General features: G+C 41.0%; 2 protein-coding genes across 3 annotated transcripts; one reads left to right on the top strand and one right to left on the bottom strand.

The window, feature by feature from the left end:
• Window positions 1–3,892: 3,892 nt before the first annotated feature.
• On the top strand, window positions 3,893–36,801 carry chmp2ba (charged multivesicular body protein 2Ba). Of its 2 annotated transcripts, XM_034187247.1 has the most exons (7): window positions 3,893–4,055; window positions 8,717–8,808; window positions 16,719–16,913; window positions 17,833–17,935; window positions 22,011–22,117; window positions 23,161–23,312; window positions 36,761–36,801. In XM_034187247.1, the coding sequence occupies exons 1-6, from the start codon at window positions 4,022–4,024 to the stop codon at window positions 23,275–23,277; spliced, it is 648 nt and encodes a 215-aa protein (XP_034043138.1). In that variant the 5' UTR covers window positions 3,893–4,021; the 3' UTR covers window positions 23,278–23,312; window positions 36,761–36,801. The 2 variants fall into 2 exon arrangements, with proteins under 2 accessions (XP_034043138.1, XP_034043137.1); XM_034187246.1 differs by lacking the exon at window positions 36,761–36,801 and having other exon boundaries at window positions 23,161–25,088.
• Window positions 36,802–45,234: 8,433 nt separating this feature from the next.
• pou1f1 (POU class 1 homeobox 1) lies at window positions 45,235–82,191 on the bottom strand. Its single transcript, XM_034187244.1, has 7 exons — window positions 82,056–82,191; window positions 79,734–79,895; window positions 62,017–62,115; window positions 49,819–50,073; window positions 46,807–46,971; window positions 45,575–45,635; window positions 45,235–45,484 (listed from the first exon to the last, which is right to left on the bottom strand). Exons 1-7 carry the CDS (start codon window positions 82,189–82,191, stop codon window positions 45,277–45,279), a joined length of 1,086 nt encoding a protein of 361 aa, XP_034043135.1. The 3' UTR covers window positions 45,235–45,276.
• Window positions 82,192–144,179: the final 61,988 nt, after the last annotated feature.

Here is a 144,179-nt window from a genome sequence, read left to right on the forward strand (position 1 = left end):
CTTAGAGATAAAGGAAAAGTGCTGAGGGCTACTCATCCTGATCTACTTCTCCTTCTCCTCAAAGTCACCCTGCTCTTCTCTCCTCTGGCCATAACTTGGAATTACTGGGATTGTGGGCTGATAACCTCCCTCCTCCCCAAACACACACACACACACACCCCTTACATCTTCCCCATGGCCCACCATCAACACAGCCAGACACAAATTGTCTTGGTTATGGTTCAGGAGATCCACCACCCCATAAAAAGTTGCTGTTAACATCAGTAGAAAATAACATAAATATGAATACATACTGGAAATTATGGAAATCCACACCTCCTGGGATAAAAAGACGAGGGAGGAAATTGAGGAAAACTGAATTTATGATGCTGTAGATGATTTCATGGAGAGCTTCTGCCATTGTGTATTGCATCACAACAATATTTTACAGTGTGTGTATGCGTGTGTGTGCGCGCACTATGTTCAATATTTATGCTGATTACATGCACAGATACATAAACTACTGGCACAGTCCTGCAGTTGAGATAGATTGAGAGGAAGGGAGAGCAATTAAAACATCAGTTGGATTAATTATCCTGCAAAGTTTGAGTGTAAAAAAACGTGCAAACTACAAATGATATGTGACCATCATGTCAGCACAATTTCATATGCTGGTTGTGTTTTATCATTGGACAAAAAAGAAAAAAAAAACACAAAACCCCCCACAAAAAACCCTTTTGTTACCCATTTTCATTGTATGACGTGTGCTGCATTCAGGTGCTGTTAGAAATGCTCTGTACTGATAATATAGAGTCTTAAATTCTCAGATTCAGATGTAACTTTGTATTATCAGAAAATTAATTTAATTTAATTAATTAAAGGTGAAAGGAAAATTTGCAACAACTCTGATTTTGAGATGTGATACTGCATTCCGTTACAGAAGTGATAAAATGCAAATGGATATGATGTCACTCCCGATGTAAATACATTCTAGTTTTCTCCATCACCACAGGTCAGAAAATAGGCTTGACGCTTCCAAGATTTTGAATTATAGAGTGCTACAAAAATATTTGATCCACCAAAGAGACCTCATGGAAGACGACAAATTGCACAGAAGTTAAACAAGTGTTTTAATTTATTGCTCATTCTGTAGCACTCTAGGTGTAGCCAGTTGTTGTTGTTTGCAATAACTACTGGGTTAGCTAATATTAACAGCAGCCGTTGATAAACAACACATAACATGGTATTTTGTGCACAGAAATACCACACCAATATGTCCACAGACAGCAACAGGATAGAAATAGGATAGGATAGAAAACAGCTTGGGACTCCGGCGAGGGCAGACCCATCTCCTCCTCTCTCCCTTATCTCTGCTCCAACTTTCAAAGTCCCTACTTCACCAGACTGTGAATTCTTCAAACTATATTGGATTAACCAGGAATTGGAATTGATCAGCTGGTCTCTGAATGCTATTGACACCATTTTTTCTACAAGAAGATCAGGGCCGGGGGACCCTGCGTGCCCAGATGGAACCTACACTGCGGGCTATGTTCTCGACGCCTGGGAGACGTGGCGAGTTGCATGCTTTACACCATTCTTTGTGGAGGGCGTAGAGGATTTATTTATATTTGGTTTCATGGTAGGAGGGCTGGTACTTTTTGGCTTATGTGCTGCCCTTACCTACCGGAAAATTGGCAAGACGGCTGCCACCAGAACCACGACCCCTCACCTGTCCATCATGATTAATGAGTTGGGCAAGGTGATGCATTCACAGACTGCGCTAACCCTTGAACTTAGACGCAAGTTGGATGACATCTCGGAGCAGATGCGCACCTTGCAGAAGAAGATTTCAGAGACCGGGGAATATTCTTAATTTGGGATCTGGTTTGTTCATGTGAAACTGTAAAAGTGTTTTTCACTGCTCAACTACAAACACAGCAGGCCTATCAGCCTCTGAAGGACAAAATGCCTGATGCTTTCCTCCAGAATAATGTCTATGGCCTTGGTGAACATTCGGCTGTCCTTATCTTATCTTAACTCTCACACGGACTGGCTCACACATGGACACCCCCTCCCTCCTGCTCCTTACCACACACCCCATCCCGGCCCCCGTTCACGCCACTCCCCCCAAGTTGATGGTGGCGCAACTCACGTTTGCCTTCACCCACTTTGCCTCAATTCAGATGATGGACTGCTTCAAGTTTAGAGCACATAAACAATGTCAAATGTATATGTGTTGTCTTTAATTTTGATGTGTGGCATTATTACGGTAAACAAGTAATAATTGTGGATTAATTGCTGTATTCTGAGGTAATTGAGTGTAAACATGATTTCATTGTGCATTTGTAATGACAATGACAATAAATCTCTCATTCATTCATTCATTCATTCAGTATACTATGTGTACAACTGATTATACTGAACAGCCCCCCCCCCCCCCCCCCCCGATATATTAAATAACAGTTAAAAATACTGCTTGCAGTACTGTTGAAGCTGGAAGCAGCCGTCTTGGATTGTGAACTTATGCTATGTTCAATTACATGTTAAAGTTGTTAATTCCAAGTATTTCTGATGTCCAGTCAAATACATTCCAGTGCATCTGCTCAGGAAAAGGACATCGAGCTTCTGTCCTTATTTCTGTTCTCCGTGGGATGGGGAATGTCATGAGTTTACAACCCACTGCTATACTGACAGCAACATCAAGATGCACAACTGAAGCCAGGACCCATTAGATATGTTTATTGAGTAAACCTGCCATCAAAAATGACATACAAGCAAAAAGTAATGAAAAGACTATTCTGTCTACCGCTCACTCTGTGCGCCTCCACAATGCTGCAACGTCGGACCGAGGAACTCACGGGTCCTGCCCAACTTTCCAACTTGGAGTTCCGACTCGGACTCTCGTTCATGCACTTTAGTTCTGCTCGATCTATCAGACACATTGCAAGTTAATATTCAGGTTATATTCATTCATGATCCGAACACTGCTTCGTGAGTTGGAAGACAAACTGATACGATACGATATACTTTATTATCCTAAAAAGGGAAATTCATCTTGGACTCATATACTGCACAAAATGCACGATAAAAACATTTAAGAAAAACACAACAAAAACAATAAAATCCAAGAAACAATAAAACCCCATCCAATATAAACACCCAATTTAACTGAACAAACTCACCAATTTAAAAACAATAATTAATTAATTTCTTTATTTTTGACAAATTTTGCAACCACAGACTGCTAAATAAATTTCATTTGAATAAATTTGATAATAAATTAGAATAATAAGCCAAGATTGATGAACAACGTGTTGTGTCAATTCCAAATCTACTAATTTCTGCTTTTTTATTGAGTGTTTCATGTTCAAGTACATTGCATCTTACAATTCCAACACTGAAATGTTCTTTTAAATAGAATAAGGTAGGCACAGCGTATAACAGAGGTGGGAGTAAGTTACCATCAAGTGACTCTCAAGTCATGAATCAGCAAGTCCCAAGTCAAGTCTCAAGTCATAATAACCACAACGTGTTTGACAGCAGCTAATGAAATAAATTATGGCATTATAGTAAAACTAGGAGGGAGTCAGAGAGTGCATACCTTCACCCGTGGAGTAATAATGGGCAATCCCATTATTCAGTTAAATAATGCTCTCTCACACACACACACACACACACACACACACACACACACACACACACACACACACACACACACACACACACACACACACACACACACACACACACACACACACACACACACACACACACACACACACACACACAGTATTGTGTTCTGAAGGTTATCGAATTGTGTTGTTTTCCGAGTGAGTCATGAAGGCAGCATGAGACTCACGCCGTGACGTCGACTGGAGCTTTGAAGGAGGCGGAGCTTCAACAGACACTGAACCAGGAAACCGGAGCTGCTAAACTGAGCCGCTGCCTCGGTTTGACGCCTAAACGGGGGACTTATTATTTGGAGTTTAACGTTATAGTGTAGGATTTCTGTTTGGTCTGTGAACTGTTATAACACAGCAAAATGGCCTTATTCAAGAAGAAGCAGACTGTCGAAGGTGAGTTTGGACTGTACTAGCTAAGTAGTGTTAGTCGGTTGTGTTGACTGGCGTTGTGTTTTAACTTGTCTGACCAGTTCTGAGTTTGACTCATCAGTCACACAGCTGATTATAAATCTAAAAACAGCTGTACAAGGCGCCGTCGCACTCACTGTAGCATGTAGTACTTTTCTTTTAGTTATGATATATATATATATATGTGTGTGTGTGTGTTAAACATTGTTCATTTTGATGAGACTGAACAGAACGTAGTCACAAGCAGAAATGTCATGTGACTTTCAAGCAGGCTCTATACGCTGTTTCCCCCCAACAATATTGAAATATTGATACCAATCTGTTTAGTTTTGTCCTGTATAAAGTAAAATAAAATAAATTAAAATACATGTGAATAGTATTGTCAAAGAAAACTATGTATAAAATTTGTCAATTTCTAAAATAGTTTATTTTAACTTTATTTATTATTATATATGTTTTATTTTAAGTTGTGTATTTTCTTGTTTCAGTTACTAGTTTTCATGTTACTGATTGGTGCTGCATGCAACAATCATTAATTGGCTAATAAGTTAACAACTATTTTGATTATTGGTTAATCATTTGGAGTAATTAAAAACATGTTCTTTTATTTCAAGATGAACTTTTCCTGGTTTTATTTTACAAGCTGCTTCACTCCTGTCTGGCAGTAAATTGAATGTCTTCTTGGTGTGGACTAAAGACATTTGGGCTCTGGATAACAATGGATGACAGTCAGTCGTTTATGGAATTAATAGTTTATTACAGCCTTATTGATTTTTGCCATGTTTTTTAGTCTTTGATTTGTTGATGTAAATTTGGTGGCCTGAATAACTTTGAGAAGTGCTTATCCTGAAATTTCTATGCAGTTATTATTGTGGTCCACATCAGTATATCAGTATATCATGCCAGTTTATTAATATTTATATATGTACTTAAGTAAAATGTTACCATTGTTCTCATTGTTATGTGACTAAAAATACTGAAATTTTGAAGTTCTGCAAGTTGTAAAATAATCTTGTCCTTTTGTTTTATATGGAAATTAAATTTTTAGGTTGTTAGACTGAAATATGCTATTTTTTTTATGTGTGTGCATTAAGAAATGTTTGGACATTTGAGATGAGTTCCCCCGCCCCTGTTGTCCTGCTGATGAAGAAAGCTTATACATACATTATCCCAAACCTAAAACTAGGCTTAATTCCTTTTTGTTCTGTCTAATCATTGATGTAAAACTGAGGCAAGTAGAAGCGTTCCAATTGTAGAACCTAAAATTAATGTTTATCAGACTAGTTGATAGTTTTCTGTGAACTGGCTAATAATGAATATGCAGGTCTTCCTTGGCTCGTGTTCTCACTTTTTGTTGGCTCTTACTTCTGTTATTGTAAATGTGCTTCCCTGCCCTCAGAATTCACCAGAGTCTGATGCCAAATGTTATTACCGTTCATATGAGATATAGGCAATTTAAAAATAACGCATGACCAACAGCTGTGCTTTGTCAAATCTGGTTGTTAATTTTAGTGATTAATGTACAATGATGCCAACAGTCTAAAAAGATTTTCAGTGTAAAGACTCCAGGCTAAATATTCAACCTTACAAGGTCAAATTGGAAAATTAGTCACTCTGTCAAGTTAATTACAAATCAATGATTTCTTTTCACTTGCTGATTATACTGAGTCAGAGGGCTGGATTTTAAGACTGAGGGCAAATTAAACTTCACTTCTCTTTAATTCAAATACAGTGAAAGTTTCATAAAATGTGAAATCTGCACATTTTGTGGGTTTAAAATCTGATTGGATGGTTCAGCCAATTTTTAAAATATAAATGTCACCACCTCCTTCCTCCTCCCAGCGCTGTCAGTTCAGCTTCACCCATACTGTACTTACTGTGCCGCATTGCCTCCACTCCAAAGAAAATCCATTGTCAGGTCTCAGCTGTGACATTGAACTGCCACCGTTGTGTCTGGCTTCTTAATTTTCCACGTCTTTCACTCTTTGTACAGTGTGTCCAGTGTTGCCCAGGGTTTGGTTGGTTGGCGTGGTCTCTGGGTATTTGGTGAATGGAGGGACATCGTGCACATTTGTAGCACGTTATCCCTCCCACTTTAAGACGTTGTTGGTGCGTCATATTATACGTATACGTACATCGGTCTTACAAGTGGCCCAACGCTCCGACATGTTCATGAGTGTTGAACTTTAGAGAAAGGGGGTGTGTTTTTAACTGTTACATTTTTTCCCCCTCAGAAGTGATCTTTGCTTTTTTTAACTGATTTTACTGTGAATCATAACTTCCACATAAGATTATTTGCCTCAGAACTTGGTATCAGTTTATAATTTAATATGTTTTACAAATTTTTACCTACATGTCAAAATTTTCTTAACGGTACATGATACATCACAATGAAAATGTTTTAGGCACATTTAATGTGCTTAGGACTTTTAATATTAAAAAGGAACTAAAGATAAAATATTTATGAATAAAGGTGAATGTGTGAGCACTTTTAACCTTTAAAATTGTACCATACATTTTCATTGATAAAATATTTCTTTTAAGATTAATTTAAAAAGTTGGATCTGATTTAAATCATTTTTACACTCATTTTATTGCATTGCAATCGGCAGCTGTCTGTGTTGTGATAATGTGCAGTATGTCTACAAATAAATCGAGTTTATGCATTTTTAATTTTAAAGATGGCATTTGTGTCTTTAAAAATGAAATAATTTTTATATTTAAAAACTTGATTTTTGATGGAATAGAAATCTTTGGACATCAATTTTGTATTTTGTTCACCCATAGTAAGTCATTATAGGCCGTGAAGCAAATCAGACCAGTGCTTATCTTCGGTTTCCATGACGTGAAACAGATGAGCATGCTTGAGTCACCCCCCCCCCCCCATATTAATTGTATAGTCTCATTTAGAAGTGTGAATTAAATAAAAATGAAAAAAGTTGATTTAAATCAAGAGAAGTCTATTTAAATCGGGGAAAAAAACATGACTTTTTAGAAAAAGTCGATTTTTTTTTTTTTTATATCAGCCCTGAGTATGGTGGAGTGTAATAAGGATGTAATAACAAAATAGCAATTTGTTTTTCAAAAAAATACAACAATTTTCTGAGGTATAAAACAAAACATCCCAAGTCTGAGGACCACCTTCACCTCTGACTCAGGTGATCCTTCCACCATCCCCAACTCACTGGATCCACTCACATTGCTCCCCAGACTTGGGATGTTTTGTTACCCTAGAAAATTATTGTATTTTTTTTTTTTATGCACCGACAGGAAATGACCTGTGACACCGTCACTTGACCCGAAAAGGCATACGGCCAACAAAGATGGCCGAAGGAAAATAGTTCCACAGAACATGGATCTTCTACAACAGAAACAGGGGTACTGGATCCATTAGAAATCTAGTCGATCCACACAACACTGAGGTATAAATGTCTGCCAGCATTTGAGTATAAAAATGCAAAGTGTCTAGGTCTATATTATCACTTCATTTTTAATCAGATGCTTTGTAGCCTTCATAGTGCACATGGACCATGACCCACAACATACTGCAGAAACACCACAAGACCTTTTGTGGAATGTTGTGCAACAGCCAAGTCAGTTACCTGATCTGAATTCAAATTAGCAGCATTTCACTTGCTGAATCCAAAATACCACAGGAACAATTCAGTTGCATTGAAACTGAAGTCAGAACATCATGGGTGGGTGGGTGGGGTTTGAATCTGTGACATCAGTCAGTGGCTTCATGAATTCATGCAACAAAAAAATTTGGGACCAAAAATTTCAAGTAACTGTAATAAATGATTTTTCATTCATTCATTGTTTAAAGGTCACAGTGTGGAGCCTATCCCAGCAGCCATTGGGTGAGAGGTGGGGTAGACCTTTGACAAGCCACCAGTTTTTCATAGAGCCACATGTAGATTGACAAACACATTCACACTCACTCGCGGTCAACTTAAAGTTCCCCGTTCACCTAAACTGCATGTCTTTGGAAGTGGAAGGAAGCAGGAGCACCCGGATGGAACAGACGCAAACACTGGCAGAACATGCAAACTCATCACAGAAAGGACCAGGTGGGAAGCGATCCCTGGACCTTGTTGCTGTGAGGTAACAGTGAAGTAGTGCCACCCCAATTTATGATTCTGTGTGTGATAATTAATTGTGGTCTCTTAAAAGTTAAGTGCTGCATTCTACATCGCTCGACTGATTTGAGGGTAAATGCTTTGAGCTTCAGCTCTAACATACTGTATTAAACCGTTAAACTAACACCGACATACACACTCTGTCATCACTGTCCAATGATGTATAGCCTGATTGTCCAGAGCAAAGCAACCTTTAACAGTGCATTAAAGAATGTCTTAAAATATGGACCATCACTGGTGTGTGTGTATGTGCACACACATGTAAGCAAAACATTCAGCATCTAAATAGATTGAGTAATCAAAAGAAAAAGTAATCTTGAGAGCTGTATTTATGCTGGGATCATGAGAAATGAGGAGACGAAGCCAACATTCTTTAGCTTAGATCTTCTTATTAGGCAATTTTGATGAATTATACAATTAACACTTAGCTTTGCAGTGTGTTGCCTGCTCTGAATGTCTCATATTGTAACTTGTTGGAAGTATGACACACTCTCTGTCTCTCCAAAGATGCAATGAGAACACAGTCGAGGGAGTTGCGTGTCACTCAGAGAGGCATCGCCAGGAACAGATCAGAGCTGGAGAAGCAAGAGAAACAATTGGTAAGACACAGACACAGACTTTGGGCTCCACAATATTCCAGTGTAAGGACATTTCTGTAGCTTTCTCCATATTGCATCAGTGCATTTTAACCCCCAACCAAAATATGCACACATGCATCTGGAACAGAACCTTTGTGATTGCTTCAGGCCAGAGAAGCCACATGTTCACTCAGACATGTATCTGCACCATAAGACTGCATACACACAAGTACACGTCGTCTCTCGCTGAAAGATGAAAGACATTTTCTCCTTTTTATGTCCTCTTCTAAATTTTGTATTAAGTCACTGTAATACTTGCCATAATTGCTTCCCAGGAGATCTTCAAAAAAGAAAAAAAAAATCTACATGCTTTCCACTAATTACTTCTAACACTTTCTTGCATGTGAAAAAGACTACTTCATTTATGAAATTGAAGTATGCTACATTTGGGGAGGTGATGGTCTAGTGGTTAAGGTGTTGGGCTTGAGACCAGAAGATCCTGGGTTCAAATCCCCGCTTGACTGGAAAATCACTAAGGGCCCTTGGGCAAGGTCTTTAATCCCCTATTGCTCACGGTTTGTAGTGAGTGCCTTGTTGGGGGGGTGAATGTGCATAATTGTAAAGCGCTTTGAGCATCTGATGCAGATGGAAAAGCGCTATATAAATGCAGTCCATTTACCATTTGCATTTGATGCCCCCCTGTGTATGCTGATTTTGTGTGTGTGTATAATATATATATATATATATATATATATATATATATATATATATATATAAATTCGTTCATTAAACAGTTCATCCCGCACTTCCCTTTCCTCAGTCAAGTCCTCCAACTCCTCCTTGGATACTCGTCGTGTTCCTAAATCAGCTGGGAGTTTCAGGTTTGAGAAAGTTTAAAAATGAATGAAAACCTACTCTTCAAGCCTTCAATATTTAGACACAGTAATTACTGCCTGCTATTATAATTAAACACAAGGGGTTAAAAATATATAATCCTTTCTCTGTATTTGTCATGAATTCTTGTGCCGAATCCTAGATGAGCTCAATGCATCTTAACGCGTAAGCACACTCTGACAGAAACATTTTTTTCTCTCTCTTTTTTTTTTAATGCATTTCAGACCACACCAAAACATAAATTTAAACCTATAAATATAGATTTTCATAATCTAAATATTATTTTACTAATTTGTTATTTAACTATTTGGGGAGAAAATATTTTGTTAACATAAGTTAATTGTTATCACCATTACGGCAAAAATAAGCATTAAATTGCACTTAAAATATTGACGACTAACACTCTGAACAACTGCTTTGCACACATGCTTTGAACTCTGGTCACAGTAAAATGGTTACTCTAAAATGTCAAGTTGAACTTGATTTTGTAATTATGATATGTACATCCCATTTTCAGCACATCAGAGTCTTAATCCTGTTACGTGAATCATAAAAAAAAATAACAGTGAAACAAACTGAGACAACAATACAAACTTTGGATTTAGGCTCCCTTAAGTCTAATTTCTGTAAAGTTCATGTGATATTTGAATGGAAACCTCTATCGATGTCAAGTTGTAACTATTTTACCTGTTCACCTGCGTGTACAAAGACGGACGGCGTTTATCTGGAAAATCCTCTGCTGTCCTGTTGTGTCCTTATTTATCAGCCTTCTCTTCTCCTTTCTTGACAGGGCAGTAAACACTGTAATAACACATCAGTGGCAGTCCCACCACTCTCATCTGTTCCTTTTCCCAGTTGATGCAGTCATAGATTTTCATGTGCCAAGGAATTTCTCATTATTATCACTGTTTTTTCCCTTCCAAAGCTCCACTTTCTCTCTCTCTCTCTCTCTCAAGCATTAATAATAGAGTATTTCCTGAAGATGATGCTTTTAGCACTCACTAAGGAAATAAACAAGAAAAGCTCAGGCTGTTGTAGCATAGCCATTCTGAGGCCTGCCTTGCTGGATGCTAGCGCGCCATTCAAGTCTCTAGAGGATTTCTCATACACCTGTGCCCACACACTGGTTCCCTGTGGGCAGTAGTGTAGGTTCTGTTTGCCAAAGCTAAAAGCACTGCCTTTACTGTTTGTATTTGTCAACACTTTGGTCTCTTGGGAGCTTGATGAATAATCAATACGTTGTGTGCATGCATTTTTCTTTATTTACCTGTCCAGTGAAAACCTTAACTCATTCCCTTTTTCAGTCCTTCATATTGAGTGGGAAGAGAACTGCCATGATGGAAAAGGTTAGGAAGAGTTATTGATGTGGGATTTTGGACTGTAGACATAAAGGCTGTGCAGCACAATCAGTAATACATAACATGAAAGAAAAAAAAAAATCTCCAGAAAGTTCAAATGCCATTAACTAAAATTTGCACTCAGTCAAGTCTGAGATCATGGACTGGCACTGTGTGTCACTGCATTCACAACATCACTGAAGTGCCCGGGTTCCTGGATGACAACCACGTAGGCAGACAACCAGTGAATCATCACTTCTCAAAAGTAACATCCATCTGCTGCAGCCCTGTGAAAAGTGGGCCTTGCCTCGGGCCTTCTCCAGCCACTGAGGTCTTCACCGCATACACGCAGCATTATACACACAGAAACAAAACATGCCAGCTGATGTACCCTCAAAATGCAAGTAATACTCCTCATCTTTCCTTAAATAACTGCCCATTTGATACATTCATTCTAGTGCTACCCAAGGATCTTTTGAAGATACCTGGTCTCAAATGCATCCAGTCTGCACCATCAAAGCTTTTGACCAATTTGTTCCAAGAACGTATGGAGACAGTGACCCTTTAATATTCTCATGAAGTTTGGTGAAAATCTGTCCAGCTTTTATTTTACACACACTCACAGGAGCGATTACATTACACTGCTCATGTAGTGGTAACAGTGTAACAAATAAAACATCATATGAAAAAAGGGTAAAAACAACACAGAACTAAGTTGATCCTCAAATAGTACATTGTTTTAGAAAGCATACAGAATAGTCACAAAAGAGAAAAGTCAATTTCAGATTTGTGTAAGAAAAACTGTATGAATCAGAGAAGTCACCAAGTAATTGGACATCATGTTTTCGCATGTGTACTATATGTGCCAACAGCCATGTGGAAAGAAGAGGAACTTCTTTTGACATGGTTGTGTGAGTCAGACCTTTTCTAAACAGATACAGATACTTTACATTTGGGTATGTGCAGAACGGCATTCCGTACTGATCCGATACCAATGGGTTTTGCCTGATTTGAGTAAAATTTTGTATCTTTCACCATGCAAAGCCAACAGGGCTGATGATTCCAAAATCTTCATGAGGCCTTTGCTTCACAATCTGAGCAGCTGAATTTTTTTTAACTTACTGTATCCTTTGTTCCAGCTGCAGGACAGCGATTGGTAAAACTGTCTTCACAAATGCCACCATTGGTGTACATACTACAGTGTGTGTGTGTGTGTGTGTGTGTGTGTGTGTGTGTGTGTGTGTGTGTGTGTGTGTGTGTGTGTGTGTGTGTGTGTGTGTGTGTGTGTGTGTGTGTGTGTGTGTGTGTGTGTGTGTGTGTGTGTCATGCTGAAGACCCAGCCATGACCCATCTTAAATGCTCTTACTGAGGGGAAAGGAGGAGGTTTGTCAAAATCTAGCGATACATGACCCCATCCACCCTCCCTTCAATACTGTGCAGTCATGCTGTCTCCTTTGCAGTGGTGGGCATATAGCAGATAATTATTGAAGCTAATGTTTTTGCTGTCGTATTAGCTTTTCAGATAAGTTTTAAAACCTTTTTAAGTCAGGTGACTGTCACAGTCTCACCAACTATAGGCCTATATCTTTGCTTTCACAGTTTTCCAAAGTTCTGGAAAAAATATTTGTAGATAAATTTGATTATTTTATTGAAAAACATGGCCTGTTACATGACAGTCAGTTTAGAAGTAATCGATCAACAGCATTAGCACTAATGAAAATAACAGAGGACCTTGCTACAGAATTGAATAACAAAAAAACATACAATTGGAGTTTTTATCGATTTAAAAAAGGCTTTTGATACTCTTGATCATCAAATTTTATTAGCCAAGTTACAGGCGTATGGAATTAGAGGGGTCGTGTTAAAATGGATGACAAGTTATTTAGAAAACCGACAGCAGTATGTTGAATATGCAGGACAGGTATCAAACTGTAGGAAGATTCAGTGTGGAATTCCGCAAGGTTCTGTCTTGGGACCAAAATGTTTTATTTTGTATATAAATGATTTATGTGATGTGTCAAAAATATTAAGGTTTGTACTTTTTGCAGATGATACAAATTTTTTTTGTTCTGGAAAGAATTTAGATGAATTATTTAATATAGTTGAGCAAGAAATGGCCCTACTTGGTTTAATGTGAATAAACTTTCATTGAATTTAAGTAAAACTAAGTATATGTTATTTACGAATCAAAGACAAAGAGATACTGTTGAATTTATTTTTCATGGGATTAAAATTGAAACAGTGTCAGAATTTAGATTTTTGGGGGTTATTATAGATGAGAAGCTAAAAAGGAAGCAACACATTGCCTATATAAAAAAGAAAGTCAGTAAAAATTTTGCTATTTTGAGTAAAGTAAAATTTTAATGCAATGAGAATTTTGTATTGCTCCTTAATTCTCCCATATTTTATGTATTGCTTGGAAGTCTGGGGTAATTCCTATAATTCTAATTTAATGCCTTTATTTATTTTACAAAAAAAGGTGATACGAGTTCTGCATAGAGCTCCTCCAAAAGCGCACACTTCTGGACTTTTTTTGAAGTCAGGGCTGTTAAAACTTCAAGACCTTATTTCTTTACAGACATTGATAATCGTGTTTAAAGCTTGACATAATTTGTTACCACAAATTTTTAAAAATATTTTTATTATGAATGATGAAAATAGTAGACGAAATCTTGATTTTAAATTACCCTTTTCGAGAACAACACTTAAACAAATGAGTGTCTCATATGCTGGAGTTAAGTTATGGAACTCTTTGGGAAATGAATTAAAATTATGTTCAAATATTATTCAATTTAAATATAAATTTAAAAAAGAAATGTTGAAGTCTTATTTGTAAAAACAATGTAAAAAAAAAAATCATACTGTATGTGGCCATCTATGTTAATTGTTTATTGTATTTTTTTGTGTGAGAATAGGGTAGGGACTAAATAAGACTTAGTCTTCATCCTACTCCTGTTCTTACTGTGAATGTATTGTGTTTGTACTGTACATTCTCATGTAAAAGAACAAATAAATTGAAAACCATCATCGGACCAATTATCTTCCGATAAATGTAGTTCCAATAACTTTCAGTCCGATAACACTTTTTTTTTTTTTTTTTTTTTTTTGCTGGTAAAGTGAGCAAAGCTTAACGGTCAAAAATGTTTGTAAACCCCAAAATCAAACATTTTAGTCTGTCTGTTGTGTGTTTGTAGCAGGCTGTCTGCCTGCCGCTTGCTGATGATGTCATCATTAAGCTCAAAACGTGATTGGCCGGTCGGCGCAGGGAGCATCGTGGGTAGTGGCGTTCAGGTTCACTTTGGACATTACAGTGAGTCGTCCACTCGATGCAAAGACAAACACAGTCTAATTTTAACCTTATTTTATTTCTTTGTGGCTGTAATTTAATCGCCACGACTCAGTGGGGGAGAGGAGCTCTCATGACGCAGCTGTGTGTACAGAGGGAGGGACATTTCTTCACGTTTAGACATTGTTTTGGATTTTAAAAAAAGAACACTATGTGGATTATGTATTCAGATGAATCCCACTGAAACTAACAGGTAAGAATTTATATTTACTACGTGTATTTTACTCTGCCAATCAGTGCATTAATGGATGTATTTCGGTTGTTTTTGGGTTCAAAGCATGCGAAAAAAGTGGCAGCCTTTAGCTTGTAAATGATGGTGTACCTAATACCGAGATAAACTGTGACTTCTAATACTGTGTTTTACTGCTTTTGAAAGATTACAGTGTTGGGGCTATATTTTTTTGTTTGTTAATTTTTCTTTGCGTTTGTGTTCCTTGAATTTACCCAGCAGTGCCTGTGGCGCTTAAAGTGAAACTGGTTTATCAGAAGCCAACAATGATCTGATGTGGTCACCTCCAAATCAATACTATCGGTTACTAATACTGCTAATACTAATTATCGGTTATCTGTAATAAAGCAGTTTATTGGTTTATCGCCATAAAAGGTAACTTTTCCGTTATGTGATTAGTGGTTATCAAAGCTAACTTTTTGGTTAGCTGTGCCCACCACTGCTCCTTTGTGGAAAAGCACCCCAAAAATGATGTTTCCACCCCCATACTTCATGGTTGGACGGTGTCCTTGGGGTTGTTCTCATCCTTCAAACCCGTTGAGTGGAGTTGATACCAAAAAGCTCTATTTTGGTAGCGTGTTACTAATGTAATCTTTGTGACTGTGGTCCCAGCTGTCTTCAGGTCATTGATCAGGTCCTCTCATGTAGTTCTTGGCTTTCTCAGAATCATCCTCCACGAAGCAAGATCTTGCATGGAGCCCCAGACCAAGGAAGATTGACAGTCATCTTGTGTTTCTTCCATTTTCTAATAATTGCACCAACGGTTGATCAAATATTTATTTCATGCAATAAAATGCAAGTTAATTATTTAAAAATTATACAATGTGATTTTCTGAATTTTGGATTTTGTCCGTTTCATACATATAGTGGATTCCGATTATAACGGGTAAAATTTGCTGGTCCACCTGAATCCATTATATATAAGTTTTACTGTATGTATGGGTGATTCTTAGACTACGGGCACTTATGTCCTTTGATCATATTGTATGAAAAACAGAAAAAAGGGGAAATTTCACACTTTTATAGTTATCTTTACAATGAAAGTGTGTTAAGAAATTTGTTCTAGTAGTCTGTGATGACTTTTTCACCTTTTTTCAGCATCATTATATGCAAATATTGCCGTTTTGTGCTTGTTCCACACCCAGACTTTTGATCTTCAATGATAAAAATGAATGGTAAAGAAACGTTTTTTCTAATGTTTTAAAATATCTCTGAATAAAATATCAGTAAAATAATCAAAACATAATTGGGGTATTCAATGTCATACAACTGTTGTGATTTTTTTTTTTAAACAAAATGTAGTTGTCCCACACTATTGCTGTAATTTCCACCACAACACTGTAATGTCCCTAAACAGTTTGTATGAAAGACTGTTTGGGTAGTTTCTATGGAGATAAATAGTGACATCAGAGCACATGTATATAGCGCCAAATCACAACAAACAGTTGCCCCAAGGCGCTTTATATTGTAAGGCAATGGTGTGGTGGAAATTACATTTACAAGGCCAATAGTGCCCGTAGTTAAAGAATCACTCGTATGTATAAAACTGTTCTTGTGATTAATGTATTTTATGTCACACATTTAAGTCCAGTGTTTTGCTCTGGGCTTTCTGCTCACTTAGCGACACAGTGAAGTTGCAGCTGTAGCTTATAACATGCAGACAGATGATGTGTGAAGGCATAAGATAAATGCCTGCCAGGTAATGGTTGGGGAGAAGACGAGAAGCATCCCTCTGAGATGGAATGACATTCTTCTAAACTGCTTCAGACGTGTATCACAAAATGATGTCTGCATGTGATTGCTCGATAAGTTTACAACTCACAAGGCTCCTGTATTCCTCTCTGACTCTCTCGTCAGTCTTGATGGGCTGTTTTACACAAAGTTGCCATCTTAGGAAAATGTGGAAAATTGCCAGAGCTCACTCACACTCAGGTTCTCAAAACATTACTTTGAATGGTAATTAGTCAAGATGTTCTACTGCAGCTAGTCTGCAATGTCATGTTTTTGTTATGTCAGCCCTGAACTATGTTAGTCTTTTTTTTTTTTTTTTGTCTGCTAATTCTTATAATTTTTGAGGAAGGGTCCCTATTTCTTTGATCTGGATTTGCGGTGTTCTGTTTCCCAGGAATTAGAGATCAAGAAAATGGCAAAGAGCGGTAACAGAGAAGCATGCAAGATGCTCGCAAAGCAGCTCGTCCAATTAAGGAAGCAGAAGAATCATACGTATGCCGTCAGCTCCAAGGTCACGTCCATGTCTTCACAGACGAAGCTTATGAACTCACAGATGAAGATGGCTGGTGCCATGTCCACGACAGCCAAGGTGAAGTCTTGGACCCTGTCCTTCAGCTCATGTGCTCTGTCATGGTTTTCTTTCTATTTTTGAAGTGCATTAAATTTACACTGTATAATGGCAAACATGATGTCAAGAAAGCATGTATAAATAACTGACAAATTGTAGGGATTTACTTTTTGGGAAAGGTACTAATCCACTTGTGCCACCATAGTGCCCAGTAAGAAAAACTCAGCATCTAATGCAGTTTAGTAGAACATTATGGATGAATTCATGATGCCTGTATCCAGTGTTGAAAACATTCTGTTCATGCATTTGTCTAAAGTACCAAATAACATTTACACACATGCTAAAGGTGTTTTAAGTACTCGTATATTGTACAAAAGGTATTTCTGCTGTAGAACAGATTCACCTCATTTATTGATCAGCTATTGCTTTTAGGATCACTGTCTCTACAAAGCAATCTATTTCTAAATCGTTTTGTTTTTACAGCAGATGCTTTAGACATGGATACAGTTTATTCATTTTTTTGGTTTATTCATACAGTTAATTAATTAATTTTCAAAGCAAGTTATTAAAACCAAAAGCTAAAATTCTTTGGCTTCATAGGTGTGCACACTGATGTCATGTCCACAACAGCCAAGGTGAAGTCCTTCAGCTCCCAATTTAGTTTTTTTTTTAATGCTTTTATTTGTATTAAGTGGTTTAACTGTTTCTTTATAGTTCTGTGCAGCTCTCATTCCTTCCGTAGTTTTGTGCTTTGAAAAGTTGTCGTCTTGCACATGATTCACAAGCACTGAACATCCTTTTTGTTTTGATAGGACTATTATAAATCTCTTTGCTCTTGCATCAGTGTTAAAACACTTTTTCAGTTTACAGTTTGTTGTGTAAGAGTTTTCAGAAAAACAAAAACAGGAATTCTACAATGTTCTTTGAAAAATGTTTCCAGACAATGCAAAAGGTGAACCAAAAAATGGACCCAGAGAAGGTGATGAAGACCATGAAGGAGTTTCAGAAGGAGAACATGAAGATGGGCATGACTGAAGACATGAGTAAGAGCATTTAGTGCACTTATTTAGTGTTGCTTGCCTCACAAGTCATACACGCTTTGTGACTGTTGTCTCCAATATTTTATGCATACTTGTGCACTTTGCACTGCCTGAGTGTTAGACGACAGGATTGCTATAAACGAATGTTCCCGAAGCTCACGGATTCAACATTGGGTTTGGTTTTTGTCGACTTTGTATGTTGGTATAGTAGTCGTACCTGTGCTGGGTTCCTCTGAACCCTCAGGTTCTTCACATAGATTAAAGATTTATGGTTTGCGGCAGTTGGTTCTTTATCTTGAGTGGGGGTCAAAAGTGTAGCAAAGTTTGAGTTAATGTGATTTACAGTTGAACAGTTAACGTGACTGGACAGATGCAGGGCTGCAAAACCTCCATTTGCGGACGGATTTCTGCCAAAATACATTTCCATGTTGAGTTTATTTCATCATATAAAACCGCTTGGTTCTCCTAAGACAATGGAATAATGGCACTGCACTGCTGAGCAGCGTTATCTCATGATATTTTAGCATGAGACTTTGTGGGAATCTGACTGCGTGCAAACCCATTTTTTGCAGTGAAATATCACATAAACAACTTCAGCTCTGTATTTTATCCTGTATACATCGAGACGACACAAACTGCAAGCGTTACACGAAGCCCGGTGATCAGAGGACGATCTCTGCATTTTTTTTATTTATTTTTTTCGTCTTGGCGGTGACTACAGCATGCAGGGTGCTGTGATCACGGCCCGTCCAAGGAGGAGGCACGGCAGTACAGAGCTGCCCACGGAGGCTGAGACCAGTGCACAGCCGACTCGATTGACGTTGTCTGCCGCAGGGTTGACCAGATCGGAGGGTAATAACAATGCTGCAGACCTTGTGACAGGGAACAGGGAAGCTTTTAAATTTGTGAGGTGCCGAGACACACTTTCATTCTTTGAGATTTTGGTGCTGGATCGCAGCGTGCATTATTTCCATTCTTCTATGTTTTAAAGGTCATGTCGCACCAAAATCATAACATTTCCGAGTGTTTCCACAGAGTTTACGTAACTTTGAGGAAAACATCCCAGCTCGCTCTTGAATGTAGCTGCTAACATTAAGAACGAAGTCACAGATTAATTGCAAAGTTCGCATAAGTATGTCTTGTTATGATGACTCCTTTTTAAGTGATAACTATTCATTTTGATGCAGTCATGGTAAAAGCAGCAGCTGCTTTCCACTGTGAGAAAACCTATTCCGCATGCACGTCCATCATGAACGCAGCCTATTAAAAACAGTCTGCTAGACGTTCATCTTTGGGCACGCTTATAAGTGTTGTAATCAATATAACTGTGAAAAATCTAAGACATCTATGTGATCAGACAGCCTAAAAAACAGTGAAGAAGTACACTGTGATAACAGCAGTGTCAACACACGTTAGGATCCAAAATCAGACACTGAAAAAATTAAGAGTTTGGAGGTGAAGTGGTGTTACCTCCACAGCACATCACAGAGACTCGATTCGCCTGTTTCATGCTTTGCTGTGAATAAAAATTTACTTTGCATGGTGAAAAAAAACATGGACTTGATTAACGTTAAAATTATTATTTTGTCATCATTATTATTTTGAAGTTACATTATTGTTTTTGTTTTTTGCAAGTTACACTTAGGAAAATAAGTATTTGAACACCCTGTGGTTTTGCAGGTTCTCCCACTTAGAAATCATGGAGGGGTCTAAAATTTTCATCTTAGGTGCATGTCCACTGTGAGAGACATAATCTAAAAAAAATCCGGAAATCATAATGTATGGTTTTGTTTTTTTTTATATATATAATTGTATGTTACTGCTGTAAATAAGTATTTGATCCCCTACCAACCAGCAAGAATTCTGGCTCACACAGACCTGTTAATTTTTCTTTAAGAAGCCCTCTTATTATGCACTCTTTACCTGTATTAATTGCACCTGTTTGAACTTGTTACCTGTATAAAAGACACCTGTTCACACACTCAATCACTCCAACCTATCCACCATAGCCAAGACCAAAGAGCTGTCTAAGGACACCATGGACAAAACTGTAGACCTGCACAAGGCTGGGATGGACTACAGGACAACAGGCAAGCAGCTTGGTAGAAGACAACAACTGAGATGATTATTTATTAGAAAATGGAAGAAACACAAGATAACTGTCAATCTCCCTCGGTCTGGGATTCCATGCAAGATCTCCCTTTGTGGGGTAAGGATGATTCTGAGAAAGCTCAGAACTACACAGGAGGACCTGGTCAATGATCTGAAGAGAGCTGGGACGACAGTCACAAAGATTACATTAGTAACACATGATGCTGTCATGGTTTAAAATCCTGCAGGACAGCAAAGTACCCCTGCTCAAGCCAGCACATGTCCAGGCCTGTTTGAAGTTCACCAGTGACCATCTGGATGATCCAGAGGAGGCATAGGAGAAGGTCATGTGGTCAGATGAGACCAGAATAGAGCTTTTTGGAATCAACTCCAAACCATCCCAACCGTGAAGCATGGGGGTGGAAACATCATACTCTGGGGGTGCTCTTCTGCAAAGGGGACAAGACGACTGCACCGTATTGAAGGGAGGATGGATGGGGTCATGTATTGTGAGATTTTGGCAAACAACCTCCTTTCCTCAGTAAGAGCGTTGAAGATGGGCCATGGCTGGGTTTCCAGCATGAAAATGACCCCAAACACACAGCCAGGGCAACTAAGGAGGGGCTCTGCAAGAAGCATTTCAAGGTCCTGGAGTGGCCTGGCCAGTCTCCAGACCTGAACTCAAAAGAAAATCTTTGGAGGGAGCTGAAACTCCAAACCTGAAAGATTTGGAGAAGATCTGTATGGAGGAGTGGACCAAAATCCCTGCTGCAGTGTGTGAAAACCTGGTGAAAAACTACAGGATACGTTTGTCCTCTGTAATTGCAAACAAAGGCTACTGTACGAAATATTAACATTGATTTTCACAGGTGTTCAAATACTTATTTGCAGCAGTAACATACAAATAAATGATTAAAAAAATCGTACATTGTGATTTCCGGAATTTTTTTTAAGATTATGTCTCACAGTGGACATGCACCTAAGATGAAAATTTCAGACCCCTCATGATTTCTAAGTGGGCGAACTTGCAAAATCACAGGGTGTTCAAACACTTATTTTTCTCACTGTATATGATTTAACTATTGCATCAGCTTTAAATGACTTACAAGTGGCAAAAGACCTTTCATTGATAATAGTTATGTCTTTGTGTATTATTTACGAAAAGCAGAAAGGGTGCAATTATTGATTTGTTTTATAAGACAGACGTAGGATTTGATAAATGCAGAATTAAAGTCAGTTAATGCAGACGGTCAGTCTATTTGTGGAAACTTTTTACAGACATATTCAAGTAGTAAATAAATTGTAATGAAATTAAGACTTGAGCCCCACTGTGTTTTTAAACCAACCTCGTACCTTTAGCACAGGCCGTCCATTCACAGAAAATGTTGCTTGCAGCCATGTAGCTGTAGACTTCAAAAACAACCTCTTCAAATACTTACCACACCTTACTTTTCTGAAGTGAAGTTTTTTAATTTCAAAATTCTCTCGTCTCCACCTCTGTGTGCTCTCCAGTCTGTGGTCAGCAGGTGCCACATCTTTTCATGATTGGAGTTCAACTAGTGCAGTGATATTTAATTAATATGCTTAAAATTTATTTATGATCTGAATATCATTAAGAAAATATTTTTGTTATGCTTCCAACCGCCTGCCTAATTTTGGATCAGTGCTAAATGACCATCTAGATTCAGGTTAACAAACGTGATGCTTTTTCTAGCAGAAATTAAATAAGGCAAAACTCTTCTTACTTTTCTCAGTGTGACATCAGTAATCTTTAGCTTGGGCTCTATATTGTGTGTTTGTCTCAAAATTCAATCAAACAAATGGTGTGACTCATTTTTTTTGGTACAAACACAAACATGGGTATTTAAAATTCAGAAATCAGCCTTTTTAAATGATCAAATAATATCAGTAACCCTTGAGCTTTCAAATCAACCATATAAATCACTGTTTCTGAGCATGTCTGTCTCCTTCTTGTGCCTCTTCCTAGTCAGTGACACTTTAGATGAAATCTTTGAGGAGTCTGGGGATGAAGAAGAATCTCAGGACATTGTCAACCAGGTTCTGGACGAGATCGGCATTGAGATCTCAGGAAAGGTAAAACAAGCAGTGTGACCTCGCTTAGTTTTGGCAGTGAACTTAATTTTGTATTCTTACCAAACAGTTGATGCCCACAGGGACCAGTATTATTGGTATCCAGGAGAAATTAGGAATCTTCTGTTTAAAATCCTGTTATAAAATTTGAAACATTTTACACGTGCTTTGTCTTAAAAGAAAACAAAAAGCAGATAAAGGTTCACAGGCTTTTCCTTGGCTATTAAATGTGTTCCAGCTGCCACACGATGGGGCTCGCCCTCAGCTCCTACATTCATCTACTTTATGTTCAACAGCGAGGCTGCCCATCTGCTGTGAGTTTGGCTCCCCCTGTGGGGCTCTATGGGTTATTACCCCTCACTACTCAGTGCTCAAACTCACAAATTCTCTCATAAATAAGCACACAGCTGCAGTCAACAGACTGTTTGTTTCATAAAAAAAACATCCAGAGTTGGCTAATTTTTGTTCAGGTAGAGAGGAGTGTTGTACCACGTGCTCGCCTGGAAAGCAGAGTCATTACAGTGTGCTCCACCAGCCCTAAAGCCAAATGTAAATTACAACTCATAAACATTTGGGTACATCGGGAGGCAATGATATTAGGCAAATAAAGAGCCGTATTGTTTTATAGTCACCAGAATAATCCTGCCATTTCCAGTGTTTCTGCAGCTGGAAAATACTAGTAATGATTAGTAATCCCACTTTTAAGGGAGATAGTCATAATAATATTATGCCGTAAGGAACGGAGCACCAGACTGCCATAAAATCACAAAGCTGCCGCTGTACAAGTATTTAACTGCAAACTGGAGAACAATAGCAGCCTTTCTTTAAAATTGAATTTTTGTTGTTTTTTTGTTTTTTTATCCTGTGAAGGAAAATTATTGTAAAAAATGTTGTTTCCCATTACCTAACATTTGATGCCCACTGAGGCCAAGATTATGTTTGACATCAGCTGCACGAGTGCAGATCTTCAGATGACAAGCTTTGTTTTGTTTGACGTTAGAGTGCGTTTCATTAAGAGATTTTTTTTTTTATGTCTGTTGTGCCAGATGGCGAAAGCTCCTACTGCAGGAAAGCGTCTCCCCGGCGAGGCCTCTTCTTCCAAACAGGCCGGGCTCACTGATGAGGACATTGAGAGACAGCTCCGAGCACTGGGAGTGGACTAATTTGTAAAGCTACAGCTATGAGAGTGCACGTGTATACACACGTGCAGACATGTATATGAAGACGTGCTCACACACCCAGATCACAAGAACGTAACATCAGATGTATTTATGCAGAAAAACATGTTTTAAACTGACCTCAGCATGGCCCGAGTACGATGCTGCTCTGCCCACACCGGCCTTCACCACCTCTTTCTCTGTAAGGACGAACATTATATAGGTCAGCCTCATGGAGTTTTTTTTTTTCTTTTCTACTCCCAGCAGCACTCAAAACCAACCCACAAACAAAAAAGTAATAAGTAGTTAGTAGTAATGGTTAATGCGACTTCAGGCCAATGAATCAAAATCGGTTCCTGTGGTAATCTTAAATTTGAGTCAAATGATCCAATTTACTGCCATGTTCTTACCATTTTAATTGGCTCATGTTCCTGAACTGTTGCAATGTGATGCTCATGCTGGGCCGCTGACAATTGGCTGTTTAGAGCACATTGTTACTAGACATTTTTGCGCAACTGATCAACTAATTTGTTTTAACTACTCATGTATGTTACCATAGCAACTGGAGACGACATGAATTTGTTTGTGTATTATAAAGTGAAATGTAGGTGATTATGGACGCCTTCAGGCTTTGGTACGCTTTCCCGTAACATGAGAATGATGCATAGATGACAACTCAAGACGGATTGATCTGTTGGCCAAAATTATAGGATGTGTAATTAGTACAATTAGATCACTTCCATGGGCGAGGGGGGTGGGGATGGTGTTTGAATTTAAATTGGGACTAACAGGGTTTTGATGGTGTCATTCTACTCAGTAATGTTTGTTTCTTTGGTTGTGTATCTTCTATTTAATGTTGGGTTTTGCAGTGATTGTGGGATGACGCCGGTCCTACAGTCTCTCTGGTCTTTCAGCTGCTGTGCAGTTACTCATTTTCTTCAGCTGCCTTGCTCGTTCACTCGCACACACTACGGTAATGACCTAAAGGAAGTTTTTGCCAATGTGACATTGTGATCAGGTGATGCTGTCACAGATTCTTCTCTGCTCAGAGCCAGATCAGGCAGCTTTTAGGCTGCACAAGGATGACTGAGAAATCTGCTCATAGAATTTGATTTAATTGTATAGTCTCTGCATGATGACAGGAGCTTTTAGCCGCATTGTAGTTAGTCCTACCGAAGTTCTTTACAGTCTGTAATATTATATCTGTGGCTGAACAAGCAGCTATGATGTTATTATAGGACACCTGATAGCTACCAGTAAGTATGTTATAGTCTTTATCGTGGCCTCCCCAGGAAGCGTAAATCAATCAGTCAGTGAGTACATACCCAACAGCTGTCTTTTGTCTGGGGAAGGGAATCGAGCATCTCCCCAGCACTTTGATATGAATAACTACGACATGGGACATTGAGTTACTGCTGAAATGTTACCATTAATCACATGGTGGCCAATCGAGGCTGATCATGAGGGTTAATCGACTATAAGCATACTAACAACAACATGTCTAAACGCTGATTAATCTTTGTCTTGATTAAAATAAATTTTTCTCCTGAATCTCAACAGATTCATGTTCAGTCAAGCATGTAAAAACAGACTTTTCCTAAATCACCCTTTCATCTGGCTTTTAACAGTGTCCTGTGAGCAGAAATGTTTATGCAACTTGAAACACATTTTGATACTGGCTGAGTGCAGTTAAATTGCTGGGAAATTTCAATACTTTATGAAAGATTTGTGTACACTCCTGTACATTTTCAGTGTAAAGTGAATCTTTTAGGTTTGATGGCTTTTTATAAGGAATAAATTTTCTTCAGGTGCCACTGGGCCTGCCTGCATCATTTATTTTATTTTTTTCTTTAAGTACAAATGGACTCAGATTAGCATACTTAATATTTTATTAAAGCTTTTAAACAGACTGATTGTGTGCATTTTTGGACACCCTCAAATACATTAATCAGTTTTTGTTTGAGGAAATGAACAGCAAAAATGCTGGGAGTGCATCGTAGAGAATAATTAAATGTCATTCACCTTTTCAGTAAGCGAGCATGCAGCCACTTGTCATAAAAACAGGTATGATAGATTATACCCAAAAATACACAGTAACCCTCCTGAAAAAAGCATTGTATCCTCAGAAATGATGTATTTGTGAGGGCAGCCTTAGCATTTCTCCTCGATGGCAGCAAGTGAGGCACAATGACCTCAAAAGAAGCTGAATGTGAGGTGGCATGACATTTCTCCTCAGATCACCATGTGTGTGCATTTTTCAGACCAAGGATTACTTAACTAATAATAATAATAAATCTCTCATCCCACCTAACTCCCCAAATTTTCAAAAGCATCAGGTCTGCTTCCCACTCAAACAGTGTATTATAATAGTATATTACAATCTATTAGACTTTGGAGTCAAACAGTTTAAGAAACACATTTAAGTCACAGTGAGGAAAATAAGTATTTGAACACCCTGAGATTTTGCAAATTCTCCCACTTAGAAATCATGGAGGGGTCTGAAATTTTCATCTTAGATGCATGTCCACTGAGAGACATAATCTAAAAAAAAAACAAAAACCCAGAAATCACAAAGTATGATTTTTTTTATAATTTATTTGTATGTTACTGCTACAAATAAGTATTTCAACACCTGTGAAAATCAATGTTAATATTTGGCACAACATGGTAAGTGGAGTTGATTCCTAAAAGCTCTATTCTGGTCTCATCTGACCACATGACCTTCTCCCATGCCTCCTCTGAATCAACCAGATGGTCACTGGTGAACTTCAAATGGGCCTGGACATGTGCTGGCTTGAGCAGGGGGACCTTGCTGCCCTGCAGGATTTTGCACGACAGCATCATGTGTTACTAATGTAATCTTTGTGACTGTGGTCCCAGCTCTCTTCAGGTCATTGACCAGGTCCTCATCCTTACCCCACAAAGTGAGATCTTGCATGGAATCCCAGACTGAGGGAGACTGACAGTCGTCTTTCTTCCACTTTCTAATAAATAATCATAACAGTTGTCTTCTACCAAGCTGCTTGCCTGTTGTCCTGTAGTCCATCCCAGCCTTGTGCAGGTCTACAGTTTTGTCCCTGGTGTCCTTAGACAGCTCTTTGGTCTTGGCTGTGGTGGACAGGTTGGAGTGTGATTGAGTGTGTGAACAGGTGTCTTTTATACAGGTAACAAGTTCAAACAGGTGCAATTAATACAGGTAAAGAGTGCAGAATAAGAGGGCTTCTTAAAGAAAAATTAACAGGTCTGTGTGAGCCAGAATTCTTTCTGGTTGGTAGGTGTTCAAATACTTATTTGCAGCAGTAACATACAAATAAATTATTTAAAAAAATCATACATTGTGATTTCCGGATTTTTTTTAGATTATGTCTCTCACAGTGGACATGCACCTAAGATGAAAATTTCAGACCCTTCCATGATTTCTAAGTGGGAGAACTTGCAAAAGTTCCCCCCAACATCAGATTTTCAGTATGGTATATTTCTTAATTTCATTTTAAAATTCTGTTGAATGATTAATTGGCATAATTTGTGCCTAACTGGGAAGTCTTTCATTGTATTGATACGCTTAATTGAAGAACCAATGGTTTGTGTTCAACAGCACGAAATCCTAAAATTAGGGTTAAGCCATCTGGAGCAAAATTTTTTGGATAGACATAAGCTGGGTTCCTCTTTTGGTCTCATCTGGAAAAGAGTGATGGTTTTATGAGCAACTGTACTAATTATTATACAAAAATATAAAAGAATCATGGTACATACATACTTTACATCATTGAGGAAAGAGGCCCAAATGAGTGCACAGGAGTTAAACAGTTGTTCAAAATGTCCATCGGGATTTCAAGGTCCACCTGAGTGGACTGGAACAATACAGGTGAACTGTCTTGGTCAAAAACACGGACTGAGCGGTAAACTGAATCCAGGTCTACATGCTGGTAGCCCAAGTCCTTCCACTGAGGTACCTGCCCAGCAGGCTTGGGGAGTAACGGAATACATGTAATGGCGTTACGTAATTAGGATACACACTCAGAAAAATGCTCGCAAAATACGTGTCAATGCCATTGTGACCTGGATGTCGAGCCAGTAAAATTAAATGACAAATTATGTCAGGAAAGTATTAAACTTACTCTGACACACACACACATTCCCACATATTAGTGTTGAAGTTACACGCTGCTGAGCTGAGGCGTCCTGCTGCAGCTGCTGCGGCTCCTAAAACTATTACAATACATTTATATACATATTATATTTTTACACAATTATCCTTTATTGACTGAGTTTCATTCATGAAGTCAGTGGTGTGTGTACACATCTCTGTGTGTGGGTGTGACTGTGAGCGGCACAGCGCGGGTCATTATAATCTCATTATTTTAAGGTGCAAATTAAAAAAATAATCCCCAGTCTTGTCGAACAATTTTAATCACTAACGACAAGTATTTTAACTAGACGTTGGTCTAGCAGTGGAAAATATCAACTAGACATAAGTGAAGAGTTAATGGTCTGTGTCATCGGGTGACACGGCTGGAAACATACAGCTGTTTATCATCCAAATATCACGGACAAAGTGACAAGAAGAACCAAAACCACTTACTTATGGAAGGAAATATTGTCTCCCTTGTTCCTCCGTTTGTGGCTTTGCCAACATGTGCAGCTTTCCGACATATTCCACCTGTTTCTTGAACTTCTATGCACGCAAATCACTAACTTGCCCGGAATTAAAATGGCGATCACGCCTCCTTACTGACAGTATTTACTTAATGGTTTTCATTATGCTTTTGTTCTTATTTTGAAAGTTCAGTAAGTGGACTGATATGTTAAACATGGTGCGAATGCCATGTGAAAGACTAAGATAATTTTATGTTTACTGAACAAGTAGCAGAATTTTTTTGTTTGTTTTGTTACTGTTCTACAAGCCACTTTTAATTACAAATTCATCCGCACACCGCCTGAGTTTTCATTATCCTTCATTTGTTTGACATTTTTTGTTGAAAATTTAGCAAGTGAACACTGGGTGTGTTTAAAACAATATTGTGGCGCTCTTAATTCATAATGTGAAGTAAAACAGAGCATGCCATGTAAAAGAAACAGTTTTATTTTTGCTTAATAAACTGTACTATTTGGTCAAGACTATTTATATTTAGTTTCTTTTGTCTGTATTAGCATATTTGATATTGGAGTAATCCAGAAGTAATTGAAAGTAATCAAATTACATTACTTTAATATTATGATACTTGGATTATGTTACTGACTACATTTTTCAACAGGTAACTGTATCGGAATACATTTTTAAAGTTACCCTCCCAACCCTGCTGCCCAGTAATGGTTTAAACATGTGGCCTGAAACAAGCTCTGAATGTAGAAACTTAAAAGAATTATGGAACATTGAAGATGTTTAACATGACAGCTCAACTATATTTAACTGTGAAATGAAGGAAAAAACATTTGTGCACAGTGTGACCCCTTTATAGATTTGGGAGCAGCACAAAGACATTTCTTCAGTCCTCCGTGTTTATGATCTTCAGCATTCTAGGCTCATCGTTCTGATTTCAGCATGTAGCCTCAGCGATGTGCCTGTAATAGATGACCCGAGTGCATTCAATTCGCTTGACAGGTCTCCAGTTAGACGAGCAGACATGAATCATAGAGGGAACTGCTGGTCTCTGAATCAACACATCTTCTGTAGGTTTTATTTATGATTCCCTTGGAACATTCGTGACACAAAGTGAAAGTTCTAGCTGCACGCACAGTCGAACTCTCTTAATGTATTTGTGGAGTAACACAACAGTAAAAGAAGAACACAAACACTGTTTTGACAAATAGGAGTTGAAAAGACACATGGTTCTCCTGTACAGGAACAAACAGCAGCACAAGGGCATCCATTGTAAAACTTTTAGAACTGTACCTTTAGGCAAATGTTAGAAGGTAAGTAATGTCAGCTTTCATTTGGAAACACTTGACAATCCAATACAGAGCCTCAATAAACAAATTAAACAAGCCATATGTACATTAACCTGCTACAGTGTCCTTTGGCTTATGCCACACTCTGCAACTAGCTTAAATCACCCATTTATATATATATATATATATATATATATATATATATATATATATATATATATACACACACAAGGGCTGTCAATAAAGTATAGGTCCTTTTTATTTTTTTCAAAAACTATATGGATTTCATTCATATGTTTTTACGTCAGACATGCTTGAACCCTCGTGCGCATGCGTGAGTTTTTCCACGCCTGTTGGTGACATCATTCGCCTGTGAGCACTCCTTGTGGGAGGAGTCGTCCAGCCCCTCGTCGGAATTCCTTTGTCTGAGAAGTTGCTGAGAGACTGGCGCTTTGTTTGATCAAAATTTTTTCTAAACCTGTGAGACACATCGAAGTGGACACGGTTCGAAAAATTAAGCTGGTTTTGGTGAAAATTTTAACGGCTGATGAGAGATTTTGAGGTGATACTGTCGCTTTAAGGACTTCCCATGGTGCGAGACGTCGCGCAGCGCTCCGAGGCGCCATCGTCAGCCTGTTTCAAGCTGAAAACCTCCACATTTCAGGTTCTATTGACACAGGATGTCGTGAGAGAACAGAGAAGTTTCAGAAGAAGTCGGTTTCAGCATTTTATCCGGATATTCCACTGTTAAAGGAGATTTTTTTAATGAAAGACGTGCGGACGGGTCCGCGTGTCGGGACGGCACAGGAAAAACACCTCCGTGTTGATAACCATTTGTAAAATCCAGGCGGCTTTTGATGGCTTTCAGTGGAGTGAGTATATGAGAAATTGTTTAACAGCTGGACATGTTCCAACTTGTCCTTAAGGCTTCCAACAGAGGTGTTTGTCCTGTGGCGGAGCGTCGCAGCGGCTGCGAGCCGACGCTGCAATCCGCCCGCACGTCTTTCATTAAAAAAATCTCCTTTAACAGTGGAATATCCAGATAAAATGCTGAAACCGACTTCTTCTGAAACTTCTCTGTTCTCTCACGACGTCCTGGATCAATAGAGCCTGAAATGTGGAGGTTTTCAGCTTGAAACAGGCTGACGACGGCGCCTGGGAGCGCTGCACAACGTCTCACTCCGTGGGAAGTCCTTAAAGCGACAGTATCACCTCAAAATCTCTCATCAGCCGTTAAAATTTTCACCGAAAACCAGCTTAATTTTTCGAACCGTGTCCACTTCGATGTGTCTCACAGGTTTAGAAAACATTTTGATCAAACAAAGCGCCAGTCTCTCAGCAACTTCTCAGACAAAGGAATTCCGACGAGGGGCTGGACGACTCCTCCCACAAGGAGTGCTCACAGGCGAATGACGTCACCGACAGGCGTGGAAAAATGGAAAAACTCATGCATGCACACGAGGGTTCAAGCATGTCTGACGTAAAAACATATGAATGAAATCCATATAGTTTTTGAAAAAAATAAAAAGGACCTATACTTTATTGACAGACCTCGTATATATATATATATATATATATATATATATATATATATATATATATATATATATATATATATATATATATATATATATATATATATATATGTGTGTGTGAAAGTTTGGACATCCCTGATGATGTCCATGATTTTCCTTTATAAATCATTGGTTGTTTGGATCAGCAATTTCACTTAAATATATCATATAGCAGACAAACACACTGATATTTGAGAAGTGAAATGAAGTTTTTAGGATTTACAGAAAGTGTGCAATAATTCTTTAAACAAAATTAGGCAGGTGCATAAATTTGAGGACCCCAACAGAAAAAATACATCAATATTTGCATCAATATTCTCCTTTTGCAGAAATAACAGCCTCTAAATGCTTCCTATAGCTTCCAATGAGAGTCTGGATTCTGGTTGAAGGTATGTTGGACCATTTTTCTTTACAAAACATCTCAGGTTTGTTGGTTTCCTAGCATGGACAGCCCACTTAAAATCATGCCACAGATTTTCATTAATATTCAGGTCTGGGGACTAAGATGGCCCTTCCACAATGTTGTACTTGTTCCTCTGCATGAATGCCTTAGTAGATTTTGAGAGTGTTCAGGGCCATTATCTTGTTGAAAGATCCAGCCCTGGTGCAACTGATTCTTGAACATTGTTCTCAAGCATCTGCTGATATTGACTGGAATCTATGTGACCCTCAACTTTAACAAGATTCCCAGTACCTGCACTGGCCACACAGCATGATGGAACCACCTCCAAATTTTACTGTAGGTAGCAAGTGTTTTTCTTGGAATGCTGTGTTCTTTTTCTGCCATGCATACCACCCCTTGTTATGTCCATATAACTCAATTTTAGTTTCATCAGTCCACAGCACCTTATTCCATAAAGAAACTGGCTTGTCCAAATGTGCTTTAGCATACCTTGTACTGTTTGTGGCATGTACGCAGAAAAGGCTTCCTCTGCATTAGTCTCTCATACAGCATCTCTTTGTGCAAAGTGTGCTGTATAGTTGAATGATGTACAGAGACACTATCTGCAACAAGATCATGTTGTAGGTCTTTGGAGCAGGTCTGTGGGTTGACTATGACTGTTCTCTCCATCCTTCTCTTCAGCTTATCTGAGATTTTTCTTGGCCTGCCACTTTGGGCCATAACTAGTACTGTGCCTGAGGTCTTCCATTTCCTCACTATGTTCCTCACAGTGGAAAGTGACAACTGAAATCTCTGAGATAGCTTTTTGTATCCTTCCCCAAAACCATGATATTGAACAATCTTTGCTTTCAGGTCATTTGAGAGGTGTTTAGAGGGTCCCATGTTGCCACTCATTAGAAGAGATGCGAAGAGGAGAAACATTTGTAAATGGGCACCTTAAATACTATTTCTCATGATTGGATTCACCTGTGTAAGGAGGTCAAGGATCAATGAGCTTACAAAACCAATTTTGCGTTCTAATAATTAGTGCTAAATGTATTCAAATCAATAAAATGACAAGGGTGCCCAAATTTATGCACCTGCCTAATTTTGTTTCAATAATTATTGCACAATTTCTGTAAATACTAAAAACTTCATTTCACTGCTCAAATATCAGTGTGTTTGTCTGCTATATGATATATTTAATTGAAATTTCTGATCCGGACAACCAGTGATTTATAAAGAAAAGTCATGAAAAATATCAGGGGTGCCAATATATATATATATATATATATATATATATATATATATATATATATATATATATATATATATATATATATATATATATATATATGCGTGTGTGTGTGTGTGTATTCCACTTTAAGGATATCTTAAACTGGATAACAAGATTCTTTAAATATGGGGGGTGAGACCTAAGTCTTAATTAGGATCATCCCGTCTCTCCAATTTATTATTATTATAGATTATATATAGGGACTCGAAGTAGAATCACGGCTTCTTCCCATCAGAAGGAGCCAGCTGTGGTGGCTTGGGTACCTGGTGAAGATGCCCCTGGTCTTTTCCCGAGGGACGTCTTCCAGGCATGTCCAACTGAGAGGGGCCCCAGGGAAAACCCAGGACACGCTGCAGGGATTATATTTCCCAGATGGCTTGGGAAAGCCTCAGGATCCCCCATGAAAAGTTATAGGACTTGGCTGAGGATAAGGAAATATGGAGTGAGCTGCTAGGTCTGCTTCCACCATGATCCAAACCCGGAATTAATAAATGGTTATTTTAAATTCTCTAATTTCAGCATTTTAAATGTCCACATTTTCTAGTTTCTTTGGTAGTTCCTATACTTGTCTCTGATAACAAATACCGTGGACTTTGATTGCTTTTTTTTTTTTTTTTTGCTATTTTTCTGACATTTTACAGGCGAAACAACTCATTGAAAAAATAACTGACAGATGAATCGATAATGAAAATAATGTTTAGTTCCAGCGCAAAACCATATTTAATCCAGACACTTGGGCGATAGTGAGACTTTATGTAATACATATTCTAAGAATATGACGGGACAACCATCAGCTTTTTATCTCGGATGAAAATTGTGTTGTGACAGTATTTCTCATCAATCATCCAAACCAGGACATCGTCATGACTGGCTGACTGCCTGCTGTTCTACTTTGCATGACACTTTGTCAAGGAAGCAACAGCAAAACAAACACTAATCTATCTTATGTTAGAGAAACTATTCTCAGGATGCATTTGGTGCTGAAACTAACAAAAAAGGGTCATGTTTTACTGACTTATCAGTCATTGAGGTTGTGTCCTTGAAGTACATCAGCATAATATATTTGATCTAAAACAGATCGATATGTCACATTATGGTCGTTTTGGTGTGACATTTTTCAATTCAACACAAATTGGCACATAATTACAGACAACTCTGACCACACTGTGATAGAGTGGTGGTCTGTTCAGGGTGTACCCCGCCTCCTGCCCAATTACCACTGGGATAGGCTCCAGCCCCCTCATCACCTTTAACTAGACTAAGCAGGTTATGACTGAATGATCTCTAATCACAAATGCACAAACATTAAAAGTCTGCCAATTAGCAAATCATATGCTTTTAATGGAATTCTTTTAAAGGTTTCAGAACTGGGTGCTTGTCCATTTTATAGTTTGACACTCATGAATTTCTGTAGTTCATCATGATTTGAAACTGTTGTAAATACTGTAAAGAAAAGTGTTCGCTCCAGCTGTGAAGTAAACTACCAGCCATCTTGACATGACCCTTGTACCACTGGCATTGCTTTGGAATCAGTGTGACTAAGTGTTGACCAACAAACTCTTCCAAGATATTAGTCACATCTATTCTATGATCAAATTTTGTGGTATGCAACCAGGGTCACGAGAATAATAAAAATACAGATCAAAGTATTATGCTGATATTTACAGTGCATCTGGAAAGTATTAATAGCACTTCACTTTTTTCACATTTTGTTATGTTACAACCTTATTCCAAAATGGAGTAAATTATTTTTTTCCCTTAAAACCCTACTCACAACACCCCATAATGACAACATGAAAAAGTTTTTTTTTTTTTTAATTTTCGGAAATTTATTAAAAAGAAAATACTAAGAAATCACAAGTATTCACACCCTTTGATAAATACTTTGTTGATGGACCTTTAGCAGCAATTACAGCCTCAAGTCTTCTTGAATGTGATGCCACAAGCTTGGTGCACCTATCTTTGGACAGTTTTGCCCATTCCTTTTTGCAGCACCTCTCAAGCTCCATCAGGTTGGATAGTGAGTGTCGGTGCACAGCCATTTTCAGATCTCTCCAGAGATGTTCAGTCGGAATCAGTTGTCCTGAAGCCACTCCTTTGATGTCTTGGCTGTGTGCTTAGGGTCATTGTTCTGCTGAAAGATGAACCGTCGCCCCAGTCTGAGGTCAAGTGGGCATGTGCCCCAGTAATATCTCACATTCAAGTGTTAACAATGTAATTTATTTGGCTGTTCATAAATAATGGAAGTTTTTCCTCATCCAAAGTGTTAAAGCAACGTAATTTAATCCCAAATGTAAGATAAGCAGGCACATTGTGCATGCATCAGTGTGCATGTATACAGTGTTGCCGTGGTTTTCCCAAGAAATTGAGCTCCTCATGATGATGATTTGATGGAAGTACTTTTAAAATGTATTCACGGATTGAGCAGACTTATTTTGTGTGCAAATTACACTGCATTCACCTGCTGGCTGGATGTGGCAGATGGTAAAACTGATGTATTGTTTTCAAAGAGAAAGCAATGTGAAATTCTTCCACTCTTTTGTGAGCTCTTTAAAATTTTCACACATGATAACTACATGGACACATTTTAAAGATAAGCAAAGATGGCAGAAGATGAGCTAGTGCAGAGGCACACTGTTTTATATCAGAAAAATGTGAACAATTTGTAATATTACAGACAAAAATTAGGTTGTGACATTAGAACCAGAGTTTCCTGTTTAATATAATTTCAATTTATTTTCATTAATATAGCGCCAAATCACAACAGAGTTGCCTCAAGGCGCTTCACACAAGTAAGGTCTAACCTTACTAACCCCCAGAGCAGCAGGAGTAAGGAAAAACTCTCACTGAGGAAGAAACCTCAAGCAGACCAGACTCAAAGGGGTGACCCTCTGCTTGGGTCATGCTACAGACACAAATTACAGAACAATTCACAAAATGAATATACAAGAAATGCTGTTGGTGCACACGACAGGCGGGTTTTCAGCACAAATACCACACCCATCTCTGGATGGAGCTGCACCTTAAACAGAGAGAAAAAAACAGAATCAGGCATCAGAAAGACAAGAAAATACAGTATAATGTGCCAGCATTAAACAACAAAAAAACAGGATACTAGGGTGATCGCGGACCACTAGCCCTAAGCTTCACTAAAAGACCCAGAATTTAGGTAAAGTTGAGGTCACCGCACGCTCCGTTTCCTAATAAAATGAATTAAAAGAGTAAAAAGTGCAGAACTATACTATGCCAGTACGCTAGCCATACCAAAGAGAAAATAAGTGCGTCTTAAGTCTGGACTTGAAAGTCTCCACAGAATCTGATGCAGGGAGATCATTCCACAGAACAGGGGCACGATAAGAGAAAGCTCCATGACCTGTAGACTTCTGATTCACCCTAGGGACACAAAGTAGTCCTGCACCCTGAGAATGCAATGCCCAGGCCGGTACGTAAGGTTTAATTTGTAATATAATATGTAAATGCCAAAATTCTGTTGTATCTTTTAATTAATAAATTATCTAATGATTAAAACATGACTGGTGACCCCAAAGCAAAGAACACACAGGTAAAAAAGCAATCCTTTAATTAAAGCCCAGGGCAAGGTCAAACTTAAGAAATCAGTTATGATGCTACAGTATCCACAAGGGGTAAAACACAATCCAGCATGTGGAAAACAAGCACACAGTTTGAAAGACTATAAAGCAGAGGTGGGAGTAAGTCACTATCAAGTCACTCTCAAGTCATGAATCAGCAAGTCCCAAGTCAAGTCTCAAGTCATAATGACCACCAAGTGTTTGATAGCTGACTTGAGACTTAACACTTGACTTTGGACTTACAGATTGATGACTTGAGAATGACTTGATGGGGACTTACTCCCACCTCTGCTATGAAGCAGACAAATCCAAAGAGTGAGGCACAAACACAAGAGTAATTCAAAAAATGAACACATAATCAAAACCAGGGGGACGAGTAGATACGTGTAACACTGAGACTCAGCAAATGGCACAAGACGCTCTGGTAGAGGGTTCTGGGAAAGAGGTGAACATTCCCACAAGAAACACAGGTACACAGAGAATGAGGGAGGATGTATGGAGGACACAGCAGGACAAAAGAAAACAGGACAAAATCTAAGATGCACAGAATCATGACACTAACTGCCAGCCTTATACAGACAGAAAAATAAGTAATTTAATATGAATATAATAATATGAATTTAAAATGAACGTTCATGTTGTCCAGGCAGATAGGGAGAGAAGGTTAGGTATAGCACATAGCATATTTCATACACACACACACACACACACACACACACACACACACACACACACACACACACACACACACACACACACACACACACACACACACACACACACAAAGAAGTAATATGAGTAATGGGGGCCTGTGTACCACCCACCCAATAATTGGACTGGAAACCTTAAAATTTGCTGCTCTGTTTACAATTTTCATGGTCTTGAGTTTGACCATGTATGGTGCGCTTTACTTCATGATGCAATTTCTCATTAATGGGCTCACCAAACGGCATGAAATCGGATACATGGCCTCTGTTACACCCGCCGAGGATCAAACTCTGGTTATTGGCGACTCTGTTTTGAGAAATGTGAAGTTAGCAACACCAGCAACCATAGTCAATTGTCTTCCGGGGGCCAGAGCAGGCGACATTGAAGGAAATTTGAAACTGCTGGCTAAGGCTAAGCATAAATTTGGTAAGATTGTAATTCACGTCGGCAGTAATGACACCCGGTTACGCCAATCGGAGGTCACTAAAATTAACATTAAATCGGTGTGTAACTTTGCAAAAACAATGTCGGACTCTGTTGTTTTCTCTGGGCCCCTCCCCAATCAGACCGGGAGTGACATGTTTAGCCGCATGTTCTCCTTGAATTGCTGGCTGTCTGAGTGGTGTCCAAAAAATGAGGTGGGCTTCATAGATAATTGGCAAAGCTTCTGGGGAAAACCTGGTCTTGTTAGGAGAGACGGCATCCATCCCACTTTGGATGGAGCAGCTCTCATTTCTAGAAATCTGGCCAATTTTCTTAAATCCTCCAAACCGTGACTATCCAGGGTTGGGACCAGGAAGCAGAGTTGTAGTCTTACACACCTCTCTGCAGCTTCTCTCCCCCTGCCATCCCCTCATTACCCCATCCCCGTAGAGATGGTGCCTGCTCCCAGACCACCAATAACCAGCAAAAATCTATTTAAGCATAAAAACTCAAAAAGAAAAAATAATATAGCACCTTCAACTGCACCACAGACTAAAACAGTTAAATGTGGTCTATTAAACATTAGGTCTCTCTCTTCTAAGTCCCTGTTGGTAAATGATATAATAATTGATCAACATATTGATTTATTCTGCCTTACAGAAACCTGGTTACAGCAGGATGAATATGTTAGTTTAAATGAGTCAACACCCCCGAGTCACACTAACTGTCAGAATGCTCGTAGCACGGGCCGGGGCGGAGGATTAGCAGCAATCTTCCATCCCAGCTTATTAATTAATCAAAAACCCAGACAGAGCTTTAATTCATTTGAAAGCTTGACTCTTAGTCTTGTCCATCCAAATTGGAAGTCCCAAAAACCAGTTTTATTTGTTATTATCTATCGTCCACCTGGTCGTTACTGTGAGTTTCTCTGTGAATTTTCAGACCTTTTGTCTGACTTAGTGCTTAGCTCAGATAAGATAATTATAGTGGGCGATTTTAACATCCACACAGATGCTGAGAATGACAGCCTCAACACTGCATTTAATCTATTATTAGACTCTATTGGCTTTGCTCAAAAAGTAAATGAGTCCACCCACCACTTTAATCATATCTTAGATCTTGTTCTGACTTATGGTATGGAAATAGAAGACTTAACAGTATTCCCTGAAAACTCCCTTCTGTCTGATCATTTCTTAATAACATTTACATTTACTCTGATGGACTACCCAGCAGTGGGGAATAAGTTTCATTACACTAGAAGTCTTTCAGAAAGCGCTGTAACTAGGTTTAAGGATATGATTCCTTCTTTATGTTCTCTAATGCCATATACCAACACAGTGCAGAGTAGCTACCTAAACTCTGTAAGTGAGATAGAGTATCTCGTCAATAGTTTTACATCCTCTTTGAAGACAACTTTGGATGCTGTAGCTCCTCTGAAAAAGAGAGCTTTAAATCAGAAGTGCCTGACTCCTGTGGTATAACTCACAAACTCGTAGCTTAAAGCAGATAACCCGTAAGTTGGAGAGGAAATGGCGTCTCACTAATTTAGAAGATCTTCACTTAGCCTGGAAAAAGAGTCTGTTGCTCTATAAAAAAGCCCTCCGTAAAGCTAGGACATCTTTCTACTCATCACTAATTGAAGAAAATAAGAACAACCCCAGGTTTCTTTTCAGCACTGTAGCCAGGCTGACAAAGAGTCAGAGCTCTATTGAGCTGAGTATTCCATTAACTTTAACTAGTAATGACTTCATGACTTTCTTTGCTAACAAAATTTTAACTATTAGAGAAAAAATTACTCATAACCATCCCAAAGACGTATCGTTATCTTTGGCTGCTTTCAGTGATGCCGGTATTTGGGTAGACTCTTTCTCTCCGATTGTTCTGTCTGAGTTATTTTCATTAGTTACTTCATCCAAACCATCAACATGTTTATTAGACCCCATTCCTACCAGGCTGCTCAAGGAAGCCCTACCATTATTTAATGCTTCGATCTTAAATATGATCAATCTATCTTTGTTAGTTGGCTATGTACCACAGGCTTTTAAGGTGGCAGTAATTAAACCATTACTTAAAAAGCCATCACTTGACCCAGCTATCTTAGCTAATTATAGGCCAATCTCCAACCTTCCTTTTCTCTCAAAAATTCTTGAAAGGGTAGTTGTAAAACAGGTAACTGATCATCTGCAGAGGAATGGTCTATTTGAAGAGTTTCAGTCAGGTTTTAGAATTCATCATAGTACAGAAACAGCATTAGTGAAGGTTACAAATGATCTTCTTATGGCCTCGGACAGTGGACTCATCTCTGTGCTTGTTCTGTTAGACCTCAGTGCTGCTTTTGATACTGTTGACCATAAAATTTTATTACAGAAATTAGAGCATGCCATAGGTATTAAAGGCACTGCGCTGCGGTGGTTTGAATCATATTTGTCTAATAGATTACAATTTGTTCATGTAAATGGGGAATCTTCTTCACAGACTAAAGTTAATTATGGAGTTCCACAAGGTTCTGTGCTAGGACCAATTTTATTCACTTTATACATGCTTCCCTTAGGCAGTATTATTAGACGGTATTGCTTAAATTTTCATTGTTACGCAGATGATACCCAGCTTTATCTATAGGATTGTCTTACAGACATAAAGACATGGATGACCTCTAATTTCCTGCTTTTAAACTCAGATAAAACTGAAGTTATTGTACTTGGCCCCACAAATCTTAGAAACATGGTGTCTAACCAGATCCTTACTCTGGATGGCATTACCCTGAGCTCTAGTAATACTGTGAGAAATCTTGGAGTCATTTTTGATCAGGATATGTCATTCAAAGCGCATATTAAACAAATATGTAGGACTGCTTTTTTGCATTTACGCAATATCTCTAAAATCAGAAAGGTCTTGTCTCAGAGTGATGCTGAAAAACTAATTCATGCATTTATTTCCTCTAGGCTGGACTATTGTAATTCATTATTATCAGGTTGTCCTAAAAGTTCCCTAAAAAGCCTTCAGTTAATTCAAAATGCTGCAGCTAGAGTACTGACGGGGACTAGAAGGAGAGAGCATATCTCACCCATATTGGCCTCTCTTCATTGGCTTCCTGTTAATTCTAGAATAGAATTTAAAATTCTTCTTCTTACTTATAAGGTTTTGAATAATCAGGTCCCATCTTATCTTAGGGACCTCGTAGTACCATATCACCCCAACAGAGCGCTTCGCTCTCAGACTGCAGGCTTACTTGTAGTTCCTAGGGTTTGTAAGAGTAGAATGGGAGGCAGAGCCTTCAGCTTTCAGGCTCCTCTCCTGTGGAACCAGCTCCCAATTCAGATCAGGGAGACAGACACCCTCTCTACTTTTAAGATTAGGCTTAAAACTTTCCTTTTTGCTAAAGCTTATAGTTAGGGCTGGATCAGGTGACCCTGAACCATCCCTTAGTTATGCTGCTATAGATGTAGACTGCTGGGGGGTTCCCATGATGCATTGTTTCTTTCTCTTTTTGCTCTGTATGCACCACTCTGCATTTAATCATTAGTGATCGATCTCTGCTCCCCTCCACAGCATGTCTTTTTCCTGGTTCTCTCCCTCAGCCCCAACCAGTCCCAGCAGAAGACTGCCCCTCCCTGAGCCTGGTTCTGCTGGAGGTTTCTTCCTGTTAAAAGGGAGTTTTTCCTTCCCACTGTAGCCAAGTGCTTGCTCACAGGGGGTCGTTTTGACCATTGGGGTTTTACATAATTATTGTATGGCCTGCCTTACAATATAAAGCGCCTTGGGGCAACTGTTTGTTGTGATTTGGCGCTATATAAAAAAATTGATTGATTGATTGATTGATGGTAGAGCTGCAGTACCAAATTTGGTGGAACTGCGCCACTAGATGATGGCGTAAAGCACGTTTTCTTTGAATTTCAAAGGTACAGATTGCTCAGAATTTCATGTAGATGTCCTATAAGGTGCTGTTTTACTGTCCAACCAAAGATGATGATAAATCACTTCTTTAAAAAAATATTTCATATTTTTAAATTAATTTTAGAACAGCCAAAACAACTCAAAATATGTTTCCATTAATGGAAGGACCAAATGCTGCCAAATTTGCCAGCTTCAACCAGAATACTATTCATGGTGTATAGAACACAGTACAAAGTCTATATGTAAGCAGATGCTAATAAAAAATGCTAGGTGGCGCTATAAAAAATAAAACTGCTTTGAAAGAACAACTTATAATGAATTCTGATTAGTCAGGCGCACATCGCAAATCTTTATACTGTTATCGGTGGATGTGGCTTTTTCCAATGGTATATGTTGTGCCTCTGTACCAGGAAAGGTTTTTAGCAAATTCGTCTCTGGAGTTTTGACTCAGAAAGGTCAGATTGATGTCAAAATGTTCTCTGCTTCATGACTCTGAAAAACTAGACCAGAAACTTTCAAATATTTTGATCTTTTTTTTTTTAACGTTGAGTTGAACCTTGTGTACAGCCGTTTAATTTAATATTGGTGTTTCTCATTAACTGGCTAACTGAATGGCATGAAATTTGGCATATCTAGGGATGGCCTCTGTTAGATCCACAGTACTAAATTTGGTGGAACTGTGCCACTAGATGATGCTGCAACACATATATTTATGAATTTCAGAGCTCTAACATGCTCCAAAATTCATGTTGATCTTGCCTGAGAGTCTTACAAGGCTTCTCTGTGGTCCCTGCTTGGGGCAGGCCTGGATCTGTGGTTTCACTGGCGTGTTTGGAACCTTAATATTTGCCTGCAAATCTAGTTTTTGCTGAATTGTTAAAATCACACCTAAAAGTTCTAAGTGTCATAGCTCAGCACATTTTTTAATTCAGAATTTTTGACTGTGCTTGTTTGTTTTATTTTATTTTTGAGTGACATCCTAAAACATACTCGATATAATTTTTAGTCATGTAATAATAATAATAATAATAATAATAATAATAATAATAATTGCATTCATTGTTATTATTATTATTATTATTATTATTGTTGTTGTTGTTTTTAATAATAATAATAATAATATTCATAACAACAATAATAATAGTAATAATGTTGCTGATCATAATGATCAGAAGAACATTCATCACCTTAGTAAGTGCTGTCTCTGTGACATGATTACTTCTAAGCGCAGACTGCAGTCACTCATAAAGATCATTATCAGTGAGATAAAAGTAGTGAGATATCTTATCTCACTACTTTTTCAAGACTTTTTGAGACACAAGGTAAGTTTGATACTGGTTTCTTGCCAGAAATCCTGGATATAGGTTGGTTTTTTAAGAATAGGTTTAATTGCTGCAGATTTAAAGGGTGTAGGAACAGGTGTAGGAACCGCCTGTCAGTGACAGATAAATGATCTTGAGCACAGTGAAGACCACAGATTCAAAGAGACAAGAAATTATCATTATTTTTTTAATCATTTTTCTCTATTTGAAGCAGCATATCAAGTGAGACAGTGTCAAAATCAATACGACAGTTTGCTATCAGGGGTTAATGTCTACTTTAGTTACATGATCATGCAGCCTGACTGATGTTTGCTGATATATTTTTGCCATCATATCCTATATTTTTGGTAAAAGTAGTCTAGGAAATTTTGGGCCGGGAATGGCAACAAACAGCTGACCTTGAAAAAATATGGCCACAGTGTTCAACAAGAATTTTTGGACTACGATTGTTTTTGCTCATCCTGATCAATAAACTGTTGTCCCTCGGCCTCCCCCACCAACCAGCAGCTGGATCAAAGACTTTCTGACTAATTGTCCTCAGTCTGTCAGAATCAGCCCTCACCTATCCTCGACAATCACACTCAGCACCGGCTCACCACAGGGTTGTGTGCTGGGCCCCCTCCTCTACTCACTATACACTGCCAACTGTTCACCAACATTTCCATCTAATTCTATTATTAAGTTCGCAGTTGACATTACTGTGGGTGGGCTCATCACAAGGAATGATGAGTCTGCTTATAGGCAGCTAGTCCAGAACCTGTTCGTGTGGTGCTCCAACAACCTCATCCTCAACACTACAACAACAAAAGAACTCAATCAATTTCAGGAAACGCAGCACAAGCCTCCAGCCTCTCTTTATAAGTGATTAGTGTGTAGAGGGAGCGCATTCATTCAAACTCCTTGGCATCTACATCACAGACTGTCTGTCATGCTCATCTAACTCCTCAGCAACCGTTAAAAAGGCACAACAGCACCTCAACTTCCTGAGAATTCTCAGGAAAAACCATCTGAGCCAAATGTTGCCAGTGTTTTTTTTTTTTTACAAATCAACATTTGAGAACATCCCGTGTTATTGCATTACTGTGTGGTTTGCTGGATGTTCTGTTGCAGACAAGAAAGCTCTCCAGAGAATCATTAAGACAGCAGGAAAAAAGAACCAAAACATTGGTTGCCCCCTACTCTCTCTGTTTGATATTGCAAACAGCTGCATTCTCTCAAGAGCTAAAAACATCATTAAGGACACTACACACCCCGGTCATCAACTGTTTGAACTGTTACCCTCTGTGGCAGTCACTACAGGGCTATCAAATCCAGAACCTCCAGACTCACAAAAGCTTTTTCCCACATGCCATGTTGATTGCTGCTGCAATGCATTATGGGAGTTTGGGGTTTGGGTCTTTTTTGTAATTATTATTGTAGTACATTGGTTTAGCCGTATTGTTAGTGTTATAGATTTGTTGTGTTTTGACAGTTCAAGTATTGTAGTTAGTTTGGTGAAGAGTTATATTGTGACTTTGTTATTCATTTGAGCTCTTCTGCCGTCTGTTTTGTTGTGTGTGAAAAGTAAATAACACTTTTTTTTGTAGCAGCTGGCTGCAGGCCCCCTGTGCTGGGGGAGGGCTGAGCTCCTCACAGTTGCCTGACTGTTGCAAAACACACAACAGACAGGAACTAATATGTATGATTTTTGGGTTTACAAATGTTTCTGACCGTTAAGCTTTACTCACTGTGCCAGCAAGAAAAATGGTAGTGGACTGAAAGTTAGTGGAACCACATTTAGGGCCCCTTCACAGTAAGTCCCTTCGGCTGCTCCCTTGTTTGCACTCGGGGTCGCCGCAGCAAATCCAAGGTGGATCTGCATGTTGAACTGGCACAGATTTTACGCCGGATGTCCTTCCTGACGCAACTCCACATTACATGGAGAAATGTGGCAGGGGTGGGATTTGAACCCAGAGCCTTCTGAACTGAAACCAAGCGCATTAACCACTTGGCCACCATCCCTGCTGCAGTGATGTCTAGGGGCAATTCAAACTGTTTCGTGCTGTTTTGCCATAATTTGACCAAATTCGCACTATGTGTGAAGGGTCCCTTAACATAAGGTATTTGGTCCCATGATGGTTTTCAAAGTTAGCTGAAAAGCTAATCTGCTCACGAATAAGTTAGCGTCGGTAATTAGGGGTTAGCAGATCTGTGCCTACCACTGGCTATAACTGCATGAAACAATCATTGACAATAACCCCTCTTCCTACCATCTTCTTACATACGGTTACTTGCACATTTACTTGGTTTCACTGCACTTTATATGTATGTATTTTTAATTGTTGTAATGTGTATTTTATTATGTAACTTATTTATTTTACATGTACCTAGTGCATTTGCAATCTTAATTCTGTTGTTCTGCAACATTTTAATGACAAAGAAGTCAGTTAATGAAGTTAGACTGATACCATATTTTGGTCTCCACTTCACCATCATGTCAGGCAAGATGAAAAAATCTTTACTGCTGCACCGTTCACACTCCACAATCCTACATTTCGTGTTCAATAAATGAAGGCGTTTGCAACCTGGGTGGCAAGATTTTACAGTAAATCGAGCAATTGCATCCAATAAACTCATGAATTCTGTATTCAGGTTATTTATGAGATTGTTCACTGAGTGACCGTGTTTAGAAACAAAGTCCAAAATTTCAGCTAATGTGCCACAAAATTCCATTACAGTTGAGGAACAAATGTGATGTGTCAATATCCAGTCTCATCGGACAGGATACTGATGCTACAAACCTAATGAGGGAATGATCTGACACAACAGAGAGAGGCTACATGATAAAGATGATTGATGATGAGAAGATAATACTATAATAATAAATTATTAAATAAACTAAAACTCGTGTCAGTGATCAGTTTATTGATCTGTTTTCTGATCTGTGCTACCGGCAGTTAGGACTCATTTTGGTCAAATAGGAGGTAAGATGAAGGCTGGTTTTGACGCGTTTCTCCCGTTGACGTCTGTTGCAGAACCACACTCTCACCACCTCCTTCTCCAGATGGAGGCCTTTAGCCATCCGGGCTATTTCCTGTGAGGACGGCTTACTTTTATCCATGAAGCTTCGCTCTAAAGCCTCTTTAGCTCCCAGGCTGCAGTGAGAAACAAGAGCAAGAGGGCGGAAGGTGAAATATTTGGCACTAAAAGTGATTGTACGACGGTCATGTTACCTTATGATTTACCTGATGGTGGTTCTTCTTTTCCTCTTCCGCTCGTTTATCCCCATTTTCTCATTGTATAAAGCTGCAAGAAATGCAAAACACATTTTTACTGAGATGTTTTTTGGGGGTAAACAGCCAGTATCACCCTCAAAAACTAGAGGTGTGCGATACCAGGAATTTTGGTATTGATCCGATACCAAGTAAATACAGGCCCAGTATCACCGATATCGATACTGATACTTTTTTATATTTAAGCTTCATAGATCCAAAGGATCCAAAAGACCTAGGATAGAATTTCACCAAACAATGTACGTTGTTGGGAAGGTGTCGTGACACGGACCCACAACAGAGGGCGTTAATGAACGGACAATGGATAAGCCAAAAAGTAACAATTTAATGTTGTGAATCACACAACGAAAGATAGACAATGACAGAGAATGTGGATCGTCAATCATACACAAGGTGACGTGTGGGCAGGCTCGAAGATAGAAGACGTCCGGCCAGTGAAGAGCCGGATCCCACACAGCTTCCACCGCCAACGGATCTGAAGTACACCGGAGCCGCCAAGCCCTGCGCCCCAGGTGGCCACTGTCTTCAGCAGTCAGACCCGGTACTGCTGAATGGTAGCTGATTTCTCGGCGGGTAGGTGGGGTTGCAGTCCGGCTTTTATGGAGGATGTGGTTGATGAGTGACAGCTGGTGTTGATGATGTGTGACAGCTGTCACTCCCAGTAGGTCCGACGCCCTCTCGTGCTTGGAGCCCGCACTCCAAGCAGGGCGCCATCTGGTGGTGGTGGGCCAGCAGTACCTCCTCTTCAGCGGCCCACACAACATACGTGACAACAAAATACTTTATCATCACAATCAACATTTTTGTTTAAAAATATCACTCAGCACAACTTAAAACAAAATCTCCTGAGGTAGAGGGCTGACAAACCACAATACAAGGGTGCGCTGCTCCATGTTGTGTGACACAGCGCAGCGCTGCTCTTACAGACAGAGAGTAGACTGTGATGAATCTGCGTGCGCAGCAGTCAGTGTGTGCAGGAGAAAAAAAGCTTGAGTATCGATCTTTTTACACGAGGATCGTTCAATATCAATACCAGCATTGGTATCGATATTATTGATATTACGATCGATCCGCCCACCTCTATCAAAAACCATCATTCAAGTCAAACTGCACTCTTCATTCACATCAGATATCCAGATTATCTTTAGATTCCTGATCCAACTGTGTGTCTGATTGTGACTCACCGCCTGCCTGCTCAGCTTCTTCCAACCACTTAGCCAGAATGGCCTTGAGTTTGCAGGCATTTTTAAAACTCAGCTGCAGGTTTTCAAAACGGCAGATCGTCGTCTGACTGAACTCTGAGCCGTGCACTGCTGCTAGAGCCTCGCCTACGTTAGTCTGGGTGTAGCCTGCAGGAGAAAGGAGGCAGAAATAGAATAGTTTTCAAATAAACAGCATGCAGAAGTGCAAATACAAACACACGCTGTGGATGATACAGTATAGAACTGATGAAATGCAGCAAATATAATGTTTCTTCTTCATCTTGTTTTCAGCCCCGCCAATTTGTTAACATCATAACTCAAAAACAAATTCTTACATCTCGTATTTCTCCAAATTAAAAGCGCCAATGAGGATAAACATTCAAATTTGGTGAACTTTGGCACACCAGATGTAGCCAAAAAGCAATTTGATTTCTTATGTAAAATCACAGTTATTCTTAACACAGTTCACTTGCAGTTTCTTGCCACAGTGTGGACAGCTCAGCCTCACATTTTTTTTCGTGCCCCGCCACTAAAAGCACCCGATTTTCGTGACAGGGTTTTTTTTTATTTTTATTTTGGTATTTATAATCTTCTCCTTCTCCTAACTCTAATCATAACTATAGCCTAAGTGTCTACCCTCCCCTAACCCTAACCATAACACCCCCAGACTCAGTTCTTAAGTTTTTGTAAATTATGGATGTGTTGGAAGGTGTGGAAATGTAAGAAATTTTTACATGTGAGAAGTTTCTGTGTAGGCTCTCAGCTGTCCAGGTGGTTTCCATAGTAGAGAAGCTTGAATATTCGACTGGACTGGGTTGCTTGACGCGAGGACGTTTCGCTTCAAATCGCAGAAGCTTCCTCAGCTAAATTTCTTGCTCTGGAAGTCTGACTTCTGTCTGACTCTTGTAGAGAAGAATAAAACAGAAGCCAACAAAAGCTGGAGTTTTAAACCTAACCAGACCCCTCCTACTGAGAGGCAGACTGCTATAGGCTAGTGACTAAACAATAGCTCTAATTAGCAACTATTGTGCTCTAGTTAGCACACCTAATTACAGGACAGCTGTCCCTCTAATGATGGGATGGACGCCTTTCTGATGGCTCCCTTGATGATGTGAATGACTCATTACCATGAACAAAAGACTGAAACTGCTTTGACCTGAGTACCCCATTGTAAACAGGGGATAAAGTGTGTCTCCCCGGTTAAGGCTGGGTTTCAAACGTTTCACAAAGAATGCCTCCTTGACCCCTCTCTCAAACCATTTCTTCTCTCTGGCTAATATTTTAACTTCCTTGTCCTCAAACGTGTGGTTAGTGTCTTTAAGGTGGAGATGAACCGCAGACTGAGGTCCATCGGCGCCCTCTCTGCGGTGCTGGTATAGCCTTTTGTGTAAGGGTTGCTTCGTTTGACCTATGTAGTTAGTGTTTGTTACAGTTTTCCTGACATCTGATAGAATACACTACATTGCTCTGTTTGTAACTAGGGATCATGTCCTTAGGGTGAACTAATTTCTGTCTCAAGGTATTAACCGGTTTAAAGTAAACTGGGATTTTGTGCTCAGCACAAAATATTATTCAAGCTTCTCTACGATACTCTGACTGCAGCTCTTGAGAAGCTGAGTGACGAATCTGACTGGGTTTGTAATGGTCAAGACTAAGCTTTAGGCTTTCAGTGACTTCCTGGACTGAGCCATCAGAAATGTTTCTGTACGCAGTGAAGGACTCAAAGTTGTAGACATTTACTCACATTCGTTAAGCTTGGGAGTGGCATTCTTGTCTCTGGGTCCTTTGAGATTGAGGGACATTTGGGAATTAGTCGAGAGGGATGAAGTCCAGAGACTGACTTGGAGGGTTATGGTTAGATTTAGGGGAGGGGACAGACTTGAACTATGGTTATGGTTAGAGTTAAGAGAAAAGGGAGGAATGTAAATAGCAAAATGAAAAAAAAAAAATGTCATGAAAATGGGGCGCTTTTTTGTAACGGGGCACAAAACAAAAAACAAACATGATACTGGGCTGCAACACCATGACAATGAAAAAACTCATCCTGGACTCGGGGGGGAAAAGCAGCAGAGAACTAGCTCCACTGTTCATAAACGGGGACTGTGTGGAGAGGGTTCACACATTTAAGTTTCTAGGAACTATCATCTTGAATAATGGTTTTGAGCTACTTGGTCTACTGCCACGGTGACCCGACACGGACAAGCAGTGAACAATGAATGCATGAATGAATTTCTCTTTCTGATTATTGATTCTGAAGAGCTTATAAAGTCATAAGGTTGCTGGACAGATGTTTGGTGATGTTGGTATCACCGTGAATGATGGTCCAAGTGTTTGGATCCTGGTGCTTCCTGTTTCCCTGTATGGTTATGAGATGTGGGCTCACCAGTTATCTAATGTGATGACTCAATGTCTTTTGCACTCTGTCCACTGGAATGACTTAGTGTCAAACGTAGGGGCACTTAGAGAGGCTCAGATGGGAGTATCACTTGCATTGTGAGGGAATGCCATTAGTGTTGAGGACCCCATCAGCTAGAGAAGAGAAGACCAAGGGGACGTTTTCACCTGGCTGTGGTAGACAGATGATTACCTTCAAGAGATGGGGATGCACCAGATTTCCGCCTGAATTGTTGGCATCCAGGACTCAAGGTGGTTCCCTTACCTGACCTGAATACCTGTCTGCCACCTACTGGATGTGTCTGGGATTGTTGCAGGGAATAATTTTGTCATCAAATGCATGAAAGAAATTCAAAGCAGGTGTGGTTGAAGTTACATATAGTTTGAAATGAGCTGGTCACTTTCTTTCATTATCAAAGTCTAGGTCTGGTGGCCACCAAGACCAATGCTTATTACTTAAAAGAAATAATTATTTAGTTTTTACAAAACTTAGTGAAAAGATTGGAATTCAATTAGGTTAAAATGTACAATTTTTTTGCCTGCATTTTTAGAGGCAGAAGCATGTGTTCTTCCACTGTGGTTGGTATTAAAAATGCTCACCAAGTTTGATCCTACGTATTTTAAAGTCATTGGCAAAACGTTCGAGCTCTCGTATCTGTGGAGAGTCCATTGCGGGGATGTCCTCTGGGTCCCGCATGCTCTTTCTGTGCAGATCAGTTTTTATTTCTCCAACACCAGGGACCTCATCAGATGAGAGGATTGCCGGTGGCAGTGAGGAAAAGCCATGGCTTATTGCACAAGAGCTGGTACTAAGACCATGGTCTGGGAACTTGTACAGGCAAGGAGTAAGAGACCCTAGACAAAGAAAGAGAGAGAGAGAAAGGAGGATTAGCTGTATCAGGACACAAGGGAAACACTTAAGAATGGTGCTTCTGTGCACTTGGTATTCCCATCTATACATCCTGAAAGCTGTTATTTTGACAGTCAATGAAAGGTTGGTGTGCTCCAGTGAGAAACAGCAACTCAGATCTACTGAACAGAACAGAATAAAAGCTGCTGTACTCTGGAAATTAAGATGAGAAGAGACCAAATCCAAAGCTTTGACGCTACCTGATGCGGAAAAATGACTGGAGTTGATATCCCTTCTCCACAATTTTTGTTATTATCAGTGTTAAAATGTTTCTAGCGATAGTTTGCAGGATATACAACCCCTGGCAAAAATTATGGAATCACCGGCCTCGGAGGATGTTCATTCAGTTGTTTAATTTTGTAGAAAAAAAAGCAGATCACAGACATGACATAAAACTAAAGTCATTTCAAATGGCAACTTTCTGGCTTTAAGAAACACTATAAGAAATCAAGAAAAAAAATTGTGGCAGTCAGTAACGGTTACTTTTTTAGACCAAGCAGAGGGAAAAAAATATGGACTCACTCAATTCTGAGGAATAAATTATGGAATCACCCTGTAAATTTTCATCCCCAAAACTAACACCTGCATCAAATCAGATCTGCTCATTAGTCTGCATCTAAAAAGGAGTGATCACACCTTGGAGAGCTGTTGCACCAAGTGGACTGACATGAATCATGGCTCCAACACGAGAGATGTCAATTGAAACAAAGGAGAGGATTATCAAACTCTTAAAAGAGGGTAAATCATCACGCGATGTTGCAAAAGATGTTGGTGGTTCACAGTCAGCTGTGTCTAAACTCTGGACCAAATACAAACAACATGGGAAGGTTGTTAAAGGCAAACATACTGGTAGACCAAGGAAGACATCAAAGTGTCAAGACAGAAAACTTAAAGCAATATGTCTCAAAAATTGAAAATGCACAACAAAACAAATCAGGAACGAATGGGAGGAAACTGGAGTCAACGTCTGTGACCGAACTGTAAGAAACTGCCTAAAGGAAATGGGATTTACATACAGAAAAGCTAAATGAAAGCCATCATTAACACCTAAATAGAAAAAAACAAGGTTACAATGGGCTAAGGAAAAGCAATCGTGGACTGTGGATGACTGGATGAAAGTCATATTCAGTGATGAATCTTGAATCTGCATTGGGCAAGGTGATGATGCTGGAACTTTTGTTTGGTGCCGTTCCAATGAGATTTATAAAGATGACTGCCTGAAGACAACATGTAAATTTCCACAGTCATTGATGATATGGGGCTGCATGTCAGGTAAAGGCACTGGGGAGATGGCTGTCATTACATCATCAATAAATGCACAAGTTTACGTTGATAGTTTGGACACTTTTCTTATCCCATCAATTGAAAGGATGTTTGGGGATGATGAAATCATTTTTCAAGATGATAATGCACTTGCCATAGAGCAAAAACTGTGAAAACATTCCTTGCAAAAAGACACATAGGGTCAATGTCATGGCCTGCAAATAGTCCGGATCTTAATCCAATTGAAAATCTTTGGTGGAAGTTGAAGAAAATTGTCCATGACAAGGCTCCAACCTGCAAAGCTGATCTGGCAACAGCAATCAGAGAAAGTTGGAGCCAGATTGATGAAGAGTACTGTTTGTCGCTCATTAAGTCCATGCCTCAGAGACTGCAAGCTGTTATAAAAGCCAGAGGTGGTGCAACAAAATACTAGTGATGTGTTGGAGCGTTCTTTTGTTTTTCATGATTCCATAATTTTTTCCTCAGAATTGAGTGAGTCCATATTTTTTTCCCTCTGCTTGGTCTAAAAAAGTAACCGTTACTGACTGCCACAATTTTTTTTTCCTGATTTCTTATAGTGTTTCTTAAAGCCAGAAAGTTGCTATTTGAAATGACTTTAGTTTTGTGTCATGTCTGTGATCTGCTTTTTTCTACAAAATTAAACAACTGAATGAACATCCTCCGAGGCCGGTGATTCCATAATTTTTTGCCAGGGGTTGTAGAAGTGTTTATTAGCATAAATGGAATATAGCTATCATAACCATCTGTGCATTAGTCTGTGATACCAGAAATACCCGTTGGTTAGAATGCTTAATGCAAAAGACAATAAGAAAGCTGCAGTGACTGTAAAATATCAGAGAATGTTTTAAGAAGACTGTAACCATGGGTGCTGCCATTGTCTGGGAAAATAACAGGTAATGTTCTGGAACACAAATGATTATTTGACATAATTGTAAAAGGTTAATACAATTTTTTTTATTCTTTTTAGAAATATATATATATATATTTCTGATTGCCAAAACTTGTAAATATTGTGCTGTGCACATTATAAATGTTGGTTTAAGACATCATCTTAATCAGTGTTTGATGGACGGGCCAACATGAGAAGAGAAATAATGTTGGAAATAGTTAGCAAAGTTGTCATTGTTGCATCACAGCAAGAAGGTCTCAGGATGGCTTCCAAGCTGGTCCTTTATGTTCCAGCTGTGTTTGCGTGGGTTCCCTCCGGGTGCCTCCACTTCCTCCAACTTCCAAAGACATGCAAGTTAGATAAATTGGAGACTTTAAATTAACTGTTGGTGTGAGTGAGCATGTTCGTCTATATGTAACCCTGTGATGGACTGGCTGCCTGTCCAGTATGTACCCTGCCTCTGGGGTACTGCAAGACTGCTGCAATACACTCCATCTCCCCTTCAGAGTCAGATTCAGATTCAATTTATGATTATACCCTTGGGTAAATTTGGTTTACACTGAGTGAGTCATCTCATCTTTTAAACACACAGAGCAACACAGAACAAGACAAAATGACAACAGTGTTAAGGCTAAAAGAACAACAAGGATGGCGCCAAGATAAAATAAAAAGCAAGAAGAGTTTAAACATCAACAGGTAAAATGTCTAAAAACATGTCATAACAAGCCAAAGGATAATAAAAAAAGAAATCAGTATACATAAAGGGCTACATCTGTCTGTCTGTCTGTCTGTCCGGGATAAACTCACAAACTATAATATGTAGCCCTAAAAACTATATATATTCTGAATCCTCATGACATGGGAAACAAACTGGTACCATTTATTTAAAAGTTGAACTGAAAATTACCCCCAAAATAGCCGGCTGTGGGTATGAAAAGGCGAATTCAAATCTCCAGCCCTGTATATGTGTTGGCCATCTCTGTTTATTTAATCCCTTTCTATAGCACACTCAGCACAGCTCAGCCACAGCACACTCAGCAAAACAACACGCTTAGGCTGAGGCTGTGGGTATGACCAGGCAGATTCAAATTTCCAGCCCTGTATACGTGTTGGCCATCTCTGTTTATTTAATCCCTTTCTTCAGCTACTTTATGTTCTCAACTGTTAAGCACCTGACTGTCCTGTACAAACCAGTTTGCCTTCCTGTCTGAATAAATTCATTTTATGTTTGTAAAATTGCAATGTAAAAACAACACCACTACCTCAGTTTTGATTCACTGATATTTACATTTACTGTTATCTACCTTTTGTGTGTAATTTTGTTATAAATTTGATTGCAAAACAAAGTCTGCATGAAGGACTTCAAATGTGTTTGTCTTTTAACCAAGTATTTCCACTTAGTTAATGGGCTAAAGTTTGTCCAGCAGAACTTTAAGAGGTGGACTCCCCAAACTATTATATTTATAAGACATCAGCATTACAAAAACAAATGTTGGGCAATTGTTTTGATTAAAATGACTGCCATTTGGCATATGTCTAAAACAGGTTAACCCAGGCAGTGCCGGGTACCCCAGCTAGTAAATTAATTAATTAATTAATTAAATAAAAATGTGCTGTTCATAAAAAACAAGGTAAAAGAAACTATACTAAAATAAATACATCAATTATATTTAAGTTTCTGTTACTTGTTAACAGCACTGATGGCTGCTGGTACAAAGCTGTTTTTATAGTGTTTGGTTTTACAAGCTGGTACCCGAAACCTCCGACCTGAGGGGAGCAGCTGAAACTCACCATGAAGAGGGTGGGAGTCATCTCTCAGAATCGACAATTCACCATTAATTGGAATACGTTGACATAGAAAATGAATGAATGATTTTTTTTTTTTTTTTTTGGTGACCCCTTGTTGACTATTTGCAAGAAAACATCTGATGATCATACCTTAGTAGTTTAGCTACGTGAAGAGGGTCACATCCTTCTTTAAAGGCCTTTTATAGTTTTTGACTTTTCAATGTCTGTTAAATCCAACCCAGTCTCACGCCAGTTCATGAAAAAACAAAACAAAACAAAAAAACAAACAAAAAGCTGATTAAATCTCTTAATTTTTTTTTTTTTGGCCCATTTTGTGGGAGGCAAAGAAGCTGCCTAATAATTATGCACACCATGATGTTGTTGGTCTTTCAGATGGCCCTGCTTTGTTGAGGATTACCACAGAAGCGCCAGTGCAGATCCATATTGGGAATTGGCACAAGTTTTATGCCCTTTCCTGACACAACTCCAATTTTCTTTTCTTTTCATACTTAGCTTTTGAGATGTGACAGGATCAGGAGTACACCTCATTACACAAGTACATGTTACCTGAAAATGCTTAATTCCAATAAGCATTCAGGCTGATATAGTTTGGAGTTGGAAATATGTATAGAAATGATGATACGGTGAGAATACTCACTTGCCCTTAATAATTGAGCATGCAGCATATTCTTATGTCACATGTAGAACCTTACCAGCAAATATTTGATTTGGTTAGAATTGGTTAAGGAACAAATCAGTTTAAAGGTGGAATTAAAAATGGGAAACTTTAAAATGACAATTTTGCTCACGAATGAACCGACTGGAAAAGGTTTGGCACCTGGTTTTGGATTAATATGACAGAGGAGTGAGTGCCCCTCCAGTTTAACGCACCACATTAACACTTCCTGTCAAATCACTTGTTTTTGGCCTCTGAGTTGTTGCGCTCACTTGTGATTCTGAGTGCCCCGTTCACATTCATATATTAAGCTCATATGCATTATTTGTACAATGAACAACGCCAACAAGTGAACATTTGAACATTCAAAATGTGCCGCCCTTTTAACAGGTAAACTGTTGAAACAAATTGGACAGAGCATAACTGACCACTTATCCGTAGTGTTTATAGTATTACCTCAGATGGGTTAATGACTAAAATGACTGGAAAACTTCTTGCAATGCATAAAATAAACTTAAAAATTGAAAATTCATATCATGGTCATTGTAACTATGTTACATCTGATCATATGTAACAAATCTGGATCAAACAATGTTCAGTACCAGATATGCAAGAGCCAACAGAAGTTAAATACAGGTACAATACCTGAAATAACAGCAATATTTCATTTTAATTGCCAACAGTATGAAAATTGCTGCGTAATCAGCAATGCAACACTCCCCTCTTGTGTTGGCAGCATTGTAGTGCAGTGCTGTCTTTGATGCATTTTTAATTGTAAGACCCTTTGGCTGCTCCCTTGTTTTCACTTGGGTCGCCATAGCAGATCTGCATGTTGAATTGGCACAAGTTTTACGCCGATGCCCTTGCTGACACAACTCCACATTACATAGAGAAATGTAGCAGGGGTGGGGTTTGAACCGGGAACCCAAAACCAAACACACAAACCACTTGGCTTTACACCTCAGATGACAAATAAGACAATAAGCCCTAAATCTAAAATTAACATGGTGTTTTATCACATCATTGTCCAGTTTGTGTCACATTTCCAGCACTCAGTGTTGTGGTTTCTCTCACAGTAGATCAGCTCATGGTATTTCACATGAGCTCCATCAGGATTCTGTTGGGTTCTACAGGCTTGGCCTGGGTCACTGATGTTTATGCCTGTCTGCTCAGTTGAAACAGCCTGCCTTACCCTTTGGCCCGCTGTCTAATTTGCAGATTATTTTCTGCACAGCCTGGAAAACTTCACTAAAATAAGAAAAGCTTTGTCTGAAACACTGACTGAATGAACACTGACTAAATACTGCTGTGGAGCGTGTCTATAGAAGCATTAAAAATTGAGTGATAGATGTAGTCATAACAGCGCTCATATATCCTTTCTTCCTCAAACACATCATGACATTAAACAAAATACTTCTTTACCACTGATGGAATCAGTGATTTGTTTTTGGTCTGAGTGTGTGATTCAGATTTCTGTTCTTGTCTTCCTATGTTTGTCAATTAAAATCATTCATTCATTTATTTTCTATACCTGCTTATTCCAGTCAAGGGTCACGGGGGTGCTGGAGCCTATTCTGGCAGTCACGTGGGACAGAAGCCTTTGGGCCCTATCTTGAAGCGGTATAGCATAGTGCACATGCTTTTAGGGTGTGTCCAACTTTACATTGCTATTTGCTTGGTGCATTGCTGCTGTTATTATTATTACTTGTGCGGTGTCCGTAGGAAGTTTGTATTCCTATAGAAAATTGGGAGCTAAAAAATTAAATTAAGAAAAGACCATCAACAGATCAATACTGCATAATAAAGCCAAATACCACCACCAGACCAACTGAATTCTAAATAGTGTTGTGAAATGCCAGCACCAGAATGCAGCACTTTCAAATGCCACCAGTTGTAATATAAACAATAACCAGTGAATATACCTGTGCAGTATTCCCATTGTAGCCAAGTGCTTGCTCACAGGGGGTCGTTTTGACCGTTGGGGTTTTACATAATTATTGTATGGCCTTGCCTTGCAATGTGAAGCGCCTTGGGGCAACTGTTTGTTGTGATTTGGCACTATATAAAAAAATTGATTGATTGATTGAGTGAGTATTTAGCACAGTGCTTTAATTTTCACTCAAAATATTTTATTTTACAAACTATATCTCTTCATTTTCAAATGGTTTATCTATTGAAGAGTACAAATTGAAGGAAATCAATTGTAAGGCCTGAAATATGTTTCTGTTGGAAGTATTTTAGCCATAAGGTCGAGTGAAAAGACTTACTTGAAATACTTGAAAGACGCCTGATTTATCGGGAGGATTTGGTACTGCTATAACAGATTGATGCAGAAGGTGGCAGCAATGCAACAATAAGGATGTCAGCTGCCATTAAATGCCATAGAAGAAGAAAGAGTACATTTGAGTTGTACCACATGGTCACGTTCTGAGAGGAGCACGTTTAGTGTCAAAATAAAGCCATTTTATAAAATTATTTATTTATTTTAAGTTAGCGGTTTTATATGACGAAATAAATGTAACATGGAAATAAATTTTGACGGAAATCCATATACAAATGGAGGTTTTGCAGGACAAAGACACCACGGAAGGCCATCTTGGAAGTACTAATGTTACAATGTCAAAATAAAGGTTTTGGAAATTAATCCCCCAAATTTTCATCATAAAGGATGCACATCATCATGCCATGCGTAAGCCATATCCAAAAGCTGAGGTTGATCTGACAAACAGTCAGAGAGATATGCGAGCCACATACCCACACACAGGCATTTCTCGTAGATCTGTCGTACATAGATTATTATTATTATTAGCAGTAGCAGCATACGACTGATACTGTTTTCTAATTTGGAATATCAGCACTTTATGCAATATTTGAAATTACGTACATTTAAAAGATTTCATGCCAATGTGTGCAGAATAGTGTTTTCTAACAAATGTATCACATGTATAAATAAATTATATTGAATTGAAGTTAGCATGTGTGGCACAGTGGCATAGTGGTTAGCACTGTTGCCTCACAACAAAGATGTTCTTGGATCACTTCCCAGCTGGGCCTTTCTGTGTGGAGTTTGCCTGTCTTGTGGTTTCCGTCCAGGTGTGCTGGCTTCCTCCCACTTCCAAACATATGCTGGTTAGGTGAATTGGAATATTTAATAAAAAAAAAAAAATCACCATGTTTTTCTGTCGATATGTGGCCCTGTGATAGACTGGTGTCTTGTCCAGGGTGTATCTTGCTCCTCACCCTATGACTGCTGGGATACCCCCCCTACCCATGACTCTTAATTGGAGTAAGTGGTATAGAAAACAAATGAATGAACTTACCATAAAAATTTCATATAACATGAAATGAAGTGGCACATGTTTAAAAAAAAAAAAAACCCCGTGATTTAACTTTTAATGTATTTAGTGAATTGAGGTTTTTAATATCAATGCTACATAATTTTTGGAACCAAATGATATGGTGACCACAATCGTAGCAGGCACTCATGTGCACAGTGTGCTTATGATTTGTTCATTTTTACTGTATTTGAGCAGTCTATGAACTTTCTCTATTATTTTACTTACCTACTCATATTTTGGTCTCATTTGGATGAAAATACACTCTTCTGAAATATCACTGGTTAATGTGCAAATAACAAGATTGAACCTTGAAAATCACCAAGTTTAAAAATACTCTGAACTGAGATATACTGTAGGTGGCATAGTAGTAATAGTTGTAGTAGTGGTAGCGGTAATATTAGTAGTAATACTAGTAGTAATAGTCATCATAACTGTAATAGCCTTATTTGTTGTTTTCAATTCCAATTCCATTCTGTTTATATGAGCTGAGACCTGAGCAGAGTTTTGTTAATTTTTATTTGATTTACTGATATCCAGGTTGGGTCCCTTCGATTGTCTTGAGATTGTGTGTCAACGTCTCTCAGCCCATTAACACCAAAGTGGGCCCGGGTGGATTATATCAGGCTTGTTCTCCGCTCAGGACAGAATTATGGTGTCTGAGGTGAGGAGGAGATTATAAAAGGAGACTGTAAAGTACAAAGTGCCGGGGAAAGTAGAAGTTTAAAATGAGTTCTTCTTATCCTTCTGACACGTGCAGGGTTTTTTTTTCTTGTTATAAATGATTTGTGCACAATTCTCCTGTTCAGTGTGAATGTTCTGCTATTGCAATTTTGGGATGTCAAAGTCAGTAATATTTGCATCAGGTATAGTTATCCTCAGGTTCCTTTTGGGTTTGGTTCTGTCAGGATTGGGGTTTTGTTTTCTGTTTTTGGTTTGGTTTTGTTGAGTCTCTTGCTGGGGTTTTCCCTGTTGGGGTCTGTCTGTCCCTTTTCCTCTTGTCTTTCCCTGCTGCCTTTTGGTGGTGGGTGTTTCCCTCTCTCTCCGGTTACATCCTCTTTCTGGTTCGTTCCATGCACACCTGTTCCTTATCAGCACCTCATCACCTGGGTGTATTTAAGCTCCTCAGTTCTCCTTGTTCTTCGCCAGATTGATGTGCCCTGTGCCTTCTTTCCAGCTCTGTTTTTGTATTCTCGACCTGCTAGCCTCAAGTGTGTTACGACTACCTGCCTATATCCTCGACCACGCTTTCTGCTTGATGATTCTGTTTTTGTTACTCTTGTCGGACTGCTTCACTAGATCCAGTTTACTGTTTTAGTAAACTGCTTTTACCTACAAAGCCAGTTGTGAGAGTCCTGCAATTGCGTCCAGCCGAATCCGACTACTAGAACTGATAGGTTCCCCTCAAGTTGTTTCTTTTACAAGCATCAAATAAAATAAGTCAAAACTGTGAAATAAGTTTTAGTTATAAGCACCCATAAAGCGACTTTTGCTGTTCAAAGCAAGACCGCAATAAGCTGCAGTATCTCCTAAAATAGTTCAGTTTAACTAATACACATAACTAATAACAATAATAATAAATTAATAATACAATAATGCAGTCTTTCCAATAGTTAATACAATTCCAGCAATAACCACTTTATTTGTGCAACTTTGTGATGACAAAGATGGTTGACAGCTTGAAATTTTGGTCATTCTCCTCATGAAAAAAAAAAAAAAAAATCCCTACAAAAACAAACAAGTACTTTTCAGAAACAAGTAGTTAGTGTATCTGTGATTCTAATAATTCCAGATTAATCATTGAAATTGGACATTCCCCAGTTCTTCCTCCAAGCCTGATGAATCCTCCAACGCCTTCACAAGATGCCCCCATATGTTGCGTCCAACAATCTTCATATCTCTTTACTAAACATTAGTGGAGGTATCCGGCCTTGCCCATGCAAAGAAGAAATAAGCCAGTAATTAAAAAGTGGACGCTAATTATTTTACTGGCCAATTTTGCAGAAGTTCACCGAGAACCAATTTAGTTTACAAATTAACACAACCCAACTTTAATCACCATGTGCTTAGGTTTTTTTTCAGTGCCCTGTAGTTACTAAGTTTTTTCTTGGCAAAAGCAGGCACTATTTGAGTGCTATAGTTTTATTTATAGCCTAAAACCACCACGCTGATGCACTAGTAGAGGACCTAGCTGAGACGTGTGCGCACCTTTTAGGAGAGGATAACTCAACCATTCTAAACTAATATGACCCCAATGAACAACTTGGGATATGTGCCAAAATCTCTATCTGGGACAAACTGCCTGAAAATGACCACGCCCTTTTTCGTTCCCAGCATTACTTCAAATACAGCTGTATTTTCTAAACTGCAGAAGCTATAGATTTTCCAAGGCATTCAAAATGTTCAGCATGACCAATACCTATTTGGTATTGGTCATTTCTATTTTGATATTTTAAGAGAAAATAAAATTAATATTTACAACATTTTATTTTCAGTCATACTGTTATCAATGGAATATTGATTTGAAGTGAAAAATACAAAACAAAACTTGTTTCTTTAGCAGAGAGCAGTATCTAGAGATCTGTTTTAAAGATTATCAGGGAAATTTCTAAACATGTACATGTTGTATGTTGATGTACCATCCCTGGTTCTCAAGACCAGAAATCTAAGTGGATCTACTCTCCTCTTTTCTACTCTTCTATTTTACTCTTCCTTTTTAGATATTTATATATACACCTTAGTATACTAGCATAGTTCCACCTTAGAATTGGAATATAATATATAAGATATACCTACTGAATTTTCATGTACATTTGGAATACCTTGGAAAATCTATAGCTGTGGTAGTTTAGAAAATACAGCTGGATTTGAAGTAACTCTCTAGACAAAAAAGGGCATGGTCATTTCCAGGCTGTTCCAGGCTGAAATTTTGGCAAATATCCCAAGTTGTTCATTTGGGTCATATTAGTCTAGAACAGTTGAGTTATCTTGTACTAAATGACATGTATACATGTCTAAGTTAGGTGATTCCAATGGTGTGCTTAAATTTTATTTCTGCATCCTGTAGTTCCAAACTTATTCTCTTTCCAAGCAACTGACCAATACCTACCTTTTATATAGAGAGATTTATTTTTGCACATTGCACTTGGGCTGATTCTGCTTAGGGCATTAGTGTCTGCAGCAATGATTAGATTATGATCTTTTGGCCATTTCAAGATGGCCGCTGACCTGCCAGTGGTGCCATAAAATGTTAACTTCTCATACAGGATTTGACACATTTCCCACACTACGCCCATTTATATTACACTTCTCCTGTAGTAAGACTTGGTGCACACAAGGGGGATTATCAATAACCAAGCCCATAAAGTGCATGTCCAAACAACCACTAAAATGTAGTTGGTGTACAAACCCACACTTCCCGAATATGTGTGCTGCATGGACACCTACTGCAGCCTGCTGTAATAAGGCATGATTCACCAGATGATTCACTGCTCCGTTGTGGAGAAAATAAATTAATTCTCACACACTGTTCTGCTGAGCCACGATAAGGTGTGCTTGAAATATTTTCTGACAAGCAAACTTGCAAATTTAGCAAAATTGGAGTGTGTGAGGTAGAAAAGCGCCTTTAAAGTATGAATTTAAAAATTTCGTGTCGAAAATCTGCCTTTGACTAATTTAACATGCCAAGAAACTTCCTCAACACTGAGCATAATCAAGTCTGAAATTGATTTGAGCTGGTAGGAGACATAATTTTAAATGTTCAACAGGTGGCCAGCAGATAAATGGATTATCATTATGTGTGTGTGTGTGTGTGTGTGTGTGTGTGTGTGTGTGTGTGTGTGTGTGTGTGTGTGTGTGTGTGTGTGTGTGTGTGTGTGTGTGTGTGTGAGTGAGTGCGAGCGTGTCTGATCATTACCTTGTAGTGGGTTTGCACCACTCACCATGTTTGGGTGAGGGACACTGCATGTCTGCAGGATGCGAGTCTGAGAAATACTTGCAGAAAGCATCTCCTGAGCTACAGAGACAAGAGTGAGACAGACAGAGAGAACATTCAGAATATCTATTAGGTGCCCTCTGTACAGTTTCTTCAATCACGGCCACAAAGGAACGTCCTCATCCAGACATATTTTTTGAAGTACTCCCTGCTTGTATCTAAAATAAAGGACTGAGTACCCTCCACCCCCACAGTCTGCAGGCATCCAAACCTCACCAAAAAATGTATAATTTCATAATATTATTGATAATAACTTATTATAATTCATTACCCAATTCCCCATGGTTCATTCAAAGGGGAATTTTTTTTATGTCTTTTTTAATAAGATTTTGTTCTCCTGTAATTGTGTTATTAGGTTGTTATTCATGGCCCCTTCATATATAGTGCGAAGTTTTGTCGACGTCTGGTCGATTACAGCAAAACAGTTCGAAATTAGCGCACCACAAAACATTGCGTCGACAGGCAGGTGTGCACAAACTCTAGCACCGGACACCGCGCCGGTGTCCATTGAGCAGGAACAGTGCCAGGCCCAGCACATGGCGTCGCTTATATGGTGTAAATAAAAAATATAAACCAGCTGGTACCTGTTGAACCACATTGCGCTGCTTATGTGGTATAAAAAAAAAAAACAGCTGGTACCTGTTGAACCATATTGTGCCTCTTATGTGGCATAAATAAAAAGTATAGAAACCAGCCGGTACATGTGGAACCACATTGCACCACTTATGTCATATAAATAAAAAAAATAAAAACCAGCCGGTACCTGTGGAATCATATCACGCTGCTTATGTGGTATAAATAAAAAAAAAAATAGAACAACACACCACCCACTGGACACGAACCTGCACCTTTCAAAAGCTCTGATTGCCAGTCAGCGACTTTAGCACTAAGCTACGGAGCTGTACTTTGAAAGCTGTGGGAATCTGCCTCATATCAGGAAGGACATGGAAATATTACAAAATAAATAAATAAATAAATAAAATCACACACCATATAAAAACAACGCATTTATCAAGCGAGCATTACAAGCATGATCCGTTCAGTTCCTCTGTAAACGAGCCATGGTCACAGACATACAGTTATGAAATGACATGAATGAGAAGCAGTTCACTCGTCTCATTCAGTCCACATCTGCTGGCACATCTCCAACTGGCCGTGCGTGCGTCTTGTGGATGGCATGCCACAGGACACCGCATCATGTGGAACAGAGCTCACGTGGGTGACGTGACAGTGAGATCACCTGCTGCGTCTTCTGATCTGACGTTCCGTTTCAACCTGGGAGCAGCCTGCACATATGCACACCGTGCGCGCGCTCGCTCACTGCAGCACGTAACCACAGTGATATATGTTTTTATTTATGTCTACTTGATAACAGCAAACAGACACACTGGCATCACAGTGGGCAGTTGTTTGTCCATGTCTGTCCAAACACAGTACGTGGTGTCCAGATCCACAGATTTCCACAGCTGCTTCAGTGGAAGGACACACCTCCTGTCATCTCAGCGCGCACACCAAAGCCAAACTCGTGTGGGACTTAGAAAATGTGTGGCCAGTCGCACTCTTGGCACGACAAGACTGCAGACGATCACTTTCGTACTCGCAGAGAAATTTGTCTAAGTGCCACGCAAGCGTTGTTAGATGTTCGTGAGTGTCACCTGGAATTTGTCCGGCACCTGCCACGAGAGGGTGCAATGGGTTCGCACAGCGCACACTTTGTCTTTCAGACGCTTGTGTGTGCAAATAGTTACTGTATAGCAACAGGTGTACGAGGTGTTGGAGACAGGGACGACATTACACGGTTTGCACATGATTCCTTTGTCATGCGCACTAAGTGTGCACCTCGTACTCTGTGTGAAGGGGCCTGAATAGCAGCTGTTATTCTGCTGTGCTGTTTTCTAAAACCAGACTGATATGGAGATAAAATACTATTTCTATCTAAAAATTCTTTAAGTTGTTTGCTAAAAATACATAGTAATTTAGATATTGGCCTGTAGTTGTTGCGACCTGATGGGTCTGAGGGTTAAGAACTGAACATACCCATATAGTACCATACTGCTTCTATTCCTTAATGGTTGCTGTAAAAGACACCCTCACTGACATGGAAGTGTTCATGTATCCATCCTTGAAAGAAGATGAACTGTCCAATTACTTATGGTGTCTGAACATTCAGAGGCTGTATAGCTGTAATTATTAAAAGGTTTATCTGACATTTTTGTTCAACACCTTGAATTAAAGCTGAATGTACACTGGAAGCACAACTATGTTGATTGTTTCATTTCACCTCCATTGTATTACTGTACAGAGGCAAAAACAGAGGGAAAAAAAGCCTGCCCAAATACTCACGGACCTGCCTGCCATAACACCATGCATCATATGTTCCCCGTCATGCCGGGCAGAGGTAGACGAGGCTGCTTTCTCTGTGCATTGATGAGGTCTATGAAATGAGAAGCTGCATATAGCGTCTGTTTGTGCACTATGGACACATAGTGGGTAGCCGGTTCCTTTCAAAACTCCTGAGTGGCGTCTCTTTGTGAAAGCGTTCCAAGTGCTCTCCTCCATACCAGTGCAGTCTACAGCAACAGCTGCATAAATTCTCTCAAATGAATTCATTAATTACATAGATTAAAATGAAGGTATTAAGCAGCTGAACTGTTCCAGCTGCTTCCTTGACATTGTCACTCAAACTATTTAAATAATACGACACCGCCCTGCTTACTGTTATTCCACCTTCACTGTAGAATTTAGCAGATTCCCTTACAGTTAGTAATTATCAACAGGCTTCAAACCTCTAATTCCTGAGTAAAATGCTGGAAAATCTGCATACAGATGATTGAACAATATGTTTCCCTCCTGTGCATCCAGGAGATGTATAAATCCACTTCCAGGATAGATTATAGCATGAAAAAAGCTTTAAATAGAGTAATCCATGACCTTATGAGTGAGGAAAATTAAAAAAGAATGACTATTTTTTAGTATTTTTAGTCGTTGCTGAATTTGACCCAACTGATTGTCATTTTCCACAACATGATCCCGTATAAGCAGTTGAAGATGAGTGAGTGAGTGAGTGAGTGAGTGAGTGAGTGAGTCATTTTCACTGAGAAACACTAAAAATGATGAAACTGATCAGGAATGTAAAGAAACACAGTTTAGAACAGAGCCAGAGTGATTGGCATCTCTTAATTTGAACTACATTCAGAAATAAATGCTAATGAACCAGTTTTGTGAACTCCTCCTTGGGATGGCAGTGCCAACTGATACCAGTCTGTTTCTCTGACTCGCTGTCTGTCTCCCTGTCGCACACTCTCTCATGCACAAACAAATCTACTGTCTTTGGTAAAATCAATATTTTAATCCAATTACATTTGTTCCGCAAATCTGATTGGTTAATCATGTGAGATTCCCAGCCATAAAATATTGCGTTGACGGTGGCAAAATATTAGACCATTTCCCATTTGATGTATTACTCCCCGCTCTAACAACGTTGCTACGCAGATGTCAGTAATGTCGCTATCAGCTTAAAGTGAGAGAAACTAGTGCAGTGATGACGATACCGGTAAGCTTCATCGACTGAATAACTTACAGAAAAATAAACCGTGCAAACGATGGAATTGGATTAGAACGGGAATAACCCCCTTGTGTCTGATGATTTACGGACGTTAATGCTGGATGGCACTGTCAGCTAAGAGCGAGAGAAACTGGTGGAGTGACGACGATGCCGGTAAGCTTCGCCGACCAAATTACTAAAGGTGCGTTTACACATAGGCAAGACGAGTTACGAATGTCATATTTGCGTCATTCTTGGCACATTCCTGACATTCTTAACATGACTTAATGCATCTGAATAGGTTTCTTAATAGCAAGTGTTGGTGCGTGACATTCGTGATTTTCATGGAGCATGTTTTTGGCTGTCAAAAAATCTTCTACGAATGTCATGCACCACCGTCATTTTACCTCATGTCGTGGAGGTCACAACTGAGTGTGTTGATCTGTCTTGATCCTTAATAGAGCGTGACAGTGTTCTTCTCTGACATGCGCACAATTAAACCCTGCTGCACCACATTCCGTTTCACTGCTGCAGGATGCTGAAGGAGGACAGTGATGCCAAGTCAACTAAAAGTCTCATTCCAATGCTCCTCAGCGCACTCCTGTAGATGTTCCACCTGCTGCATGTGCCTGATGTTTGGGAAAACAAGCAAGACGAGAGCCGCGTGAAGCCACACATCTGGCTCTCTCCATCTCCTCCTCCGTTCTGTGCTACTCTGTGGAGCAGAGCCCAACAAAGCATGCAATCACAAAGTTCTTCTGCTGTGGCTGTTGAGGAATGGTTCCTGATAATTCTCCAGCAACATGTGCCATTAATTGTAATGCGTGGTAACAGGTTGCAGCAGTTCCTGAGGACACCTGACACCTATGCCCCAAATCACCACATTTGTGATCAGCAGCCAAGAATGTATACTTCGTGGCATTCGTGACTTGTCATTATGTGTAAACGCAGCATTACAGAAAAATAAACCATGCAAATGACGGAACTGGATTAGAATGAAAATAATGCCCTTGTGTCTGTTGATTTGCGGACATTAATGCTGGATCATGGTCCCAAATATCTGTTTTATCTCATGTTGCAATAAGACAATTTTCACAGACAGCTCAAATGTGGTCATCTGCACTCTACTCTTGTGCTGGGAGTGCGAATAGCCATGCCTTTTTGAAGTGCCCAGTGAGCGGTGTTGGATGTTTGTGTGTGGCACCTGGAATTTGGCTAACACCTGCCGAGAGGGGGATTGAATGGGCACTCCCAGGGCACTTGCTGTCTTAAGGCCGCTGGTGTGTGCGAAAGGTTGTGGCAACAGCTGTACGAGGCATTTGAGGTAGCTCAGATTTTTCAAGAGTGGCATACAATTCCTCCTTCGTGTGCCAGTCAGCTTCAATCATGTTATGTGTGAAGGGCCTTTAACAAAGCACATCAAGAACTGTGAATGACTCTGAACATTCATAAACTACAGTATAAGCACTGGATAATGTCTTATCATTGACAATTAGATTAGGTAATTTTAAAAAGATGTAATTTGCCCTAAAGTGTTCATTGTGTGTTCGCTGCTTCACAGGAATGTGCAGTAGGAAGAACTCAGGAAAAAAAAACAAAAAAAAAAACAAGACAAAATTAAGAACACAGATTTTCACACAGATATTTAATTCCATCTTGTGTTTGGAAACACACTAATGAAAATTAGATTACAGATTTTGTTAAAGTTGTTTTTTTGGTTTACCATTTTCTATTTTCAAGACAAAAATTGGAAAATGAACCATTTCCCATTTTTTGTTTACCTACATGAAAAAGATCTGAAATGGGCTCATTTTCTGTTTTTGGTTTTCTCGTTTCAACACAAAAATTTTTTGGATGCATGATATAAGAACTAACCTCACCTTGCTTCTTGATTGTTTCACCTCAGGGAGCTTTGACAGCCAGTGTCAGGTTAGCACTAATCTATTAAGTCACCAGGAGTTTTTTCTCCTGCAACCGCTTTCCTGATACCACAATGCAGTGTGCCTGGCACGGCCTGGTTTAAGCTGGTGCCATTCTGATTGGTTCTTATGTTTGGAGTACAACAAGCCCATGCCTAAGAAACATGGTAAATCCAACCCCTTTGCTTCAAGTGCCTGGCTTGCTTTGGCATTTCCTGCTGCTAAAATACAAATATGTGCTTGGATATGCCACACAATAGATTTTTTTTTTTGCATCTGCTGTCAAGATAGGACCAGAGTGTAATATTTACAGATGTGTTTGTTTATGTGTTTGTATGTGCACGCGTGTGACTGGATATGTCATATTTTTGTCTATCACACTTGCTTGTTTATACATTGGATGTTGCTCAGGGTTCTGCGTTTGCATCTCTTTGGGGTGTATGAGTGGGTGGATTGTTTTTGCATTTTATAATGTTCTTGCAGTTTGTGCTGTTTGCCTGTGGTTTTCTGTGTGTGTTTAATGTAAATCACATTACATTTACTGAGCCACAAAATGTGGTGTACAAATTAATCTATGTTGGTTTCTATGCAGTTTTTGGCATTTCATAATTACACAGTATACAACCACATGTCAGAAAAAGCTGAGACAATACTGAAAATGCAAATACAAAACCCTACAGTGATTCTTTAATTTAATTTGACTTACATTTCATTGCAGACAGCCAAGATATTTCAGGTTTCGTGTGGTCAGTTTTATTTCGTTTGTTAATATACATCCATTCCTGCATTTCAGGCCTACATTCGCATTCCTAAATAAAGTAAATAAAGTCATGGGGCAATTTAGGGCTAGTAATGAGGTTAAAATTTTTTAATAATTATGCGATTTCAAGCAGTTGATGATGATTTAAATCAGGATTTGATACAAAAGCAGTTTTCACAAAAAGGCTGAGTCTTTAATTAGCAAAGATGGGCAGAGAAATTCTGTCACAGGGCCACATATAGACAAACACATTCACACCTGCATGCACATTTACAGTTCACGTAACCTGCATGTCTTTGGATGTGGGAGGAAGCTGTAGCACCGAGAGAGAACACACACATACATGGAGAGAACATGCAAACTCCGCATAGAAAGGCCCCAAGTGGGAATCGAACCCATGACCTTCTTGCTGTGAGGCAACAGTGCTAACCACTAATCCACCATGCTGCCCCAGTTTATTGTTTTTATACATTATAATATTTCTGTAATTGTTTTTGAGTTTTTTTTTCTTCATTGTTTTGTTGTTTGAGAGCCTCTGTACATGTTTTATGATGAGATGTAATATTTTCAGAAAACTCATACATCCGATTAAATGTAATTAATTTCACTAATCATATACTTTGTAATTAATTAATTACATTCCTAGTTACCCAGCTTCCAGTCTGGGGTATTTCCACAGCTTTCTTTCACATAATAACAGCATATCGCAGAATAACAGCAACACACAGCCACTCTGGAACACTTTGTTTGGAAATGTATTATTCCCATGACATACCAGCTGTGAATTTATCCCTAATTTCCATGTTTGGTTGCAGTTTTTTTGCCTCCCACCACACTCCACACATTGCAAGTCAGCGAGATAGTACCCTAAGTTAGCAGCACCACAATTGTCTGGAGATTTCATCATAGCTCGACTGATTAATGTGAATAATTAATAAGTGGTTTAATTTATTGTGGGGTCACATTATTTTGATTATGACAGACATCTACACCAGTCGGTGCCTCAGCAGAGCTCAGAATATCAGCTGTTTGTCCTGTTGCCCCTGGCAGGCACTAAAAGTGTATCAAAACCAGAACAAACAGACTAAAAAACAACTTCTTTCCAAGAGCCATCACCACCCTGAACTGTCACATGCAATGACCCCAGCCATCAATATACAACCCCAATTCCAGTGAAGTTGGGATGTTGTGTGAAATGTAAATAAAAACAGAATACAATGATTTGCAAATCCTCTTCAACCTATATTAAATTGAATACACCATAAAGACAACACTTGTTTGGAACATTCCACAGGTGAACAGGTTAATTGGAAACAGGTGTGTGTCATGATTGGGTATAAAAGGAGCATCCCCAAAAGGCTCAGCCATTCACTGTCAGGTTCTTGGTTTTATGGGTTGTTGTTGTGCTCCATCTGTCTCTTGTTCTGTCTCTGCTCTATCTTTCTGCTTGGGTTTTCTCTGTCCTGTTGTTTCTTGCCTTTCTCTCCTGGTTCTTTGGTGGGTGTCTCCCTCTGTCTGGCCACACCCCGGTTCTGGGAGTTTCTCCACACACCTGTTCTGAGTTTGCTGTTAATCACCTGGGTGCTTTATAAGCCTCACAGTTTATCTCTGTCCTTCGCCAGATCGATGCACCTTGTGCCTTTGCTTCCAGCCCTGTTCTTGTTCTCTTGCCTTGTTTTGTTGCCTCATCGGTTTTTTTGACTTCCTGCCTGTGTACTCTGACCATGCTTTTTCACTTGATATTTTTGATCCTGTTGCTCTGTTTGGATTGCCTTTCTGTGTACCGCCTTCTCTCGGCCCGAGCTCATTTGAAATGGACAGTCGCAAAGTGGAAAAGTGTGCTGTGTGCTGTGGTCTGATGAGTCCACATTTCAGATTGTTTTTGGAAATCATGGACATCATGTCCTCCGGACAAAAGAGGAAAAAGACCATCCAGATTGTTACCAGTGCCAAGTTCAAAAGCCAGCTTCTGTGATGGTATGGGGTGTGTTAGTGCCCATGGCATGGGCAACTTACACATCTGTGATGGCACCATCAATGCTGAAAGGTACATACAGGTTTTGGAGCAACACATGCTGCCATCCAAGCAACGTCTTTTTCAGGGACATCCCTGCTTATTTCAGCAAGACAATGCCAAGCCACATTCTGCACGTGTTACAACAGCGTGGCTTCATAGTAAAAGAGTACGGGTACTAGACTGGCCTGCCTGCAGTTCAGACCTGTCCCCCATTGAAAATGTGTGGCGCATTATGAAGCACAAAATACAACAACGGAGACCTCAGACTGTTGAAGTGAAGTTGTACATCAAGCAATAATGGGAAAGAATTCCACCTACAAAGCTTCAACAATTAGTGTCCTCAGTTCCCAAAACCTTATTGAGTGTTGTTAGAAGGAAAGGTGATGTAACACAGTGATAAACATACCACTGTCCCAGCTTTTTTCAAATGTGTTACAGGCATCCATTTCAAAATGAGCAAATATTTGCACAAAAACAAAGTTTATCAGTTTGAACATTAACATTATCTTGTTTTGTGGTGTATTCAATTGAATATCAGTTGAAGAGGATTTGCAAATCAATGTATTCTGTTTTTATTTACATTTTACACAACGTCCCAACTTCATTGGAATTGGGGTTGTAAGGTATAATGTCCAATATACGAGGTGTATTAGGTAAGAAACCGACACTTTTTTTTTTTAACTATATGGATTTGAATGACGTGCGATTACACCAATCATGCTTGAACCCTCGTGCGCATGCGTGAGTTTTTTCACACATGTCGGTGACGTCATTTCCCTGTGGGCAGGCCTTGAGTGAGATGTGGTTCAGCCCTCTCGGCTGAATTCCTTTGTTTCACACGCTGCTCGAGACGGCGCGCGTTGCTTTATCAAAATTTTTTCTGGACCTGTGAGGACTATCCGAGTGGACACTATTCGAGAAATTTAGCTGGTTTTCGGTGAAAAGTTTAACGGCTGATGAGAGATTATGGGGTGTTTCTGTCGCTGTAAGGACTTCCCATGGAGCGGGACGTCACGCAGCGCTTCTAGGCGCCGTCGTCGGCCTGTTTCGACCTGAAAACATCCTAATTTAAGGCTTAATTCACCCAGGACGTCGTGAGAGAACCGAGAAGATTCAGAAGAGGCCGGCATGAGGACTTTATGCGGACATTCCACTGTTTAAGGACATTTTGTAATGAAAGACGTGCGCGCAAATTCGCCGAGTCGTTTCCGTGACGACTCGGCGAATCTGTGTGCGCCGCAACAGGAAAAACACCTCCGTGTTGAAAACCATTTGTAAAATTCAGGCGGCTTTTGATGGCTTTCAACAAGTGAGTAACTGAGAAATTGTTTAACAGCTTGGGCATGTTCCAACTTGCCCGTTAAGTTTTCCAACGGAGGTGTTTTTCCTGTCCGGTCGGGTCCGGCCCGCCATGTGACTCTGCCCGCACATTCTTTCATTACAAAATGTCCGTTAACAATGGAATGTCTGAATAAACTCCTCATGCTGACGACTTCTGAAAATTCTCTGTTCTCTGACGACTTCCTGGGTCAACAGAGCCTGAAATGTGGAAGTTTTCAACTTGAAACGGCGAGACGCTGCTGCCTCGAAGCGCAGATCACCGTCACGCGCCGTGGGCCGTCCTTAAAGCGACACTACCAGACCAAAATCTCTCATCAGCCGTTAAAATTTTTACCGAAAACCAGCTGAATTTATTATTTATGAAAAAATCGACGAGAGGGTGGGCCACTCCTCACTCAAAGACTGCCCACAGGCGAATGACGTAACCAACAGGCGTGAAAAATCTCTCGCATGCCCACGAGGGTTCAAGCATGTCTGATGTAATCCAACGTGATTCAAATCCATATGGTTTTTGAAAAAAATAATAAGGTCAGATACTTTTCTAACAGACCTCGTATGTATCACTGTCACTACTCATGCCACTCTTCTTTGAACACAGCCTCAATATTTGTTCATCCTGTGCAATTTTCATTGCACTGTCCTGCAGGGCTTTATGCTCATAACTATTTATTTCACCTTATCTGTTTCAACTGAAAGAAGAGACGCGCTCTCCAATCTCATTGTACCTTTTGTATAATAAGGGCATTCTATTCTATTTTGATTAACATTTTGCTTACAAAAAAGCTATAAGAGTGATAAGTAAAAAACCATATCGTGAACCAACAAATTCATTGTTTGTTCATCTTTAGTTTTTGAAATTTTATGACTTGGTTGATTATTTTACAATACAGATAATGTATAAAGTTAAAAATGGACTCTTGCCTGAACATGTACAGGAGCTGTTTAAAATGAGAGTCCAGTTATAATTTGTGTGGAACTTTGGTATTTGATAGAAGAAAGATTCAAACTACTGCTAAAGGTCATTGCGTTTCCGTAAAGGGTGTTAGAGTGTGGAATGATTGTTTAGAATGTATTAAGGTATCTAGTACATTGGCTTGTTTTAAAAGACTGTATAAAAATAATATATTAACTTGTTATAGTTTGAGTAATTAAGTAAATTGCCTGTGTGGCTATTTTTTGTTTGTTTGTCTGTTGTATTACTTTGTTTCATTGCATTACATTACTGACTGGCATTTGTTTTTCGTGTTTATTTTTTGTTTGTACACAGAAACTGATGTACGGGGTGGGCGTTTATAAGCTTCTGCTTCTGCCCACACCCTTTCAGCCGTACTAAATTGGTAAATTGTTTGAGTTTTGTTCTATATGTTTAAATTTTTGTTTTCTCTTGCCTTGTTTTGTAAATGAGAGATTTTGTTTGTGCATGCTGAATAAACCATTCATTCATTCATTCATTCATTCATTCAAAAACATTTTGCTTGTGAAGGTTCCTGGATGCAACTGTCTTCCATAGCTTTCACATACAACTTATGTAGCTGGAAGGGAAATCTTCTGTTGTGTGCTGCCATCTAGTGGAAATATTACTGTATACGTTAAACAGTGAAGAACAAAAATTTATATGATTGCCTTGCATAATGTACAAATCACATGGGTCACCTTAATCATTATCAAAAAGGAGCCGCCACTGCTTGACAATACCCCATAGATTCTCTATGTACATTGTCTATTGGGCTATACAAGTACAATAATACCATGGTCAGCAAACCAGTAACTCGTAGTTTTGACACACTGGCCAACTGCCAAGTCTTGCTGGAAAAGGAAAGCAGGATCTCCATGAAGCTTGTCAACAGATGGAAGCATGAAGTGCTCTAAAATCTCCTTGTAGATACAGTTGTATGTAAAAGTTTGTGCACCCCTGATGATTTCCATGATTTTCCTATATAAATCATTGGTTGTTTGAATCAGCAATTTCAGTTAAATGTATCATATAGCAGACAGTGATATTTGAGAAGTAAAATGAACTTTATAGGATTCAATGACAGAGGCCATTACAGGGATGTAAGAAAATTTATAAAGCAAACTAAATGCAAATCAAGTGAAACTACACTGCCATGACTAAATAATGAAATTTAAAAAACTAATGAAGATGTGGGATATGGCTCTAAAGAAATCATTAAGCTCCAAACTTACCACTGACCTACTAACTTATAAAAGTTTAAGAAATAAAGTGTTACAGGAATTATGTAAGGCAAAAGCATCTTATTATACTCAACTGATAGGCAATGCAAGGGGGAATAATAGTTCACTTTGGAAATATTTAAATAGTCTAACTAATAAAACAGCTAAACACAAAGGAATTGGGGAACTCTGACTAGATGGCAAGAATATTGCTGATAGTACCACTATGGCAAATGAATTGAATTCTTATTTTGTACAGTCAGTTGAAAAATTAACTAAACATTTTGCACCTATTGAACATGTTAATTCTCCTGTCCAGATGTCTCCTGCGGAATATTTTAACATTAAACAAGTCAACGAGACAAAGGTTGCACAAATCATCGCGAAATTGTCAAATTCAAAATCAAACAATATTTATAATATTAATAGTTGCTTTTTAAAAAGATACAGTGATGTATTGGTTAAACCATTGACATATCTGGCCAATCTGTCTATAAGAACCTCTAAATTTCTCTCAGGCTGGAAAAGAGCAGTTGTACTGATTTTAAAAGCAGGAGACTAGGACTGCATGTGCAATTACCAGTCCATATCAATTTTGCCTATACTATCAAAAGTGATTAAGAAAGTGGTAGTTGCACAATTGACTGACCATTTGGAAGCCAATCAGCTCTTCCATCCACAGCAGTTTGGTTTTAGATCTGGTTACTCAACCGAAATAGCAAATTGCTGTTTGGTTGAGAATGTGAAAAAGTCCCTGGATAGGGGTCAGGTGGCTGGAGCAGTATTTTTAGATCTTAAAAAGGCTTTCAAAATGGTCAGTCACAGCCTGCTCTTATCTAAAATGCCTTCTTTTAACATCTCAGAGGCAGTAGACTGGTTTGCATCTTACCTTCAGGAAAGAGAACAGTGCGTTGAAGTAGCACAAGATAAGTTCTCATTTTTAAATATTCGACAGGGCATACCACAGGGCTCTCTACTGGGACCATTGCTGTTTGGTATCTTTATAAATGATTTACCTGTAACCTGCAATGGTAGGAGTTGCCAACTCTATGCGGATGATGCAGTGTTTCATGCACCTGCTGAGTCACCGGAGAAGGCAGCAGAAATTTTGTCCGCATGTATGGCTGAGGTGAACCAGTGGCTCATTCAAAAGCGGTTGGTACTAAATTTAACTAAGACAGTTTCAATGTGTTTTTCAATTAGAAAACACAATATAGAACAAAGTTTTCAAATACATTGGTAGAATACAAATATACAATCTGTAACCGAATTTAGATATCTTGGGCTGGGCCTTCACCCCCACTCAGCCACTCAGTTCATTTGTTCAGAGACCAAGTGGAGGTAGAGTCACCAGAGGTTCTATAAACAAGAATTGTAACATTCCACAGTGTAGGACTTAATTTGGCCAGTGTGCCTTTTCTTTTAAAAGCATAAAGTTGTGGAACTCATTGCCGCCCGAGCTCAAGAATATATTTGAGTTTAGGATGTTCACCTCCAGGCTCAAGCTTTGGCTTTAAAGTCACCAATGTTGCCCCCATGTGCAGGCATAGCATTGTGAGTAAAAAATTGGGTCAAGGAAGGATTGAATGGAGGAGTGAGTGGGCTAACCTACAGAAATTCAGTTCTTAAGTTTTTGTAAATTATGGATGTGTTGGAAGGTGTGGAAATGTAAGAAATTTTTACATGTGAGAAGTTTCTGTGTAGGCTCTCAGTTGTCCAGGTGGTTTCCATAGTAGAGAAGCTTGAATCTTCGACTGGACTGGGTTGCTTGATGCGAGGACGTTTCACTTCAAATCGCAGAAGCTTCCTCAGCTAAAATTCTTGCTCTGGAAGTCTGACTTCTGTCTGACTCTTATAGAGAAGAATAAAACAGAAGCCAACAAAAGCTGGAGTTTTAAACCTAACCAGACCCCTTCTACTGAGAGGCAGACTGCTATAGGCTAGTGACTAAACAATAGCTCTAATTAGCAACTATTGTGCTCTAGTTAGCACACCTAATGACAGGACAGCTGTCCCTCTAATGATGGGATGGATGCCTTTCTGATGGCTCCCTTGATGACGTGAATGACTCATTACCATGACCAAAAGACTGAAACTCCTTTGACCTGAGTACCCCATTGTAAACAGGGGATAAAGTGCGTCTCAGACCCCCTCCCCGGTTAAGGCTGGGTTTCAAACGTTTCACAAAGGATGCCTCCTTGACCCCTCTCTCAAACCATTTCTTCTTTCTGGCTAATATTTTAACTTCCTTGTCCTCAAACGTGTGGTTACTGTCTTTAAGGTGGAGATGAACCGCAGACTGAGGTCCACTGGCGCCCTCTCTGCGGTGCTGGTATAGCCTTTTATTCATGGTAATGAGTCATTCACGTCATCAAGGGAGCCATCAGAAAGGCATCCATCCCATCATTAGAGGGACAGCTGTCCTGTCATTAGGTGTGCTAACTAGAGCACAATAGTTGCTAATTAGAGCTATTGTTTAGTCACTAGCCTATGACTAGAGTCAGACAGAAGTCAGACTTCCAGAGCAAGAATTTTAGCTGAGGAAGCTTCTGCGATTTGAAGTGAAACGTCCTCGCGTCAAGCAACCCAGTCCAGTCGAAGATTCAAGCTTCTCTACTACATGTGAGAAGGTGGGTCGATGATCTAATGAAATGATGAATGAGGTTGTTTATTATTTAATTAAATTTTAGAATTATGAATTATGTAAATTGTAGAATTATGAATCATGTAATTTGTAGAAAGGCACAACCAGGGACAAGAGTTGTGAATTAGATGAAGCTATAAACTCTTTGTGCATCGCATCAGTCGCAGATATTGCTCGAGCTATGTTGACTGCATTGTCCCTAAATAAGCAAATAAATGAAATGAAATTTACAGAAAGTGTGCAATAGTTCTTCCAACAAAATTAGGCAGGTGCATAAATTTGGGCACCCCAACAGGAAAAAAATACATCAATATTCAGTAGGTCCTCCTTTTACAGAAATAACAGCCTCAATGCTTCCTAGAGCTTCCAGTGAGAGTCTGGATTCTGGTTGAAGGTAACTTGGACCATTCCTCTTTAAAAACAGATCTCAGGTTTGTTGGTTTCTGAGCATGGACAGCCCGCTTAAAATCACACCACAGATTTTCAATAATATTGAGGTCTGGGGACTGAGATTGCCATTCCAGAATGTTGTACTTGTTCCTCTGCATGAATGGCTGAGTAGATTTTGAGCAGTGTTTAGGGTCGTTGTCTTGTTGAAAGATCCAACTTCAACTTTGTCACTGATTCATGAACATTGTTCTCAAGAAACTGCTGATATTGAATGGAATCCACGTGACCCTCAACTTTAGCAAGAGTCCCAGTACCTGCACTAGCCACAAAGCATGATGGAATCACCTTCAAATTTTACTGTAGGTAGCAAGTGTTTTTCTTGGAATGCTGTGTTCTTTTTCAGCCTTGCATACCACCCCTTGTTATGTCCAAGTAACTCAGTTTTAGCTTCATCAGTCCACAGCACTTTATTCCAAAATGGAGCTGGCTTGTCCAAATGTGCTTTGGCATACCTCAAGCGACTGTTTGTGGCATGTACGCAGAAAAGGCTTCCTCTGCATTATTCTCTCATACAGCAACTCTTTGTGCGAAGTACGCTGTATAGTTGAATGATGCACATAGACACTATCTGCAGCAAGATCATGTTGTAGGTCTTTGGAGCAGGTCTGTAGGTTGACTGACTGTTCTCATCATCCTTTGCTTCAGCTTAGCTGAGATTTTTCTTGGCCTGCCACTTCAGGCCTTAACTAGTACTGTGCCTGTGGTCTTCCCTTTCCTCACTATGCTCCTCACAGTGGAAACTAACAGCTGAAATCTCTGAGATAGCTTTTTGTATCCTTCCCCTAAACCATAATGTTGAACAATCTTTGTTTTCAGGTCATTTGAGAGTTGTTTAGAGGCTCCCATGTTGCCACTCATTAGAAGAGAAGCAAAGAGGGGAAACATTTGCAAATGGCCACCTTAAATACCCTTTCTCATGATTGGATTCATCTGTGTAAGGAGGTCAAGGGTCAGTGAGCTTACCAAACCAATTTTGTGTTCCAATAATTAGTGCTAAATGTATTCAGATCAATAAAATAACAAGGGTGCCCAAATTTATGCACCTGCGTAATTTTGTTTATTGCACACTTTCTGTAAATACTATTTCTCAAATATCAGTGTGTTCGTCTGCTATATAATATATTGAACTGAAATTTATGATCCAGACAACCAATGATTTATAAAGGAAAATCATGAAAATTATCAGGGGTTCCCAAATGTTTGCATACAACTGTAGCTGCATTGACTTTAAACTTGATAAAACACAGTGGACCACAACCAGCAAATGATATGGCTCCCCAAATCATTACTGACTGTGGAAACTTCAGACTGAACTTCAAGCAACTCGGATTCTGTGCCTCTCCACTCTTCCTCCACACTCTGGGACCTTGGTTTCCAAATGAGCTGCAAAATTTACTTTCATCTGAAAAGAGGACCCCTAAGCAATGGTCCAGTTCTTTTCTCCTCAGCCCAGATAAGGTGCTCCTGACATTGTCTCTGGTTCAGGAGTGGCTTGACACTAGGAATGCGACATGTGTAAACCATTTCCTGGACACATCTATGCTTGGTGGCTCTTGATGACCTGATTCCAACCTCAATCCAGTCCTTGTGAAGCTCCCTAAAGTTCTTGAAACAGCTTTGCTTGAGAATCTCCTCAAGGCTGCGGTCATCCCTGTTGCTTGTGCATCTTTTACTACCACACTTTCACCTTCCAGTCAACTTTCCATGAATATTCTTTGATATAGCCCTCTGTGAATAGTCAGCCAGCGTATGTGTCTTACCATCCTCGTGAAGGGTGCCACTCAGTGTCTTCTATCAATTTAGAAATCTTACCCATGATTGTGGCTGTGTGTACAGAACCAAACTGAAAGAAATTTGTAGTATTTATACTGCATAAACACAGACTTACCCAAACTTGAAATGAAATAATCAAATATTTCGAGATACTGAATTTATTTGTTTTGTTATTTAGGAGCTGAAGGCTATAATTATCAATACTGAAATAAAAAAATGCTTGAAATACTTTAATTTGTATGTAATGAGTCTCAAATACATATTTTTTTTCCCTTTCTGAAATATCTAACAAAAAAGGTTTTTTTAGATGCACCTGTATAAAGGGTTGGACGACAAGAACATTTGCAAGTCACTTCATTTATTTTAGATTTTTGCTGAATTTAGATTATATTGGAGAGATTTATTTTCATGTTCAGATTAAAGAGCATTATGCCAGATGTTTTTTTTTCTGCATGAAAGAAAGCATGCAAAAGCCCAAAGAATATATTACAGACACTGTAGTTACCACAGACCAATAAGTCCAAAACAGTTATCAGTAACCATGTATTGTTTGGCATCATTTCTATCGATGTAAACTACAACCCCAGACAGCAGGTTTGGAGACCGAATAATAATTTTCCTGACATCCTGTCTGAGTGCACACACCCTGGACATTTTAACATAACCTGGTGTGAACAGTGAACCTGGTGGTGCGAGGCCAGATACAATCATATTGCTTGGATAATGTTATCCAAGTCATCATCATCATCATCATCATCAGCACAGTTATTATAAATCTCCCACTCCATATCAACTTATTAGTGCCTTTGTCAGTAACAGAATTCAGTCTCATTATTATCTTCATCTGTCAGGACTATCACCATCACAATCATCACAATTCAACTGACCGCTTATTGTCGTATTTATCATCGTGCCGGTTGTCACAGCAACTGTTGCTAAGTAACACCATCATTTGCAGCATTTCGGTTCATTTCTGCTTTGCGATCACAATGTTCAGAAAATTCAGTACCGCTCACCTGCCATCATGCCATAGGTAGCCTGCTGGTTGCTGTAGTGACACGGGGTGACTGGGTAATGTAGGCTGGGCGGGGCATTGGCCAGAGGGTTGCTGAGGGAGGAGGCAGCCAGGTGCATATGGGAGCGTTTGGAGGACTGACCCAGGGACAGTCCAGATGGTACTGATGAAGACAAAATGTAATGACAATCTGACCAATGAACAGCCCTTAATTGAACTTCACTCCATATCTCGCTGTATCTAAAGCTGAACTACATTCTGATGACATCCCCACTGATTCCATGTGGTTTAATAATTATAAAGGTCTGAAAAACTGTTGTCTATTTTTTTAAGTAAGTGTGTTAATGTTAGTAATGTTAGATGTAAAAACATTTGGGAGGCAAGTGAATATATTTAGGAAGTAACAACAACAATAGAAAAGACACTTTCTGTTTCACTTATCTATGAATTCTCATTTCATTTAACCAAATTTTACCTTATATTTAGAATAATTATTCATGATGTCATTTTTATTTTTTCCTTTCCTTATCTAACTTTTAAAATATGTTGTTAATATAAACAAAGGACAAGTTCACATTTTTACATCCTCAGTCTTATTAAATTTGTCTCTCTCTCTCTCTCTTTTTTTAATCACTACACCATGTCCTGGTCATGTCTTTTGCTATAATTTATCAGTCATTTTATACAGTGTGATGTTTATCCAGAGCTCTAATGCATACACTGTTGTGATGCGTGCTGAGACTGTACCGCCCACATCTACGAACACGCAGCATCTCAGAAAGCACATTAAAGGTTTGCTGTGACACTTGTGATTAGAATATATGAATTTAAGCAAAAAAATTAGTTAAAATGTTCTGAGATGAGATCGCGTGATATTCTCTATTTGACCAGAATCAAGTTAGGTATTGTTATTGGCAGTAGTAGTATTCATTACTCTATTATTATTCGTCTCTTACGTAAGCTTTTGTGTTATTTTTTTCAACAATATTACTTAACCTGTTATAAATACAGTAGTGTACAGTACATTCATTTTTAAAGAAATATTTAGTGTGTCTAAAACTTAAAACAATAATAATAACAACAAGAGCAATCTGAGATTTCTGACGTCCACCAATCTGGATCCAGATCACTTCCAAAATAGTATCTGTGGTGCAAATTTGGTGAGAATCTCTGAAGTAGGTTTTTTTTTATGTAATCCTTCAAAGCTTATATAAAGTGAAATCTTGGTCCAGAATCCGGATCCAGATCACCAAAAATTAATGTAATTTTTCATGGTCTAATATCTATTTATGGTGAAAATTTTGTCAAAATCTGTGCAGTAGTTTTGACGTAATCCTGCTAACAGACAGACAAATAAATGCCAATCATTTTTTTACGTTCTTGGCAGACATAATAATAATAATAATAATAATAAACATGCTAAGTGTATTATATTATAACTAGCCATAATGGTGTAAGTGAAATAATTTGGAACCAGTCTTCACCTGTAAAGTCAAACTTTTTATGTGGTTGTCTGAAATTTATAATACAACCAGGTTGTGTGAAATCACGTCACAGTTGTTTTGATTGTTCCTCAATAAACGTGTGTGTGTGTGTGTGTGTATCAGGGATTAAAGGTGAAAATAAGAATTACAATTTGATAACTGAGTAGTTATTTTGGTAAAACAGAAAAAAAATATCTGTTTGACTGTACATTTAAAATTTGTTTCATTTTGTTGAAGAAAATAATAAAATCAACCACTGGGTTCTGTTTAAATTTGAAACAAAATACACTACCCAAATATTCTGCATGATTTAATTCACCCTACTGAAACTAATGACAAAGTCTCCCCCTTAGGGAGTTTGTTCCAATGATAATACTTCCTCATGATAATTACCCGCTGAGCAGACAGCTGCACTAAACCAGCTGATTAGATATATTTACATAATTTAGACTGGATTTGAATAAAAGTATATCACCGTGCAATTTGTGCTCCATTTTCCTGAGAACAATGGGCATTGATATGGAAGGTGGAGACTGACAAGGGACAGGTCAATTACTGTCCCACAGCAGCAATGTCAAATATAAAAGGGAACAAGATTGTGCAGTTTTCAACATAAGCACAAACATCGCCATCAGTCTGCAATGATTTGACACTGGTATCTCACAGCGAACGGCCTTCTCGTCTACATCAATACATTAAACTAGTCCCTCAACTCCACCAACTTCAATGATCTATCACTGCAAAGGGGGTGATGCTGATTTTTTTTTTTGTATACTTATCGACACCTGTTGACCAACCTTATTTTTGCTGAATGAATTCATCTGAAGGCTCGAGTTTACCTGCAGACACCATGTTGTGAGCGTGCGAGGTGGTCGGCAGGCAGTCGCTGGGAGAGGCGTGGTGCATGAGGATCGGCAGGGCCGCATCACCGGCGAGTGTGGCGAATGAGTCGGCGCTGAATGTCTGACACGCCATTCTCTTCGCCGGCCTCTCAGAGCAGGTTTGGTTCTCAGTTAAAGGTGTCTCTGTAGTTTCTTGGCTGCGCTGTTTCTGGCGCCCTCGCGTCTCATTTGATCTTCTGTTTTCTTCTTTAGTGTTGTTCCCTTGAAATGTTTTGCCTTCCTTTGACGAGTCTTATCGTCTTTCGCCTTTTCTCGCCTTGCCTTTTGTCCTCTTTTGTGTTGTCTTCTCTTTTTTCTACTGCATTGTGGTTGTCTTAATTAAATGGCTGTGAGAAAATAATAATACAAATTAAAAAAAAAATGTTAAATTCTAGGCTGCCTGTTTTCGCCTCAGCATACACGTCTCAGTCCTCAGCCAAGACTGACCAAGGTGGATAGTGATTTAAGTTATAATTGTTTATTTGCACAAACCTCTCATTTTTGCCTCTCATGTAATCTGTTATCCCCTCACTGTCTGTACTACAGGTATTTATAGTCCATCTACCGACACCAACCTGTCTGCCGACCTATGAGGGCCCAGATTTCCTATCCACTCACCCCCACCTACCAATCTCATGTCAACGCCGTTCCTACTTGTGATTGTCTTTACCTGTGTTCTTCTCATTCTGTTTCCAAAGCCAGGATTAGTGTTCGGAGCTGCTGAGAAACCCAATCCTCCACCGATTCTCTTCCCCTCTATCGCTGTGTTCTTTTCCCTGTTTACAGGAGTGAGTTCAAATAACAGGAGGCTTATTTCAGTTTTTGTGTCAAAACAAATCATTTGGTTAGGCATTAAGAGTTGCTGCAAACAGTCTTGACCCCTGCTGCAAAACCTGATCTGATTTGCATGAATTTACCGGAAAATAAAAATTGTGTTGAGAATGATTTCTGCTGTTGTTTATTTGTTTGTTTTTCTTCCAGAGAGTTACTTGAAAAAAAAATGCATTTTTTATAAAACGACTGATTTAAAAAGTCATCTATAAACTAATCCAACTGCCCTGATGGTAAAGTAATGCAATGTCATTAGGTTCTGTTACTTTTCCATTATCTCATAATGCAGAATGTAGATAAAGACTGAAGAAATGTCAGTATGACTTTTACTCAAGCTTATTGCATGAAGCATTAAACATCTTCAGTATTATCTTAGTGAAGGAAGAAGATCAAGAGGTAAATTCAACTGTGATGCTGTTTCTTTATGTCTGTATTAAAAAAGTAAAGTCTCTCATCTGCTTCACGCCATGGGATCTGGGGAAATGCATGAGCAACAATGGACCTCAAGGCCTATATAAGACTTAGTCAGTAATATTGTTTAGTAATTGATGGGTTATTAGATTACACATAATCCACTACTTCCCAAACTTGAACACAGGTCAGCACCACTGCTTTAGTCCATCTGTTGCTGAGTGTATGTACCCAGACAGCCTATTCTCATGAAAAATTCATTTTAAAATGTACAAAAAGATGCCATCAGTCCTTAAGCATGTTTGAGCCAGAATTTGTACATGTCCTACGTATTTGATGCCAAGAGGCTGTGATGACTAACAACCAGCTGGTGGATCAGCTGAGCAAACAAACACAATAAATCATCTCTAACCTTAACCAAACGTAAACTTGCATTTCAGAATATAAATGCAAGACATCATTGCACATGCTTAGGGAAATTTGTAGGAAAATGCACAAAATAGCATGTAACATTTATCATATGAAAAACACTGAAAAAAGGAAACATGACTTAAATATATACATCAGTTGCACATGATCAGAATGTGTACAAATAACATTCTTTTTTGTCTCAATTTGAAACATAAGAATAGTATATTATTTGGACCAGTCATGGTTACGTGCAGCTGGTGTACACATTGAAATCATGCAAATCCAACAGACCTTTTTTTTTTCCCTCATTCCACGTTATGAGAATATGTTGCACAAGAAGATCACACTGGATTATCTAAGAGTCAGTGGAGGAAAAGGTTTGCCGTGTGTCAGCGTGCTTTAAGATAATTCAGCAGGTTTATTTCAGGCATGCGGCCACCATGTTTGTTTGTATTTCTGTTTATCCGGGGCTCTACTTTATTATTGTTCACAAAGGAAGGAAGCAGGTGGAAAACAGCATGTGGCTGTCAGGCATGATCCCACTTGTGTAAGTCTGAGCTCAAAGGGCTTCATTCACAAAGGACCTCTAATCTGCCTCTTAAAAATTCTGTTAAAGTTAAAAAAGACATGATGAAGAGGTCGAAATGAAAACCCAATATCTGATTCATGAAATGTGTGGCCCAGTAACACCTTGACCAACATTATTAGCACCAGCTGACTCAGAAATTCAGAATTTTTGTCACCTTCAAATCTGTAATTTCACAATGCACTGTAATCATTAATCATTGTTATCAGTGACCCATCCAGGCGAAACTTATATCTATGATGGCGAGCCGCTAAGGAGCAGAAACACACTTAGGGAAACAGAACGGAGTAACGGCTGTCAGATCCTGATAATTCTGCTACTTCAGAGGACAACAGGTGGTGCCCAACACTGTACAAGACTCCAGGAAGTGAAATGCTCTCACAGCTGTGTTCAACTAATAACTTCACCCTGCTGTTAATTAACTGCTTCATTTGTTGTTGGGGGGGAAAAAAAGGTGGTGTGGACAGTTTGATGCATGTAAATAGTTACCCAGTATAACTCCGGTTCTGAACGCAACTGAACCGATGGGTTAACCAGTAGATTTTTGTTGCTGTTCTTTAATGCTGTATGAGGTCTGTTAGAAAAGTATCCGACCTTATTATTTTTTTCAAAAACCATATGGATTTGAATCACGTGTGATTGCGTCAGCCAAGCTTGAACCCTCGTGCTCATGCGTGAGTTTTTTCATGCCTGTCGGTTGCTTCATTCGCCTGTGAGCAGGCTTTGAGTGAGGTGTGGTCCACCCCTCTCATCTATTTTTTATTGCGAATAAATGTCTGAACGATTTGGATCTTTGCTGCATCAATTTTTTTCCAGAAACTGTAGGAGACCTCCAGGTGGACACCGTTCGAAAAATTAATATGGCTTTCAGGGACGATTTTATGGGGATTAAACAGATTAAGGAGTCTTACTGGCCCTTTAAGGACGGCCCACAACTGCTGAGAGTGCGGCACGCTCCCAGCGCCGATGGAGAGGCTGACACCCCGCACAAACAACCAGATCATTTCCAACGTGAAAGCTTTGTTGATCCGGGACCTCGTCTGACTTTCACAAAAAGGCAGAAGATGTGGACATCAGCACTTTTTCCGGCACATTCCACCATTACAGGAGTTTTTTTTTCATGGAAAAAGAAGCCGAGGGACGCGCCACCATGCCACTCTTGACGCGGCACAAAACCACCTCGGTGTTGGTCTCTCAGGACGGCTTTCAGACGGATTCCGGTTGCTTTTCTGTCATGTGAATATCCGAGAAATTGAGCTTGAGCTGGACAAGCCCCAACATGTCCTGTGAGGCTTCATCACGGCGTTTCTTTGCGCCGAGCGGCTGCACCATGACGCGCTGAACTCCTCCGCACATCTGTCTTAATGTGCCGGAAAAAGTGCTGATGTCCACGTCTTTTCACAATTCCTGTGCTAGTCAGAGGACATACCGGATCAAGACATCATCCAGTTTAGAAATGAACAGCACATTTCACTGTTACAGGAGTTTTTGTCATGGAAAGAGGAACAAAGGCGGAGGAATTCCGCGCGTCGCAGCGGAGCTGCATGGCAAAAAGAAACGCCATGATGAAGCCTCACAGGACATGTTCTGGCATGTTCAGCTCATGCACAATCACAATCGGATATTCACACGACTGGAAAGCAACCGGAATCCGTCTGAAATCCACCGAGGTGGTTTTGTCCCGCGTAATGAACGGCTCCTTGGCGCGTCCCTCGGCTTCTTTTTCCATGAAAAAAACTCCTGTAACAGTGGAATGTGCCAGAAAAAGTGCTGATGTCCACATCTTAGAATTCATCATAGTACAGAAACAGCATTAGTGAAGGTTAGAAATGATCTTCTTATGGCCTCAGACAGTGGACTCATCTCTGTGCTTGTTCTGTTAGACCTCAGTGCTGCTTTTGATACTGTTGACCATAAAATTTTATTACAGAGATTAGAGCATGCCATAGGTATTAAAGGCACTGCGCTGCGGTGGTTTGAATCATATTTATCTAATAGATTACAATTTGTTCATGTAAATGAGGAATCTTCTTCACAGACTAAGGTTAATTATGGAGTTTGTCGTGGTTCGTCTTTAGTCTTCTCGGGATGTCGTCTTTTAGATAACACAAACTAATTGCAAGTGATATGCTAGAAAAGGACACAACACTTTAGAATAATTCAGCCTTAAGCAAGATAAAATGCACAGAGTTTTTAAGTTTATTTAAGCCTTCGACACAGAGCTTAGACAAACTGAGTCCTCTAGAGAGACTGAATATGTGACAACCGCGCTCATCTATTTATTGGAGACCCGCGGGCATCGCTCCTCCTTCGACTTTTTTATTTATTTCATTCCCAAGACATGGTTTTCTATTGGAAGCGTCCTCTAGTGAACCCTAAGCAGGTGTTAGGCCATTATTTCAATGTGACAAACGCTCCCATTAAAACGTGAAGGATTTACAACTGATTTTTTTAAAAGACCTTCAGCCACAGGTGCAGCTGGCCTGAGGCCCCCCCGCACGTGGCCTCAGCCACAGGTGCAGCTGGCCCGAGGCCCCTGCACGTGGCCTGCGGGAAAGCACCTAAAAGGCCTTGGAAAGCCCCTGACAGACCGAATGACTAATAGAGCCCTTTTTTGGGGGGTTGAACACCTACTAGTTCAGCCAGAGGACATACAGTTCAGATCAGGACACTTGATAGTTCATCATAGTTCAAATAAGGACCTAAAAATTCTTCTACAGTCCCTCCTCTGGGACTCGAAAGAGTCCCATTACATCAACTATACTCTTGGGTTGTTTACTGACAAGACATCTTCATTTGTGCATTGCAATAATAAAAAAAGAAAAACACATCACTCGACTTACTGATAACTCTGGTGCGGATATGAATATCAGTAATACTTCACACGGTAAATATATTGAAGTGCAGGTGAACTTACATACTAAGGCACAAGGTGAGCAATTAGCTGGATTATATCAACGCAAGGTGATATTCAAACATTGAGTTTTGGTGTAATTCAAGGCACTTAAAATGGCCACATAAAACAAGTTACAGCAACCTCTTAATCATGGCAAAGTAAAGGCTTTACATTGACATTAGTGCAACCAATCATCTTCTGGCATCTATTGTCTCACTCAACCAGAGGCTCCAACCCATTATACTTGGTTCTACATATTATTTTGTTAAAGAGTCACACATTTATTACTTAAATGCATCAAATAACCCCTACGTTACCACTATTTAGTCAACCAATCAAGAAACTATTCTAAGGTTAGCGCAGCTATGTCTAGTTAAATGATAAACACAATAAATGGTTTCCCTTCATGTCCGTCCTTAAGTCATTTGCCTTAGTCAATCATATAATGGTTTTCATTATAGGCCATTTCTCAACATTTTCCACTTTGTTTTTCTTCTTTTTTAGCTTGTTTTCTAATGCCCTTTTTGGCCAGATGCCAAATTTAGGCGATGCATGTCTCTTGAGGCATGCTATAATTTAAGAAAAAGGGGTCCCTATGGTGCATCTTTACTACTAAATCTACAAACACGCCGTGTAAGGGTCCCCTTTTTATAACTTTGCAATGTGACATCTATGTGTATGCATTTAGCTTTATCTGTGTTACGCAGATGATGGTAAGGACAGACATTTACCCAACCTTCGTTACTAACATATATCCTTCTTTGTTTTTATTTACACTCAGATTTCTGAAACCAGTCCGCAATTCAAACTCAAGAACCAAGATCATCGTCCGTTTTCAGTGCCATTACGTCAGTCCGCGCTCCTCAGCATTTACTCAGCGTCTGAAGTTTTGGGAGAAGTTGGGGAATATGGGGAGGTTGGCCTTTCAGGGGTAGTGGGGGAAGGATCAGGAATTCTGGCTTTCAGACAGTCGTGCAGTTCTCTGATGGATCTTTACAGCTCCTTGTGCTGCTTGGCCAGGTTGTACAGGGCCCCCAGAGAATTCTTGCCCACATTCAGGGTGGTGGTGGCCAGCCCTAGCTGTTCCCTTTCCATATGCTCCATCATGCTGGCTAGCATGTCCATACTAGACTGAAGACCACACAGTTGAGTATGGAGGCCCTCCTGAGCACAAGAGATGTTGGCATTGTCACGGTGTATCCTTAACAGGTATGCAGCTGTCTGACTCAGTTGTGGTATGATTTCCTCAAATAGCCCATGGGGAATGTGATTTGTGAGGGGCAGGAGCTGCTCCAAGGTTTTTGGAACAGACTCTTGTGGAAGACGAAGCTCTCGAACCAAGATTGCCATGTCCAGTGGGGTGACCATGACCAGATTAAGGTTGTGCAGTCCAGGGGACAGGAAGTACAAGGGGGAAGGCATTTCGTGTGTGGGGGGAATATTGCTGATGTCGCTTGGGCAAGTGGTTGGGACACTCTGGGCATTTAGTAGCTTGTACAAAGCTCCCCTCTGTCCTGGTGGGTGAGTTCGGCTAAGGTCCACCCCTGCTGATCCTCCTCCAGAGGCACTGGGCTGATCAGAATATCTCTCCTGCCTTAGGGGTGGAAAGCTGGGGACAGGTCCTAGCAGTGAATTGGGTCTAGGATGCACTCGGGCAGTTGCTGCATATGGCCGACCTTGGCTGCCTCCCCTGGAGGGTATCGTTGCCACTGGCACATGTGACTGTCTCCATGGCATCTGCGGAAGGGGTGTGTTCCTGAGTCCAAAAGGTCCTTCAGGTGATGGTGGAGTCCTTGGGCCGACTCTTGCTGCAGGCAGATTCTGTGAAGCCGTCATTGCCAGGTGCTGGAACGATGAAGATCCTTCTGTTGCCAACTGGTTTAGCTGCTGGATGGATGGCGGCTGTGGCGACCAATCATGTCTCGACCATCCCTCCTGTATATCCTCTTCTCCAAACAGTTCTGAGAGTCCAATCAGACTTGATAGAGGCAGATCAGGCATAGGTCCCTGATCAGGGGAGTCTGGTCTCTCAGCCATACTCCTGTGTCCTAGTAATATACATATACGTTCATTATTACAGCTCCATGTCATTCTTTCAGATATTGTCTATCCTATCCCTCATTTTTGTGGGTGCATGTGTGTGAATGTAAATGTGCGTGCATGTCTTCTTCCTCGTCTACAATATCACCAAGCACGGTCCATCCCAGTCCTCCCTATCTGGGGTGTACGCCACAATATTAGGTAGCTGGGGGCTGTCAGGGAGGATAATTGGTATTTCATCCATTTCCATATATTCTGGTTCTCTGTCTGTTTCGTTTGTGCTTTCTTCCAGGGCTCGGATGGCTAACAGTGGGAGCTGTCCTACTGTGGATGAAATCAATTTATTGACCAGAAATTTTATCAAGGGAATACCACAACATATTACCAGCAAGACCGCCACCCCTGTTAGTGCCAAGACTACACCTATCTGGTATAACCAGTCTTTCCATGATATCCACCCTCTCCTTAGAGCCCCAAACAGTGAAAACAGTGGGCCAATATTCATTCCATTCCCTACATTGTATCCAGAATCGTCAGTTTCATTTCTCCCTCCTATGGAGTTACTTAACAGTTCCTGTTGCATCTCTTCAAGTGTGATTAAGAGCTCTGTCAAATTTCCGTCTTCCCCTGTACGCATGGGAATAGCTGTGCAACATTCGGTGGCTTTGATCATAATACAAACTCCTTGTTCATCAGCCATCATCATCTCGATAGCTAATCTATTTTGCATTGTCATTAGCGAGGTGGCGTGCAGTTGTTCGGTTAAGGCTCCTACTGCTGCCAATGTCCAGTTCAGGTATCTTTGCTGATTATACCACAAGTAATTAATCCACTGCACCTCCTGGAACCTAGAACGGATTTTTGGAGTAACCCCGAACAGCGCCAGTGCCCATCCCCATTTATCCGCGTCTTCATCTGCTTTAACTCTGCTACTGTCTATGGCTTCTAATTGTCGGGGTATCCCTTCTGGTATCCCGTTTCTTACTGTGATGTTGTAGTCTGTTTTAAACGTCATTATTCCTCTTTTCTTACGAAGTTTCTGTGGCATGGGTTGCATTGAATTTGGCATTTCAATTACTGTTATAGCTCCCGTGAGCATCACAGGAGCACAAAGGCCTTTCCAATTCGGGGACAGCGATGAGTTTCCTTTTTTGTCCGCATATCCAAAAGATGTCAGCTAAGGGTACCGTTCCCTTAGCTAAATTTGGAGTAGATACCCATGAAGCATGGGTGAGATTCAGTCCAATTACAGACCCCCCTGTGGCCGGTACTATTTGTTCACACTGTATGCCTGCTGCTGGCAGGGTGTGACAGACGGTAATGTTCCATGCTGTTTTGGCCGGTTTGTATTCTTGCTGCTTTTGCATACACTGTATGTGGTGTTTTGACTGGGTCGTCCCTACCTGCCAATCGCTTATGTATTGTGCTACTAATCCTTTAGCTATACAGAATGGGTGTATCATCCCTTTCTCTATTTTAATCATAGGTGGAACGGTTCCTTCTGTACTTAGGGGCACTGGACAAAGTTTACTGTCGGCAGCATATTTTTCATCACCTACTGCCATTTTCATAACACATTGTGTATAGCATTCTGCTTGGTCTGAGTTATGTTGGGGGCTCCTATAACAGTTGTTGATATCAGGTAGGGGTTTAGCCTGAGGTATCACACCTTTCCGGTGACAGGCTATGCAAGGCTTTTCACTGATCTGCCTAGCCGAAAATTTCAACCATTGGTAAAATAGATTTGTCTTCAACCCTTGTGTACGGGCTAGGTCTGTACTGGGATCCCATCTCCCTAAGTGACTGCTTGTTTCTAGGCTTCTAATTGTCCTCTTTTTCCTTGGTTTGATTTTTACCCATTTTGTAGCTTCATGTACTGTAACAGTTACGTCTTGCTTGGTTTCCCTGCATCCTCCTTTATCACAAATTACCTCTATGTTGAGTGTTCCCTCCTCTTCACATTTGATGCTAATGGCTTCGCCTAATATGTAATCCCCCAGCTTTCCCTGTATTCCTATGTTCTTGTAGGCTTTTGATTTAATGTATACCAAATTATATGTTTTTCCTGTGTTTAGAATGCCTTGTTTAGCTGCTATTGCGGCCATGGCCACGGCACAGTCCGTTGTATGTTTTGGACGTCTATGTTCTCCCATACTAACCACCAGTAGTATTGTCAATCCCTTAAATAATTCCTTAATCATTGTTCTGGTGACTGTTGAGATGTTCTACTAGATGTGCTACTGAGTGAGCCGTCACTAGATGAGCTGTCACTAGGGATGTGTGGTGTATCTGTGCTTTGTCTGGGTTGTACTTCCTGTGGTTCTTCTGTCGGTAAATCTACTAAGTTGCTGTCCGAGTCTGATGTCTCCTGTGGCCTGTCTATCTGTCGGTCTGTATTTCTGTCTGTCTGTTGGCCTGCGTCTCCAGTTGTTTCTGAGTCTGCATCTGAGTCTGTCGCTGCTCTATCTGGCAGGGATCCACTACTCTCTGAAGCTGTGCGTCGTCTTTGTTCAATCAGTCTCTGTGAGCGCCTTGGCCGGTGTTCGCCTGGCTGCAGGGAGGCGTGGCCTTCCCTCGGTGCTTCTTCTGGCTGCAGGGAGGCGTGGCCGTCCCTCGGTGCTGCTGTAGGGTCTCTGGCTTCTCTTGCTTCCCCCCTTGGCCCGGTGGCTCTGCCAAGACGAGCTTGCCGAGGCCGCAGGGGCGCTGGGCCACCAACCCTACAGCAGTGGTTTAAATGAAACCAAGTGTCCTTACCGTCTACTTTGACTGCTGTACGTGAGGCAAGAATAACTTTAAAAGGACCTTCTCGGCGGGGCCTGTCCCACTTCTTTTTGAACACTTTGACGTAAACCAGATCACCAGGCTGGATGCTCTGATTTCCAAGTGGAATCTCTGCTTCTCTGTCTTCTGTAGCACCTTTGACCTGCAAAAAGATAGTTTTGTGTATTTGGGTTAACTGTCTCAGATAATTATGCCATTCGTCTTGTAGCTGCTCCAGCGATGGTCCTTCGTAGGGTCCTCTCAGGTATGGAATAGGCATCGGCCGACCTGTAAGAGCTTCAAATGGTGTCAAATGGGTTAGTCGGTTAGTTTGTGAGCGCATTGACAATAAAGCAAGCGGCAACGCATCCAGCCAGGTTAGTTTGCCATTGCTGTCTGCTATGATTTTTGCTAGTTTGTTCTTTAAAATGCCATTAGCCCGTTCCACTGCCCCATTTGATTGAGGGTGATAAACACACCCAAACTTCTGTTTGATACCCAATTGTTTGAATGTTTCTTGTGTAACCTTGGCTACAAAAGCCCTACCGTTGTCAGATGAGATAGTATCTGGAATGCCAAATCTTGGAAAGACATCTCGGCACAAGAATTTGGCTACCGTTTTATGGTCTTGATTTGCAGAGGCTACTGCCTCAATCCATCGGCTGAATCTGCATATCACTACCAAAACATATCTCATTCGTTTAACTCGATTTTCAGCTCCCATGTCTATGAAATCCATCATAAGATGTCTGAATGGCCCATCAGGGACCGGAATGTGGGCTAAAGGGGCTGTGAATGATTTCCGGACATTGTACTGTGCACATACCTCACACTCATTCAACAAACGGTCCACTGTTGCTGCCATATATGGTGACCACCAGACAGCTTTTAGTTTGTTCATAATTTGGACTCGCGAACAATGATCGGGTCCGTGGGCCCAAATGATTGCATGTCGTAATAAATTGGTGGGTAACACAAAATGTCCATGACTACTGCGCCACAGCTTGTCCGCTGGCCCCTGACTGCGTGTCTCAATAGCGCCTCGTTTAACCCACATTCGTTTTTCTTCTCCACTGGCCCTACTTTGAGCCACTATCAGTGCGTCAAGTGAAACCAGTGGGGCACAATCTTGGATGGTTAACAGGGGAAACATATTTTCTCCTTGTGCTCCTTTGCGAGCTGCGTCATCTGCTAAGTTGTTACCTTGAGCTATGATGTTATTCTTTTGATGACCTGCACATTTAATGATGGCTACCTCAGACGGTAATTGGAGAGCATGTAACAGTTGGGAAATCGCTTCTCCATGAGTGACAGGGGTGCCATCTGCTCTCAGGAATCCCCTTTGTTTCCAAATGTTCGCATGTACATGACATACGCCATAAGCGTAGGCTGAGTCTGTGTAGATATTAACACGTTGATCTTTAGCTATCTGGCAAGCCATAGTTAAGGCTTTGATTTCTGCCAGTTGGGCTGAACAAGGCTGATCAATTCCTTGGGACTCCAGTAATTCAAAGGTCTCGCCATCCGTGTTTAGTTTAACAATCCCCATACCTGCATGCAATCCCGCGGCATCCCGAAAGCATGAGCCATCCACGAACAGGGTTAGATCTGCATCTATGGCGTGATTATACAAATGTTCTCTGGCTCTCAAAAATTTCTCTGTCTCTGCCACACAGTTATGTGGAGTACCATCTAACGGTGTGGTCAATTTGGTGGCGGGATTCACCGTGTGACAACGTTGTATTGTTATTTCTGGGGCGGACAACACAACTTCATATCCAGTGCGTCTAGCTTATGTTAAGACAAAACGTTGACTGGTTAGCAGGGCATGTAACTGATGCGACGTGTACAACGTTACTGCATGTCCCATGATTATGGATGATGCTTTTTGAAATGCAAAGGCAGCTGCTGCTAGACCCTGATAGCATGGTGGCAATCCTGTTTCAATGTTGTCAAGCTTTGTACTATAATAGGCCAATGGTTGTTTTCCTTCATTTGTTTCCTGCATTAGTACAGCACAAGCATAACCAGCTTTTTCAGTAACATACAAATGGAAAGGTTTCCCATAATCTGGGTTACCTAACGCGGGAGCAGATTGCATGTCTGTTTTTAGGGCCTCAAAAGCTCCCGTTGCCTCATCTGTCCAGACGAGGAGAGCTGCATTGCTTGTTTGCCCCACTGCTCTAATCATGGCACGCAAAGGTGCAGTTTTTATAGCATAATCACAAATCCACGGCCGACTGTACCCTGCCATCCCAAGGAATGAAAGCATCTGTCCCACTGTTTGGGGTTTGGGAGCCTTGATTATAGCCTCCACTTGGCTTAGGGCTATACATCGCGTGGTCCCACACAACTGTCTTCCCAAGTATTCTACTTGTTGTTTGCAGAACTGCAATTTGTCCTTACTTACTTTATGACCTCCATCTGCCAATGCATGCAATACAATTAATGAATCTTTTTCACACTGTTCTTGAGTCTCTGATGCAATAAGAAGATCATCCATATATTGCACCAATGTACTGGGTATATCAAGGTGTTGTAAATCTTCAGCCAGGACTTTGTTAAAGATGGCTGGGGACAGGTTCAGTCCCTGAGGTAGCCGTGTATACGTTAGCTGTTGTCCCAGAAATGTGAATGCAAACAAATGTTGTGAGTCTGGGTGCACAGGCACACTGAAATAGGCTGAACACAGATCGATTACTGTGTACCATTTTGCTCCAGCAGGGATGCTTGATAGTATAGTATGCGGATCAGGTACTATAGGTGCATCCATTTCTATTATTGCATTGATAGGACGCAGATCATGTACCAGCCGATACTCTTTGGTATTGTTTTTAGGGATAGGATAGATAGGTGTATTGCATGGGCTTGCAGTTTTTATTAAAACTCCAGCTGCCATCAGTCCCTTAATTACTGGTTTTATGCCTTCAATAGCCAGAGGTTTTAATGGATACTGCCTTTGGTGAGGCAGTTTTGCTCCCGGTTTTACTTTTATTTTTACTGGTAAGGCTGTTTTTACTAGTCCTACATCTGTTTTGCTTTTGGACCACACCACTGGTGGTATTTGCTCTAACAATTTCTCTTGTTGGGCCGATAACACCATCTGTCCCTCTGGTCTAGGATTGAGCTCCACTTTTTGAGCTATAGCCTCATCATTTACTTTTAAATTCATTCGTATAAACTGCTGGTCTTTTAACAGATGTACTTGTGGACTTTCCATGTTTTGCCATTCTTCAACTTCTGAGGCTGTCTTTACCATTGGACCTAGGTCATGGGATTCGTACTTTTCTGAGACTAAAAGGGTCACATGAGGCGTGGCATTCGGCACTTGATACCATTGTTGTTCAGCTGAAGTTAGCTTGACAGAAGCTGCGGCCCCTTGGGGGCCTAAATAAATTTCTGTGGTGGTTATGTGAAACAGCCGTTGATTCATCAATGCATCCCAGCAGCATGCATAGTCAGCCTGTTCTTGTTTGGCATCGAACATCAGGGTGACATGTAAAGGTAAACTAGGTGTATATACTGCTGCATAGTGTTGTTCTGCCCAGGGCTTCCATTTTTCCCATTCCAGTTGGAGATTTGAATTTTCTGGTTGTAACTTCAGCCAGTATACCATGGGTTGCACAGGTCGGACCTTGTTTTCCATGTCCATAAGCACCATAATGTTGGTGAGTGCTTTGTCAGGAAAGTGTATTTGCAGTCCTTGATGGGTACACACTATCTGGGTTTGTAGCTTACATAAAATGTCTCTTCCCAGCAAATTCACAGGTGTATTTTGTGAGTATAACAGGGGTGCTTCAATTGTTTTTCCTGCAATCGTTACAGGAAGTGGGCGTGTAAAAGGTATTATTTGAGTTTTCCCAGAGAAGCCGATGGTCTTAATTACAGACCCAGAGAGGGGGAGATGAGCGCCCATTTTCCCTATGCAAGAGTATGTTGCCCCTGTATCCACCATGAAAGGGAAATCTCTGTTTTGTATATTAACGGTGACGGTTGGCTCTTCCTTAGGTATCATAGAAATAGCCAATGCCACCGTTTCCCCCTCTGTCTTCTCTAGGCCTCCCTATTGCCAATAGGCAGAGGGTCCAACCCAAGGTCGGGCCGGACAATTTCTCATTCGATGTCCAGGTTGTCCACAGCTCCAACACTCATTAGAGGGTTGATCCCCTATTGGGGGTGTTGATCCCATAGGCGGTCCTGCTTGACTGTTCCTGGGAGCTGAGTTCTGGAATCTGCTTCCAAATGAAGGTTGGCGAGATCCTCTTCGCCACCCTCCTCTTTGACCTTGAAAGTTCCGTGACTCTCCTTTCCATCCATGACTGTAGGTGGGTCCATTCCCGGGTGTGCCAGTGCTATGGTAGTGATAGTGATGCTCCACTGGTGCTGAGACTTCTCCTGTAGGAGTGCTTCCTGCTGCTCCTTGGGGGCTCTGTGTGGCTGTTACCACAGGTGCCTGTATGGTGGCAGCAGTGTTTGCCGTAAGGCCTGTGCTTGCCGGCTCAGAAGGAACAGGGGTCATCATTGGTGCCTGGGTCTTTGTTTTTTCTTTCTTGACTTTGGTTAGCTCTCCCAACTGCATCTGCACCAATTTTTTCGTCAGGGATTTTGCTGCATCTTCTTCTTTTTGTTTTTCTTTCTTGTAGATTTCAAGATGGTGACAAATATGCTCAGAGTATAAAGCCCAATTCATTTTTGATAGTCCCACGACTCCATCTAGGGCTTTCTGAACCTCATCTGGTAGAGCCTTTTTTACAGTTATTTTAAACAGGATTTCAGTTGCTGGAGAATGGTTCCATGCATTTCCTGTTTCCTCCGCCCATCTCTTCTGGAATCGGTGCAGGAACTTCTTTGGGCACTCTTCAGGTGTCCACTCCTTATCATCCAATTTAGAGGGATCCAAGACCTCAGGGTACTTTCTTCTCAGTCCTTCCCACATGGAGTTTCTATAGCGATTAAAGGGGACTTCATCATGTTGATTAGTGCCCATCATTTGTGTTAGTCCAACCTTTCCTGCTAATTCTTCAGTGTCATGTTTTCCCATTACATGCATTAGCAAGGCTTTTATGTCACCTAAAGACAAGGTTACCCCTGCAGTGCCTTCTTCTAAGGCAGTTATCCATCTCCCAGCTCCTTGGGTGATGTCTGGCAGCCTGTTGGCCAGCCCCACCATGTCTGTCCAGCTCCATGGGGTATACACATGATGACCATTTCTGACCACCAATGGGCATATGAGGTCTTCGTCCTCCTCTTCTTCTGTGGGGGCTCCATACTGTCTTCCAGATCGAGTGTGACTGACTGGTTCCAGGCAGTCTATCCAGTTGGTTATATTCTGTTCTAAAGCTGCTATGTCTTTGGCTACACATTGTTGTCTTTGCCTGAGTCGGGCCTCTTTTGCACTCTCAATGATGATCTCACCAGAAATTTTTCGGGTGGGTGGCTCTATAATGTGATTCCCTTGATTGGGCGTCGATTGTTGTAATATTCTTCTTTCCTTGGCGTCCCTATGTCTTTGTATTCTTTCCTTCGCTAGCCGAAGCTGCTCAGCTAGTTCTTCATTATCTCTTCTGGCCAGATCCAGTGTGTCACAGAAGCTCTTGTGCCACTCTTCGGAGCCTCTATAGCCTGTGAAGGTCCAGTCGGCTGACTTATGGTGGGAGGGGACGGTTTTCAGTGGACCTCGATGTGCAGGCGGAGCCTTCAGGTCTCTCTCTTTATCCTCGTCTGCCTCCGTGTCACTGTTATTTGTGGCCCCCCCTGCTGGTCGTGGTGAGTGACCACCTACTTTCGGACTTGGAGACCTTGTACGATCCATTTGACAGACTGAGGACCTGTCTCCTTGTGGCTCTCGAGCTTTTAGTGTCAGTGTGAATTTGCCCTCCACATCCATGCCTTGGTCCTCTTCACGAGTTCCTAATACAAATTGTCCAGCTGTCTTTCCCATATCATGACGTTTATATGGGGGTGGCTCTGCTTCCCAGCTCGGTGCACTGGCTTTAGTCTCTTTGGATCTTTCCTCTGTCATTTTTTCTCTTTTCTGCTGTAGCCTCTGTGCTTCCTGCTTGAACAAGGCCAAAACTTCTTTTTCTTCAGTGCGTTTTTTGTTGTTATTTACGTTCTTCTGCTGATCTTTAATTTCTTTTTTCTGTATTTCTACCGCAACTGCTTCACACATCACCGGATCAAATGATCCCACCAAAGGCCATTGCCTGCCCCCATGTGACCTTTTGTGCCACTTTTTCATACATTGGTTGGCCTTAATGCATTTTCCTGGATATTTTCTTAGTACTAAGTCTAGCGGGGTACTTTCCCGACCTTGACCTTGAGAGTTACCCATGTAACCCTGACAAACGCTATGTGAGATGTTTCTATGGTGCTCTGGTAGTCCCTCAGGGGCTGTCCTGATCCAGACCAATAACTTGCCGGCTGTAACACCTGTTTTGTATTTTAAACCCTTAAAAGGATTAAATTTCCAACTGTTATGCCCGTCTTCTTTTTCTTTAACTAAATACGAAAATTTACCTGTTTCCCACCGAACCTTCCTTGGGACCACAGTCAGAGTCAACCTAGGAAACAGTTCTTCACCTGGATCGGTTGGCAGTGTTATTAAATGATTTAATGGTATGCTAACTTCTTTATTAGGATCAGCACAAAGCAGCTCCAGCCACGGGGTTAAACCCTGATGCCACAGACGTCTTATCAGCAGCTCCCAATTAATTAGAGGGAATTGTTCTTTCTTTTGCTTCAGATTGACTACCTTAGTAATCTGCCATAATTTCTGATTGATCTCTTGTTCGTCCTGCCAATGTTCTGCTCCTACACTGTCAAAATAGGTCCTTTCCAGCCAAAAATGTGTCCTGATTCCCTGGGTTTCGATGTCTCCGTCAGTCAAGTAATGTTCTGGGAGTATTGTTTCATCATCACTTAAGTCTCCCATCAAAGACTGTCCCAAGCATTGATCAGTCTGTCAGCTTTTTCACTATAATCTAAGCTTTAACTCTTTTGATTTATAACCAATTTTATTTCTTTACTCCTCTTACAACCCTAACACTTCCTAATGTCTTTGCTCCCGACTTTCTATTTTCCTTCTAATTTTTTAACTTTCTGCTTCTTGTCTTTTTCTGCTATGTTTGTTTATTAGTTTTCTTTCTTTGAAATAACATCTACCTTCTCTGTATTTACATAGCAGTCTCTTCTCCTGTCTTTTTCTTCACTGTCTCTGTTTCACACTTTCCTCTCTGCCTGTCATGCACCTCCCAAGTCCTTCTGTTGGGTCTAAACGCCTCCTCCTTCTCGTACTCTTTCACATTAATCTTGTATATCAGCCAGCCTGCAAGCCCTCACAGCTTTGCCTGCAACTCCCCGCTTACTTTCCGCTCTCCCACACACCAATCTTCAAAAGCTTTATACACAAAAATGATTAAAAACAACTTTCTATATATCTCTATCTAGACTTCTGCCACTTTTCACTCCGCGGCTTTAAACAACCTTTTTATTCACTTAACACCAGTGTGTTCTGTTTAAGCATGTATCTCTTCTTCACGTTAGACAGCTTCTCCGGCGCTGCCAGCAACTTCATATATTATTTTTTTTTACAAGCCCTCTTTGAGCGTACAATATTTCATTTACTTCTACGCCTTACCGCGCCTCGCGTGCGTATCCTGTGCTTAATATATTATTTTTCACCAGCTCCTCTCTGAGCATACAATATTTCATTTATTTCTATGCTTTACCGCGCCTCGCGTGCGTATCCTGTGCCTTTCTGCACTTTCTTCTACTTTTTTTTTCACTTACTGAGCTCCTCGTGAGCTTAATGTGCCTTTGCACTGAATGCTCTCTTTTTCTTTTCTTATAAAAAAAACTCATATTACTGTGTACTTAATTACTTATTCTTCTCCCACGCCCCACAAGCGTGTATTTGGTGCCTTACTGCACTATTTTCTGCTTCATTAATTCTCATGTATTCTGCACTAACTCTCTATTTATTTTATTTTTTTTTATAGTTTTTATCTTTTCTTAAAAAATGACGTCCTTTATTGAGCTCTTTTACTTACTGTCAGCTGTGCTACTTTGCACTTTTCTCTTTAAATCTCTTTATCACGTACGGTATTTCTACTGCGCCCCCTCAGGCGCTTATCTTGTGCTTCCTCTGCACGTATTCTCTGTTAAACTCTTTTTCTCACTTATTTCACTTCAGTCTCTGTTAAACTCTTTAAATAACCTTGTATTACCTTGTATCTATTTGTCAGTATACTCCCCTAAATTAACCCCTACAGCGCATGCTATCAGCCGGCACGTTAGTAACGAATTTCAACACCAATTATTCCCCAAGCATCCAGGTTAGTTCTCCACGCACTCTTTTCCGCACCAGACTTCATGAACATTCCTGACCTTTCACTCACACAGACATTCTTTTTCCCGGGAACACACACACCTTCTGAGCATTTTATCTACAAGGCCTGATAATTTTCAATCTTATCTTTTTTAGTCTCTTATCAATTTTCTTAGTCCAGGTTCTTTTGGGTAAGAGGCAATTAAAAATATCACCTGTCAACTTGGGCGGAAATCCCGACTCACTCCTCCAGATCGTGCAGAAGTTATAAAAGGTTTCTGCTTACCTTTTAGTCGTGATCACTGTTATTTACGGTCTGGAGGGATGAGCTGGACTGCCCCAGGCTGCCGGAATGCCCCTGGACCCTCCTGAAGCTGGCTCGTCAAGTTCTGTCGTGGTTCGTCTTTAGTCTTCTCGGGATGTCGTCTTTTAGATAACACAAACTAATTGCAAGTGATATGCTAGAAAAGGACACAACACTTTAGAATAATTCAGCCTTAAGCAAGATAAAATGCACAGAGTTTTTAAGTTTATTTAAGCCTTTGACACAGAGCTTAGACAAACTGAGTCCTCTAGAGAGACTGAATATGTGACAACCGCGCTCATCTATTTATTGGAGACCCGCGGGCATCGCTCCTCCTTCGACTTTTTTATTTATTTCATTCCCAAGACATGGTTTTCTATTGGAAGCGTCCTCTAGTGAACCCTAAGCAGGTGTTAGGCCATTATTTCAATGTGACAAACGCTCCCATTAAAACGTGAAGGATTTACAACTGATTTTTTTAAAAGACCTTCAGCCACAGGTGCAGCTGGCCTGAGGCCCCCCCGCACGTGGCCTCAGCCACAGGTGCAGCTGGCCCGAGGCCCCTGCACGTGGCCTGCGGGAAAGCACCTAAAAGGCCTTGGAAAGCCCCTGACAGACCGAATGACTAATAGGGCCCTTTTTTTTGGGTTGAACACCTACTAGTTCAGCCAGAGGACGTACAGTTCAGATCAGGACACTTGATAGTTCATCATAGTTCAAATAAGGACCTAAAAATTCTTCTACAAGTTCCACAAGGTTCTGTGCTAGGACCAATTTTATTCACTTTATACATGCTTCCCTTAGGCAGTATTATTAGACGGCATTGCTTAAATTTTCATTGTTACGCAGATGATACCCAGCTTTATCTATCCATGAAGGCAGAGGACACACACCAATTAGCTAAACTGCAGGATTGTCTTACAGACATAAAGACATGGATGACCTCTAATTTCCTGCTTTTAAACTCAGATAAAACTGAAGTTATTGTACTTGGCCCCACAAATCTTAGAAACATGGTGTCTAACCAGATCCTTACTCTGGATGGCATTACCCTGACCTCTAGTAATACTGTGAGAAATCTTGGAGTCATTTTTGATCAGGATATGTCATTCAATGCGCATATTAAACAAATATGTAGGACTACTTTTTTGCATTTACGCAATAGCTCTAAAATTAGAAAGGTCTTGTCTCAGAGTGATGCTGAAAAACTAATTCATGCATTTATTTCCTCTAGGCTGGACTATTGTAATTCATTCCTAAAAGTTCCCTGAAAAGCCTTCAGTTAATTCAAAATGCTGCAGCTAGAGTACTAACGGGGACTAGAAGGAGAGAGCATATCTCACCCATATTGGCCTCTCTTCATTGGCTTCCTGTTAAATCTAGAATAGAATTTAAAATTCTTCTTCTTACTTATAAGGTTTTGAATAATCAGGTCCCATCTTATCTTAGGGACCTCATAGTACCATATCACCCCAATAGAGCGCTTCGCTCTCAGACTGCAGGCTTACTCGTAGTTCCTAGGGTTTGTAAGAGTAGAATGGGAGGCAGAGCCTTCAGCTTTCAGGCTCCTCTCCTGTGGAACCAGCTCCCAATTCAGATCAGGGAGACAGACACCCTCTCTACTTTTAAGATTAGGCTTAAAACTTTCCTTTTTGCTAAAGCTTATAGTTAGGGCTGGATCAGGTGACCCTGAACCATCCCTTAGTTATGCTGCTATAGACTTAGACTGCTGGGGGGTTCCCATGATGCACTGAGTGTTTCTCTTTTTGCTCTGTATGCACCACTCTGCATTTAATCATTAGTGATCTCTGCTCCCCTTCACAGCATGTCTTTTTCCTGGTTCTCTCCCTCAGCCCCAACCAGTGCCAGCAGAAGACTGCCCCTCCCTGAGCCTGGTTCTGCTGGAGGTTTCTTCCTGTTAAAAGGGAGTTTTTCCTTCCCACTGTCGCCAAGTGCTTGCTCACAGGGGGTCGTTTTGACCGTTGGGGTTTTTACATAATTATTGTATGGCCTTGCCTTACAATATAAAGCGCCTTGGGGCAACTGTTTGTTGTGATTTGACGCTATATAAATAAAATTGATTGAATTGATTGATTGATCTTCTGCCTTTTTGTGAAAGTCAGACGAGGTCCCGGATCAACAAAGCTTTCACATTGGAAATGATCTGGTTGTTTGTGTGGGGTGTCAGCCTGTCCATCGGCGCTGGGAGCGTGCCGCACTCTCAGCAGTTGTGGGCCGTCCTTAAAGGGGCAGTAACACCCCGTAATCTGTTTAATCCCCATAAAATCGTCCCTGAAAGCCATATTAATTTTTCAAACGGTGTCCACCTGGAGGTCTCTTACAGTTTCTGGAAAAAAATTGATGCAGCAAAGATCCAAATCGTTCAGACATTTATTCGCAATAAAAAATAGACGAGAGTGGTGGACCACACCTCACTCAAAGCCTGCTCACAGGCGAATGAAGCAACCGACAGGCATGAAAAAACTCACGCATGCGCACGAGGGTTCAAGCTTGGCTGACGCAATCACACGTGATTCAAATCCATGTAGTTTTTGAAAAAAATAATAAGGTCGGAACCTTTTCTAACAGACCTCATATAATGTCTGTTTTGTTAATTGAAAAACAACATTCTTCCCCGCACTGTTAAGAGTGTAGAATGTCTACAGCATAAATGACTACGTTTACACGCCGTTAATATTCGGGATAAGGTCAGTATTCCGATTTCTGAATCATTAGGAATAATCCGTTTACATGCTTAAGCAGACAGAGTTACTTCTGTATACATGGTCATTGGTATCATTTGGAATATCCCCATCTAAACAGCGACGCACGTCTTCCACCGGTGCTTGATTTGGTCTGGCGTTAGTGCAAATCCTGCTTTGCGTAACTTTCCGGCCACCTTCTTGTAAATGTCGCTATCTCGGTACTTTCTACCGTCAATAAAAGACATTATATCCATGTCTTTCATGATATTAATGAAGTACTCGGTTTCCTCCTCACTCCAAAAGTGTGGCGCTGTGCTGCCGCATCTGGCTTTCCCCATGCTTGTTTACCTCTGCTTCTGTGGTGTCTGGTGGGTTGCGTGCACCGCATACAAGTAGTTGCTGTACTCAAAAGATTCAAAAGAGTCCTTGCGGATAGGACATGCGCAGAACACAAAATAATGTAGCTTTCTATGGGGATATTCCGAGGCGGGTTTATATGGCCTGACATTCAGGTTACAAAAGGAGTAACCCAGGGGTGATATTCGGGTTTTTAAAAACTGGAATATGAGCATATTCGGGTTTTTGCGGGTGTTTACATGGCAGTGCGCAACCGGGTTATTGCTAATATTCCGGTTATGAAAGGGTTATGAAAGGGTTATTGGCTGCATGTAAACATTGTCAATGTAGATGAGTGGGTGAGTCCAACCCAGCCAGCTGGTGTAGACAGTAACAATAGAATAAATGCCCCCAACCATACCGACGGCATGGCCAAATACAGGATGAACTATACAACAGAATGGGAAATTAAAACTAGCATTAAATAACTGATAGAATGTGTGGCTGGGGATGATACCACAATGTTTCTTCAATATTGCAAATTAGTGATAGTAAACTCAAAGCACTTTTATGCATGTTTCAAAACTGTTGCAACACTCATGTTTTGAGCTAGCAACTTTTAATTTACATTGCAAATTAATGATGGCTAACATTAAACACTGTTAACATTTCAAAACCACTGCAAAACCTGTGTTTTTGGAATATTGTTCTAGAGTGTGCATCAAAAACAAGACTGAAGGCAGAACACTGGCACCTGCTGGATGGCTCATGAATGTGCAGCCATATAAAATTATGAATTTCTTATTTAGAGGCGACAGAAAAAACTTCTCCGACACACAAACAGTGATAATCTGAAACAAACAAACAAACAAACAAAAAACAAACCACACTTTGTCTGACTGGGACTTTTAGACAAATGTGTTAACAAAGCTAACGTAGCGTAACATGCTACATTTGTTGCAAGTAAGAACTGGATATTTGGAGAAGACTGGAGCACAAGAAAGTCATGATTTGTTCAAGAACACGTGTGAAAGTGACTGTCACATGCACCCATTTTTATGTTAGTTATGAATATAAAAACACTTTATGTCAATATGGTCTGCTAATTGTGGAACTAAACATCTGAACATAAGCCAAAGCTCTTGTTGTGCAGTCACATTTTCCCATTTGGCTACATCAACTCACAGTACTGTACATGTGGATTTTCATAAATGTTCAGAATATAACAACTGAAATTTGACACACAAATCCTTTTGTAGCTAAAACAGCCAGTGCCAATGAAAATGGACGTCAGCAGAAACAGCAAGCTACACTGTTACATAAGAAAGTAACAGGGAAAAATAAATCTTACCAACACCAGTATAATTCTTAAAATACATTTTCTTTCTTGTTACACTTGGCCAACAACTCCCACTCAGGCTATAGACCATCTTCCTGTGATAGCAGACTTATTTTTGGACTGAGAGAGCAACCTCTGTGTGCTGCTGTAAATCACCCAAAACATATCAGCAGTTTCATCCATGTAGATGTTAATTTACAAGAAAAGGACATAGCTCCACTATTATAAATAATGACCAAGCAATGGTGGCCTTGGCAGCCACCAGAACAAGGCCTTTGAAACTAAACACCCTGAAAAGCAAGTTCATTTTAAGCTACGCACATGTTGAGACCAGAGATCCCCAAATTGTTTCCTTTGGAGGACAATAATGTTTTGCGACCAGTGGAGGGCTGAGGGCCAAAAGAAAATGGTATTGTGTGATTTACAGACACGCAATTGTATAGATACTGTTCTGGTCTTAATATAATACAAGCCTTATTTTTCAGACCTTTGGCACTTGGGTAGGTCCAACTTTTGTGCACAAGCCGAAAATAGGTGGGTGTTAAAAGGTTAATATAAGACACTCTCCTACCCCCAAAGCCTGTCCTTTTGCGTTCAACAACTTGTTCAGAAAAATTACCTTTTTTTTTTTTTTTACCAAATATTAATTTAATATTTATTAATAAAATACTTTTATTTGAAAATAACAGGAAAAGAAGCACAGCAAGCAAGAAAGAGAAATAGATCAGGTGAGATTACATAAAGCAATTTGGTTGCAAAGTCTGACGGTAGTCTGACTAAGGTAGTGCAAATGGGTGTACCTTGTCTCCTCAGAACATCTAGTTCTTGCTATACTGTTGTTGAGGTTTGTGTCAAATAATTGTGGTGTTAAAATGCTGACAAGTGTTACTTATCCCTCTAATTAGAGATTGCATTGAAAGCTGGCCTCCCAATGCAGATTTTTGGCTCCATTTGCCTTCCTGTTTCTAAAAATTAAGAACATCACCCTTGAGTTGTTACAGTAGAAGTCTACAGTTTTGTTTTCATTATTATACAGCAAGTTAGTGCAGAATGCAGCCCATGGCATAAAAGATTCTGTGCCAACAGTAGACTGTTCAGTCTATGCACTAATGACCATGATCGTAAGAGCTTTTCAAAAAGATAAATGTATGTTAACATCTAAAAACTGTCTTCTGCTGAAGATCGCAACATGCTGTTCATGGGTTTATGATGTATGCTATATTTACAGCGGAGATGTAAAAAGGTCAGCGAACGGTGTCTCTGAATGCGAGCGCGCGCACACACACACACACACACACACACACACACACACACACACACACACACACACACACACACACACACACACACACACACACACAAAGGCTGAAACTAATTAGTGAGGAGTCAAAAGGCTCCTTATCAAAGCACCTGTTCTGTTTCCCTCCTGCCACCTATAAAACACACAAGCCTGAAGATGTGCACATACAGTAAATGACCGTTCCTGTTGTGTCTCTCATGCAGACAACACAAATGTGTTCTTACAAATAAACATAAACAGAAACCTACACTTTAACACTAACACCAACACCATCATTCACACAAGCACCGACGCAGGCGGTCACACAAACACACATACAGACAGCCACACGAACAAGCACACAGTCCACCTGCCATTTGCACTGCGTGCACGTATGAGCGTGATACCTGTGGGAATGTGTCACTGTGCTCTGTTCCCACTGCAGTGGTGGATGGAGCAGTCATCTCCCATGTGTAAAATGTTGTGACTATACGCCACATAACATTAGGAGAAACAAAGCGGTCCGACACGTTTTGTTTTAAATTGAATTGCTGCCTCATTATCAGTTTAGCAGTACAGAGTCTGCAACGCTAAAAATAATTAAACACAACAAAAAATAATTTATTTTCCTATTCAAGTACAAGCTTGAAAACTACATATTGGAAAGCGTCATGCATTTTGCAGGATTGGGGAGAAAAAAATTCCAACAATACCAAAAATTACACATCACACACATATACACACACACACACACACACACACACACACACACACACACACACACACACACACACACACACACACACACACACACACACACACACACATATATATATATATATATAAATTATATACTTAAATAATAAAATGTACACAAAACTTTGTAAATCTTAATATGCTGTTGCAGTTAATATGCGACATACACATTACAGCTATGTTGTATGGCTTGGTTACGGTGGCACTAACAAAAAGGCAGGAAGCAGAGCTGGAGGTGGCAGAGCTGAAGATGTTGAGATTCTCTTTGGGAGTGACAAGAATGGACAAGATTAGGAATGAACATATCGGAGGGACAACTCAGGTGGGACGGTTTGGAAACAAAGTCAGAGAGGCGAGATTGAGATGGTTTGGACATGTGCAGAGGAGGGACCCAGGGTATATAGGGAGAAGGATGCTGAGGATGGAGCCACCAGGCAGGAGGAGAAGAACGAGGCCAAAGGGGAGGTTTATGGTTGTGTTGAGGGAGGACATGCAGGTGGTTGGCGTGACAGAGGAAGATACAGAGGATTGATCTGCTGTGGCGACCCCTAACGGGAACAGCCGAAAGACAAAGAAGAAGGAGACGACATTAGAAATATTGTGAGGACTGCTTCCTTCCACCTGCGAAATATAGCGAAGATTCGTCCCATCCTGTCTATGGCTGATGTTGAGACCCTGATCTATGCGTTTATCTCTTCTAGATTGGACTACTGCAATGTTCTATTTTCTGGTTTAGCGCAGTCCAGCATTAGGGCTCTCCAATTGGTTCAAAATGCTGTAGCCAGACTTTTGACACCAAGCAGAACGTTTGACCACATTACACCCATTTTGGCATCCTTTCACTGGCTTCCTGTCCCAGTGATTTTAAGGTTTTGCTACTAGTCTATAAAATTGTTCATGGACTGGCACCTCCCTACCTCGTTGACCTAATTAAACTTTACGTACCGGCCCGGGCTTTGCGTTCTCAGGGTGCAGGACTACTTTGTGTCCCTAGGGTGAATAAGGAGTCTGTGGGTCATAGAGCTTTCTCTTATCGTGCCCCTGTTCTGTGGAATGATCTCCCTGCGTCAATTAAACAGTCAAATTCTGTGGAGACTTTCAAGTCCAGTTTTAAGATGCACTTATTTTCCCTTTCGTATGGCTAGCATACTGGTATAGTATAGTTCTGCACTTTATTCTTTTAATTCATTTTATTAGGAAATGGAGCATGCCGCGGCTTCAACTTTACCTAAATTGTGGGTCTTTTAATGAAGCTTAGGGCTAGTAGCCAGAGATCACCTTCGTGTCCTGTTTTTCTTGTTGTTTAACCCTCTGGGGTCCGAGGGCATTTTTTGGACAGTTCACTCGCCTGGCATAAATCTTTTATTATTACTGTTAACAGCTCTCACTGCATCCCACAATCAAGTTTTATGTCTCTTTTTTTTCAGGACAACCTGTTCTTAATATATATGCTTTTGTTGTGTTTTATTGTAATAAAGGTTTACAATCACAAATAACAAAGAATTTAGTAAAGCGGAAAATAATTTTCCACACACATTTATTCAAAACACACAGCAAACTATAAATAAACAACTATTTTGACACTTTATAAAGGTAATTTGAGGTCTTGTGTGAAAGACTGTACAACAAAAAAGTTCAAACAATAAACACAAATGCACATTTTGAACAATATATACAAAATGATCTATACGTTTATGCTCCAGTCTGAAGAATGGCCCCTCTCCCTCACCCCATTGATATGATAAACAGTGCATTACCCCAGAGGGAGAGAGCCACAGAGTAATCCAGTAACATTCAAATGCAATCTAGTGGAGCAATCCTGATAGTTACACACTCTTTGTTTGAGCACGTGAGATTGTCATGCAAGGCTCTCTGTCTGCTTTCACGTTCGCTGTGCGTAATGGCACAGGGCGCATTGGACGAGTTAGGGGGGTATCAAATGGGCAAACTAGTAAGATATCACTCCTGAAAATGATCTTTGGTTTATCACGTGAGGTAAATCTGCCCTACGATTGGATTTTGGAAAACCATGTGACAGTGAACCAATTCCGATTGGACACTTGGACGCACGTCATCACACAGCTTGAGCTATGAGGAGTACAAAGATGGCCGACGGTGGATCAAAAGTCCGCAGAGTTAACTTTTCAGCAAAAAAAGAGCAAGTTTCTATCTCGTATCATTAAAAAGTTATTTATAATTTAGTAAAGTAGCTATTGTATACAACGGCGTCGGCCCCAGAGGGTTAATGCTGGCAAATTATACTTCTTGTCTTTCTGATGCCTGATTCTGTTTTTATCTCCATTTAAGGTGCAGTGCCATCCAGAGATGGGTCTTGTGCACCAACAGCATTTCTTGTATATTTGTTTTGTGAATTGTTCTGTAATTTGTGTCTGTAGCATGGCCCAAGCAGAGGGTCACCCCTTTAAGTCTAGTCTGCTTGAGGTTTCTTCCTCAGAGGGAGTTTTGCCTTACCACTGCTGCTCTGGGGGTTAGTAAGGTTAGACCTTACTTGTGTGAAACGTCTTGAGGCAACTCTGTTGTGATTTGGCGCTATATAAATGAAAATAAATTGAAACTGACAATACATCCACAAATCAGAAAAAAAAGTAGAGCTATGGAAATTCAAAACAAACAACCAAAAAAGAAAACACAAATACAAACAAAACAATGTAGTGATTTCAGGTCAACATCATTTATTTTTTGTTAATATACAACCATCTCTACAGAGCAACATAACAACATCTCGAGGAATTTCACTGAATAAATGGCAAGGGTGCATGCCTTAGCTGAACAACTGCAATCTCCAATCACTCAGACAACACTACATCAAGAACTGTCATTCATCAGTTGCTGGAATAACCACACTGTCAAGGGATTACATTGAGAAGCAAAACTATATGGTGTTACATTCACAAATACCAATTAAAATTTGTCCTGAACTTCAACTTCATCACCTTCTCTGGGCTTGGAGGCACCTGGGTTGGACCATCACACAGTGGAAACCTTTACTGTGGTCAAATGAATCAGTATTTAAGATCTTTGGAAGAAATGGAGGCTGTGTGCTCCAAACCAAAGACACAAGAGGCCATCTACGCTGTTATCAGCAAAATGTCCAAAAGCCACATTCTGTCAAGGTATGGGGCTGTCTCAGTGACCTTGGAAAAAGTAATTTACACTTCTGTGATGGCATCATTAATACAGAGTAGTACATTGAGATTTTAGTGCAATGCAGTGCTGCCTGCAAGATGACATGTTTTCCTCCATGCATTTTTCAACAAGACAATGCAAAACCACATTCTGCACAAATTACAAAAGGCATGGCTGTGGAAAAACAGGGTATGGATGCTGGACTGGCCTGCCTGCAGTCCTGACCTATCCCCAAGAGAGAATGTGTGCAGAATCTGGAATCAAGAAATGCAACAAAGATGACTCCATACTGTTTCACACCTTAAGACATTCTTATAGGAAGAATCAAATGAAATAGACTGAGATATTTTGTCGCTGAGTATCCTCATTGTCAAAACATCTTTTAAGTGCTGTGAAGCAATGGCAACATTACAAAGTGGTAAATGCTTTAGCTTGCCAACTTCCTTTGGAATGTGTTGCAGGCATGAAATTCAGGAATGGAAAGTGAACTCATCACATAAAACACAAACTATCATGGGTTCATACTGCGTACAATGAAATAAAAGTCAAAGTAAATGAAAGATTCACTGTGTTTTTGTCTTTAATTTGCATTTTCCATACATTTTCTGCTTTGGGGTTGAACTTAACATAGCTTAAAGCCACTCATTGCACATTGCAAACTCTTCCACATAACTCAGTTTCTTTTTGCTGCTCTGTTGCGCTATAAAATTGATTTTAAAAACAGTAGTGCTGCTTTAATCAGCTAACCAGTGGTCTGAAGAAAGTGTTTCCCCAAATGTCAGATCTCTACGCAATAGCAGCTACACTATCAAGATCAAATTGACAGTTGCTTTGTGCAGCTGCCTATTTTTTTTTTTTTTATTCTTTAGAAACTTTATGGTTGAGTGTGGGTATGGATTTCTTTAAAATAGTACACCAATATGTACTGACCTATGCTGTAGTATGGAAGCTGACTTTCCAACTGAATAAGACAGTTGTCACCAGCCTTCATTCCAATATGTTCGAAAAAAGTAAGAGAGAGGTAGTGGCGCAGTTGAAAATGGATTTCTTCTCGTTTTTGAATTTCGGCATCCGTTCATTATGTAGCGATGGACTCAGAGCGAGGCTTGTTTTGATGCTTCAATACGTCGTGGCAGAGGTCAGCTCTCCTGATGAATATCAAGTGTATCTTATGTACCGTTCCCACCACCATCTGCCCCGGGCTATGCCTGACTCAAACACTACCGCACAAACACCGCCCAAACCAATCCAGGAAGGCTAATTTCATCAACATATTCAACCAACCCTGTTTGAATGGCAAAGGGCAACCTGTCTATAGGACGAAACTGAATCTCTCTCTTGGTCTCTCACAGATTCCTATCTCTGTTCATTAAGTAAATGCCAGATATTTGCAGTTTAAGTGATATTATCATGTTGTTTTCAGGTTTAGTAAAAAAAAAACACAAGAATATCTTTAAATTTTAACATTTATACCAGTAGTTTATGCCTTAGCATAAAAAAGGGTGTTAATGTGAGTGAGCATGTCTGCAAAATCTTCATCTCAACAGTCTTACTGAAATTAAAACCAACATTCAACATAGGATGCATACTGTGAATTACAGGTTATCTGCCAAAATTTTATTTGCTCCTTGTTCATCCTATGCAGTTCACATGAAAGTTCCATACAAGGAAATAAAAGCTACATAAAAACAGCCTCAGTTTCTTCCTCAAACATTTTCATATGTCCTTGGCGTAAGCATGCCACTGCCTTTTGAAAATCAACTGTAGGCATTGCCTTTCCTTCAGTAATGATCTTCCAGTTGAATCAGTTAATAGCAGAAAATCAAGCCATAAACCTACATCAACGCTGCAGCTAGAAACATTCCATCTTCCATTTGCCTTGAACCGAAAACCAACTTTCAATCAAGAAGCCTCAGCACACAGTGTTGCTTTATTTATTCAGAAACAGCCATCAAGGTTATTTGTCTTACTAAATATCTTTAACACACAGCATGCTGAATTTTTAAAGAGACTTTCAAATCAGTATACAATATACATACTTTGAAGGACAAATAATTTATCTAGGAAAATGTTACTGATGCTAAAGTGAATCTAAAAGATGACAGAAATGTTTAAAAAAAACACATGACTTTACGATGGATCAGAAATTACTAAGAAGTACTTAAGTCACTTGGGGTGAACAATGTCCCGCCAAGATACTTAAGTAGAGTGATGTCTTACATCAACATATACTCATGATGTGATTTGCATGAAATCACACAAAAAGCAAAGTGTGATAGGTCTTGCATATAAATAAAACATTCCATGCTCATGCACAACACGTGTTTTGCATTTAACCTTTACATTTAGGGTAGTATGTCCTGGGCTGCAATTGTTGGAGAGTGGTTGGAGATGCAAATTTGCAACAAAACACGTGAATTAATCACAAATTCTTGGTATGTTACTGAATTGGTACTAAGGACAACAGTATCTTTTCACAGGCCATCACACTGATGAACAATTTAGCCTGACCGAAAAACAAACAAACCAACCACCACCAACAACAACAACAACCACAAACACTAAATCATATACCTCATGTACAACCTCAATCTGTTTGTCTGTTTCACACATTTTTTCCACTTACTGCACATTTTATTACTGTGATTGATTCAGTGTTTAGTGTATATTTATACACGAGGTACAGAGAGAGTGTAGCTCAAATCGAAGTCAAATTCCTTGTATTCTTGTGGATACTTGGTGGATAACAGCTATTCTGATTATGAGATTTTATTTATTTATTTTTTATCTCAGGATGAATCACATCTCTGGTTGAATGCCATTGATATTCCCATTCCAGAAGGTCCATAATTTCCCAATAACTGTGAGGAAACAACAAATCTCTGTGTGGCGCATGTTAGTACATGACCGAAACTACTCCACACGGGCATCACAGGACTCTCCATTTAGTTTCTCTTGTTTCTTATGGGCCCTGAACACTGAGGGACAATGTGTAACCATAATTCCTAGATATTTAATGTGATATTTTGTTAAAAACCTTTGAACTAAACCTAACAATCTCCACTATAGGCACATATTGATTATTTCATTTAAACCCCATTGTGGTGGAGCACAGAGGCAAAACAAAACTCATGTCACTGTCAGAATACATAATCATCAGCATTTATTTATTTGTCTGTCCGTCCGTTAGCAAGATTACGTCAAAACTACTGCACAAATTTTGACAAGATTTTCACTCCATTAAAATTTGGAGGTGATTTGGATCCGGATCCAGATTCTGGATGAAGATTTCACTTTATATAGGCTTTGAAGGATTACGTCAAAACTACTTCACAGATTCTCACTGAATTTGCACCACAGATAGATATGAGGGCATAGAAGACTACACTGCATTTTGGAGGTGATCCTGCTCTGGATTGGTGGATATCAGAAATCTGATTGCTCTTGTTCTTTTTGCACACACAGACGAATGCAGGGATGCAAACACTACAAAGCAAAAATGACACTGAAAGCAAAGGCATTTCATAGTTACATAAGCTTATGGGCCTTTCACATTGAACACCTCAGCACGGCGCTTGAACGCTTTCCAATCCGTCGGATGCTCTTCCAACGTGTCATGACGTCAGATGCTTCGCTTCGGAAGTGGCAAGGGGGCGGAGATTGCTACATCACACTGACTGTTTCCACAACCTGAAAAAAGTTCAGCGATCGCCATCTTGAATTTGCGTCGCCTGAACCACAAAAAAGCTTTAGAAAAAAGGCAGTAGAACAATTCTCCCTCACCCTGCTGGGAGAAGAAGCTTTTTTACAGCTACTTTTTGGAGCAACGCCGACCGAGGGAGGACTGACGACTTGGTGGGATATCGATCGAACCGCGACAGTGGGCCGACCCTGCACGGACAAGCCGGCCTTCAGGCATCATTCCCGGGCAGACCGAGGCAGGCAGCCAGGGTGATGGAGCAAACCCACTCAGTCCGAAATCTCCCACTTTTTGGATATATGCGAAGTCAAAGTTTGCCCAATGGAGTTTAGTTCTGCAGCTTTATCGAGGTGAGAATAATATTAAAATAAAACGTGACATTTACTGCACTGCTGTGGAGGTTTATTGATCGGCTAACGTTACCTTAGCCTTTTAGCACAGTTGATCTGAGTGAACGCTTTAATTTGTAAATGGTTCAGTCTTCAGTTCAGAACCTCCATGACCAGTAAAAAATCAAGGACCGAGATATCGCCCGGTATGGCGGAGCCAGGACCCCACCCTGGAGTCAGGCCTGGGGTTGGGGCTCGCGTGCCTGGCGGTCGGGCCTTAGCCCATGGGGCCCGGCCGGGCCCAGCCTGAAAGAGCGACGTGGGCCCGCCCTCCTGTAGGTTCACCACCTGCAGAGGGGGGCCATGGGGGTCAGGTGCAGAGAGGATTGGGTGGGAGTCGAGGCCGGCGGCCCGGTCCATGCTCACAGCCCCTGGCTGTTGGGATGTGGAATGTCACCTCACTGGGGGGGAAGGAGCCTGAGCTTGTGCAGGAGGTTGAGAGATACCGACTAGAGATAGTCGGGCTCACCTCCACGCACAGCTTGGGCTCTGGTACCCAACTCCTGGAGGGGAGCTGGACGCTTCATTTTTCTGTTGTTGAGAGCTGGGGTCGCATTGCTTATTGCTCCCCAGCTCAGTCACCATGTGTTGGAGTTCACTCCAGTGAACAAGGGGGTCGCGTCCCTATGCCTTCGTGTCGAGGACAGGTCTCTCACCATTGTCTCGACCTATGGGCCGAGTGGCAGTGCAGAGTACCCGACCTTCTTGGAGTCCCTGGAAGGGGTACTAGATAGGGCTCCGACTGGGGACTCCATTGTTCTCCTGGGGGATTTCAACGCCCACGTGGGCGGTGACAGTGTGACCTGGAGGGGGGTGATCGGGAAGCACGGCCTCCCCGATCTGAACCCGAGTGGTGTTCAGTTGTTGGACTTCTGTGCTAGTCACAGTTTGTCCATCACGAACACCATGTTCGAGCACAAGGGTGTCCATAAGTGCACATGGCACCAGTACACCCTGAGCCGATCCGCTGGGAGGGGAGGAAGCCAGTCAGACCTGGCAGACCCAAATGTATCAGGAGGCTCTGCTGGGAACGACAGGCGGAACCCTCTGTCAGCGAGGTCTTCAACTCTCACCTCCGGGAGAGCTTCTCCCAGATCCCAGGGGAGGTTGGAGACATGGAGTCCGAGTGGACCATGTTCTCCACCTCCATTGTCGATGCGTCCGCTAGTAGCTGTGGTCCTAAGGTCTCTGGTGCCTGTTGCGGCGGCAATCCCCGAACCCGGTGGTGGACGCAGGAAGTAAGGGATGCCGTCAAGCTGAAGAAGGTGTCCTACTTATCTTTGTTGGGAGGTGGGACCCCGGAGGCAGCTGACATGTACCGGCAAGCCAAGCGTGCTGCACCCCGTGCGGTCGCAGAGGCAAAAACTCGGGTCTGGGAGGAGTTTGGGGAGGCCATGGAGGAGGACTATCGGTCGGCCTCGAAGAGATTCTGGCAAACCGTCCGATGCCTCGGGAGGCGGAAGAAGCTCTCCACCAGCACTGTTTATGGTGCGGGTGGGGAACTGTTGACCCTGACTGGGGATGTTGTTGGGCGGTGGAAGGAATACTTCGAGGATCTCCTCAATCCCATCGTCACGTCTTCCGAAGAGGAAGCAGAGACTGGGGACTCAGAGGCGGACTCATCCATTACCCAGGCCGAAGTCACCGAGGTGGTTAGAAAGCTCCTCAGTGGCAAGGCTCCTGGGGTGGATGAAGTCCATCCTGAGTACCTTAAGTCTCTGGATGTTGTGGGACTGTCTTGGCTGACACGCCTCTGCAACATTGCGTGGCAATCGGGGACAGTGCCTCTGGATTGGCAGACCAGGGTAGTGGTCCCTCTGTTTAAGAAGGGGGACAGGAGGGTGTGTTCCAACTATAGCGGGATCACACTCCTCAGCCTCCCCGGTAAGGTCTATTCCAGAGTACTGGAGAGGAAGATTCGACCGATGGTCGAACCTCGGATTCAGGAGGAGCAGTGTGGTTTTCGTCCTGGTCGCGGCACACTGGACCAACTCTACACGCTCCATCGGGTGCTCGAGGATTCATGGTAGCTCGCACAACCAGTCCACATGTGTTTTGTGGATCTGGAGAAGGCATTCGACCGTGGCCCTCGGGGCACCCTGTGGAGGGTGCTCCGGGAGTAGGGGGTCAGGGGTCCTTTGCTAAGGGCTATCCGGTCCCTGTACGACCACAACAGGAGCTTGGTTCGCATTGCCGGTAGTAAGTCAAACCTGTTTCCAGTGCACGTTGGCCTCCGCCAGGGCTGCCCTTTGTCACCGGTTCTGTTCATTATTTTTATGGACAGAATTTCAGCAACACCACCAGAGTTCAAAGCTGCAGAACAGACCTTCATCTGGTCCCGAGAATCCAGCAGAACATCACCTGCTTCTACAACCCCTGGCAAAAATTATGGCATCACCGGCCTCGGAGGATGTTCATTCAGTTGTTTAATTTTGTAGAAAAAAAGCAGATCACAGACATGACACAAAACTAAAGTCATTTCAAATGGCAACTTTCTGGCTTTAAGAAACAGTATAAGAAATCAAGAAAAAAAGATTGTGGCAGTCAGTAACGGTTACTTTTTTAGACCAAGCAGAGAAAAAAAAATATGGAATCACTCAATTCTGAGGAAAAAATTATGGAATCACCCTGTAAATTTTCATCCCCAAAACTAACACCTGCATCATATCAGATCTGCTCGTTAGTCTGCATCTAAAAAGGAGTGAACACACCTTGGAGAGCTGTTGCACCAAGTGGACTGACATGAATCATGGCTCCAACACGAGAGATGTCAATTGAAACAAAGGAGAGGATTATCAAACTCTTAAAAGAGAGTAAATCGTCACGCAATGTTGCAAAAGATGTTGGTTGTTCACAGTCAGCTGTGTCTAAACTGATGACCAAATACAAACAACATGGGAAGGTTGTTAAAGGCAAACATACTGGTAGACCAAGGAAGACATCAAAGCATCAAGACAGAAAACTTAAAGCAATATGTCTCAAAAATCGAAAAATGTACAACAAAACAAATGAGGAACGAATGGGAGGAAACTGGAGTCAACGTCTGTGACCGAACTGTAAGAAACCGCCTAAAGGAAATGGGATTTACATACAGAAAAGCTAAACGAAAGGCATCATTAACACCTAAACAGAAAAAAACAAGGTTACAATGGGCTAAGGAAAAGCAATTGTGGACTGTGGATGACTGGATGAAAGTCATATTCAGTGATGAATCTCGAATCTGCATTGGGCAAGGTGATGATGCTGGAACTTTTGTTTGGTGCCTTTCCAATGAGATTTATAAAGATGACTGCCTGAAGAGAACATGTAAATTTCCACAGTCATTGATGATATGGGGCTGCATGTCAGGTAAAGGCACTGGGGAGATGGCTGTCATTACATCATCAATAAATGCACAAGTTTATGTTGATATTCTGGACAATTGAAAGGATGTTTGGGGATGATGAAATCATTTTTCAAGATGATAATGCATCTTGCCATAGAGCAAAAACTGCAAAAACATTCCTTGCAAAAAGACACATAGGGTCAATGTCATGGCATAGGGTCAATGTCAATGAGCAGATCTGATTTGATGCAGGTGTTAATTTGGGGGATGAAAATTTACAGGGTGATTCCATAATTTTTTCCTCAGAATTGAGTGATTCCATATTTTTTTCCTCTGCTTGGTCTAAAAAGTAACTGTTACTGACTGCCACAATCTTTTTTTCTTGATTTCTTATAGTGTTTCTTAAAGCCAGAAAGTTGCCATTTGAAATGACTTTAGTTTTGTGTCATGTCTGTGATCTGCTTTTTTTCTACAAAATTAAACAACTGAATGAACATCCTCTGAGGCCGGTGATTCCATAATGTTTGCCAGGGGTTGTAAATAAAAGGCTCTTTCAACAGCAACTATTTTATTATTTTTAAAAATGCTGTTTCATTTTATATTTTAACAGTAAATGAACGGATCATTAAAAATGTCCACGAATCAAAGTCAAAAGACATTTGCACAAGTAGAAGCTCTCCACTTATTGTGCTCAAATTCAGATTTTAGAAATGACTCTGTCCTGAAAACAACATTAAAGGAATTACATATTTTGACAAAATTACAAGTTTAAATGACTATAAAAAAATTCATCATGAGGTTTATGTCACAGAAATCCTACTTTACAATCACAATGCAGTCATTGTTAAATTATTTCCTGTTGCATTTATAATAAACATTTGTATTTATTTACAGTGTCTCTTTTTCTGATTGAAATGAGATATAAATAATCTACCAAACTTAAAAAATGTACAAATTTCCATGTTATTTTATTTGTCTAAAAATAAATGTCCGAGGTTCCTTATGTTAAACAAGAAATTATCTAATCTGAAATAACAGGTGGTTTTAATTTACAGATGAAAGGTTTCTAAAGAACCATTTATTGATTTATTTAGCTATTTTAATTACAAGTGTTCTAAACTTTTAACAGTAATCAGAAATTTTGAGGTAACAAAAAACAACAACAACAACAAAAACATTTCCAAGGAGTTTTCTTCAGAAAACTGCTTTATAAATGAGCAGTCCTGTGACATGTTTCTGTTTTGTACAGATCAGTGGTTTCTGCACCGATCTGTTTTGTACAGATCCGTGGTTTCTGCACCGATCCGTTTTGTACAGATCAGTGGTTTCTGCCACTAGTCTTCCGTGTTTTGGCCCGACACGTTGTTCCTACTGGACAGCGCGAAGGTACGTCATGGCTCAGAGCGTTGAAAGTTGGATTGGGTTGAACTTTGACTGCGTCAGCCTGCTGACAAGCATCAATGCACACTCCTGTCAGAAGCATCGTTTTAGCTCGGCTTTTGACGTGACACACCTGACGCATCTAAAAAGCAACGCATCTCATTGAAAATAATGCTTTTTAGACCGATTTTTGATGCATTTGACGCTTCCGACGCGTTCAATGTGAAAGGCCCATTATACTGACTTCCATTAGAAAGTAACCCTTGCAGGTGTCTCTGCTGTGAAATGGCATTTGAATCCTTTCAAAGCACCTGCAGAGCGGCTCCTCACATTGTTTTCAGTGTCAAGACTTAAAGTTCAACATCGTTAGCCACATCTGCACTGCACAAATATTTTTTTTTTGAATCCAGCCTGCTTGCAATGCACAATGCATTATAAACGGAAAGAAAAAGTATATAAATGAAATCAATCCTGCATTGGATTCTGCAAGAGCACAACATCAACATTAAAAGACCAAAAGAAAAGAAGAGGCATAAAAAAAAACTTTGCATACATACATATATATGATGTAAAACACTTTATTCAATCCGTCTTTCATTGTGAACAAAAAAAGAGATAAAATAGCATTCATAAAGGATGGATGCAGGTGGTAGCTAGGCAACAAGCACCAAGGCAGGGCCATTTACCCATGTGCCCTGTAAGGCTACCGGCTTTATGAGTTTCCATCTAACCCTGCATTTGCTAAACAGGGGCCGTGCCCTCCGGGGTCCGTGAATAAATACTGCTGGCTGTGGAAAATCATATCTGCATTTGGTGTAAAAACATGTAATCTGTGCCTGCATATAAGAAAATACACTTTAAAGAATAAAAACACATATTTGTTGTTGCAGGTAATTAATTAATTGCACACTAATGAACACATAGATATGAATGTTATATTCCATTTCACCCCTCAACCCTACACACTGTACCTTTCATCACACTTTTAAAACTATTGGGAAATACTCAAATGACTGGTTTCCCCAAGAGGAAATATTACTGTTAAATGTTATTGGTCAGGTGCAGTGAATGCCACAGCTACCTAAATTGTTAAACTTTTATATTCAAGACAAAGCTGCATGTAATAGCTGCCCTGACCACCAGGGGGCTACAGAGCAGCAAGAGTGAGAGGCAGTGAAAGACATATGGGAGGCAGGGGGGAGATATGACTTGTTTTGCACCAATAATGGCTGTAGAATTTTAACATTTCATGTTGTTTTTCGCCCTGATGTGACCCCTGAACACCTGCCCTTTAATTCCATGGTCTTACGTTCTATAATGTATCGACAAACTCCCTTGTTTTCACTGCCAAACAGAGAATTTATGCTCTTGGGATCTGGCTATTTCTTGGCAGTGTTAACCAGAATACATGTCAGCAGCTGTTTCGTTCACCAGCTTGCTTGTCGTTGGGTTATTTATTTGTGTGATGCCTTCCAGGCTTCTAACTTACAGACAGCTGTTCAAATATAATTAAAGACAACTTAATATGCTCGGGCAAAAGCATTAAAGTTGAAACGCAGACTCGACTCTGCGGGCTGCTTATTCTTCCTTGGCGGACACCAGTTAAACATCCCCAACAGACTGATCCACGTGTAAACACGGTTTTATCTACCAGGTTACAATTAAACAAGCTAGCATGTGAAACAGCGCACCAGCACCACCTGTGACTGTTTACTTGGATGTATTAAAACAAGTTTGGGGACAGAAAAGCATGGCTTTAAACTGTTATCTCTTTTTTAACGTTATGTTTTACTATCGGCTGTTTTAAAGGGGACGTTTGACCTTTTTCAGCCTGGGTTCCATTTTTACATGTTTTGCGGCCATCTTTTCAAAGAGGACACAAATTAAATTTAATGGAACATAAATGATTGAGACAGCAAACATTTCATGGGATAAAAGGCTAATTAATGGCAAGCTAAACACATTCAGATTAAACTGCTTCTTGTTGCAGCTGAATATTAGACGTGCCCTGTTGTCAGGTGTGGCACAAACTGGGTGGACACAAATGCAAACTCTCACAGCGAATGCAGTTAGAATTAGGTTTAATAGCATAAACAAGCAGGGATTCATTACACGTGTTGTCGAGCAGTGAAGTGAAGCTACAGACAAGTGAGATACTGAGGCTAGGTCCAATAAACAGGCTGAGGTCAAAATACATGGAGTGGTGGCATTCAAAGGCAAAGACAAAAATGTGGTTGTGGACAGAACATGGTCAAATACTGGCAGGTTGATCACAAGGCAAAACAAGACAAGGTGTGAGTGGTACAAAGTGACAATCCAACAATCTGGTGGGGGACTGTGAGACAGTGAGGGTTTAAATAGTGGCAGGCTAATTAGGGTGTGGAATGAGGAACAGGTGTGCAGAAGGTTCTAGAAGGGGCATGGCCAAAAAAGAGAAGAGCAGGTGCAAGAGGGTGCAGTGAGACAAAACGCAAAGCGAACTGGGGCAAGATAAACAAGTAACTGAAAAACCCAACAGTGACAAACGTGACATACTCAAGACAAACAATAATAGATGTGAACAACACAAAGGGAGCAACCAAGGAAATAACATGACCAGCTGAAAAAGAAAGATAAGCAAATCAAGACTGTGATCCAAAACCAAAGCAGAACAGATACTGACTTAAGTATAAAAGTAAATGCAATAACAGATAATGAGATGGAAAAGTAAACTACTAGTCAAACAGAAAATAAATGGCAGAGCACAAAACCACTGACTAAAGATTGCAGATGATGTAAACAAAGGACTACACAAAATAAATGATCAACAGAGAATACAATAAATAACTAAAGAAACATAACGGTTAAACACAAATTAAATGTAGCAAAACTACAAAATCAAAAGAAAACCAAACCAGAAACAAAAGCATAATACAAGAAATGAGATAAACAGAAGAAGACTGAAGTGACTAAGATACCAAGAGTGAAAAATAAAAGGCAACACAATAAATGAAAACAATATGGCAAAATAGCTACTAAGACAAAACTACAGAAGACCACAAATAAAGGAATCATGAACGGAAACAAAACCAATGATAACATGAGCATGACAAGATATGAATAACCCCTTAACGCCCATCGTTGCATATATGCTACAATCTCTGACTCAAATATGCAACTTACCAAATTGACCTGTATGCCTGTTGTCGAAAATTTGCAACATACCATCATTATTATTATAACATTAGAACATAAAGTCATTACCAGAATACCCAATATTACTATCTAGTTTTTGTGCAAAAGTGAAATTAATAATCTCAACATTATTTACCATCTACTTAAAGGCAAAAACACACAAAAAACATTTTTTTATATACAGCTATATAAATTCGGGCATTAAGGGGATAAAAAAAACACAGAAGGCGCAGAGAACGGATGGAGATGTGAATCCAGACTTAAGACTGACGGCCCAAAAGGGCCAGATCATGACACCTGTAGCACAGAAAGGATGGCTATATGCAGGTAAAAATGCACATTCCCCTCATTAAATGGAAAGAAACTTAAAGATGACCAGTTATACAGTTAGCCACATACGTTACCCTACCCATTTTCTCCCTCTCCACTGAGTGATTACATGTCGACTGCTGATGAGCAGTTGTGTCTTACAGATTGAGCTCAACTTGTAATTACTCACTAGGGAGCAGCGCAATCATGTTATGTTGTTTTGAAACCTAAATAACATCCTCAGAAATCCCCACAACCTCACAGGAAGGATTTTTTTTTTTTTTTTTTTGAGAAAATGTTCAACGTCGTGCAACCAAAATGCTCCCAGGTCTCAAGGAATTATCATACCCTGGAAGACTCAGAAGACTAAAACTTCCTTTCCATTCTGTCGGCTCTATGGAGACATGACTGTGACGTGTGTGATTTCATTAAACTCTTGGACTAAACAAGAGGACACCAATTGAAAGTCATGACAATCAGGCCAAGCACCAATCTGTGCAAGCGCACCTTTTCAGTTAGAACCTCAGACATTTGGAAGAACTTGCCCGACATGTCACCTCCTAATAGTAACAGGTTTAAGAACCATTTGGATAAAATATGGAAGGACCTACTCCTAGTATATGACCACACGCTGTTCTACGAGATCACCGTATCTACACTACTATCAAGATGTCCTGAGAGAGAGGGAGCAGAAGAGTCAACAGAAGAGCATACCTGCCAATTCGTTGGAAAATCCATGCGTCACGGTTGGGGCGTCCCACACACACACACACTCATGCGGGATACGGGACATGGGGGTAAATACCGGGATGATTCACAGCTCTGGAACAAGCACTTGACAGAGCCTAACATCTTGAATCCTCATAGGTTGCATAGATCAAATTTTTATTTTTTTTTAGCTAAAGCAGATGACATATTTGGCTTTCTGTCTCTCTCAACCAGGGCTAAACAATGAGGGGGCCAGTGTGCTATGTTTTGGCTATGCTTCCTTGCCTACCAAGGAAATTGAGAAATTCTCTGCAAATTAATAAATTACAGTTTACATTAAACAGTAGTGTATTATTTTGATTTAGAACTTTTATAAACGTTGATATAAAACATATATATTTAACTTTTATATAAAATATATTACAGTTAAAGAAGCATGCTCTTGGAGGTCCCTTACAGGTGATGTTCTGTTACAAACACAAGCCACTGTTTGAGCCTCCCAGTGGACACTAGTACACACACATTTGTTGGAAAGCTGACAGAAAACGACCCAGAAACCTCAGAAGCCAAAGTACCATGTTGAGGCAGCTAGCAAACTCAGTAATCCAAGCAAAATTTGGTTTCTTCTTACATGAACTGAAATTTGACTTGCAGGTTAGCTATCATATCAACACAGTAGCTAACGCAAGCGCACTTATGTGAGCCAATACCCAAACATGGCATGCTGCAAATTTGCTCACATCACCTCAAATTACTTACAAGGGAAACCTCTATTGAAATGAGCTTACGAACTGAAGCTAGCGAGATGACAACTTCACTTATGAAGTGCAACATCAAGGAAGCTCAACGTCACAAGATGAGGCAATTATACAAAAGTTAGAACTTCTTATTTCTGTTTTTGCATTCCCCAACAAATTAAGGTCCAGTATTCGCTGTAGTTTCATTTCTTGCTTGGTCAATGTTTCATTTTATCTTAGTTGTTTCCTCTGTCAATGTCCTTTTTGGGATTTTCACTGCCTCTGTCATGCCATCTGTGCTGAGAATACTGAATGAACTTCTACTTGTAATAGGTAGCTGCTGGCTTATCTGTGCCTACATGACATCTTTGTTCTGGTCTACACAATTCACAGTTCATACAGCAGGTTTTCCATCACAACAAATCAGTTACAACAATGTGCATGCAACACGTTGAATGCACATTAGTCTATGCTGTTATACATTTAAAGTAATTTTGAAGCTGTTACATTAGGGTTAAAAAATCCCCTCTATATTGTTGGTTTAGTACTAATATAACTGTATGTATGTAATTCATAAAATATCAGCATTTTGGCTTGTGGCCCTCCATCCAGATTCATTAATGGGATTTGAAATGAAAGCATCTGGTCACCTCTGCTTTCAACTGCTGTAGGTTTGAAGTTGCATGTACCTTGAAATGAGCTTGTTTGTCAGTTTCTTTCATCTCCAACATCTAGGTCTGGTGGCCACCAAGGTCACTGCTATTTGTTTCAAGTACTGTGACTCATACCTGACAGAACAGATACACTTCCATATATTTCAGCAGCCATGAATTTTCGATTTACTGTATAAGAAAGCAGTACAAAGTTTTAAAATGCTCTTACGTTTTAAAAGAACACACTCAAAAGTACCAGATGTATGTTGAAATGAAATACATTAAATACCATTACATAATGAGGACACAAAAAGTGTGGTGAAACATGATGGTGTTTTTTTGTGGACTGATGGGTTTTCTGCACACAAACATGGAAGAATTCTCATCACTCTGCCACTAAACGAAACAGTGAAACTTACGCCTCCTAGAGGTGGATTATGTGCAGTCTATGCAAGTCCTAAGACCAGAGCTCTGCCGCTTGGAAATCACAAGTGTTGAAGGTGCTTCAACAGTTTACTACTAGATGACTTACTAATTAAAAGTACATGTTCAGGAAATGCAGTTTGTATCAATCCAAAAATAGTTCAGTTTTCTGATAAACAGTGGAAAAAGCACCAAACCATTATTAGACGGTCACTTATAAAAAGATGCTTGAAACTCAGGAAACCATTTACTGTAACTGAGATATTGCTTAAATATTTTACTGGTTCCATGTAACCAGATAAATAAACAAGTGCTGTAAGTTGCCCATAAGGGTAAGGGACAAGTTGATAGTTGTCAGCCCATCTTATTTTCGTCAAAAGTTAACTTCTCAAATGAATAAACATTTGATACCTTGGTGCACATCTGAGCTGCTTTTGTTGCCATCTAGGAGGCGATATGAGCAAATGGCATTTAAAAATGTCAGAAATGTTATTGGCATGCCGAGCAATGAACTCCCAGTATTAATGTATGAAAATTTATGTGTGATAGTTTTACAGTTCTTGAGTTTTAAGATAAGGAAAGTTTGCCAGACTGAGATTAGATTAGATTAAATTAGATAGAACTTTTCTGATCCCTTGAGAAGATTCAAGGGATCAGGGAAATTGAGGTTCCAGTAGCATTGTATAGCACCACACAGGGTAAGAAGTACACAGAGTATCAAAAGTGAAAAACAATCAATCAATCAATCAATTTTTTTTATATAGCGCCAAATCACAACAAACAGTTGCCCCAAGGCGCTTAAAACAGTTTGCAAATATGAATATAAATACAAATACACAATATAAATACCAAACATACCGATCAATACTGGTTTAATGGCTACTACTGTTCGCTCATTCTCATTCCCCACCTCTGTCTTCCTGTTGCTCCTCCAACCCCTGAGTGAGGAGTTGAATAGTCTGATGACCTGAGGGACAAAGGACTTTGTCTGTTGGTCCTGCACTTGTATGGAAGGACAGAATTTCTCCTGAGTACAACTTACAGTTGTGGATAAATATACTGTATGTTACTGATAACATACATACTGTGGCTAAGGGTGTTTTCACACTTGGTCCCTTTTAAAAGACCTGAACTCAGGCCTCTTAAGTGGACCAAATAGTGGACCAAAAGTAAAAGAACTGAGTTCTTTTTGTGTTCACATTGCAAGTTCATTTCAAAGAGGACCAGGTTCTCTTTCTTGTTCAGTTCAGCTTAGATGGGGCCTCAGTCCTCTTTCTGTTCACACTAGGTCCTCTAGAGCTTTCAGACCCATGGCACTGCATTCTGGGTAGTTTTTTTTTACTTGGAACAAAATGGCTGCTGCTGTGCTTGCCCTCCTGTGTTCTCTGATTAGATTAGCACACAAAGATAGGGAAAATAGAGCTATTCATATTACATACTGTATAAACCCAAAAAGCGGTTGAGGAAACTATGTAGAAGACTGGCATGTCTGAGAACTTTGTCCCAACAAAAAATGATCAAACAACATCTGATTCTGGCAACACTTCTGACACTTCAGCTTTCACCTGAAAGCATTCTGGACATATTTACTTAAGAAAAAAAATAAAACTTTTTTTGGAAACACTTTATTTCTTACTATGCAATGCCAAACAGTGTTTGAATGCTTGTTACCTTACTTTCACAGAACTGCAAAATTAGCAAAGAAATTGGGCAAAACACTTAACTGGATTTTAAAGAACTTTTTTTTTAACTTGAAAGTATTTTCTATTGTTAACAGAAAAGTGACTTGCCTGTTCAGAGCTACTCATCAGGACCAAAATGTACATTGTTTACAAATGTAGCCTACCTGTTTCTATGTTAACAAAAACATGTTGACCACATCTGCTTATAATGTTGTGAAAATAAACCACAATGGTCATATAAAATAAATATTTCTTCGTGTTCTCTTATCTATATAAACAAAAATAAGGCTAACTGGCCTATTAATGACACAAATCAGTCATCATTTTGTGAAAAGAAACCACAAAGGATAAATATTTCTTTGTTTTCATTAATTATTGGTCATCTATGTAAACAAAAAAGGCCAAATGGCCTATCAATGATACATCAGTCATTTGCTTACAAAAATAAAGTGCATTGTAAATACAACTGAAAAATATTTGGCCACCTTTGTCACAAACAGGTCACATAACAGGAAACACAACAGGTCAAAACTGAACTTATATGGCTGAAATATTTGCTAGGCTTGTAAAACCTGTTAAGCTCGTGAAGAACTGAGGACAAATGCTGTTTTTCTGTGCCGACTGTTGATGCATTATCGGCCTTTGAATCCATGTTGTTTGTGTGTTGAACTGGTGTTAGTGTATGAAGTGAGATGGTTGGGCTGGTAGGCTGGTTGGGTTGAGCAGCAACTGTGGTTAGGACTTGAGCGACAAGTCGCACTGTCGCCTGGTCACTTTCAATTTGCGCCTGTCTTCGCCGCTCCTCCATTTCCATGTGGAGCCTGTAGTGCTCCCTCTCCATCTCCATTTCTCTTTCAAGCCTTTGGTCTTCTTTAAGCATGAAGAACTCATGGTCCCTTCTTTGTTGCTCCAAGACAGAAGATATGAGACTTGTTATCTCCTGTGTGACAGTCTTCTTATTGGACTTGAAGAGATATAGGAGGCTCTGGCAGGAGTACTGGCATCAGAAGATCTGGATGTATTTGGTGATGGATCAGTGGCGCTTGCTGCAGCAATTTCCTCCTCAGCACAATCAATGCTGCTGTCCACATTTGTAGAAGAGAAATTGAAGAAAATCAAATCTAGCTGTCTTTTTAATTAAATACTCAGTGATGTAGCCCAATAAAAACTGCAAGTGTACGAGGTCTATTAGAAAAGTATCCGACCTTATTGTTTTTTTCAAAAACCATATGGATTTGAATCACGTGTGATTACATCAGACATGCTTGAACCCTCGTGGGCATGCGAGAGTTTTTTCACGCTTGTTGGTTACGTCATTCGCCTGTGGGCAGTCTTTGAGTGAGGAGTCGCCCACCCTCTCGTCGTTTTTTCATTGTTTAGGAATGGCTCAGAGACTGCTGCTTTGTTTGATCAAATGTTTTTCAAAACTGTAAGGCACAACTGAGTGGACACCATTCGATACATTCAGCTGGTTTTCGGTAAAAATTTTAACGGCTGATGAGAGATTTTGGTCTGGTAGTGTCGCCGTAAGGACGGCCCACGGCGCTTGACGGCGATCTGCGCTTCGAGGCGGCAGCGTCTCACCGTTTGAAGTTGAAAACTTCCACATTTCAGGCTCTGTTGACCAAGTAAGTCGTCAGAGAACAGAGAACTTTCAGAAGAAGTCGGCATGAGGAGTTTATTCGGACATTCCATTGTTAACAGACATTTTGTAATGAAAGAACATGCGGGCAGAGTCGCATGTCAGGCCGGACCCGACTGCGGGGGGTTGCGACAGGAAAAACACCTCCGTGTTGGAAACCTTAACGGGCAAGTTGGAACATGCCCAAGCTGTTAAACAATTTCTCAGTTACTCACTTGTTGAAAGCCATCAAAAGCCGCCTGAATTTTACAAATGGTTTTCAACACGGAGGTGTTTTTCCTGTCGCGGCGCACACAGATTTGCCGAGTCGTCACGGAAATGACTCGGTGAATTTGCGCGCATGTCTTTCATTAAAAAATGTCCTTAAACATTGGAATGTCCGCATAAAGTCCTCATGCCGGCCTCTTCTGAATCTTCTCTGTTCTCTCACGACATCCTGGGTGAATTAAGCCTTAAATTAGGATGTTTTCAGGTCGAAACAGGCTGACGACGGCGCCTGGAAGCGCTGCACGACATCCTGCTCTGTGGAAGTCCTTACAGCGACAGAAACACCCCATAATCTCTCATCAGTCGTTAAACTTTTCACCGAAAACCAGCTTAATTTCTCGAATAGTGTCCACTCGGATATTCCTCACAGGTCCAGAAAAAATGTTGATAAAGCAACGCGCGCCGTCTCGAGCAGCGTGTGAAACAAAGGAATTCAGCCGAGAGGGCGGGACCACATCTCACTCAAGGCCTGCCCACAGGGAAATGACGTCACAGACACGCGTGAAAAAAATCACGCATGCGCAGGAGGGTTCAAGCATGATTGGTGTAATCGCACGTCATTCAAATCCATATACGTAGTTAAAAAAAAATAAAAGGGTGGGTTTATTATCTAATAGACCTTGTATGTGTGAGCATGACAATGTGTGTGTGAGAGGGAGATTGAAGTGAGTGTGTGTGTGAGAGAGATTGAAGGATGTAGGCTTTCACTCCACTGCCATCACATAGGGACACCAGGCAACTTTTCGCCACTGTTTGAAGTAGGCCTATGCTTTTTATCAGACAATTTGTTTTGGTACAATCTCCAAATTAATTTGGATGACATTTAGTCATAAGAAGGGTGAATAAGCTTTATCCTGGATCAGTCATCCAGGATATGCACAGTTCTAGTTACAGCATGGCATTCAAACTTTTTGTGGCAGAAATGTTTGGAAGGTTTTGCATGCCTTTTATGTAGCTAGTTTACTAGTTATACATCAAAAAAGTTGCCTGGTGTCTCTTTAATGTAAGAAATTTATTCTAAATAAACTCATATCTCATCACATGAACAGACATACCTTCATCACTTTGCTTGTCCATGTCGATGCTTCCTCCTTCGACAATATTCGGCGGACTAGCGCAGGCACCATTGCCAAGGATGTCATCCAGCTCATCGTAGAAAGGACAGGTGTCTTTCACGTCTCCTGATTCCCCACTTATTCTCATTTTATCTCGAGTAGCTAAATACTTCTGTCTTAGTTTTTTCACTTTTATTCTGCATTGGATTGAAGTTCTATTAAACCCTGCTGCTTTCATTCTATCAGAAAATTCTTGAAAAACTTTTGCATTGCGGTGGGTTGTAGATAGTTGAGATTTAATGCTGTCGTCGATCCAAATTTCCAAAAGACATTCCGTTTCGTCTTCTCCCCGAACTATGCCACATTCAGGTACTGTAGCAGAATCTTGAACGGTAGGCTTACATGCTTCGCTACGTTTAGGCTTACTGTTACCACTGTTGTGTGGGCCGCCCGAAGAGGAGGTACTGCTGGCCTTCTCGCCCTTCACAAACAGCCGGTTCTCCAATAACCGCTGCAGAACCTGATGTACATGCTTTACATGGGTCTCAGGGTCCAGAGAGAAGATGAGGATATCGTCTAGATACACGAAGACGAATCGATGCAGGAAGTCCCACAAGACGTCGTTAACAAAAGGTTGGAACATCGCGGGGGCGTTAGTGAGGCCGAACGGCATGACCAGGTACTCAAAGTGACCTAAGGGGGTGTTAAATGCTGTCTTCCATTCGTCTCCCTTCCGGATCCGAACCAGGTGATAAGCATTACACAGATTGAGTTTGGTGAAGATTTTAGCTCCATGCAAGGGTGTGAACACTGAATCTAATAAGGGCAACGGGTATCGGTTGCGAACCGTGATCGCGTTCAGCCCTCTAAAATCAATGCATGGACAGAGTCCGCCATCCTTCTTGCCCACAAAAAAGAAACCCGCACCCAACGGGGAGGAAGAGTTTCGGATTAACCCGGCAGCTAAAGAGTCCCGGATGTAGGTCTCCATTGATTCGCGCTCAGGACGTGAGAGATTGTACAGCCTGCTGGTCGAATACTCAGCGTCTGGAACCAAATCAATGGCACAATCATACAGTCGGTGCGGGGGAAGCGTGAGTGCCAGATCTTTGCTGAAAACGTCAGCAAGATCAAAACCTCCTCAGGGGACCGTCCCATCAAACCCCGGGAGGAAAAGAAAAACTCCCAAACACAAAAACCCAACACAGTCCCACAAACACAGTACAAACGTAAATGCATAAAAGAAAAATAACAAACAACCCCCCCAGAATGACCTGCAGAGCCCAACCCCCCCTCAGAAGGCCTTCATTGCCAGTTCCAGGAGGAACAGCCAAAACCGTAATCCCACAAAGGTCCCCAGGTATACATGGAGTAAAACGGTGCCCCCCAGGGGACCGTATCATCAACCCCAGGAGGTACCCTCCCCACAACCCCGGAACCCCAGATCCGGTCACACTTGGCCGGTCGGTCCCAAGCCAATTCCCCCCCAGAGGACCGTCCCGTCAACCCTGGGGGCGGAACCCGGAAGGAAACAAAATAAAACCAAAAACCAACCCCCGGAGGACAACCAAAAACAACCCCGGGGGGATATAAAACGACCATAAACCCTGTTACCCTCCCCGGCACCCCGAAAGACCCCAGGTCCCTCCCAGAGCCCTTCGGCGGCTCTATTTTGGCGAACGGCTCAAAATATTAAGCCGGAGAAGGGAACAGGTAAAAACTAACCCAGCTCCAACCCCAAGGCGCAGCGGAGAACCGGAAATACGTCCGGTGCCCCAACTCGACCATACCCCAGCCACTCGGGAGGGGTGGAACTACCGAAATGGCAAACGGCAACAGATCGGCCCACCCCTCCGACTGAGGCATGTCTCCGCTGCACCACACCCCGGCAACACCCATGACAATCGGTACAAAGGCTCACCGAGGCTGGAGTGGAACCGGGCCCTAACCAAACTAAAAAGAACGCCTCTAACACCCCCCCCCCCCCCCCCAGGTGCAGAGGTCTTCTGAGAATGCTCAGCGTGACCAACCTGCACCACCCCACAACCCACAAGACAAGCGGTCTAAGGGCAAGTGAGGTTGGGGTTAGGAATGTAGAGAAATAAAAACAACAAAACAAAACGACCCAACAACCCAAACAGAAAATACCTAAAAACACATACAAAATTGACAAGTAAGTGAGCCCAGGCGGGCTTCTAACCGCCTATCACTCCACCAGATACGCCCCTACCTCCCCAAACAAGTATAACTCCTGATTAAAGAAAACAAAACATTTACTTGTGCTAGAATTATTATTATTATTTTTTTTTTTATGTGGGTTCTTTTGCCTGTCCCAGAACACTTGGAGTTACGTCACCATTATTTCTCTTGACGCTTACGTGTCGGGGCAATACAGGAATCTCAACTCGTCCGAGCTGCATGGGCTCGTCAATAGGAGGAGCCGGAGGTCCCGTCGGAGGAGCCTCAGTGGGGCGAAGAAGAGGCGGCCCAGCTTTGTGTCGGGGAAAGCCCCGAGACAAAAAAAAACGCTCTGATGGGCGTCCTCTCTCGCGTCCACGCTCCTTCATCCGATCATCTAGACGAATCACCAACGATATTAGCTCATCTAAATCGTTTGGCTCATCACGGACCGCCAGCTCGTCTTTTAATGACTCATTTAACCCGTCTACAAACACGCCCCGTAATGCTGCGGCATTCCAACCTGATTGAGCAGAAAAAATCCGGAAGTCCACGGAATACTCCGCCGCAATCCGCCTCCCCTGCCTGAGATTCAGCAACCGTTGAGCAACGGTATTCGTTTTCACCGGATGGTCAAAAACCAGTCGGAACTCCCGGGAGAAATCCTTAAAGGACCCTAACAATGGCGAGTTGTTACTCCACAACGCTGTGACCCAAGCTAAGGCGTCACCTCGGAGCAAATTTGTCACATACGAAACACGGCTTCCATCAGAAGAGAAGGAAGCCGGTCGCTGAGCAAAAACCAGAGAACATTGCATCAGAAAGGAAGCACAAGCTTTGACGTCTCCCGCATAAGGCTCCGGATGACAAATGATCGGTTCAAACACCGAATCTCTGGGTGACGGAGTTATCTGCCCTGGTATCGATGATGCCGCAGCTGGGGCTGCAGGAAGCGGAACGGCTTGAGCTGCAAGCTCCATAACATGGGCGTCTGTTTGTTTAATTTGATTTGCGAGATGCTGTAATTGCTCCCATATTTTCTCCAAGTGTTCTTGAATCTTTTCGGCAAAAGGAACCGCCTCTGCCGCTGGGTCCATTATGGAATGGCCGGGAACTACTGTTATGTGTCGACGCGGGTTGAGGAGCGGACCTGCGTCAGACAGGACCCAGCGCTAAAAATAACCAGAAAGCGGTTCCAAACAGAAACTATTTATTATTCACCTGTGCTTAAAAGTGTAAAAACATAAAAACAACGTCCCTCTGGTGGAGTGATTCGTGGCTCGCTCTCCAGCGCCCGCAAGGATTAAAGCCGGCGCTCCTGGACTTCCTACCACCGCCAAACACCCCCCAGGTGGACACGACAAACTGATTCTCTGTGAAGCAAAGAGAAGGTGAGGTAAGTCAACAGATACAACTATATCTTCCAATAAACACACGCTATCAGCAACACACTCAGGTCAGTGTCCTTTTTACTTTATGCAAATGAGCAGCTTCTCACAACAAGTGGAGGATCACTTATCCTTCACGCCACAGCAGTGAGAAGCAAACTGCACAATTCTCTTCACAATTCCAGTATACTGTGTAACAAAACACCAAGTTACTATCAACAATTACTTAAACACTTAATTACCTTTCGTGTGTGCTGACAGCATGTGTCCTCACCCCTCCCTGCTTCACGGGCTCGATGTGTCAAAACCCAGGCGCGGTCCTCAGCGTCTCACAAACGAACGTCACAAGGTCGAGTTCCCGGCAGTTCTGCTTGAATCACACACGCCATCCAATTATCTGCTTCAGCTGCAAGTCGTCCAGGTTGCACGTGAGCACCAATCACAGGTGCTTTCCATGATGTTGATGAGGGTGAAGACTCTTCAGCCAGCACCTTCTTCACAGACAAATCAGCCCTCATGCCACCTGGAGAGCAAAGAAAAGAAAAGAACACCAAAACATCCAGCCACGCCCCCCCAACACACAACAGTGTTACTAAGAACACAATCTCTTCCCTGTGATTACCAGAGACAACCAGAGTTAAGGGCTGTGTCTGGTGTGTGATTACTGGGAGGAGGGTGCCATCTAATGCCCGTACCTTCAATGGTGAAGGAATGGCCACCAGAGGGAGCCCTACCTCCTTAGCCCATCTACTGTCCAGTAGATTTCCCTCTGACCCCGTGTCAATCAGTGCTGGTGCATTAAGGGTTAAATCCCCACAGAGGATTGTGACTAGGAGTCGTGCGGATTTACGTGGTGTTCCCACGTGTGTATTATGGCTCACCCTTAGCCCAGTCTCTAAGGGCGAGCGGTGGCATTTAACCGCTTGGGACAGTTTTTCTGCATGTGCTCACTCGAGCCGCAGTAAAAACACTCTCCACGGGCCAGCCTCCTTTGTCTGTTATCAGATCTCATTTTAGACCTGCTCATGTCCATAGCTTCGTCAGCACGGGGAGCTGTTGTCACACAGAGCGCCCTGGCTTTGGAGTGGGGGCAGGACGGCGCTGCTTTGGACCTGGAAGGGAGAGGGACGGCGCGCGCCCGGCCACATCCTTTGTCTCGCTAATCGATTGTCTAACCGTATAACCAGGTCAATAAGCCCATCTAAATCCCACAGCTGATCCTTGGCCACCAGGTGATGCTTAAGGGTCGGAGACAGCCCGTTTACAAAGGCGGCGTGGAGCGCTACCGTATTCCAGCCGGCTTTCACTGCCGAGACGCAGAAGTCGATGGCATACTCAGTTGCGCTCCTGCGCCCCTGTCGGATTGACAGTAGCACATTTGAAGCAGTCTCACCTCGGTTGGGATGATTGAACACCTGTCTGAACTCTCGAATAAACCCAGTGTAAGTCGCGAGGAGCCGTGAATCCTGTTCCCAGAGCGCCGTAGCCCAGGCGCGTGCCTCACCTCGAAGCAAATTTATAACATAAGCCACCCGGCTCTGGTCTGACGCGTATATCACGGGGCGTTGTGCTAAGACAAGCGAACACTGCATTAAGAACTCCACGCACGACCCCCGTACGGTTCCGGGAGGCTACTGTATGCTTCAGGGGATGGGAGGGGGTCCATTGAACGACCACTGGAAGGTCTCTGTTCTGTGACAGGTCCGCAGGAGGAGGAGCTACAGCTGCGCCCTGTCCGCGTGCTTCCACCTGAGTGGTGAAAGCCTCCATCCCACGACTGAGCAGTATATTCTGCTCGGTTACTAAATCCAGCCGAGTAGTGAGGGTGGTTAGAATCTGCTGCAACTCACCCAACACGCCTCCTGCTGGAGCCTGCGCACCTTGCATCTCCACTGGTTGTTCAACCAGTGGTATGTGTCCCTCGGAATCCATGACGTGGCCGAGATATCCTGTTGGGGAAAGTGAAATGCACGGACCCACACCAGGGGGTGTAAATGAACGGCCAATAGAGAATCCAATAAATACAATTTATTGCTGCAAATGTGCACAATAGGTCAAATAATGCTTTTAATCTGTCAATATCAAGAGAACCAAAGATGACGCGTGGGTAGGCCCGAGGGTAGGAGACGTCTAACCAGAGAAGAGCCGGGACCCACGATGTTCCACCGCCAACGGAGACCTGCAACACACCGGAGCCGCCAAGTCCTGAGTCCCCAGGTGGCCACCGCTTCCAGCTGTCAGATCCAGTACTGCTGGCAGGAAAAGAGACAGGTTACGGGGTGGGTGTGTGAACACCCAGCAAACAAGTCAGCTGAAAATACAGTTCCTTTCTGGGGGAAAACCTCCTCCTCCAAACACAGGAACACAGAGTACGTGCAGTGCCTTATGTATCACTTAATCAAGCCTGAAGTGAGGAGTGGAGACGACAACAGGCAGGGCGCCCTCTGGTGGTGAGCCAGCAGTACCTCCTCTTCGGGCGGCCCACACAACAGGACCCCCCTCTCAACCCGGCTTGTCGGGGTGTCGCTGGTAGAAGTCCGCCAGGAGGACGGGATCCAAGATGAAGCTCCTCTTCACTCAGGAGCGCTCTTCTGGTCCATCCTCCCAGTCCACCAGATACTGGAAACCCAGACCCTTCCGATGCACATCCAGCAGCTTCTTTACAGTCCAGGCCGGCTTGCCGTCAATGATGCGGGCAGGAGGCGGCGCTGGCCCAGGGGGCAGAGGTCTGAGGTGTGGTGTGGTTTAATTCTTGAGACATGGAAAACTGGGTGTATCCGCAGTGAAGCTGGGAGTTGAAGCTTCACTGCGGCGGGATTGATGAGCTTGGTGATAGGAAAGGATCCGATGTACCGGTCTGTCAACTTAGGTGAGTCCGTTTGCAGAGGGATGTTTTTGGTTGAGAGCCATACCTCCTGCCCGAGCTGGTAAGCTGGGGCCGGGGCTCGTTGGCGATCTGCATGGCTCTTCGCCCACGTCCGGGCCTTGAGGAGAGCAGAGCAGGCTGACTTCCACACCCGACGGCATCTCCTGAGATGGGCCTGGACCGAGGGGACCTCAAGCTCTCCCTCTATGGCTGGGAACAATGGGGGTTGGTACCCCAAACAGACTTCGAAGGGAGAGAGGCCGGTCGCTGATGAGATCTGGCTGTTGTGAGCATACTCGATCCAGGCCAGATGTTGGCTCCAGGCCGTCAGATGCACGGAGGCAACACACCTCAGGGCCTGTTCCAGTTCTTAGTTTGCCCGCTCTGCTTGGCCGTTGGTCTGGGGGTGGTACCCGGACGACAGGCTCACGGTGGCCCCCAGTTCCCTACAGAAACTCCTCCAGACTTGCGAGGAGAACTGGGGACCACGATGCGAGATGATGCTCGCTGGGATACCATGCAGATGCACGACGTGATGGACCAGGAAGTCTGCGGTCTCCTGGGCCGTCGGGAGCTTCGGGAGGGCCACGAAGTGGGCCGCCTTGGAAAACCGGTCCACTATCATCAGGATGGTGGTCATTCTCTGGGATGCAAGGGAGGCCTGTGACGAAGTCCAGGCTGATGTGGGACCAGGGGCAATGAGGCATGGGAAGTGGCTGGAGGAGTCCTTGTTCGGGTTTGTGGACTGCCTTGCCCCTGGCACAGGTCGTACAGGCCCGGACGTAATCCCGGGTGTCAGCTTCGACTGACGCCCACCAGAACCGCTGCCGGACCACTGCCATGGTTCTGCGCATCCCTGGATGACAGGAGAGCTTGGAACCGTGACAGAAGTCCAAAACTGCAGTCCGAGCATCTGGTGGGATGTACAGCTGTGTGGTAGTCCACCGCCAGGATCAGGATGTCGGGTCAGGGCCTCCCTGACCACTTCCTCGACGTCCCACGTGAGGGTGGCGACGATAGTGGACTCCGGCAGAATGGTATCAGGTGGATCCAACAGCTTTGGTCCAACTTCATCTTCATGCACCCGAGACCTTTTGTTCTTCGTCCCGGGGCGGTAGGTGATCTTGAAGTTGAACCTACCGAAAAACAGTGACCAACGGGCTTGCCTGGGGTTCAGACGCCTGGTGGTCTGGATGTATTCCAGGTTCCGATGGTCAGTGACAACGATAAATAGGACCACAGCTCCCTCCAGAAAGTGTCTCCACTCCTCCAGGGCCTCTTTCACCGCCAGGAGCTCCCGATTGCCAACGTCATAGTTCCGTTCAGCTGGGGTTAACCTGCGGGAGAAATAGGCACATGGGTGGAGAACCTTGTCGGACTCCCTACTCTGGGACAGCAAGGCTCCTATCCCTGAGTCTGAGGCATCCACTTCCACTATAAACTGGCCGTTGGGATCGGGCTGCACCAGAAGTGGTGCAGTCGAAAACCGGCGTTTCAACTCCCTAAACGCGGCTTTGCACCGATCCGACCAGGTGAAGGGGACTTTTGTGGAAGTCAGGGCAGTAAGGGGACCAACAACCTGACTATAGCCCTTAATGAACCTCCTGTAGAAATTTGCGAAGCTGAGGAACTGTTGCAGCTTCCTACGGCTTGCCGGTTGGAGCCAATCTCTCACCGCAGCTACCTTTGCCAGATCGGTTGCGACGGAGTTGGAGGAGATGATGACAGCGGCGGCAGTCACGTGACCAATCAACAGCAAGCGAAGAAGGTCATAATTCAGTGCAACAAGGCGAAGTGAACCCGGTGCGCTTTGTGTTCACAATGCGCAGATAAGGCAAACCGTACCGCTGACTTTTACTTTTACCGCTGACTTTTACTTTTTTTTTGGTCTCAGTACGGTTCGATTTAAAGGGATCTGATCACAGTTGGAGTGATCACATATAGACAGAAAATGCTGAGTCATCGATCTGAGTTCGTTTAGAGGGCTGAAAGGGTGAAAACACCCTAAAATGAAATGTAAAAGTATTCATTTAATAGAGAGTCATAATGGTGACAGCAAAAAAAAAGCTATTTGTTCACTTTGCTGGTGATTTGGTGGAAGCTACTGAACCCCCCCCCCCAACACACACACACACACACACACACACACACACACACACACACACACACACCCTCTTTCAGCACATGAATATTTCAGATATTTTTTTCTTTAATACAGAAATTCTGCATTGTTAGAGAATACATCTCAATAAATCATCTTACTGCAGTTATTTTGTAGACTTTGTGCACTTTATGTTGTGACACAAGGTTAGACCCAACCACACAGCAAGAAGCAGGCAGTGAATGTAAATGAGTAAAATTTATTTTCCTGAGTTGAGGAGTGAAGTCTGGCACTGGAGGAGACAGTGGAACAGATGGAGCGGGCCGACCAGCGAGGTAAGTAATTCCAGAGATGGCTCCAGGTAAGGCATACAGCTTGGAGTGGTTTGCAAGCAGAGGGATTAATCTTATGTGGCAGTTGTCACAAGCAAGGGAGGATTTCACTGGCGGCAAGGAGGAGGAGGGAGAGTGAGAGAGATGCTCAGTTTAGATCGAGGTAAACTTCAAAGTCTCACAAACTGTCAAATGTGAACTCAGATTTTGAATTTGGACATCAGCACAGTAAAGAAACCATCTGATAAAGGTGCGAGACCAGTAAATTAACTTGTTGGTGAGTGAATGTAGAACAGAGATGCTGAAGCTTTAAACTGCTGTGACGAGCCGGTGTCACCAACCAAAACAGTCCCCCCCTAAAAACTGGTCTGCCCTGCATTCAACCTACCATCCCTGGCTCTCAAGACCAGGCACCTAAGTGGCTCTACTCTACTCTTTTCTAGTCTCGTATTTTACTCTTCCTTTTTAGATATACCTTTGTATACTAGCATAGTTCCACCTTAGAATTGGAATATAATATATAAGATATACCTTACTGAATTTTCATGCGTCATTTGGGACCACAGCAGCATGTCAGAGTCAGACGTGCTGCTGTGGCACTCTGATCAGTCCCCTGTCTTTTATGAAATAATGCTGAATTTGTGTGGAAATGATTGTTGTACAAAAGCCTCAGATATCTGTCACTGAGATAGATGATGACGACTGGAGTGCAGTTTTAAGCAGAAACGAGATGATAATCATGAATTGCTGCCGATGCATGCACAGTGAAGGCAGGGCAGACCAATTTTTAGGGGGACCGTTCAGTCAGTGACACTGGTCCAGACAACAGCGAGAAGGGAGGACAAATGAGAACTAAAAACAGCAGGCAATGAGTAAAACAAAGAAATATATTGTTAATGATTACTCGATGTGACTTTCCACACAGTGGAAATACCCTGGATTTGGTTCTCAGACGTGGTATTGCTGTCACAAATATTGACATCATGCCTCTTGCATCAGCGGTTTCTGATCACTCAGGTTTACAGTCTCGCTGCCTTGTTTCGTGGAACAACAACCCTATTTATCACTGCGGTGACACATCAACTCCTCAGCACAACTGAATTCAAAGCTAACTTCACGTTTGGAAAACGCCCAATCAGTAGACAGTCTGAACTCAGTGCTCAAAGCTACACTCAACATGACTGCGCCATCTACAATGGGGTCAAAAAGTATTTAGTCAGTCCCTGATTGTGCAAGTTCTCCTACTTAGAAAGATGAGAGAGGACTGTAATTTTCAACATAGCTACACTTCAACTGTGACAGACAAAATGAGAAAAAAAAAAATCCAGAAAAATCACATTGTAGGATTTTTTAAAGAATTTATTTGTAAATTATGGTGGAAAATAAGTATTTGGTCACCCACAAACAAGCAAGATTTCTGGTTCTCACAGACCTGTAACTTGTTCTTTAAGAAGTTCTTCTGTCCACCTGTTACCTGTATTAATGGCACCTGTTGGAACTTATCTGTATAAAAGACACCTATTCACAGCCTCAGTCAGACTCCAAACTTAAACATGGCCAAGACCAAAGAGCTGGGGAAGGACACCAGGAAGAAAATTGTAGATGTGCACCAGGCTGGGAAGAGTGAATCTACAATAGTCAAGCAGGCTGGTGTGAATAAATCAACTGTGTGAGCAATTGTAAGAAAATGGAAGACATACAAGACCACTGATAATCTCCCTCGATCTGGGGCTCCACGCAAGATGTCATCCCATGGGGTCAAAATGATCATGAGAATGGTGAGCAAAAATCCCAGAACTACACAAAGGGACCTGATGAATGACCTGCAGAAAGCTGGTAACAAAGGCTACACACTACGCAGAGAGGGACTCAAATCCTGCAGTGCCAGGCCTGTCCCCCTGCGTAAGCCAGTTCGTGTCCAGGCCTGTCTGAAGTTTGCCAGAGAGCATATGGATGATCCAGAAGAGGACTGGGAGAATATCATGTGGTCAGATGAAACCAAAATCGAACATTTTGGTAAAAACTCAACTCGTCATGTTTGGAGGAAGAAGAATGTTGAGTTGCATTCCAAGAACACCATATCTACTGTGAAGCATGGGGGTGGAAACATCATGCTTTGGGGCTGTTTTTCTGCAAAGGGGACAGGACGACTGATCCGTGTTAAGGGAAGAATGAACGTGGCCATGTATCGTGAGATTTTAAACCAAAACCTCCTTCCATCAGTGAGAGCATTGAAGATGCAACGTGGCTGGGTCTTCCAGCATGACAGTGATTCCAAACACACTGCTCAGGCAATGAAGGAGTGGCTCCGTAAAAAGCATTTCAAGGTCCTGGAGTGGCCAAGCCAGTCTCCAGACTTCAATCCCATAGAACATTTGTGGAGGGAGTTGAAAGTCTGTGTTGCCCAGCGACAGCCCCAAAATATCACTGCTCAAAGAGGAGATCTGCATGGAGGAATGGGCCAAAATACCAGCCACAGTGTGTGCAAACCTGATGAAGACTTACAGGAAACATTTGACCTCTGTCATTGCCAACAAAGATTACGTTACAAAGTATTGAGTTGAATTTTTGTTATTGACCAAATACTTATTTTTCCACCATAATGTACAAATAAATTCTTTAAAAATTCTACAATGTGATTTCCTGGATATTTTTTGTCATTTTGTCTCTCACAGTTGAAGTGTACCTATGTTGAAAATTACAGACCTCTCTCATCTTTCTAAGTAGGAGAACTTGCACAATCAAGGACTGACTAAATACTTTCTGGCCCCACTGTATATTATTTGATATGGTAATAATAATGGTATTTAACACATTCCAAATACCTTTGATGTTGTTTTTGTCATGTTTTCATAATATGTATATGTTGCGGACATGAACGAGCAAAGCTGTTCAGCATCTCACCCTGTCATTTAGGTCCTTCAGACTTTTTTTTTCATAAATGCTTCAGGGGAGCATTAGCATGGCTAAAACCTTTCAGCTTCTGGGGGGCTCCACACCCCCCCAGATCACCCACCTTTTTAAGTATTTTTCTGTTTTGCCTTTCGGTTTCTGTGGGAGCCCCCCCCCCCAGAACCCCTAATTACAGCCCACTTAACCCCCTGCCACTTTTTAATGTAGATGCAAATTAATTTTCAAAGTTTTCAGCAGGTTGACAATAGGGCTCTACAATCTGGCCAAATTATCATTTCTCAATATTGTCATATCAATATGATATACAATATGAGTAATTTTCACTGTTGGTGCATTTTGTGTGAAACCATAAACATTCTTAAACAAAACAATAATAATAATAATAATACCACACTCATAAGGTTAGGATACTGTGCCCTCCAAAAATATTGGAACACTTGGTATTTCACACATTTTATTTTGTTTATGCCATTTCAAATACAAGAAATACAAAAAAGAATAAAAATTTCTAAAATTATTTTCCTCAAACTCAAACCTCAAATCTCTAAAACTTGACAATACCTGTAAATAATAATAATCAGTTTTATTACCAGCTTTCTTCAGACAAGCCCAGGGGATAGAAACATGAACATTTCCAAGTCACTGAATTTGTCTTGGACTTTATTTACATCAATTATGAAGAAATACAAAAGTTTCTTTCACCAATACATCAAATCTAGGTTTTCATCTCAGATGTACTTTCTGTCAAATTGTAGCTGAAGTTTCAGGTCTTCATTTTAAGTAAGTCCTGCTGTACACCACTTCATGAGGAAGCTGGATTTTATATTTTTAATTAATTTATATCAAGTTGTAGAGATTTGCTTTCAGTTTGAGTTTAAGGAAAATAACTTCAGATTTATTTTTCTAAAGTTGTGTAACTGGTGTGTCACTCAGACAACAAAATTAAGAGGTTATTTAACCCTCTGGGGTCTGAGGGTATTTTTTTGGACAGTTCACTCCCCTGGAATAAATGTTTTATTATTGCTGTTAACAGCTCTCCCTGCATTGCACAATCACGTTTTATGTCTCTTTTTTCAGAACAACCTGTGCTTTCATAATATATATGCTTTTGTTGTGTTTTATAGGTGTAATAAAAGTTTACAATAAAAAATAAGAAAAGAAAAAGTAAAGCGAAAAATAATTTTCCACACACATTTATTCAAAACACACAGCAAACTATGATAAACAACTGTTTTGACAATTTATAAAGATAATTTGACATCTTGTGTGAAAGACTGTACAACAAAAAGGTTCAAACAATAAACACAAATGCACATTTTGAACAATATATACAGTACAAAATGGTCTATGCGTTTTTTTGTCTTCATGGTAAAAGCAACAGAGTTATCCAGTAACATTCACATGCAAACTAGTGGAGCAATCCTGATAGTTACACACTCTTTGTTTGAGCACGTAAGATTGTCATCAGAGGCTCTCTGTCTGCTGCATCTGCTTCACTGATTGCTGTGCGTAATGGCGCAGGGAGACCAATAGTATGTACTCATTGGAGCACCCAGGGGGCTATACAAACGGGCCAACTAGTAAGATATCACTCCTGAAAAGGATCTTTGGCTTTTCATGTGAGGTAAATCTGCCCTACAATTGAATTTTGGAAAACCATGTGATGGTCAACGAATTCTGATTGGACATTCACATTGCGCACATCATCACACAGCTTCTATGAGGAGTACAAAGATGGCCGATGGCTGGCTCAAAGGTCCGCGGAGTTAACTATTCAGCAAAAAAGTAAGTTTCTATCTCATATCATTAAAAAGTTATTTATAATTTAGTAAAGCTTGGTCTTAGCTGTCATATACGACGGTGTCGGCCCCAGAGGGTTAATCAACAGTTGACTGCTCGTTTAAATATCACTGGACATACAACACAACACATATACATACACATACAACACATGCACACACACACACACACACATATATATATATATATATATATATATAACCCGAATTAAAGGACAAATGCAGCTTTTGACAACCTGGACCTCATTTTTGGCATAAATACGGTTGTTTAGTCACCAATATAAATTTGGTGTCATTAGTCCACAGTTCAAACAATGTGTTCACTTCAAATCTGAGGCAAACCTTTTTCTTCTTCTGCTAAGGTGGATTAGAACTTTTTTTGTGGTACACAGCACAAACTACTGGACAGGAGGAACCTAGCAGTCAATATGTCACTGATTTCAAAATGGAGCTCTTTTCAACCAGATGTGTGGTGCCGTGACAAGTCAAACATCTGTGTACAATCAGATTTCAGGGGAATCCAGTGCAACCCAGGCCTCCGCTGTAGCTCCTCTCATGCCAGGAAATGTTTGGCACTTCCTGTTTCACCGTGGACTAAAGATTTGGCACTTCCTGTTTCAATGTGAACTTGCCACTGAGTTCTGGTGAGATTCCACAGCATGTGAGAATGCAAATAAAGAAAATGCTTAAAGTGGCAGGGGGTTAAGTGGGCTGTAGTTGGGGGTTCTGGGGGTCAACACGGAAATCTTGCCAAATACAAAATACACTTTTCTTCTTTTATCATGCCCCTGGACACCCCCCAAGGTGAGGCAATCTTTTGGCACACCCAAGCAAGGTGTCACTTCACTATATTTGTCAAACAAAAGCCTAAGTTTTTTAAAAAGATATTCCAGCATTGAGAACTTGATCTTTCCAAACATGTTGTAGAATC

Source organism: Thalassophryne amazonica, chromosome 14 (assembly GCF_902500255.1).
Source record: "Thalassophryne amazonica chromosome 14, fThaAma1.1, whole genome shotgun sequence".
In the NCBI taxonomy this organism is placed as follows: domain Eukaryota; kingdom Metazoa; phylum Chordata; class Actinopteri; order Batrachoidiformes; family Batrachoididae; genus Thalassophryne; species Thalassophryne amazonica.

What these genes read in the sequence shown, in the direction of transcription:
- pou1f1 (XM_034187244.1), bottom strand. Translation starts at nt 82,191, where the DNA reads ATGGCGTGTCAGACATTCAGCGCCGACTCATTCGCCACACTCGCCGGT. An exon ending in TCACAACATGGTGTCTGCAG is followed by an intron (nt 79,896 to 82,055) that starts GTAAACTCGAGC and finishes TGTCTTCATCAG; the next exon opens with TACCATCTGGACTGTCCCTG. An exon ending in TACCTATGGCATGATGGCAG is followed by an intron (nt 62,116 to 79,733) that starts GTGAGCGGTACT and finishes TTGTCTCTGTAG; the next exon opens with CTCAGGAGATGCTTTCTGCA.
- chmp2ba (XM_034187247.1), top strand. Translation starts at nt 4,022, where the DNA reads ATGGCCTTATTCAAGAAGAAGCAGACTGTCGAAG. An exon ending in GAAGAAGCAGACTGTCGAAG is followed by an intron (nt 4,056 to 8,716) that starts GTGAGTTTGGAC and finishes GTCTCTCCAAAG; the next exon opens with ATGCAATGAGAACACAGTCG. An exon ending in AGAAGCAAGAGAAACAATTG is followed by an intron (nt 8,809 to 16,718) that starts GTAAGACACAGA and finishes TCTGTTTCCCAG; the next exon opens with GAATTAGAGATCAAGAAAAT.